The sequence below is a fragment of the Salvelinus alpinus genome, chromosome 21, assembly GCF_045679555.1.
Source record: "Salvelinus alpinus chromosome 21, SLU_Salpinus.1, whole genome shotgun sequence".
Taxonomy (NCBI): domain Eukaryota; kingdom Metazoa; phylum Chordata; class Actinopteri; order Salmoniformes; family Salmonidae; genus Salvelinus; species Salvelinus alpinus.
The window spans coordinates 21577172-21721350 of NC_092106.1; the positions used below are offsets into that span (position 1 = coordinate 21577172).

Genomic DNA, 144179 nt, shown 5'->3' on the forward strand with positions numbered 1-144179 from the left:
GTACACTCAGTACACCCAATTTATTAGGTACACCCATCAAGTACTGGGTTGGATCCCCTTTGCCTCCATAACAGCCTGAATTATTTGGGGCATGGATACATTGCTCAAATGGTATCAAAGGACCTAACGTGTGCCAGAAAAACATTGTGTATGCGGACATATCTTCCCCATCCTCCACTGAAACAGGCTTATTTTTGCTTGTCTAAGAGCTAAACCAACTCAATAGAGCCCTCACTTCACTGCTGTGAATAGTTACACCACCATGAACACGGCAGATAAGAGCCCTGCACCTCTATCATGTAGACAAAGCTGTAGATAAAGTAGATAAATCACACATTGTCTGGGTCAGCAAGTCAACCTCATTATAGAACTGAACCACCAACGAGGCCGGCACAGACTGAGTCCTAAATGGCACCCTATACCCTACATACTGCACTGCTTTTGTCCAGAGCTATGGCCCCTGGTCAAAAGTAGAACACTATATAGGGAATAGGGTGCCATTTAGAACTTAACCCCCTCTCTAGTTTCCACATCTAGTAACATATTTTTGATGTGATGTGACTCTGGCTTCCACCCATTGATTCCTGGCACTTTTTGGAGGTGTCTTAAATGTGATGATCTCCACAGATTGGTTTACAACCAGTCAAGCAGTTTCAGCTATTCTTATCTTCCCACTCAGGTGCACACTAAGGGCTTTAAGGTCAACAAACAGTGTAAACGGTGTAAAAGGTTTACAATGATCTTCACCAGTACCAAGGTACAGTAATGTATAGTCTAGATCAGCATGTGGTGTTGGAAGATGTATCTGAGAATAAGCAGAAAATGGGCTGCTTCAAATGATGAAGGCAGTGATGTTTTGCCAATGTATTACAGACCTGACAAGGCGTTTGTTATTGCCCGCATTAGAGCAGAGATGGAAGCAGAAAGAACAGGAGCCAAGCTTGGCAGCTGCCTGCTTATCTCAGCCGAGGGGAAGGCACTCCATAATTACATGCCGTCTAGACACTGTTACCTGCAGTCGTACCTAGAACAGGAGAGATAGTGTGGAGATTAACCCTCACATTTACACACACACACACAGTATTACTGACGACAAAATCTAATTTAGTAAAATGATTTGAATGAGCATTCAATAATACCCTACAACAAAAAAGCCTTTGAGTAACCATTAAATTGCCCAAGGAAAACAGAAGAAGCTTGCTTTCAGATCCGCGTGCTTTTTGTCCCAAGTTCTTCCCTGTAGGAGCAGGGGAAGTGTTGCCTGGAGACGACTTTAGATTTTTTTTTTTACAGCCTTGAGCAGAGGAGATGGAGAAGTATGAGAAAATCAAAGTGGTCGGAAGAGGAGCTTTTGGGTAAACCAAAAGTTATTAACTTTGAACTTCTTGATGAAACTACATCGCTAAGGCACGGTAGCCTTATTTATACTTTTTTGTGACGTTTTATTTATCTTACTGTCAAACTTAAGTTAAAGTTAAAAACTTCGCAGCTTGTCTATTTGCCAAAATACAGAACGCATGTAAAGTACCGGAACGGCGCGCGCATCTGTTATTAAAAGGCCCGCCTTCATACAATTAGAATTAAGCGCTCATTCTACTTCTATGGTCGCCCTAATCAAAATAGTTTCATACTAGTACACGATGAGTGCAAAGCTACTGTGTTGACTTTTTAGTCATAAATGTAATGTGTTATGTTATTTGCCCATTATATAAATGGTAAAACTCTAGTTCTAAGATGTTTTTCTAATGCCCACATGCGTTACATAGCACCAATATCAGTGGCAATAATGTTCAAAAGTGTACAAGCAAATATGCCCACTGTAAGGGGATAGCCTACACCAGAATGCACATTTCCAACTCTTCCCCACACTACTCATTCTCCACTTTCCCATGTCATGTGTTACAGGATAGTGCACCTGTGTCGCCGGCGCAGTGATGGGGCTTTTGTGATCCTGAAGGAGATCCCAGTAGAGCAGATGTCCCGTGATGAACGCCTTGCTGCCCAGAACGAGTGCCAGGTGCTGAAGCTGCTCAACCACCCTAACATCATAGAGTACTATGAGAACTTCCTGGAGGACAAGGCTCTGATGATTGCTATGGAATATGCACCAGGTACTATCACATTACCTCCCCTTATCACATAAGGTACTGTTACAAATCCCTTTGGCTCTACAGTCTAGGGGGGATGGCAACGAGACCTGTAACATAACTCATGCAAATTATAACAGTGAAAAAGTAACAGCGAGAACAAATAACCACAGACAACTTAAAATCTACCGTCAAACACTCATGGTTTATTTGTAAACACACGGTAATGGGGAGCGGGAAAAGGGGCTGAGCTGGACCCAAGGAAAGAAATAAGCATTCAAAAACACCCCTAAGCTAGTCTACCTGCTTCAACAACAGCTAGCTAACTAACCAAAAATACAGAGGGTGGTCCGCCCAGTTCTAACTAGTGTATTTAGACAAAGTTTACCTACGGGTAGTGTACGCCCATGGGCAACTTATCTTGGTACCCCCTTTCCCACCATCAAACAAACAGTCAAACACCATAACCAAAACTCACAGGGTAACGGACAAAGTGACATGTAGTTGCAAACACAAGAGCTCTACAGAGAGATTGCATGACAGAGAGATTGAGCTCTAGAGAAAACAACTGAATGGGTTTTTAAACCAAGGGAAAGGGGATGTGATTGGGTAATGGAAACAGGAGGAGGTGTGTCTTCTGATTGGTGACTGATTGGGGAATGATGATTGCCACCTGTGAGGGGAGAATGAGAGAAAAGAAACACACAGGATACACACACACACAGGATACCTGTATCCGTAACAGGTACATAGAAAGTCTGACACTGTAACATAGGGTGTCAAATATGTTTTGCTTGTCAGACGTTCCCCATGAGATCTTATTCAGTCTCATCAGATGTCAGTCCCTGTTGTAGCGCTTCAGGAGATATATGATAAAGGGCACTGCATTATGTTACAAAACTCTGGGTGGCCTGAGAGCATGATCTATTCTACTGTAGCTGTATTATTTTCCTGCTTTCTTACTGTAGGTGGAACCCTAGCTGACTACATTCAGAAGCGCTGTAACTCCCTGCTGGATGAGGACACCATCCTGCACTTCTTTGTCCAAATTCTGCTGGCCCTGTATCACGTGCACAACAAGCTCATCCTACACCGCGACCTGAAGACCCAGAACATTCTGCTTGACAAGCATCAAATGATCGTCAAAATAGGCGACTTTGGAATCTCCAAAATCCTAGTCAGCAAGAGCAAAGCCTACACTGTGAGTGGACATGACGTAGCATTGGTCACCTGATGAAATGCATAGTCATAGGCAGCACTGGCAGTAGAGTTTATCTTTTGTTTTTGTTTTATTTCCATTCAGGTGGTGGGGACCCCATGCTACATCTCTCCGGAGCTGTGTGAGGGGAAGCCCTACAACCAGAAGAGTGATATCTGGGCCCTGGGCTGTGTTCTATATGAGCTAGCCAGCCTCAAGAGAGCTTTCGAGGCTGCTGTACACATTCTTTTCAAATACACTTAACATTCTTTTCAAATACACTTCATACATTGTCATTCCAATTTCATAACCTGTTTTTGCACTTTGGAATTATGTGTCAATAGATCCAGAAATAGCATTGCAAGTTAATCATATCTCACATTACTTTGAAGCTTTTATCTTTCTATCTCCATGCAAAATGTATTCCAATTTGTGGGATGATGCCTAAGTTTACTGGTCCAAAAGTAAACCCATAAAAAATCAACACATTAGCATAGTTTGAAAATGTAACTCCTCTCCTTGGGCTTACTCACTCTTCATTCTTTTACAGAACCTACCTGCCCTAGTGTTGAAGATCATGAGCGGTACCTTTGCCCCAATCTCAGACCGGTACAGTACAGAACTCAGGCAGCTCATCATGAACATGCTCAATCTGGACCCGTCCAAACGCCCACAGCTCAATGAGATCATGGCCCACCCTGTTTGCATCAGACCCCTGCTAAACCTCTACACTGATATAGGCAACGTCAAAATGCGCAGGTAATGAATGCCACAAAAATCTGTATCCCAAATGGAACACTATTCCCTATACATTTCACTATATAGGGAATAGGGTGCCATTTTGGACACAACCAAAGCCTGAAGATTCTAGTCACCAGACTCATCATAAGAAAACAACATTTATCTAATGTATACATACAGTTGAAGTCAGAAGTTTACATACACCTTAGCCAAATACATTTAAACTCAGTTTTCCACAATTCCTGACATTTAATCCCAGTAAAATTCCCTGTTTTAGGTCAGATAGGATCACTACTTAATTTTAAGAATGTGAAATGTCAGAATAATAGTAGAGAGAATGATTTCTTTCAGCTTTTATTTCTTTCATCACATTCCCAGTGGGTCAGAAGTTTATATACACTCAATTAGTATTTGGTAGCATTGCCTTTAAATTGTTTAACTTGGGTCAAATGTTTCGAGTAGCCTTCCACAAGCTTCCCACAATAAATTGGGTGAATTTTGGCCCATTCCTCCTGACAGAGCTGGTGTAACTGAGTCAGATTTGTAGGCCTCTTTGCTCGCACACGCTTTTTCAGATCTGCCCACAAGTTTTCTATAGAATTGAGGTCGGCTTTGTGATGGCCACTCCAATAACTTGACTTTGTTGTCCTTAAGCCATTTTTCCACAACTTTGGAAGTATTCCTGTGGTCATTGTCCATTTGGAAGACCCATTTGCGACCAAGCTTTAACTTCCTGACTGATGTCTTGAGATGTTGCTTCAATATATCCACATAATTTTCCTGCCTCATGATGCCATCAATTTTGTGAAGTGCACCAGACCCTCCTGCAGCAAAGCACCCCCACAACATGATGCTGCCACCCCTGTGCTTCACGGTTGGGATGGTATTCTTTGGCTTGCAAGCCTCCCCCTTTTTCCTCCAAACAGAAGGATGGTCATTAATGATTCCAACCTAAGTGTATGTAAACTTCCGACTCCAACTGTACATGTACATTACCATTGATGGAAATGTATGTATACAATATTCAAAAGACATTTTGATTTCTGGTCCAGAATTGAGAAACCACTGTCCACCGTACAGTCAGGGGGTCATGGTAGACAAGGAGGGCGAATGACTGGCACAAGGTCCTTCAGAGGTCAGTGACATTCCACCCACATCCATGATTGAACCAGTTCTGTAATAATTAACACCTTTGGTATAATGTTCTGTCCTGTACTAGATGGACGGATGGGAACAGGAAAGTTGCACTCCTTCCCCCTGTCATCAGTGTACACATGGGGCAGTGGCATCTCTGCGCCTCTGCGTCTACCCATGCTCAACACAGAGGTGCTGCAGGTGGCCCTGGGACGCACACAGAAGATGGGCGTCACCAAGTCAGGCCGACTCATCACCTGGGAGGTCAGATTGGGTTTCTTGATCCCCTTATCCCTTCTCTGTCTGAATGAGGCTTGCCAACCTCAGTTATGGCTTCATATATCAATATTTTCCTTAACCAACAAGCTACTAGCTGCCTCTTTAATATCTTCAGATTATGCATTAGAATGGTTAAAGGATGATAAGATAAAGGATTTGTTTTCAAAACAATATGAGAGTCTTATCTGGATAGTCTTTAATATCACCAGTATTCACACATTTCCTAACCACGTCCTAATGGTGCTGTGCCAGGCTCCGTCAGTAGGATCTGGTGAGCCCACTCTGCCTGGTGCAGTAGAACAGATGCAGCCACAGTTCATCTCTCGCTTCCTGGAGGGCCAGTCTGGAGTCACCATCAAGTCTGTGTCCTGTGGGGATCTCTTCACCACCTGTATGACGGGTACAGGCCATAATAATGTCTCAAATGGCACCCTATTCCATATATAGTGCCCAAATTTGGAGGGCTCTGGTCAAAAGTAGTGCACTATTTAAGCAATAAGGCACAAGGGGGTGTGGTATACGACCAATATACCACGGCTAAGGGCTGTTCTTAGGCACAATGCATCGCGGAGCCCTTAGCTATATATTGGCCATATACCACAAACCCCAGAGGTGCCTTATTGCTCTTATAAACTGGTTATCAATGTAATTAGAGCAGTAAAAATAAATGTTTTGTCATATCCGTGGTATATAACATGGCTGTCAGCCAATCAGCAGTCAGGGCTCTAACCACCCAGTTTATAAATAGAGAATATGGTGCCATTTGTGATGCACACCATCTCTCATTGTGTTTCCTGCTGGGGACAACAGCATCTGTGTCAGGTCAGCCTCAGTAGGGGAGCTTCACTATAGGAAATCAATATTTATTCACTGTGTGTTTTTGCTGCTAAGCACACACTCTGACACACACACACACACACTGCAGTATAGTACTATCATAAAGCACTGGAGCAGCATAGGAATGGAAGCTGCATTTGAACGTGTGGATGTAATCACCTCTTTCACTGCACTTCTGACAAGAGAACATTCATCAGTGTTTGTTCTCCCCTACAGAATGCAATCACCACACTGCTGGCTTGGCGTTTAGGAGGTACACTTTCTCCAACCGGGATACACCATTAGTCATAGTCTTGAGGGAGCTGTCATTAGTCTAATATCAAAAGCAGATGACACAGGATTAAAGAACCTCTGAGCCCAAGCTCTATTTCCTGCTCCCTCATCACCATTTATCACCGTGGTGGAGCAAGTTAGCATTCCCTTGTTAGGGATTAAAACTCACACGGTTGGCCCACACTGTGATATAACCACACCCATCAACTCATCATACCTATAATCTCCTCTATTTATTTTCAATTTGCAGACCGAGGTATTATTATGACATTTGGAAGTGGAAGCAATGGCTGTCTCGGACATGGAAATTTTAATGACGTAACACAGGTAAATGTCAATGATTTTGAGGTTTGTTATAAACATTATTGTGGTCAGTCGTTCCGGTGAAAAAACGTTATATTATTTCTCTGTATGTATTAATGCCCAGCCCAAGATTGTAGAGGCCTTACTCGGATACGAGCTGGTCCAGGTGTCATGTGGTGCTTCCCATGTGCTTGCTGTGACCAATGACAGAGAAGTATTCTCCTGGGGAAGAGGAGACAATGGTAAATGAGCAAGTTTATTTTTGGGGTCATCAGTCTCTCTGTGTTTCTTGGTTTATGTCAGCAGTGTCTGTGGGAGAGCTTGGCATTCTAACAGAATGTTCTTCTTTCTTCCCCCTCTGGCAGGTCGCCTGGGGCTGGGCACCCAGGACTCCCACAACTCTCCCCAGCAGGTGTGTGTGCCAGGGAAGTTTGAGGCCCACAGAGTGCTGTGTGGAGTGGATTGCTCCATGGTTATCAGCACCCAGAACAGCATTCTGGCCTGTGGCAGCAACAGGTAAAGTTACCTTCTTTTATAGACTACTAACAACATAATTAACATGATCAGTCATTTGCATGAAAGTGCTGTGAAATTGCACAGGCATTCCACAAAGGTTACTATTAATGTGAGTGATCCTTTTCATTAACAACTCACTAAAAAGCAGAGCTCACATTAAAGGTGAAACATGCCCTTGATTTCCACTGCACCAACACCCTGCTTGCTTAAGCACTGACATACTGTAGCTCTTCATGTACATGCTTTGTTGTGTTAAACTAATGCATGGATGTATAGAGGTGGTGTATGACATTATCTTCTGGGCCAATATCCAGTGAGGCAGCATTATCTTACAGTGACAAACACTCTCTGATAGTTAACCCATCCACCAGAAATCCTTGTGGGCAGGAAGCAGGGTTCTATTACAGCAAGGGTAAGGAGAATGAGCACAGTGCTATCAGACCTGGGTTCAAATACTATTTAAAATAATTTAAAATACTTGATCTGTGCTTGATTGAGTTTGCCTGGTTTAATGGAGCAATATAATATTCTCAAAACTGAAAACCTTGCCTATCTGCCACTACAGACAGGATAAAGCGAACGCTCATAGTATTTGAAAGATTTCAAATAGTATTTGAATCCAGGTCTGAGTGCTATAGCAGGGAAGTGTATTTGTATTTATTATGGATCCACATCAGCTACTCTTCCTGGGGTCCAGCAAAATTAAGGCAGTTATACATTTTAAAAACATGACATACTGTAAGGTTCTGCTTTTCTTTTTTTAGTCAACCTTGTATTCTTTTTCTTTGTGTTCTTGAACATAGCCCTGTTTCTTTGTGTTTTGGAACGTAGCCCTGTCTTTCATTTTTGTTCATTGTTTTCAACTGTGTTCGTTTCTCACCTGGTCTCAACTCCCTATTTACTTCAGTTATTTCTGTTTGTATGGTTGTGAGGTATTGTTTGTTTTTGACTGCCTACCTGTTTGACCAGTGCCTGCGACCACGATTCCTGCCTTCTGCGAAGGCTTAATAAACATCTTCTGTGTGTGAATCTGCACCTTTTTCTCCCTGAGTATTCATTACAGAATACCTCACCTAAATATGGAATGGATTCAGCGGAGCTACAGCGGCGCCTAACCCAGCAAGAGGAGCTTATGGAGGAAATGTTCCATCTTCTCTTCCAGCCTATCCCTACACCTCCGACGCCAGGTATCGTAACCCATAGCCCTCCTTCGTTCATACCCATGCCTGGAAAATATGACGGTTCACCTGGGAAATGTCCGGGATTTCTGATGCAATGCAGAAAATACATTGAGCACAACCCCACTAACTTCGCCACCGACAAGAGCAGGGTGGATTTTGTTGTCTCTACTCACAGGCAAAGCCTTGGATTGGGCCACGGCCATATGGACTGCCAACAGCACAGAACTCGGATCCGAGACCCATTTCCACACCTTCAAAGAGGTATTCAATCACTCTCCCTCCGGTCGTCCTATAAGAGACCTCCTCATAGAACTTCAACAAGGACGCAATTCAGCTGCCGAGTATGTCCTCGAGTTCCGCACCATGGCTGCAACGAGTGGATGTAATGAGGCTGCTTTACTTACTGTCTACCGAAGAGGGCTCAACAGGTAACATCAGGTGGAACTGGCCTGTAGAGGTGACCTTCAGGATTTAAATCAATATATTCGTATCTCTATCGACCACCTCATCGCCGACCGCCGAAGAACTCTACCACCCAGAAACCCGAAATCTTCTCTTTCCATGATTCCGTCATCCCGTCCGAGTCTTCCAGAGCCCATGCAGTTGAGCCCATGCAGTTGGGCCATTTTATCGATCACCAGCTAGTACAAGAGCTTGACATTGATCTAACACCTGTCACCCCTCCCTTAAGGATTAACACCCTGGACGGGGAGCCATTGGGCACAGGCTTCATCACGCACCTGACACAGAGCGTCACCCTCCACACCGAAACCATTCAACTCATGGCACTCTCATCCCCCAAACAGCCACTCATCCTCGGACACCCCTGGCTTTGTCGTCACGACCCTGCCATCTCGTGGCAACAAGTTGAACTACTGTCCTGGTCTTTTACCTGCTTCTCCAGTTGTCTCCGCCTACCCTGCAGAGCCATCACCATTGAGGACTCTGCCTTGGCAGTGCCACCCACCATACCATCTGAATACGCCCAGTACAGCAATGTCTTCAGCAAAATCAAGGCCTCCACTCTGCCACCACATCGCCCAGGAGACTGTGCTATTGACTTACTCCCTGGAGTGTCCCCACCGAAGGGCCGTGTTTACCCCCTATCTGATGAGGCAACGGAGAACTACATTGATGAATCACTCAAACGGTTTCATTCGTCCTTCTTCCCCGGCTGCATCCAGCTTCTTCTTCGTTGGAAAAAAGGACGGTGGTCTCCATCCGTGTATTGATTATAGTTCCCTGAATGACGCACGGTCAAGAACCGTTTCCCTCTTCCTCTGATCCCAGCGACCCTTGAACAAGTTGACCTGCGAAGTGCATATAACCCTGTCCGTATACGTGAAGGCGACGACTGGAAGACGACCTTTATCACCGCTAGAGGGCACTACGAATACCTGGTCGTGCTCTACGGCCTTACGAACGCCCCCGCCATCTTCCAATCCTTTATGAACAAGGTTTTCCAGGATACGATCAACCGCTTTCTCATCGTCTACATTGATGACATCCTGATTTACTACCTGAAGGAACACATATACAGCATGTGCAAAAGGCTCCTTGAACATAACCTTTATGTGAAGACAAGAGTGCCTTCCATGTAACCCCTGTAAACATCCTCGGCTTTGTACTGACACCTGGAAGGGTCAGCATGGATGAGAACAAGGTCACCGCCGTCAGTAACTGGCCCAAACCCACCACCGTTAAGGAACTCCAACGTTTCATTGGGTTCTCCAACTTCTATCGCCGGTTCATTCGGAACTTCAGTTCTACGGCCGCTCCCATCACTGCCCTTACCAGGTAAGGTTCTGCTTTTCTTTTCTTAGTCAACCTTGTGTTTTTTCTTTGTATTCTGGAACGTAGCCCTGTCTTTCATTGTTTTCACCGGTGTTCGTTTCTCACCTGGTCTCATCAGCTCCCTATTTTCTTCAGTTCTTTCTGTTTGTATGGTTGAGGTATTGTTTGCCTACCTGTGTTTGACCATTGCCTGCGACCACGATTCCTGCCTTCTGCGAAGGCTTAATAAACATCTTCTGTGCGTGAATCCACACCTTTTTCTCAGAGTATTCATTACACATATATTCATAACAGATCTCACAACATATTAAGTGAGTTCCCTCAAGCTTCTACTCTACTAACACATATCTACAACACAAAATCGGTGTGTATAATGCGTATGTTATCGTGTGTTTTGTATGCATGTGTTTGTGTTGCTTCACAGTCCCCACTGTTCCATAAGGTGTATTTTAAACTGTTTTTTAAAAATCGAATTTTACTACTGGCACAAGTTACTTGATGTGGAATAGAGTTCCATGTAGTCTTGGCTTTATGTAGTACTGTGCGCCTCCCATAGTCTGTTCTGGACTTGGGAACTGTGAAGAGACCTCTGACATGGTTTGTGGGGTATGCATGGGTGTCCGAGCTGGGGGCTATTAGTTCAGATCAATAAAAAAAAAAAATCACATACACATGGTTAGCAGATGTTAATGCGTGTCACGCCCTGACCTTAATATTCTATGTTTTCTGTATTATTTTGGTCAGGGTGTGATGAGGGTGGATATGACTGTTTTGTATTGTCTAGGGTTTTTGTATGTCTAGGTGTGTTTAGTCTAGGCATATGTAGGTCTATGGTGGCCTAGATTGGTTCCCAATCAGAGGCAGCTGTTTATCGTTGTCTCTGATTGGGGATCCTATTTAGGTTGCCATTTTCCAATTTGGTTTGTGGGTTATTGTCTATGATGTTGCATGTCTGCACTCGTGTCATTTAGCGTTCACGTTCGTTTTGTTATTTTGTATAGTTTGTTCAGTCTTCTTCGTTATTAAAAAGAAGATTTATTATCATTACGCTGCGCCTTGGTCTCCTCACTACGACGATCGTGACAATGCGAGTGTAGCGAAATGCTTGTGCTTCATGCAGTAATATCTAACAATTTCATAACAATTACCTTATACACACAAGTGTAAAGGAATATGTACATAAAAATATATGGATGAGCGATGGCCGAACACCATAGGCAAGATGCAGTAGATGGTATCAAGTACAGTATATACAGTGTACATATGAGATGACTAATGTAGGGTATGTAAACATTATTTAAAGTGGCTAGTGATACATTTATTACATCCAATTTTTAATTATTAAAGTGGCTAGAGATGACCTCACCTTCTGGATGATAGCGGGGTGAACAGGCAGTGGCTCGGGTGGTTGTCCTTGATGATCTTTTTGTCCGTCCTTTGACATCGGGTGGTGCAGGTCTCCTGGAGGGCAGGTAGTTTGCCCCCGGTGATGCATTGTGCAGACCTCACTACCCTCTGGAGAGCCTTACGGTTGTGGGCAGAGCAGTTGCCATACCAAGTGGTGATACAGCCCGACAGGATGCTCTCGATTGTGCATCTGTAAAAGTTTGAGTTTTTGGTGACAAGCTGAATTTCTTCAGCCTCCTGAGGTTGAAGAGGCGCTGCTGCACCTTCTTCACCACGCTGTCTGTGTGGGTGAACCATTTCAGTTTGTTCGTGATGTGTACGCCGAGGAACTTAACTTTCCACCTTCTCCATTACTGTCCCATCGATGTGGATAGGGGGCTGCTCCCTCTGCTGTTTCCTGAAGTCCACGATCATCTCCTTTGTTTTGTTGACATTGAGTGTGAGGTTATTTTCCTGACACTACACTCCGAGGGCTCTCACCTCCCTGTAGACCATCTCGTCGTTGTTGGTAATCAAGCCTACCACTGTAGTGTTGTCTGCAAACTTGATGATTGAGTTGGAGGCCTGCATGGCCACACAGTCATGGGTGAACAGGGAGTACAGGAGAGGGCTGAGAACGCACCCTTGTGGGGCCCCAGTGTTGAGGATCAGCGGGGTGGAGATGTTGTTTCCAACCCTCACCACCTGGGGGCGGCCCGTCAGGAAGTCCAGGACCCAGTTGCACAGGGCGGGGTCGAGACTTATTGACGAGTTTAGAGGGTACTATGGTGTTAAATGCTGAGCTGTAGTCGATGAACAGCATTCTTACATAGGTATTCCTCTTGTCCAGATGGGTTAGGGCAGTGTGATTGCGTGGTCTGTGGACCTATTGGGGCGGTAAGCAAATTGGAGTGGGTCTAGGGTGTCAGGTAGGGTGGAGGTGATATGGTCCTTGACTAGTCTCTCAAAGCACTTCATGATGACGGAAGTGAGTGCTACGGGGCGATAGTCATTTAGCTCAGTTACCTTAGCTTTCTTGGGAACAGGAACAATGGTGGCCCTCTTGAAGCATGTGGGAACAGCAGACTGGGATAAGGATTGATTGAATATGTCCGTAAACACACCAGCAGCCAGCTGGTCTGTGCATGCTCTGAGGATGTGGCTGGTGATGCCGTCTGGGCCGGCACGTTTTAAATGTTTTATTCACATTGGCTACAGTTAAGGAGGGCCCGCAGGTTTTGGTAGCGGGCCGTGTCAGTGGCACTGTTTTGTCCTCAAAGCGAGCAAAGAAGTTGTTTAGTTTGTCTGGGAGCAAGACATCGTGGTCCGCGATGGTGCTAGTTTTCTTTTTGTAGTCTGTGATTGACTGTAGACCCTGCCACATACAGTGGGGCAAAAAAGTATTTAGTCAGCCACCAATTGTGCAAGTTCTCCCACTTAAAAAGATGAGGCCTGTAATTTTCATCATAGGTACACTTCAACTATGACAGACAAAAAGAGAAAAAAAATCCAGAAAATCACATTGTAGGATTTTTTATGAATTTATTTGCAAATTATGGTGGAAAATAAGTATTTGGTCACCTACAAACAAGCAAGATTTCTGGCTCTCACAGACCTGTAACTTCTTCTTTAAGAGGCTCCTCTGTCCTCCACTCGTTACCTGTATTAATGGCACCTGTTTGAACTTGTTATCAGTATAAAAGACACCTGTCCACAACCTCAAACAGTCACACTCCAAACTCCACTATGGCCAAGACCAAAGAGCTGTCAAAGGACACCAGAAACAAAATTGTAGACCTGCACCAGGCTGGGAAGACTGAATCTGCAATAGGTAAGCAGCTTGGTTTGAAGAAATCAACTGTGGGAGCAATTATTAGGAAATGGAAGACATACAAGACCACTGATAATCTCCCTCGATCTGGGGCTCCACGCAAGATCTCACCCCGTGGGGTCAAAATGATCACAAGAACGGTGAGCAAAAATCCCAGAACCACACGGGGGGACCTAGTGAATGACCTGCAGAGAGCTGGGACCAAAGTAACAAAGCCTACCATCAGTAACACACTACGCCGCCAGGGACTCAAATCCTGCAGTGCCAGACGTGTCCCCCTGCTTAAGCCAGTACATGTCCAGGCCCGTCTGAAGTTTGCTGGAGAGCATTTGGATGATCCAGAAGAAGATTGGGAGAATGTCATATGGTCAGATGAAACCAAAATATAACTTTTTGGTAAAAACTCAACTCGTCGTGTTTGGAGTACAAAGAATGCTGAGTTGCACCCAAAGAACACCATACCTACTGTGAAGCATGGGGGTGGAAACATCATGCTTTGGGGCTGTTTTTCTGCAAAGGGACCAGGACGACTGATCCGTGTAAAGGAAAGAATGAATGGGGCCATGTATCGTGAGATTTTGAGTGAAAACCTCCTTCCATCAGCAAGGGCATTGAAGATGAAACGTGGCTGGGTCTTTCAGCATGACAATGATCCCAAACACACTGCCCGGGCAACAAAGGAGTGGCTTCGTAAGAAGCATTTCAAGGTCCTGGAGTGGCCTAGCCAGTCTCCAGATCTCAACCACATAGAAAATCTTTGGAGGGAGTTGAAAGTCCGTGTTGCCCAGCAACAGCCGCAAAACATCACTGCTCTAGAGTATATCTGCATGGAGGAATGGGCCAAAATACCAGCAACAGTGTGTGAATACCTTGTGAAGACTTACAGAAATTGTTTGACCTCTGTCATTGCCAACAAAGGGTATATAACAAAGTATTGAGAAACTTTTGTTATTGACCAAATACTTATTTTCCACCATAATTTGCAAATAAATTCATTAAAAATCCTACAATGTGATTTTCAGGATTTTTTTCCCTCATTTTGTCTGTCATAGTTGAAGTGTACCTATGATGAAAATTACAGGCCTCTCATCTTTTTAAGTGGGAGAACTTGCACAATTGGTGGCTGACTAAATACTTTTTTGCCCCACTGTACCTCTTGTGTCTGAGCCATTGAATTGTGACTCTACTTTGTCTCTATATTGACGCTTAGCTTGTTTGATTGCCTTGCGGAGGGAATAGCTACACTGTTTGTATTCGGTCATGTTTCCGGTCGCCTTGCCCTGATTAAAACCGTGGTTCGCGCCTTCAGTTTTGCGCGAATGCTGCCATCATTCCAAGGTTTCTGGTTGGGGAAGGTTTTAATAGTCGCTGTGGGTGCAACATCACCGATGCACTTGCTAATAAACTCGCTCACCAAATCAGCGTATTCATCAATGTTATTGTCCGACGCTATGCGGAACATATCTCAGTCCACGTGATCGAAGCAATCTTGAAGCTTGGAATCCGATTGGTCGGACCAGCGTTGAACAGACCTGAGCATGGGCGTTTCCTGTTTTAGTTTCTGTCTATAGGCTGGGAGAAACAAAATGGAGTCGTGGTCAGATTTTCCGAAAGTAGGGCGGGGGAGGGCTTTGTATGCGTCGCGGAAGTTAGAAGAACAATGATCCAGGGTTTTGCCAGCCCGGGTCGCGCATTCGATATGCTGATAACATTTAGGGAGCCTTGTTTTCAGATTAGCCCCCAGCTATAATAAATGCAGCCTAAGGATATGTGGTTTCCAGTTTACATAGAGTCCAATGAAGTTCTTTCAGGGCCGTCGATGTGTCTGCTTGGGGTTTAATGTGATTATAATCGAAGGGAATTCTCTTGGTAGATAATGCGGTCGGCATTTGATTGTAAGGAATTCTAGTTCAGGTGAACAAAAGGACTTGAGTTCCTGTATGTTGTTATGATCACCACGTCTCGTTAGTCATAAGGCATACAACCCCGCCCTTCTTCTTACCAGAGAGATGTTTGTTTCTGTCGGCGCGATGCGTGAAGAAACCAGGTGGCTGTACCGACTCTGATAAAGTATCCCGAGTGAGCCATGTTTCCGTGAAACAAAGAACGTTACAATCTCTAATGTCTCTCTGGAAGGCAACCTTTGCTCGGATTTCGTCTACCTTGTTGTCAAGAGACTGGACATTGGCGAGTAGTATACTCGGGAGCGGTGCGCGATGTGCCCGTCTACGGAACCTGACCAGACCGCTCCGTCTGCCCCTTCTGCGGCGGCGTTGTTTTGGGTCGCCGGCTGGGATCCGATCCATTGTCCTGGGTTGTGGACCAAACAGAGGATCCACTTCGGGAAAGTCGTATTCCTGGTCGTAATGTTGGTGAGTTGATGTTGCTGTTATATCTAATAGTTCCTCCCGGCTGTATGTAATGAAACTTAAGATTTCCTGGGGTAACAATGTAAGAAATAATACATAAAAAAACTAAATACTGCATAGTTTCCTAGGAACGCGAAGCGAGGCGGCCATCTCTGTCGGCGCCTTGCAGATTGTTCAGACAGCTTGTGCATTCAACATGTCAATACCTCTGACAAACACAAGTAGTGATGAAGTTAATCTCTCCTCCACTTTGAGCCAGGACAGATTGACATGCATATTATTAATGTTAGCTCTCTTTGTACATCCAAGGGCCAGCCGTGCTGCCTTGTTCTAAGCCAATTGCAATTTTCCTAAGTCCCTCTTTGTGGCACTTGACCACACGACTGAACACTAGTCCAGGTGCAACAAAACTAGGGCATGTAGGACCTGCCTTGTTGATAGTGCTGTTATTAAGAATGCAGAGCAGCGCTTTATTATAGACAGACTTCTCCCCATCCTAGCTACTGTTGTATCAATATGTTTTGACCATGACTGTTTACAATCCAGGGTTACTCCAAGCAGTTTAGTCTCCTCAACTTGATTCATTACATGATTTGAATGATTTGTCTCAAATACAATGCTTTTAGTTTTTGAAATGTTTAGGACTAACTTATTCCTTGCCACCCATTCTGAAACTAACTGCAGCTCTTTGTTAAGTGTTGAAGTAATTTCAGTCACTGTGGTAGCTGACGTGTATAGTGTTGAGTCATCCGACTACATAGACACACTGGCTTTACTCAAAGCACGTCGTTAGTAAAAAAAAAAAGGGGCCTAGACATCTGCCCTGTGGAATTCCTGATTCTACCTGGATTTTATTGGCGAGGCTTCCATTAAATAACACCCTCTGTCTTCTGTTAGACAGGTACTTTTTTATCCACAATATAGTAGGGGGTGTAAAGCCATAACACATACGTTTTTCCAGCAACAGACTATGATCGATAATGTCAAAAGCCGCACTGAAGTCTAACAAAACAAGCCACACAATCTTTTTATCATCCATTTCCCTCAGCCAGTCATTTGTATCAGTGTGCTGAAAGTCTGTCAATTTGTTTATTGTAAAATAGCATTGTATCTGGTCAAACACCATTTTTTGGTTGGTAACAGGCTGATTGGTTGGCTATTTGAGCCAGTAAAGGGGGCTTTACTATTCTTAGGTAGGGGAATAGCTTTTGCTTCCCTCCAGACCCGAGGGCATACACTTTCTAGTAGGCTTAAATTGAAGATATGCCAAATAGGAGTGGCAATATCGTCCACTATTATCCTCTGTAATTTTCCATCCAAGTTGTCAGACCCAAGTTGTCAGACCTAAGTTGTCTATCATTGTTGATAGACAATTTTTTTCACCTCTTCCATACTTACTTTACGGAATTCAAAATTACAATGCTTGTCTTTCATAATTTGGTCACATATATACTTGGATGTGTAGTGTCAGCGTTTGTTGCTGGCATGTCATGCCTAAGTTTGCTAATCTTGCCAATGAAAAAAATCAAGTAGTGGGCAATATCAGCGGGTTTTGTGATGAATGAGCCATCTGATTCAATGAATGATGCGGAGTTTGCCTTTTTCCCATTTAATTTAAAGTGCTTCGCTACTTTTTTACTATCATTCTTTGTCATTTATCTTTGTTTCATAGTGTAGTTTCCTTCTTTTTATTGAGTTTTTAGTCACATGATTCCTCAATTTGCAGTACGTTTGCCAATCGGTTGTACAGCCAGACCTATTTGCCATCTCTTTTGCCCCTTCCCTCTCAACCATACAATTGTTCAATTCCTCATCAATCCATGGGGATTTAACAGTTTTTACATTCATTTTCTTAATTGGTGCATCCTTATTAGTAACTGGGATAAGCAATTTCATGAATGTGTCAAGTGCTGCGTCTGGTTGCTCGCCATTACACACCATAGACCAAGAAATATTCTTCACATCAACAACATAGGAATCACTACAAAACTTATTGTATGATCTCTTATACACAATAAGAGATCGCATTGCCCAGACACATGTGGTTTAGCTACTTCCTGCCCTCTCTCTCTCTTACTCACTCCATACGGAATATTTATCTGCCTTGAACACAGAACAAGAAACTCCCCTTCAATTAATTCTTACAGAACATGACACAGCATTTCTTAACTTTTCTCCTTACAATTTTGTAGTGTGATATTGTATAAAACACACTTTAGCTGATAAGGTCAACTGGATCTACTTTACTTTTAAGTTATCAATGTTTCCCTTTTGATACGATTCAAACTTCCTTTAATTAAATGGCCAGAGTAGGAGATTGGATTTTTCTTATATGGCTGTGTTTACACAGGCAGCCCACTTTTGATAGTTTTCCAATAATTGGGTTTGGACCAATCAGATCTTTTGCATGCCAATAATTGGGCAAAAGATCAGAATTAGGCTGCCTGTGTAAATGCAGCACCTTTATCAATTACATTTAAGCCTATACATGTGCTGCCATGAAAACAATTGCGATTCCTATAAATGTGCTTGGTTAGGTTCAACAAGCTGGGGTTGGATAAGATTAATGCTGCAGAGGAGCCAGCCCCCTGTGACCAGATTGAAGAAGTCTACTTATTCAGTCCTGTCCAATCAGCACCTCTGAATGTGGACAAGGTTGTTTACATTGACATTGGAACAGCCCACTCTGTTGCTGTCACAGGTGAAATTATATTTTGTCTTCACCTCGTATGCCTGACATGTCACCATGCAGTTCCTGAACCCATCGTAACTAGAAACCCAAAGTTCCTATAAGCTGCAAGGACGTGACATCCCTGTGTCATGCTTACACAGTAAAACATGTAACTGTATTGTAATACCATTATCTACTATAGGATGAATGTGCTTCTATGTGTCCTGTGACAATACACAATAACAATCTTCACACATTTAATCCCCCTGTTCCATGTGTCCAGAGAAGGGTCAGTGTTTCACATTTGGCAGTAACCAGCATGGTCAGCTGGGCTGTAGCTCCCGCCGGACCAGTCGTGTGCCATACCCGGTGCCGGGCCTTCAGGGCATCACCATGGCAGCCTGTGGGGATGCATTCACTCTGGCAATTGGATCAGGTGAGTAAGAGGCATTGGCAATCAGGGAAGATGCTTTAAGCAGACATTTTCAGTTTATATAAAATATTGGAGAAACGTGATGTCCTCAGTAAACTTAGATAACGCACTTTATTAGAAGAGCTAATTGAACACTACCAATCTGTTTCTGTAATGTCTTTTGTAATTGTGCTTTCAGCGACTGCTTTAAGGTCCTTAATATGTTGTAACAGAGGTCTGTTAGACATTTTCCAAAGGGTAGAGTTGTGGAGAATGACACAATACATGTCAGAATGTGTCAATGATCAGCTCGACGTCCCATAGGGAGTTGGCAGGCACAGTCACCTCATTGTTCAGGGCTGTCTTTGATCAGATCTGCTCTCCCAGGGATAGATAGAGCCATTGTGCAGTCAGGAGAGGAGAGGAGAGGGATGGGATAGATGGGAGGAGAAGAGAGGGCTGTCTGTTAAGGATTGTGCAGATTCATGAATCCTGGGGTGTGCTGAAGAATGTAACTATTATGTTCTCTCTATCTTGGTGTAGAAGGGGAGGTGTATACCTGGGGAAAGGGGGCCCGTGGCCGCCTCGGAAGAAAAGAGGAGGATTCTGGGATACCGAAGGCAGTGCAGCTCGACGAGAGTCACCCGTTCACGGTGACGTCAGTGGCATGTTGTCATGGCAACACTCTGCTGGCAGTGAAACGTAATATTTTACCTACTACCTTTTTTTTAAAGAAAATTATGTGAAATTGCCAGTAGCACATACTGTATGTGGTGAAGTCAAACAGCAATCACTGGGATGAAAGTAAGGTAAAACTTGAAACAAGCTTCTTTAGATGTGGCTGACAGAGATCCATGTTTTTTCCTTGTAGAACAGAAGGTCTGAAAGAGCCTATTTGTTAATAGCTTGGTAATTAGCTAACCCCACAATGCAGATTTTCCCGTGGCTTTCTCCCAGTCAGTCAAATCAGAAGTGAACACCAAGCCCCATGTTTGGCTTTTTGTGTCTCCATCGCCTCAGGGTCTGTAGTAACAGAGGCTCATTAACGGTGGTTGAGGCAATCAGTTGTGCCTTGCTCTCCACAAGCAATAAAATGAACAACAGGGGCCTGCCTCCCTGTCATGCTTAGCTCGTTAGTCATTGGGGAGATGAGCTGGGGTTAGCTCTTTCTATAAACCTGAATGTAACAAACCAGTGTATCTGATAATAGGCATCCTCTGTGCCATGTCCACTAAACCAGGCAGAGGGTTGATTAGGTTGTATGTCTCTATTTACACCAGTAATAATTTAATCACATTTCACTATTACCTTACACTGTACATTCATAATTATTGATTTCAGGTTGTTGCATGCAGTTTATGGATCTTCATGTAATGTGAATAGTTCCCCAACCTCAATAAGATAATGTATTATCCAGCCTGTGATGAATGGTCCCTCATCAGGAATAGAGGACAAGCCAGCAATTCCTCTGCTTTAAAACAATGATGGTTTCCCAAATGGCACCCTATTCCCTTTGTAGTGCACTACTATTGACCAGAACCCAATGGGCTTTGATCAAAAGTACTGCACTATATTGGGAATAGGGTGCCAATTGTGACATAACCAATATCTATTAAAATGACGCATGGAATAAACTAAAGCAACCCTCCCATTACAAATAGATGCAGATTTAGGAAAGATTAAATTGCACTTAAAAATCTCGTCAGTAAGTAAGAGAGACGTCTCTAATCTTTGGAAGAGACCCAAGTCCTGTTGCAGTGTAACTCTGACCTGGCTATGTGGTAGTGACCTGAAATGCAAACACAGCAGCCAGAGTGCCCTCCCACAGGTCATTTCACCCACATTTGACTTCCTTTGGTTTTGTTATTTTATCAATGTATGAGTAGTACATTAATCCAGATACAGTATGACTAAATGCATGGTAGACAATGGCAGTGTGTGGGCATTAGAAACATTATTGTGTCACCACACCTACTGCATTGTGTCTAAGTGAAGTAATCAAGATGAAAATGTGGGTGTATCGATATCTAAAATACAAGAGTGAAATAATTCAATACCTGTCCTGAAACCTTTTACAAGACTCAGGCCCCTTATAGTATGTAACTGTACACATGCATGCATTGTGTAACATGGTATATTCTTGCCTGTCTTTAGTGCTAATGTAAGTGATACGTTGATGGCTTCTGATTACTCTTTCTCTTTCTCAGCTTTGCTTGAGGAGCCAGTCCCCAGATGATACAGCTCTGAAAACCATCCCACCACCGTCCACCCCTTCAGTAGCTGTCAGGAGAGAAACAGTGGCACAAGGTGAAGGACTGCTAGCCTCCTCTGAATAACCTCTTCCAGTGGCCTGTCGTTTACTGAGCTGTTGGAGGATTCCTGCACATCTTAGTTTCAGTTGCCCTGTCTCTAGTCAGTTTATATTTTTTAAATATTATGTTTTTCATACAGTATTATGTAAATGGTGGGGCTTTATTAATGGCACAATTTATGGAACAAATGCAAAACAATCCTATTTAGCTTCCTGAGCTTATGTAGCTGGTAGCTAATAGAATGCTTTACCAAAAGTATTGGAGTGAGATTGCAGGAATTGGGGAGCTGTCCTGCTGTAAAGTTTTGTCCTCTCTCAACAGTGAGGTTAGCATAATAAAACACACAGTTCGAGGATGTCTAACTGGTTTGGTAGCTTTATTTACCCAGTATTGAGGTAGATAAAACAATGTGTGTAAAGAAGGAAGGCTGCTCGTTTAGGACTGCCACTACCGTGTGAGCCTACTAACTGACTTGTCAGTCAAATGAAGCAAGCGAGTACGGCACTTCAAATCTTGAGCACGTTATCTGTGTGCTTTTAGGATTAGTCCTTATCAATTGGTTTAGAAAGTTTTTCATTCACAATAACAGATTGTGTGTTTAGTATCATAGTAAGGTACTTTTAGACAACACATGAACAGTGACATTTTCTTTAAGACGGTTGACTATTGTAAATGCATTTCAAGTCACATAGACCTTTCAACCCTCAAGAGTTCAAAGATTGTTTAAGATTTTGTATGTATAAGTGCCACTAACAGCATGGTACAGGTGTGAGAGACACATTAAGAGTCAATATTGTCTCTTCAGCTGTGTGTGTGTCGTAGGCATGAGCCAGTTTGATATGATGTGCTTAATTAGAACCCTTGATGCATCCCAAATGGCACCCTATTCTCTACATAGTGCACTACTTATGGGCCCTGATCAAAAATAGTGCACTATATAGGGAAAAGGGTGCTATTTGGGACGCATACACTAGTTTGATCCTACTCTGGAAAGCCTCCAAACAGGCTGGGATGGTAAGTGCTCCAGACAGAGGAAATCAATGTTATTGGCCTGCTCCTTACTATCTCTCTGTCACCCACTCTAGTATCAGTGATGTAGTGGTAAACAATAGGTGGTTAAACTGATCACCGGTCACAGTGAAAAAGGTAACGCTCCATATACTTTCAATGCATTTTCCACCAAAATGTGGGTAAACTGTCGTGCAAAAAAAGGTGCATCACTGTCTGGTATCCAAGATGATTTCGAAGCAGATTTTTTGGTTTTCCATTTTTGGAAGAAATGTGAACATGATTCATGTTAGTGCTTTGCCTGCAGTGTTGCCAATTTGTCAGAACAATCCTCTTCATTTACCTTGTGTGGTACCACTGACACACAATTTTTTGTGAGAAAAAAAACGATCTTATTTCCCAATCATTATGTAACAAATAACAATTTATATTTGTGCTGTTATTACATAGTTACTGCCTTTGTTGTTGGTATATGAATATGCCATTTTATAAATTCTGTCAAATAAGAAGGAATGGTCTTTTCTTGTATTGTACATAATGTACCAGATAATTGATAAACACTGTATAGTATGCCTATTGTATGTAATACAATGTCCACTTTTCTTTAATATCAACCAAATTAGAAATTAATAAGGGACAAGAAATTTGAAATCGATGTTCTTTGTTTGGGTCGCTATTTCATGTCAGATTACTTTAGTCAAAACTGAGTTAAATAATTTGTAATGATTGTGAAAACAGTTTATGGAGAATTGAGGTAGCAATAAATCAGGAGTTAGAAAAAGTTGAAAACATGTATTGGTTTGTTCATGATATCTATAGCTCTACTGTGTGTGTGTTTTTATATATATATATATATATATATATATATATATATACGCAGTGCCTTCAGAAAGTATTCACATCCCTTTAACTTTTTCCACATTTTGTTATGTTATAGCCTTTTTCTAAAATGGATTAAATAAATAAAAAAGTCCTCATCAATCTACACCCAATACCCCATAATGACAAAGCGAAAACAGGTTGTTATTTACATAAGTATTCAGACCCTTTGGTATGAGACTTGAAGTTGGATTCAGGTGCATCTAGTTTCCATTGATCATTCTTGAGATGTTTCTACAACTTGATTGGAGTCTACCTGTGGTAAATTCAATTGATTGGACATAATTTGGAAAGGCACACACCTGCACACATGTTTGGAACAACCAAGACTCTTCCTAGAGCTGGCCGCCTGGCCAAACTGAGCAAATGGGGGAGAAGGGCCTTGGTCAGGGAGGTGACCAAGAACCCGATTCTCACTCGGACAGAGCTCTAGAGTTCCTCTTTGGAGATTGGCGAACCTTCAAGAAGGACGACCATCTCTGCACCACTCCACCAATCAGGCCTTTATGGCAGAGTGGCTAGACGGAAGACACTCTAAAGTAAAAGGCACATGACAGCCTGCTTGGAGTTGGCAAAAGGCACCTAAAGACTCTCAGACCATGAGAAACAAGTCTCTGGTCTGATGAAACCCATATTGAACTCCTTGGCCTGAATACCAAGCATCACGCATGGAAGAAACCTATTACCATCCCTACGGTGAAGCATGGCTGTGGCAGCATCATGCTGTGGGGATGCTTTTCTGTGCCTGGAAGACTAGTCAGGATCGAGGGGAAAGATGAACGGAGCAAAGTACAGAGAGATTCTTGATGAAAACCTGCTCCAGAGCGCTCAGAACATCAGACTGGGGAGAAGGTTCACCTTCCAACAGGACAACGACCCTAAGCACACAGCCAACACAACGCATGAGTGTCTTCTCTAAATGTCCTTGAGTGGCCCAGCCAGAGACCGGACTTGAACCCGATTGAACATCTCTTGAGGGCCATGAAAATAGCTGTGCAGCGACACTCCCCATCCAACCTGACAGAGCTTGAGAGGATCTGCAGAGAAGAATGGGAGGAACTCCCAAAATACAGGTGTGCCATGTAGCAAATTTATTAATTTATTAATTTAGCTGACATTGGGTAGTTAATTCAGAGATTCTTACCTTTGCCTCTAGTCGGCAGTCTTGTCCAGATCATCATGACATTTGTAGTTCTTTATGATATCCACATTAGCAGCTAATTAGCATTTCATTTTGGGGGGATAAATACAGGCAAATTATTGATAAAAGTCACCTTGTCCTAGGGCCTCCCAGAGTGGCGCAGCGGTCTAAGGCACTGCATCGCAGTGCTAGAGGCGTCACTACAGACCCGGGTTCGATGAGTCCCATAGGGTGGCGCACAATTGGCCCAGCATCGTCAGGGTTAGGGGAGGGTTTGGCTGGGGGGGCTTTACTTGGCTCATTGCGCTCTAGCGACTCCTTGTGGCGGGCTGGGTGCCTGCAGGCTGAACTCGGTTGTCAGTTGAACAGTGTTTTCTCTGACACATTGGTGAGGCTGGCTTCCGGGTTAAGCGGCGGGTGTTAAGAAGTGTGGTTTGGTGGGTCATGTTTCGGAGGATGCATGACTCGACCTTCGCCTCCTGAGCCCATTGGGGAGTTGCAGCATTGAGACAAGATCGGAAAAGGGGGTAAAATACAAAAAAGTAACTTTGTCCTAGAAAGATTTACAGGTTATCCAAATGTAAGCCTACACAAAACACAGCCCTTATTTGAAGTGTTTCTAAAATCCCCTATGGAAAATTTATGGTGGAACCATTTCCCTCTGACTTGTAGGTTTTATGGGTATTATGATTCATACTGTGGTACTCTATTGATGACAGGGTCTATGATTTAGTAATATCACAATGCTGTGGCGGGTTTTTGCCATTTATTTGAAGAAAGCGCACGTGACTGCCTGTGTAATGATGTAATCCTGAAGCAACAAGGTTGGTGATGACAAGTTATTGCTATTGGATAATTGTAAATGGACACAATTCTAAAGATTTTTAAGACAAGTTATTGTCCAGCCATTTTAAACCACTTCCGACAATTATCGAAGTTAATGTTTCATATCGATTATCATATTTATCTGCAACACCATGAATATCAGGCTCTTCTTTGTCAGTTTCACCACCAGAGGGCAGCTCTTCCTAATTAGTAATTAATGTGTCTACTTAGGGTCAATTCATCAATACATCTTGTTTTTTGAGCAGGCTTTAGGATATGCAAAACAATGATTTAACTTTTTATTGAACATTAGACATATGTACCTTTAAAAAAAATAAAAAATGAACATACTCCTTTCAAACGACTTATTTCAAGCCAATTAATTTGCAGGTGAAACCCTACCTTATTTCCATTCATTTTAGATTGATATCATTCAACTCATAAAAAGAGACTTGAATTAAATAGTTGACAAATAAAACAAATCAGAGGAGATATCATTGACCCAGACCATAGAAAAGCAAATAGGCTATGTTGATTTCACGTTCGACTCCTCCCGCAAGAAAAATAGTAGGCGGGGCTTTGTACCTAAACAGATGGGATGAGAGCATTGTCTTCAATCTGTCAATGTTACCTCTGCTGAGAGACATATGCCGAAGATTTTCCTGCCGAAGATTTTCCTGCATTTCTAGACGCAGAGGAAGATTGTCAGAAGAAGACATCGTCAGGTTTTTATGCAAAAACGTTTGTACTGTCGAGGATTCCCTTTGTTTCCAAGCACTCGGTCACCCTGTTGCTGGAGAGACGGCGGAACTGAATCGGTCTATACTCGTCTCGTAAACCGATTTGTCACTGGCTGGCGAAGGGGACATGAATATCGGTGAATTTCTCTGTTGACGGCCATCAAAAGAGAGACACTGGTGACATCATACCCCAAATCACGCAGGAGGACCGGACACAGAGGCGAAGGGAGAGACATTATTCTGTAGTGTATTTCTACTAATCCTGCAGCAATGCCGGGGTTTGATTACAAGTTTCTGGAGAAACCGAAGAGACGTTTTCAATGTCCATTATGCAGTAAAGCCATGCGCGAGCCTGTTCAAGTTTCTACGTGTGGCCACCGATTTTGTGACACCTGTCTACAAGAATTCTTAAGGTAAACTGTGTGTGTGTTCCAGATCAAACGCTATTAGCCTATTGGATTGCAATAATGAATTTGCATTTTAATGTGTTCTGTATACACAGCCTAAAAGAACACTGAAAAAACTTGTTTTCAAACTTCTCCCTGTATCGCTCTCGCTCTGTGTGTGTGTGTGTGGGGGGGGGGGGGGCTGCATGTGTCTTGTCTCTGGGTCACACTATAGGAACTAACCAGAAATAACAAGTTTCAGTTGGAAAGTATATATGTAAACAGACCCTGTAGGCGTGTCCTTCCTTTGTAAGGCCTTTGTACTCACAGGTGCGGCAGGGTAGCCTGGTGGTTAGAGCGTTGGACTAGTAACCGAAAGGTTCAAATCCCCGAGCTGACAAGGTACAAATCTGTCGTTCTGCCCCTGAACAGGCAGTTAACCCACTGTTCCTAGGCCGTCAGTGAAAATAAGAATTGGTTCTTAACTGACTTGCCTAGTAAAATTAAAAAAAAATAAACAGGTGAAGCAAAATTATAGGTAAAGGAAGTGGTGGTGACTTAAATCCTTAACAAAAAATTAATAGGACATATTATTATATGGGACAATATACAAACGTTTTTGATAAAGATCATTTAAATATTTTTTATTGTATTTATTGGTTCCTTTTCATTTTGATAAGAAATTAAAAACATGAATTGAATGTTATTTGTTGATGTAAAAATCGATATGTACCGGTTTTAAGGTTGTCATATTTGGGGTAGGGTAGGGTGGGGTCACAATATATTATTTTCCCCAAAAAATGGAGTAGAAATTTGGTCCCCTGCTGAAAAAGGTTGAATACCACTGCCTCACCTACCCAGCCTATGGTATTGAAAATGTTTAACATATTTCACTCATGTCAACTTTATTCCTCTAGATTAGCCAAATGTATTTATTTTGATCCAAATATGATTGTATATTTCTGAATGTAATATCCTCCGGGTAGATATGTGTGGTATATTATGATACAGTATGATGACACAACAGCCATTGGGGGTGTTGTTTATACATGCAAATCTTTCATGAATTCAGTTGCTTTATTTCCCATAACTGAATTCAAATTGGCCCAACTGGCAGAAGTCTGGCAGCTACCAATGAGAACTCAAGCTCTAAAAGGTCATAAAACAGAAGAGAAAACAATTGCTTGCTTGCATCATCATTTGGCACAATGCAATTGTAATATTGTGCATATAGGTTTCAGATAATAATGAACAGTCAAAGATTCAATGCTGTGATGAGGAAGAAATGTTTCAGTAGTTGTTGGTTTTGCAGACTTTGCTGCCATTCTAGCTGTAGTCGCCTACCATGACACATGTAAACAATTATCTAATGTTAAGACCTCAGGATCAGGGACAGACAGAGAGAGGGGAGAGGCACGTTTGAGGTTGTCTGTTTGTGTGTGTGAGCCTGCATGGAAATATAGCTGTGTGTGTGTGCCTGTTTGTTAATGTGTGTGTTTTCATCCGGGCAGGCATAGGGGACCCTGGCCTATCCTCCCATCCTGTCTGTCTGTCTTTTTGCCCTGAGGCTATGCGCCTGCCTGGCTGGGTTTTGGGGCAGGGGGAGGGGGCAGGGTGGTAGGGGTGCTGGGGAAGTCAGCAGTGGCGCTGCCTTGGATGAGGGGGGGATTAGACAGATTCCTTTATTGGATTAAGGGCACAAGTGTGGTGAGAAACTGGCGGCGCATTCACAAGGAGGTCATCAAATCCAAATCACTTTAGAATCATTTTATTTGTCACATGGTTCGTAAACAGCCGGTGTAGACTGACAGTGACATGCTTATAGGCCCTTACCAACAATGCAGAGAGAAAAATAGAGAAATAATCACACAAGGAATAAATATACAATGAGCCATGTCTGAGCCCGAGAGAGGTTATGTCCCAAATGGCGCACTATCTCCTATATAGTGTACTACTTTTGACAAGGGCCGATATGGCTCTGGTCAGAAGTAGTGCACTTCAGTATATAGGGGATGTCATGGTCACATACAGTGTAAAATAGCTGCCAAAATTAAGATTTAGTTTTGAGCCACTTGAGTTCCTCATACCCCTTCACCACTACCACATCACCCCACCCCTCATTGAAAGATGACTGAAATACTTGGGGGTCTTACTTTATGTACAGTACCAGTCAACATTTTGAACACCTACTCATTCAAGGGTTTTTATTTATTTTTAAAATGTTCTACATTGTAGAATAATAGGGAAGACATCACAACTATGCAATTACACATATGGAATCATGTAGTAACCCACAAAAGTGTTAAACAAATCAAAATGTATTTGATTTCTTCAAAGTGGCCACCCTTGATGACAGCTTTGCACACTCTTGGCATTCTCTCAACCAGCTTCACCTGGAATGCTTTTCAACAGTCTTGAAGGAGTCAATTTTTGGACCAAATAAACTTAGCAAAAAAAGAAACATCCTCTCACTGTCAACTGTGTTTATTTTCAGCAAACTTAACATGTGTAAATAGTTGTATGAACATAACAAGATTCAACAACTGAGACATAAACTGAACAAGTTCCACAGACATGTGACTAACAGAAATGGAATAATGTGTCCCTGAACAAAGGGGGGGGGGGGGGGGGTAAAAATCTAAAGTAACAGTCAGTATCTGGTGTGGCCACCAACTCCATTAAGTACTTCAGTGTATCTCCTCCTCATGGACTGCACCAGATTGGCCAGTTCTTGCTGTGAGATGTTACCCCACTCTTCCACCAAGGCACCTGCAAGTTCCTGGAAATTTCTGGGGGGAATGACCCTAGCCCTCACCCTCCGATCCAACAGGTCCCAGACGTGCTCAATGGGATTGAGATCCGGGCTCTTCGCTGGCCATGGCAGAACACTGACATTCCTGTCTTGCAGGAAATCACGCACAGAAGCAGCAGTATGGCTGGTGGCATTGTCATACTGGAGGGTCATATCAGGATGAGCCTGCAGGAAGGGTACCACTTGAGGGAGGAGGATGTCTTCCCTGTAACACACAGCGTTGAGATTGCCTTTAATGACAACAAGCTAAGTCCGATGATTCTGTGACACACCTCCCCAGACCTTGACGGACCCTCCACCTCCAAATCGATTCCGCTCCAGAGTACAGACCTCGGTGTAACGCTCATTCCTTCGACGATAAATGTGAATCCGACCATCACCCCTGGTGAGACAACCGCGACTCGTCAGTGAAGAGCACTTTTTGCCAGTCCTGTCTGGTCCAGCGACGGTGGGTTTGTGCCCATAGGCAACGTTGTTGCCGGTGATGTCTGGTGAGGACCTGCCTTACAATAGGCCTACAAGCCCTCAGTCCAGCCTCTCTCAGCCTATTGCGGACAGTCTGAGCACTGATGGAGGGAGTGTGCGTTCCTGGTGTAACTCGGGCAGTTGTTGTTGCCATCCTGTACCTGTCCCGCAGGTGTGATGTTCAGATGTACCGATCCTGTGCAGGTGTTGTTACACATGGTCTGCCACTGCGAGGACGATCAGCTGTCCGTCCTGTCTCCCTGTAGCGCTGTCTTAGGCGTCTCACAGTACGGACATTGCGATTTATTGCCCTGGCCACATCTGCAGTTCTCATGCCTCCTTGCAACATGCCTAAGGCACGTTCACGCAGATGAGCAGGGACCCTGGGCATCTTTCTTTTGGTGTTTTTCAGAGTCGGTAGAAAGGCGTCTTTAGTGTCTTAAGTTTTCATAACTGTGACCATAATTGCTTACCGTAAGCTGTTAGTGTCTTAACGACTGTTCCACAGGTGCATGTTCATTAATTGTTTATGGTTCATCGAACAAGTATGAAAAACAGTGTTTAAACCCTTTACAATGAAGCTCTGTGAAGTTATTTGGATTTTTACGAATTATCTTTGAAAGACAGGGTCCTGAAAAAGGGACGTTTCTTTTTTTGCTGAGTTTAGATAGGTGTGTGCCTTTCCAATTCATGCCCAATCAGTTGCATTTACTACAGGTGGACTCAAATAAAATTTTAGAAAAATATCAAAGATGATTAATGGAAACAGGATGCACCTGAACTCAATTTCGAGTTTCCTAGCCAAGAGTCTGAATACTGAGAGTTGAAGTCGGAAGTTTACATACACCTTAGCCAAATACATTTAAACTCAGTTTTTCACAATTCCTGACATTTGATCCTAGTAAAAAAAGCCCTGTCTTAGGTCAGTTAGGATCACCACTTTATTTTAAGGATGTGAAATTTCAGAATAATAGAGATTTATTTCAGTTTTATTTCTTTCATCACATTCCCAGTGGGTCAGAAGTTTACATACACTCAATTAGTATTTGGTAGCATTGCCTTTTAAAATGTTTAACTTGGGTAAAACGTTTCGGGTAGCCTTCCACAAGCTTCCCACAATAAATTGGGTGAATTTTGGCCCATTCCTCCTGACAGAGCTGGTGTAACTGAGTCAGGTTTGTAGGCCTCCTTGCTCGCACACAATTTTTCAGTTCTGCCCACAAATTTTCTATAGGATTGAGGTCAGGGCTTTGTGATGGCCACTCCAATACCTTGACTTTGTTGTCCTTAAGCCATTTTGCCACAACTTTGGAAGTATGCTTGGGGTCATTGTCCATTTGGAAGACCCATTTTCAACCAAGCTTTAACTTCCTCACTGATGTCTTGAGATGTTGCTTCAATATATCCACATACTTGTTGTTCCTCATGATGCCATCTATTTTGTGACGTGCACCACTCCCTCCTGCAGCAAAGCACCCCCACAACATGATGCTGCCACCCCTGTGCTTCATGGTTGGGATGGTGTTCTTCGGCTTTCAAGCCTCCCCCTTTTTCCTCCAAACATAACGGTGGTCATTATGGCCAGTTCTATTTTTGTTTCATCAGACTAGAGGACGTTTCTCCAAAAAGTACAATCTTTGTCCCCATGTGAAGTTGCAAACCGTAGTCTGGCTTTTTTATGGCGGTTTTGGAGCAGTGGCTTCTTCCTTGCTAAGCGGCCTTTCAGGTTATGTCGATTATAGGACTTGTTTTCCTGTGTATATACACTGCTCAAAAAAATAAAGGGAACACTAAAATAACACATCCTAGATCTGAATGAATTAAATATTATTATTAAATACTTTTTTCTTTACATAGTTGAATGTGCTGACCAAAATCACACAAAAATGATCAATGGAAATCAAATTTATCAACCTATGGAGGTCTGGATTTGGAGTCACACTTAAAATTAAAGTGGAAATCCACACTACAGGCTGATCCAACTTTGGGGGGCCGCACAGCCCTGTGTCACGTCTGTCACATGTGCTCGTGCTCAGTGTGAACCTGCTTTCATCTGTGAAGAGCACAGGGCGCCAGTGGCGAATTTGCCAATATTGGTGTTCTCTGGCAAATGCCAAATGTCCTGCACGGTGTTGGGCTGTAACCACAACCCCCACCTGTGGACGTCGGGCCCTCATACCACCCTCATGGAGTCTGTTTCTGACCGTTTGAGCAGACACATGCACATTTGTGGCCTGCTGGAGGTCATTTTGCAGGGCTCTGGCAGTGCTCCTCCTTGCACAAAGGCGGAGGTAGCGGTCCTGCTGCTGGGTTGTTGCCCTCCTACGGCCTCCTCCACGTCTCCTGATGTACTGGCCTGTCTCCTGGTAGCGCCTCCATGCTCTGGACACTACGCTGAAAGACACAGCAAACCTTCTTGCCACAGCTCGCATTGATGTGCCATCCTGGATGAGCTGCACTACCTGAGCCACTTGTGTGGGTTGTAGACTCCATCTCATGCTACCACTAGAGTGAAAGCACCGCCAGCATTCAAAAGTGACCAAAACATCAGCCAGGAAGCATAGGAACTGAGAAGTGGTCTGTGGTCACCACCTGCAGAACCACTCCTTTATTGGGGGTGTCTTGCTAATTGCCTATAATTTCCACCTGTTGTCTATTCCATTTGCACAACAGCATGTGGAATTTATTGTCAATCAGTGTTGCTTCCTAAGTGGACAGTTTGATTTCACAGAAGTGTGATTGACTTGGAGTTACATTGTGTTGTTTAAGTGTTCCCTTTATTTTTTTGAGCAGTGTATATACTTTTGTACCTGTTTCCTCCAGCATCTTCACAAGGTCCTTTGCTGTTGTTCTAGCATTGATTTGCACTTTTCGCACCAAAGCACGTTCATATGTAGGAGACAGAACACGTCTCCTTCCTCAGCGGTATGATGGCTGCGTGGTCCCATGGTGTTTATACTTGCGCACTATTGTTTGTGCAGACGAACGTGGTACCTTCAGGCGTTTGGGAATTGCTCCCAAAGATGAACCAGACTTGTGGAGGTCTACAATTCTTTTTCTGAGGTCTTGGCTGATTTCCTTTGATTTCCCCATGATGTCAAGCAAAGAGTAACTGAGTTTGAAGTTAAGCCTTGAAATACATCCCCAGGTACACCTCCAATTGACTCAAATGATGTCAATTAGCCTATCAGAAGCTTCTAAAGCCATGACATCATTTTCTGGAGTTTTCCAAGCTGTTTAAAGGCACAGTCAACTAAGTGTATGTAAACTTCTGACCCACTGGAATTGTGATTAAGTGAAATAATCTGTCTGTAAACAATTGTTGGAAAAATTACTTGTCATGCACAAAGTAGATGTCCTAACCGACTTGCCAAAACTATAGTTTGTTAACAAGAAATTTGTGGAGTGGTTGAAAAACGAGTTTTAATGACTCCAACCTAAGTGTATGTAAACGTCCGACTTCAACTGTAGATGTACAAATTACCTCGACTAACCTGTACCTCCACACATTGACTCGGTACCCCCTGTATACAGCCTTGTAAGTGTTACTTTTTTTAATCAACTTTAGTTTATTTAGTCAATACTTTATTAACTATTTCTTGAACTGCATTGTTGGTTAAGGGCTTGTAAGTAAGCATTTCACAGTAAGGTCTACACCTGCTGTATTAGGCGCATGTGACAAATATATAAGGTATTTCAGATTTTTTTATTTTTAATACATTTGCAAAAAATTCTAAAAACCTGTTTTTGCTTTGGCATTATGGGGTATTGTGTGTAGATTGATGGAAAAAGGCAATTTAATCAATTTTATAATAAAGCTGTAATGGAACAAAATGTGAAAAAATGTAAGTGGTCTGAATACTTTACGAATGCAATGTATAGGGAATAGGGTGGCATTTGGGACGCATGCAATGTCAGTGACTTACAATGTGAGTGACATTATTGACTTGGTAAGCTTGTTAAACTGTAGTGCCAAACATAGCCAAGAGATTGGGGCCTCTGTTTTCATAACACATTGTTTTCTCAGCCTAGAAAACATCACACTTATTCTGACTGGTATTTTATCCTCTAAAACATTTTGATGCCTCATGAGGTCTGTCCACTCCTACTTTACTTCTTTCTTCATCTGTCAGGATCCTATTGGTCCAGCTGACAGGCGGTTTAGGCTATTTGACAGCCACTTCACCTCTCCATCGATCTCACACACTTTGATCTAGTCAATTGATTAACCCAGTAAAAATCCACACATAGCGGAGTTCACTGAGTGTGTTTCCATTGGCTTAGTTAGCACACTGTGAAAACCGAGGACACAGACCATTGCACACGAAGGGATTGTACAGGTGAGATCATTTTGGAGGAAGCACCAGTATACCAAAGCTCTCTGAGGTCATTTTGATACATTCTGTACAGAGTAGATCCCCCTCCCAGTGAGTCCCAGCTTTAGTGTACAGTATCTGAGATCAGTCCAGGCTTGCCAGCCTGCTTTCACTTTGACACTGATAGTTCTGCCAGCGTCCCTGGGACCCACCTGGATTCACCACTCTTTCGCAACAGGCCATAAAAACAGCTTTTTTTAAATTAATTTTTTATTATAATTATTTAAAATGTTTTGCTCAACCACCACCCACCTCTTCAAGGACAAAAATAAACGTTGTTTTACAGCTTTTTCTTTTGTTGTTACATGTACATTTTAAATACATGGCACTTTTTATTTTTTTCACAGTAGTTGCATAGCAAGAATAAAGTTATTTTGATATACATTACATCTGGATAGATAATACATATGACTGAAAACACGATGTATAACTATTATAGAACATGAGCTTTTAAAAAGAGCTTATTACTTTAGAGCGTGAATCACCAAATTGACACTTCCACTTATAAGTGTAAATGATCTATGGCTACATCTCTCTCCTTCCCCTCTAGCCAAGTTTCATCTTAAACTTTTCCTCATGGGATCCTTTGATATAAGTGGCCTCCACACCCTTGCTTCAGGTTTGACACTTTTCATATGCTATCGTACAATAACATTTCCCTTTTCTCTGACAGACCCACTACTTTTGACTAACACAATAATAGCTTTATTTGCTGAATCATGTTTTTGTGATGAAAAGGTTTCACTTGCCTGTCAGTCTGTCAGCATGTGATGCTAATGGGCTGTGTTTCCACCCAGGGAGAGGGAGGGAGGAATGTTTAAATACAACAGGCCAACAGGCAGAAGCCCTGGAGGCTGCCTGGCCCAGCTCTGATGTAGAGTCATGGGGTAGTAGAGCAAGCACAGACCTGAGGCTGATCACTTCTGCAATCAACTGTGAATCACATGCCTGTACCACCGTGTATGCTGGTCTTGATCTGTGTCCCAAATGGCACCCTATTCCCTACTTTTGGTCAGGGCCCATAAGGCTCTGGTGAAAAGTAGTGTATTGTATAGGGAATAAGGTAGAGGTCGACCGATTAATCGGAATGGCCGATTAATTAGGGCCTAGGAGCGGTGGGTTAACTGCCTTGTTCAGGGGCAGAACGACAGATTTTCACCTTGTCAGCTCGGGGGACCCAATCTTGCAACCTTACAGTTAACTAGTCCAACGCTATAACCACCTGCCTCTCGTTGCACTCCACAAGGAGACTGCCTGTTACGCGAATGCAGTAGAAGCCAAGATAAGTTGCTAGCTAGCATCGCTCTGGATAAGAGCGTCTGCTAAATGACTTAAATGTAAATGTAAACTAATCTTATAAAAAACAATCAATCAATCATAATCACTAGTTATAACTACACATGGTTGATGATATTACTAGTTTATCTAGCGTGTCCTGCGTTGCATATAATCGATGCAACGCTGGGGGATGATTTAACAAAGCGCATTTGCGAAAAAAGCACAATCGTTGGACGACTGTACCTAACCATAAACACCAATGCCTTTCTTAAAATCAATACACCGAAGTATACATTTTTAACCTGCATATTTAGCTAAAAGAAATCCAGGTTAGCAGGCAATATTAACCAGGTGAAATTGTGTCACTTCTCTTGCGTTCATTGCACGCAGAGTCAGGGTATATGCAACAGTTTGGGCCGCCTGGCTCATTGCGAACTAATTTGCCAGAATTTTACGTAATTATGACATAACATTGAAGGTTGTGCAATGTAACAAGAATATTTAGACTTAGGGATGCTACCCGTTAGATAAAATACCGAACGGTTCCGTATTTCACTGAAATAATAAACGTTTTGTTTTCGAAATTATAGTTTCCGGATTTGACCATATTAATGACCAAAGGCTCGTATTTCTGTGTGTTATGTTATAATTAAGTCTATGATTTGATAGAGCAGTCTGACTGAGCGATGGTAGGCAGCAGCAGGCTCGTAAGCATTCATTCAAACAGCACTTTCGTGCGTTTCAAACGTCACTCGCTCTGAGACTTGGAGTAGTTATTCCCCTTGCTCTGCAAGGGCCGCGGCTTTTGTGGGGCGATGGGTAACGCTGCTTCGAGTGTGGCTGTTGTTGAGGTGTTCCTGGTTCGAGCACAGGTAGGGGCGTGGAGAGCTACAGAAGCTATACTGTTACACTGGCAATACTATAGTGCCTATAAGAACATCCAATAGTCAAAGGTATATGAAATACAAATGGTATAGAGAGAAATAGTCCTATAAATACTATATTAACTACAACCTAAAACCTCTTACCTTGGAATATTGAAGTCTCATGTTTAACGGAACCACCAACTTTCATATGTTCTCATGTTCTGAGCAAGGAACTCAAACGTTAGCTTTTTTACATGGCACATATTGCACTTTTACATCTCCAACACTTTGTTTTTGCATTATTTAAATCAAATTGAACATTATTTATTTGAGGCTAAATTTATTTTTATTGATGTATTATATTAAGTTAAAATAAGTGTTCCTTCAGTATTGTTGTAATTGTCATTATTACAAATACATTTTAAAAAATCGGCCGATTTTTAATCGGTATCGGCTTTTTTTGGTCCTGCAATAATCGGTATCGGCATTGAAAAATCATAATCGGTCGACCTCTAGAATAGGGTGCCATTTGGGACGCAGCCTTGTTTGGCGAAGGCAAAATCCTTATCATAGGCCTTGGCAATTAGCTCAATACCTCATGAGCAAAGGAGAATAAACACTCAAACGATACAAAAAAAACTATTATCCCCATGATATAGGGCAAGAGCAGCCTTACGTGCCTAACCCATCCCATACATGGAGTCTTTTATCTTGCGTTAATGTGTGTGAACCAAGGCAGTGTCACACGCACGCTACTGTGTCGTCTCTGTGGGAATGTTACAGTGCTCCAGCCTGGTCTTGACAGTGGCAGTTATTGGTTTGTTCTGCCCCATAACTTATTCCAGGATATGTTTTCTCAACACTATGGTAGCCTACTGTAACTTCTTCCTGGATGGGCCTCCCCAACACTATGGTAGCCTACTGTAACTTCTTCCTGGATGGGCCTCCCCAACACTATGGTAGCCTACTGTAACTTCTTCCTGGATGGGCCTCCCCAACACTATGGTAGCCTACTGTAACTTCTTCCTGGATGGGCCTCCCCAACACTATGGTAGCCTACTGTAACTTTTGATTTCCTCTGCTGTCCCGTGGACCTTACTGTCTAATTGGTGTGTCTCCCACATGACACCCTTTTCCCTGTTAAAGTGCACTACTTTTAACCAGGGCCTATAGGGATCTCATCAACAGTAGCATACTATGTAGGGAAGAGGGTGCAATTTGGGATGTGGTGATTGCTTTGTGCTGTTTTGCTGATGCAGGCTATAGGCCTACTCATCTCTTTTTTCTCTGCTCCCTGACTTTTCTTTATGGCTTTCCAATCTCCCACACATGTAATAACACTGAAGTCCCTTTGATGCAGCATCACCAGTAGGGCTGACCCCATTTAGTCGACTGAAAAAAAAATTGTTCATGGTGCACAAGACACCTTTCTGATTCGCGCCAGTCTCTGTGGGCTAATCCATTGCGGAGGCCATGGGGATGGCACAGTCCATCATTCTAAGACATGCTGTGATACAACATTTTTATATGGTTATAGTATGTAAAAAATAATGGTGCAACACTAATAAATCTAATTATTTTATATAATGCGCTTTCTCCCGCATTGGATACGGTCACTGTCCACGTTTCTGAAACATAATCTTCAGTGCGCTGTAGAATTGGCACCTTTCCCTATGTTGCTATGTGCATAATAGCAAAGTTAACCAGCGTATTGCGATTGAAAACAATGCGGGGGAGGCAGATGCAGCAGAGACGAGGACACAGAACATTTCATTTGGTTTATAATCAATAGCCGAACTGTTAAATGTGCCTGGCTTTATAAATTATCCATATCTACAGAAAGAAGAGAGATCTTGCTTTTTTGCCTGTTTCAGTTTTGTTTGTTAGCCTGCTGATTCCGTGAGCATCCAAAATGTCGGATAAAGCAATTTCACAGATTCGGCTGTTTTTAATCTTTACTATGCTGTAATAAAGGCTTGAATTTTTTCTCTCGTTAGAACAGTCTGGTATTGCTTAAAGTTGATTTAGTGCTGTTTACACTGTTTTAAACAGGCAGAAAAATTGCACATAAATGCATGCAGCTCTCACTCCTATGCCCCCCTTTTTCTTGATCTCCTTATTTGTATTTTTACAATTATTATTAAGATCATCATTATAATAATCAGTGATGTCGTTATCATTAGTGGTCTTTGTATACTAGCCTTGTATAACCACCAGGCCTAAGAGTCCTGTTTACTCTTTATACCGTAACTTACTTTCAATATATAGGCTACTGTATCAATCAACAGATCATTCATTCATGCCATTACACAGCATACGAGACATTCATGCTTTGAAATGAAATCAAGCATTTTAGTTTTTAAATTAAATAACAAAGGGCGCTTTGAATAATTAGCCTAAACAATAAATAAACCGCAATTCACAAATGTTTGCAACTGTTTTTAGTTGCTGTAATAAAGGCTTTATCTTATTTTTTTGTTAGAACACTCTTTGGTACATTTATTGAGTGTTTACACTGTTCCAAATGGACAGAAAAAATATAATATTGTAATCTAACTGCTACTCTTTGTCACACATAATACTCAGGCAACACTTGCTCCTATACCCTCCTTTTTCTAGATATCCAGTAGTCAAATGTCTTCCACAGATCTGACTTCCCCTATCCCTCCTGAGCAACCAGGAAACATTTTCCCGTTTCTAATTTATTTTTCACGTCCTCCGCATCCATTTAGCTGTCGACATTACTGTGTTGGGAGTTTGTTATAACCAATTTATTGATGTGATTATGATAGGCTATAGGTCAGGCCCTATTGGTCACATGCATGCGACACTTACATGTTTCCCGTAAAGAGAGCAAGGGTTGAGGGAATATGGAATGTTTTTCGTAGACAAATTGTGGATTTCGGTAACAGAACTTTTCAGTCAGAAACAAGTAAGAAACGAAATGGCTGAAATGATGTAGCATCTTCAGCATGGACAGCGCAACAAACACTTACTGTGGTGCCTTTTCGCTGCAGTAGGGAGGAGAGCGAAACAACGTGCGCAAATCACACAGGCACTCGCCGTCATTTCTTTTAACTGTGTGACCATCGGACTCTTTCTTGAGTCATTTGTGTCTAAATGATTTAATCAAACAGTGTGCTTAAAGCATCAGACAAGCTCTGTGCATATGTAGTTGATTTTATTCAAACACATATGGTATGTCTGTCTATATATGGAAAAATAAGTCTAAACATTTCGATCAACTTATTGGTCAAAAGAACAGGATGACTCTTTTTTTTTTGTCTGGGACAGCCCTAATCACCAGCATTATCAGTGCCTCCGCTACCTCCTACTTCCCCTCTCCTTCCTCACATCCCGCTTCTTCCTTCCATCCCTTCCGCAGTCTGGGAAAGAGAGTTTGCAGCAAGGAAACAAAAAGCTTATTGCAGTGAGGAAAGAGTTTGGAGGGGGAAAAAAGGGGATGATTGATGTGGTCTGAGACAGTGGAGAGAGGGAGGGAATCTGGGTGAGCAACATTGGTCTCCATTAAAGCCAGATGAATTGACTTCTGTCCATTGTGTGTGCAGATTGATATGGGAACGCAGAATAGAGGCACTTTTGGCCAGGGAGTTATCTAGTGTCTCTTAAAGGACTAAATGGGGTCGGGGAGTACTGGTGCCCAGCTCTGTGTGTGTGAGCCAGGCCTGCTCTGGCAGCTGGGCCTTTGAAAAAGCGTGTGTGTTTGTTTGTGTGTGGGTTCAGCCGGACTAGTAATGAATGGCTCAGTGAATGAGGATGTCCAGTCCCCAGCCCCACACGCATCCTCTAGTCGCTTCACAGAGGCCTTCATAGACCCTCACAGTTGTCCAAAGACATTTATGTAGGTATGGCACACGAGGATACAGAAGGGGATGCGGAGTGAAAGGGAGTGCTTCGTCTATTGCTGAGCACAACGTACACAACGTAGTTCACTGTGCTTCGCTGAAGGGGGTTTAGTTAGCGGAGGGAAATCCCCCAGGCCTCTGCTCTGGTCTACTCTGCTCTACTCTGTTCTCTGGGTGGGTGGTGAAGACCTCTCAAAGCTGAATATTGCTGTTCCAGCTGATGAACTGGGAATGATGGAGTCTAGAATCCGGCTAGAAACACTGAGGCAGTAGTAGCCCATACAAAGGAGTGGCTCCTAGACACTGATCTTGGGTCAGTTTTGTATTTTCCTCCCACTAATGGTTCAGGTTAGGATTGATGGAGGGGAAGCTGATTTATTAGATCTGTACCTAGGGGAAACTAGAGAAACTACCCCAGAGCTAGTACATAGAGGCAGTTCCTGATATACAGTAAAGGAGAGGCAGGGTGGACACACCCTGACATGGAAATATCCCAATGTAGGCTATCCCTATTGAGAGAAACTAAACCAGTACTTCCTCACACGTGCATGGACTTTGAAGTGATCCATTGTGTGAAAGTCCACTGATCTTTTCAAGTTTAACATGTCAGTTACACATACAGTATGAATTATAGCTATGCCCTTCAGAATGACTCCATGACCTATATGGTGCTCATTCACCCAAATCAACTGGTACAGTAGTCGTTACTGTACATGGACACACTGATTTGATGGCCTACACAGATATGGTCAATAAAAAAATACTTGGTCTGTATTCCATTAGGTTTTTCAGAATTAGGCTAACTCAGGTAACCTGGGGAATGCATTAATCCTTTGTTGTTTGTAATGGATGACCTCACTAAAACAACAAACCAACAAGGTTGTATTTTGTCAACCTGTATGGAACTTACACCACCAGGATATTTCTATTGCCCTGATAAGAGGTTTCTGTTGTGGGTGTGACTGTAAAACAACGTCTACACTTGCAAAGGTGATGATGTTTGCTTGTGTTTACGTGTGAGTGTGGCTGGGCGTGAGTGTATGTGGTTAAGAGAGTATTGTATACTCACTGAACATTTTGTGTGTCACTCACATGGCGTGATATACAGTGCATGCTGAAACCTGAAGTCACCCATCCATTTAACTTTAGGGCACCATCTTTTCTCATTCAGCTCCTTGGCAGAACATAAGCCTTACTGTTCTCCAAGTGTTTTCCCATAAGACCCCCTGTACCATGAGAGGAGTGATATGGATGTGAGCCAGGACATTGCAGGATGATGTCATTGTATGGGGTCTCATGGGAGGAAGTTGAGGGGCTTTAGACTTCCAGCTGTGAGGATGACATCGCTGAGAGAACGTTATCGGTCTGTTTCGCACAGCTGCAGAGTTCCTTCACACAGACTCTCTCCACATGGACTGGACGGCCCAGTTGCTATTGTCAAACTCCCTTAGTGGGAACTGGGCATAGAAAAATAGTAATTTTCTATGCCTTGGTCACTGGCGTAAGGGCTTGGTGATGCTAATTGTTGGTCTAAGCTATGAAAATGTGAGTAAGTTTATGTACTTTTTTCAGGACAAAATTTCACACCTCTCAAAGAGGGAAAGTACTTAAAATTCTTGTCTAGCCTCTCCAAATGTGCTGACAACATTCCTGCATCAATGCTCTTATCTTCCCAGTTCTCTTTATCAACATTGTTGGTCTTATACAAAGTGTGCACGAAGCATCCCTAGAGCAGGTTTGGGACTTGCTGAGACTTGTCCATGGCTATAGGAGGTCTTATTCAAACAGCTCGGAATCTGGCAGCTCTTCAGGCCAAACAAAGGTGGTAGGCATTCCAGTTATGCAGCGGAGCACCTTGCCCCTCACACAGAGAGCATGCTGGGGCCAAGCTGCCAGTCCCAGCCCTGTCACTGGAGCCTGAGCAGTTGGCAGCCCTCCCAGCATGGCCAGTGCCTACATGTGCATGTAATGTGAAAGGGCTAATATAAGGTGTTTATTGTGAAACATACTAGCGCTCACGTCAGACTACATCAGGATTAATGGACAATGTACAGCGGAGAGAGTCTGAGTTAAGATTGTGGGAACTGGGAAGTGATGAGGGCTGTTAGGAGGTGGATGGATAGGCAGATTACCCTAATGACCAATTCAAGGTTACACAGCGGACACGGGAGGGTCTGCTTGGCCATGGCACAGCTTGTGCTTAGCTGTTCGAACCCCATTCCACTCCTTGGCTACATCACCGCACTGCTCCCTGTTGAGCTAATTGACTTCCCCCAATCTATCTGTGTTGTGCAGAAGTTGCTGCACTGGCTGTAAAGCTGCCAGCCCCTCTGCAAATGAACACATGCACACACATGCTCAGACACCCACATATATTAAGCTAGTATAATGCATTAATTAATGTATACAATTTCTTCCCCAAGAGAGGCTTCTGACTACTTTCTATTAAACCCAGTAGTCCTGAGAGCTATTGGAAGCGTGTCTGTGAGGGGTAGTTGATGTTGTGAGAGGCTCATTAGCGGCAGGCAGGCAGCTGACTGACTGACTGACTGACTGACTGACCATTGGTTCTGGTTGCTGAGTGGACGCCCAGGCATGTGAGGAATCTGTGTCTGGGCTCTGAAAGGAGAGCAGCTGGCCAGTGGGACTGGAACGTGGGGAAGGCACCTGTCTCAGTGAAAGGGTCCACTGTAGACCAGAACAGGTGTTGGCATAGCAGTTAAGCTTTTCACTAAAAGCATACACACACATCCTGAATTATAGTCATTTATTCGGGAGAGGCCCCTTCAATGTTAAGGTCATTGCCATTCAACCCTAAGTCCTTCCGTTCAGCCCCCTCCCCCTGGCCAGTGAAAGGGCCGTTGTGATGATGGCTCCCTTCCTTCCTTCCTGCCCTACCTTAACATCAGCTAGCTGTACTTACTGTGTTGGACAACTAACTAAAACCCCAATGACCATCCACCACTCTCTGTCTGTGTGGCATCCTCCCTTCTCTCTCACAGCTCATTTCAGATATGTCAACAAGGCACAATGCTCAGCCTCCTCCAATCCTCCCTTCTCCTCCCCCTGCACAGATGGGCTATTGATCCTATGAAAGAGCCGAGCGGAGTAAGTGACCAGCTCACGTTCGTGGCCAGATGCATCATTCACTACCGCTCTGTTTGGGATGAGAGAGCATTTGTCTCATTGCAGCCTCTCGTCTCATTCATTTCTCAATTAATTTCCCATTTCATTTTGGCTTTTGTTCAGTGTCGCACCTTTCAGTCATCATCCGGACCTGTAAATCAATACCGTTGAACAAGAGAAACCTGCTGAAATTTCTCTCTCTCTCGCTACCTTTAGCACTCTCTCTTGCTACCTTTTAGCTCTCTCTCCCTCTCTACAGTCATAGAAAGCAGGGACAGACTTATGTACACAAATAGTGTAACACTAAACTGGGCCATTGTGCTTTGTTTATGTTTAGTCAAATTCACATGGCTAATTGTTCTCCCTCGTCGCACTCTGTCTCTGATTCCAAAAGCAAATGCCTCAATGTTGTCATTCCTGGCAACAGGAGCAGCTTAAAGAATGCATACAACAGGAGCACTGCTTTCTAGGCGTTTCGACACAAAGGAGTATTTTTGACGTCACTGCCTCGCCTGGCTAAACAAAGAAAATACATCCTCGAAAAGAGGAGTGGACAGCAGCTTGAGCTGCAGCTGAATGCTGGTTTCAAACATGTATGGCTCAAGGAGAAGGGAACAGAGTGAAAGAGATGACTGGATTTATCTGGCAGGTTGTTTTTGTCTCTGTCTGAATGTTTGTGGGCTTCAGATTCAGGCTGATAAGGGAAACAGGAGCCACAGCATGTCCGGAGACAAGCTTTTTGGTCTTATCGTGTGTGTGTGTGTGTGTGTGTGTGTGTGTGTGTGTGTGTGTGTGTGTGTGTGTGTGTGTGTGTGTGTCGCCGGCTAGACCACAGACAGCAGCCCCCTGTCTGCTTACTGAGCTCTCTCTCACACAAAGAGCCTCACCTTCCCTCACTGTTACCATGGCCACAGCCAGGACAGGGCCCTCTCAAACTGTCACCAGCAGTGAGGTGCACAGCTCAGACACACTGACTTGAAATGAATTGGCTTACTGACAAAACAAGAAAAATAGCTTTTTCCTAAATGTCAGATAAATGGAAATGCAGGTAGAGCAGATATAAATGATTATTATGTAAGGCTGTTTTTGCTCTGAAGTGTCACCATAGAAAAGTGCCAGGGTAAGGCGTCCTTTTGATCACCTTTTGAAAGCAAGCAGCATTTAGGGAGGGAGTTTGAAGAAGGCGAGGAAGAAAGTTTGGACAGTTTTGTGGCTGTGAGCGAGGAGGAAGCCTGTGATGAGTGACTCATGACAGACGAAGGAAGAGAAGACGCGTGGTTGAGTTCTGTGCCATTCGCCGCAATGATGACTTTGTGTATCCCAAATGGCACCTTATGCCCTTCATAGGCCACTACTTTTGACAGGGGCCTATGAAGGGCATAGGCCCCTGGGAATAAGGTGCCATTTGGGACTCAGACTATTACTCATGCAGAGGCAGGTTACACTGCCAGGCAGGCAGGCACAGGGTGAATCCACAATCATTAACTTCTCCACCTTGCACTACTCCTCAGATGACCACGCCCTCACACAAGTTCCTCACAGCTTTACTTCTGTGGAGGAGTTGAACAGAACTGATAACATGGTGTTTACTTATCTACAAGTTATACCTTGAAGGCACGTTAGGACTTAAGGTTCAGCAATTGGTGTTTATAGTTTTGTTTATTTATTTCTCATGGGGAATCTTTGTTGTTTTCCTGATTGAAACATCTCTCCTTCTCTTACCCAACCTGCTAATGAATGGGTTCAACAACACTAAAGGCGTGGCAGAATTTTTCCACAGATGTTCCGTTGGGATTGAGCTAAATTAAGCTCCGAGACACCACACGGCACAGATGAAAGTAGTGTACACACAAATCCTGGTATCTCACTCACCCACATAGGCTTACTGTACATTCAGAAAGTGAGATCAAGGGACAGAGAACAAACCCTCTGATCTCACTGTTGGTAAATCCATAAATAATAGACCAATCTCTATGGATAAAGCACTAAGCACAGTAGTTGACCTATATTCTATGTAAACCCTATCAAGGTGAAGAAAGGAGAGCAACTTGGAACTTGAAATTGGTGCTGTTCCTTTTTGTATCAGCAGCTCCTAAAAGGTGACAAGAAGGACATTCCTTTTCTCCATTGTTCTCTCCAGACACAAATACAGCCTGCAATGAACCACTCTGGTCTTAACAACCAACGAATGGCTTTATGTTTGTTGTGGGCATTGAGTATGAAACAAGAGCACAGTGGTGAATCACAGGTCAGATAGGTTAGACACAGAAATAATATTGCTTTCATCAGTCCTCAATTTTATCTTATTTGTCTAACTTACTCCTCATCTATTGATGTGCCATAGAAGCAAGGTATGAATAGCTTGATGTTAATTAATTCACTGCATGCCTTGTCACCGAAGGGGCAGCAGGTAGCCTAGTTGTTAGAGAATTGGGCCAGTAACCGAAAGGTTGCTAGATTGAATCCCCAAGCTGACAAGGTAAAAATCTGTCGTTATGCCCCTGAACAAGGCAGTTAACCCACGTAGGCCGTCATTGTAAATAAGAATGTGTTCTTAACTGACTTGCCTAGTTAAATAAAGGTAAAAAAATTTTTTAAGCATTTTACTGCATTCTGCTGATATCTCACACAGTGAATGTTTTGAAGGCACTGAGTGGTGATGAAAGGTTATTATACAAAAATAAGTCTCACCAGTGCCATCTTTAGCCAACGCTAGCATATTGCTACATGTTGCATGTCTCTGTGCAGGCTTGAGAGCAGATGCAGACTAATCAAAAGATCTGTAGTCCATAAGATATTATTGGCAGCAGGGAGGGATTATGTGTCCAGCCCACCTGCTGTCCCTGGGGCAGTGTGCTGGGGAGAAGCAGTATGGAGTTGGTGAGGTAATCCGCCTTTAGCCACCAGCTCCCTGGATTAGCACAATGCTAATGTTGGCCTGCCACCATGTGATCCTGTAGGCAGGCCATTGTTGTTCTCCATAATTTGTGTCCGTTTTTTGTCATTGCCTAAACTTTTCAATGGACCAGTGTGACAAAAGCAGTTGACACGGGATTAGAGGGTCAGGACACTTCAGATCATGTTGTCTGCTTTCCTCTTTGTAGTCTCTCTTTCTGTAGGACCTCATCACATTTACATTTTAGTCATTTAGCAGACGCTCTTATCAAGAGTGACTTACAGTTAGTGTGTTCATCTTAAGATAGACAACCACATATCACAGTCGGTGTAAGTAAAGTTTTCCTCAAAGTAGCTAACAGCAAAGTCTGTGCTAGTAGAAAAAGAGAAGTGCAATTTTTATTTTTCATTTGTTTATGACTCATCCTTGCTCTGTGCGAGGAGTAGGAACAACAGTCACTGTTATGAGTGCTTTATTTCAGTGATGGACGAAGCACTGGTTTCTACTACACCATGGAGTAGATGGCTTGGCTGTCCAGGCAATCAAAGGGGCTCTGCCTGCTTGACTGCCTGACTCGCCTTATGCGAGTCAGTGAGCACAGAATAATGGTCACTAAGGAGTGTGCTCAACCAACAGAATGACTAAATGACAGTATAATGTGCTCTGTCATGTCAGGGAGCAGGTAAATCAAGATGAACTGGGCTGGAGGGTCGATGAACCGTCACTTGTCACAAGTGGCACTGACTGTAGTGTAGAGCCTTGGACTAGGAACATTTTCAAGGATGCCTAATTTAGAAACTAAACCGCTAAGTGGCTTGTGATAGATATATTACCTGTAGTTGGACAGCCACCAGTAATACTTTATGGAGAGCACCTTTTGTCTCGGCTTGGGAGTAACCGATCTCAGTGTGGTTTTAAAACTGTTCACAAGCGCTCAGGGGGAAGATTACTCTTTGGGGATACATGCTGATGGAGGAAACTAACTAGCCATGGGCTTATTCATCACTCTCAGTACTCTGTGTTCCTGCTGTATTATCTCTGGGCCTGGTTTATAGCTATGGACTGAAGGCTTTGTATTTTGCCAAACACTCATTTCTGGAGGTTGATAGATGCTCTACTCACAGTACTCTTGCTGTGTTGTTTGGTGGTGGGATGCCTTCTGGGGGAAACCTCTACGGTATACTGTATGTGTCTGCTTATTACATCATACTTCAGTTTTGGTCATAAGTATCAAGGCAACTTTTGTGGTAAGTAGTGGAAAGTTCCATTTTAATCTTGGGCAGTCTTACAGCTTTTTGCCTTTGTTAGAATGTGCAGTGGATTGACTTACTCTCTCAGGGATGCTGTAGTCTTTTTCCCTAAAGTAGGCTGTCCCATGAGGTCTCAAATATACTTCATTTCCCAACGAGGAACCATTTCACCTCTGCATTAAGGAGCTGATACCTCCAGCTAATCACAGGCAGTGCTTTAAGAAGCACTCCTTTATCCTCCAGGGATGGAATAGTAGTCTTCTGTTTCTCTCATCCCTCAGGATTAACACCAAATCTGCACTCTTCTCATTTGCCGGATATCCTGACAGTGAATACCTGAGATTAGTGAAGCGTTTGTAAGAGGAGTCTGAATACCTCCTGTGAGTTTGAGAGGGGGGAAGGGTGTCACCTTTACCTCTCAGATTTACTGTGTTGCTTTACTTTCAGGCTCCAGTAGCGGACTCAGGTTGGGCCCTGGTCAAAAGTAGTGCACTACATAAGGAATAGAATGCCAATTGGGACACATCCTCAGTGTTTGAGGAGTGATGGCAGGACAGTCTCTCAGTCCTATGCTATGTGTGTGTGATAAGATGAAGTGCCTCTTTTAATAAGCCAGTCAGCACCCGGGCTAGTCATAAACCAGTCTCTGAGCCCCTCTGCCCAGCGTTGGTTAGCATTCTTCAGGATTACTGTGGCGGCACCACAACAGCAGGCCTCGCTCATTGCAGATCACCCCCACAGCAGACATCTGCCCCCTGAAACAAAGCTACAATTAGATCTGTCATCAAAACGGCTCAAATTTGCATGTGTGAGGAAATTAATTTACTGTGCGTGTACCCTAATTTGAGTCCAATATGTGTAAACTGAAGATTCCACTCTTTCTTCTAGTGCCCTGGTTTACCAGAGTTGTGAGGGTAGTAAAGAGAGCAGGAACAGACAGTACTGACTAGAGTGTGGTGTTTCACACCTCTAATACCTTGATAGGAGCTCTTAGCACTTCTTCAGAGGCTAGTGGCTCCTTCTCACATGTGTGCCATGCCAAACCCAGGACCTTCATTGGCCCCTGGTGGTAGCCAAGCCCTGTGAGAAGCTCAGCCCACCCCACTCCACTACCTCTACACCCTGGGTGCATCTCAAATGTTACCCTATTCCCTATATAGGGCCCATAGGGCTCTGGTCAAATGTAGTGTACTATATTGGGAATAGGGTGCCATTTGGGATGCATCTCAAACTAAAGATCAAAGACAAGCCTCTAATTTGTATGCCCTCATCAAGCCCCCATTCTTAGATGGGTTCTCATTGACTCAACTGAACTGCTCAGAGCAGTGATACTGCTGGTCCTGCATGGTGGTGTGTGTACAGTGTGTGTCTCTAAGGGGTTTCTTGGCTGTGTATACTTTGTCTATGCTGTGAGTGTGTTGAGTATGAGGGCGGCTGCAGTCATGCGTGGTGTGCAGCCAGAGCACAGCTAGCTCTCAGTAGGATTGATGGGACTGTTCTCCATCTCAACCCCCACCCTGGACCCAGATCAGCAGGAGTTAATGAAATTGAATTGATTTCCTTGTACCTCTTGCATGCAGGCAGCATATAATCCTGGGAAGAATTCGGGTGGGGAAATGATCTGGGAAGGCATTCAAGGCTCTAAAGTTTGACCAATTTGGCCGCATATCCGACCAAATATTTTCCTGTGCGACCAGGAGTTATATTTTGGGACAACTGTGAGACTATGAAAAACATTTCTCAGATAGTAATTGTTGCAATGATAAGTAGAGGTCGACGGATTTTATGATTTTTCAACGCCGATACCGATTATTGGAGGACAAAAAAAGCTGATACTGATTAATCGGACGATTTATTTAAATATATATTTTTTAATATATATATATATATATCACACACACACACACACACACACACTTTTTGTAATAATGACAATTGCAACAATACTGAATGAACAATGAACACTTATTTTAACTTAATATAATACATAAATACACACACACACTGTAACGGTCGTCTTGTGGTGAGAGATTGGACCAAAGCGCAGCGTTGTGATAGGACATAGTAATTTATTTAAATGAAACCGACGAAACACGAAATTACACTTGACTAATACAAAACAACAAAACAAATAAACGATATAGACCGACCTGGACTTTAGAACTTACATATACACGAAGAACGCACGAACAGGTACAGACTACAAACAAACCGAAACAGTCCCGTGTGGCGCGACAAACACAGACACAGGAGACAACCACCCACAACAAACAATGTGAAACCACCTACCTTAATATGGTTCTCAATCAGAGGAGATGAAAACCACCTGCCTCTAATTGAGAACCATATCAGGTCACCCATTAACCAACATAGAAACACATAACATAGAATGCCCACCCACACTCACGCCCTGACCGACTAACACATACAAAAACAACAGAAAACAGGTCAGGAACGTGACACACACACAGCTCTGAAGTGACAATGATACTGAAGAGTCTGCTTAGGAGACAAATACTCTCAACTGTTTGAATAAAAATAGAGTTTAAGTTACCTGTGATGAATGTTGAAAACAAAAACTGTCATTTCTATATGCAGGAAATCCTATTTTAATAATGGGCATGGTAAGAATTGACGACCAAAGTGCGAGTCATAATTCCCATGACACCTTCTAGCAAAATCTGAAAAGCGGTTCCTTCATTTATTCCATAGGATATGTTTAGATTCACTTAAAATAAGGTCTGTGTTTCGTGTAGGCTTACACCACCTTGCCAATTTTATAACTGTGTAGATATACATAGGACAAGGTAACTCTGATCAATAATGGCTAAATATAAGCGAAGATCATTTTTTTTGTAGAGTGGATTTATGAAAATATGTTGACAAACGTTACCTTATCCTAGTGAGATTTACACGGGTATCAAAACGTCGAGGCGGTTTAAGCCTGCTTGAAACACAGACCTTATTTGAAGTAGATCAAGACATTCTCTATGGAAGACATGAACGGTAAAATAACGAAGGAACCCCTTTCAAGTTCAGCCGCAAGTTATTACAGGAATTATAACGCGTCGACTATTTCTCTCTAAACCATATATATACCTTTGACTAATCCGGAAACTATCACCTCGAAAACAAAACGTTTATTCCGTTCCGTATTTTATCTAACGGGTGGCATCCATGGGTCTAAATATTCCTGTTACATTGCACAACCTTCAATGTTATGTCATAATTACGTAAAATTCGGGCAAATTAGTTCGCAAAGAGCCAGGCGGCCCAAACTGTTGCATATACCCTGACTCTGCGTGCAATGAACGCAAGAGAAATGACACAATTTCACCTAGTTAATATTGCCTGCTAACCTGGATTTCTTTTAGCTAAATATGCAAGTTTAAAAATATATACTTGTGTATTGATTTTAAGAAAGGCATTGATGTTTATGGTTAAGTACACATTGGAGCAATGACAGTCATTGATTGATTGTTTTTTATAAGATAAGTTTAATGCTAGCTAGCAATTTACTTTAGCTTACTGCATTCGCGTAACAGGCAGGCTCCTCGTGGAGTGCACTGTAATCAGGTGTTAGAGCATTGGACTAGTTAACTGTAAGGTTGCAAGATTGGATCCCCCGAGCCGACAAGGTTAAAAATCTGTCGTTCTGCAGAACGAGGCAGAACGTTCCTAGGCCGTCATTGAAAATAAGAATGTGTTCTTAACTGACTTGCCTAGTTAAATAAAGATTAAATAAAGGTGTAAAAAAAAATATTTTAAAAACGGCAAATCGGCGCCCAAAAATACAGATTTCCGACTGTTATGAAAACTTGAAATCGGCCCCGATTAATCGGCCACTCCGATTAATCGGTCGACCCCCTAATGATAAGGCTTTGCTGCACCATTGTTTGAGTGCCCTAGAGAAACAAGCGAGTGCAGATTCGTTAGCGTCATGGTTGCACCCTTACTACAGAGAAAACAGCATGCTTCTAACCCAACCATGTCAAAAGATCTGACCCATATTACCGGCACAAAATGTTTATCTTCCTATAGTGCAGGGTTTCCCAAACTCGTTCCTGGGGACCCCCCTGGGTGCATGTTTTTACATAGCTGATTCAGATGAGTTGGTTATGAATCAGGTGTGTAGTGCTAGGGCAAAAACAAAACAAAGATAAACCAAGATAGACCACAGCTTGACGTTTCCAATGGGAACAAATTAGTCATAGTGGTCAGAACAAGCAAGGAGGTGGGAAGAGCCAAGCACACGTTAGCAATATCCTATTGGCGCGTTCTGGTATACATCTGCATATTTCCGTTAGGAAATGCCTACTCTGTTGTGTGCATGTGCAATAACTAAATTCGCCATTGCGCTCCTAAACAGCGTTATTAAAAAAATAAAAAAAAGCTTTTGCGAAGGGTAAAGTCTACAAAACTTAGTCCACTCTGTTCACAACATATTTTTAGTTTTGGGAACCAAAAACTGTATTGAGATCAAATGTTTAATCAATGACAAAATTTGCAGAATGTCTGCCAAAATCCATCTCGTTCCATTTTCTCCCACTGCCCGCTAGTAGGCTATTATTTGGTAGTGAGTGGACATGCCAACCAGATGCTTCACATTTATACATCCAGTGAAATATCTGTCTCATTGTTCTATCTGTGACCAAAATGTGCACCCAGGGGGAGGGCCCCAGGACCGAGTTTGGGAAACCCTGCTATAGCGGATCGCTGGGACAAAACTTTACATTCATAAACCATGTCGTGGGTCATCCTACAACTACTTGTGTGTCATTAACCATTTGTTTACACTTTGTTCAGTCATGTTACCGCATTGGCTGGCTAACTATCTCGTAACTTTACCACTATATCCAAACATTTGGGGCCCCAGAAAGAAAGGAAAAGGGATTGCTTCTTCAGGAATTCAATAGAGCGAAATAGTAATGGTGTCTTTTTGTTGGCACCAACTCTGCCATGGTTCGTTGGACAAAGCCTATGGGGAAAATGACTGGAGTTTTTGAATAGACGCCGAAGATGAGGTCTGTGGTAAACACAGGCTTGGGAGATCTTATACGTTTTGTTCTATGAGATATTCTTCATCAGCTAATGTCACTTATTTTGAAGAATTTATGTAATAAAAAAAACCATATAAAACACAAAGGCTTCATAATTCATAAAGGTCATGTTACCTGACTGATATTATCTCATAGAACATATAATATCTCCTAAGTCTGTGTTGACCTCAGACCTTATTTTTGACATTTATTCCAAAACCCTATTCTTTCCCTATCCATTTTTTCCATAGGGATGGCTGAACGATCCAGAGGTAACTCATTTCCGGGTTTTACGACTACAAACTGGCAAGCTCTATGATCATAGCAGAAAAGTGGAGGAAGAAAGAGGCCCAACTCAGCAAAAAATCGGTCTACCGCCAACATGTGCTGTTTATTTTCATTGTTTTGCACACCAAGCAAGTGTTTTGCTACGTGAGGTTTATTTGATCTAATAGAAGTTTCGTAATGCTTAAGTTGTTACGAGTGTACTGATATAAGTACGGTAGGACACGTGACATCCCGGCATCTTTGAGAAAAAACACTTTATATCAGAGTTGTCTCAAGATGGTAGTGCTGAGCGATTTAATTTAGGTTATTTTTTGTTGACCGACGTCGGTTCAATTATTAGAATTTCATTTCGTTCGTTTTTTTTCTTTGAGCTCATCTCTAGAGATATATCAGATCCAGCCTGAACTGTGCAATGTAGTGGGGAGTTGTAGTTTCCAGCAGGCCAATATTCTACATAGTTTAGCGCATAGAACGTGGTAATTAACTACAATGACCATAATCAATTGCGCATCTACTTATCAGGTCTCTTTTACATCTGCTACAGAAGACACAGAACAATGCACGATCATGAGGGGATATAGAGAGCAGCTATTAGTTTGTGTGGTATCTCTACCAGAAAATACATGATCTAAGTGATTGATAGTTGGTATTCAGCAGTCATAAAAGTATGCCATATTTACTTTGAAGAACTACTAAAATAGTGATTTTGTCAGACAGCATAGGCAGCAGCTCTACAGAGATGAGATGATGACTTGAAATGAAATAATAAAGTCATCAAATAAAACAAATGTAATATACACAACTGAAATATTTTATTAAAGTTATGTTAAGTGATAAGCAGTAATGGGCAGTCACTACCATCATGGGACTTTTATTCATTGTTTTATTCTGTGTTCCCATGATTATTTTTTAAATAATTGAACCGACCTCAATACGCACTAACCGCTCAGTACTACGAGATGGCTATGCAAATTCATGGCATGAGGCTAGTAGCATAGCATCTCTCCATTGAATACAGGTGGTTCACGTCAAAAACCCTCATCGAATATTCAAAAAAGTATTACAATAATGAGATGTATCCACCAATCAAAAGAAAGGATAGGCAGGAGCTAGACAGACCGCCATGCCGCTTTGTGGACAACGACTCCCATTGTTAGGGCGGAGAGACATGTATCTTGTCAGTATATCCATCATCTTTGATCATGGCAATAAATTAATGACAGTTCTCTTGCATGTCATCATCAAAAACCTGACGTTTTTAAAGAGAGTGTACAATTTTCAATGTAATGCATCTCAATAGGAAAATAGTGCTTTTACACAATGTAGAAATCTAATATTCCACAAATGACTTTGTAATTTCAATGACAGGTATTTGTATCAACATTTTAGCTTTTATAATAAACTGTGTTTGCGGTGTTACATATTAGTTTCTAGGGCACAACATGTGCTTCAAAAGTAGCTAGAATTCATACAGGCCCAATATATCCTGTATCTCAATCAATGTAAAAAAATATGTTTTTCTGTTGCTCCTAAATTTCATGTGGTGCTCCTAACATTGTTAAGTTGGTAGCAATTACTTTTTTTTATTTAGAGCCCTGAATACATTACATTTGCTAATTTATTTATCTAATTCAAGTACCATCCATGTACATGTAGGCTAAACAGTACAGTTAAATCCAGCCTTGTATGCAGTCCTTCCCATTGGAAGACGATTCATTACAAACCCAATGAAGCACATAACCCTGCCAGCTGAGCTATAGATCCCGAGTCAAGGTTAGCCAGTTCAAGGAAACCATCAAACAAATCAGTTGACAGTATTTTCAAACGATTGACTATTACAAAAATACAAAGTCGACAAGAAAGGGTTTCGTATAGCGAGGTCTGCTGAGAAGTGCTGGGTTGGCAGTTGTGGCTACGTGAAGATTCTGAGGCCCTGGTTCCCCTGATGAAGACCCCATGTCTATAGCGCAGTCACATTGATGGAAGGAGATGGCAACAGGGACTGTGAGGGAGTGTAAACTTCGTCTCCCCTCCTCTCAGACTTAACCATGGATTATGGCGTCTCAGAGACTTGAGCCCAATTTGCAGATGGCTGCATCACTCCCTCCCTCTCGCCCTCCCTCCTTCCGTTCCCCCTCTGATCTGTGCTCTGGCAGGTGGCCGGATGCTTTTGGGAGTCAGTGTTTTCTGTTACGCCGGAACACAGTCGACTTGCATCAGAGCTGTGCCACTATGAGTCACAGTGTATCCTAACGGTGTAGAGCAGACGCTCCTGGATTCAAACCGATCAGCCACCTCAAATCCCCCTCTGAACAGTGTGCAGATCCTATTCCATTATGTATTCTCGGGGAACTGCCTGTGGCTCAGAACAGACTTCTGATATCATAAAAGTCAAAGAACTAGCCGTCTGTTCCTTTTCTTACAAGGATGTCAGCGAACATAGCTTTGCCCATTTTTGTTTTCAGTTTTGAAGTGCTAGCTTGTTCCCCTAAGCTCTACTCGGGGAAAAGAGCTGCTGCCATGCATGCAATTCACAGCAGGATCCAAAAGCTTGATTATGACAATATTGCAATTCTTAAACCCTTGAAAAATATACCTTAACACAGTATTACCCTTGAACAACTGCCTGCGTTAGTGCTGCTAAACAAAGATGGCATTTGAAAAACAAATTGATATTTTGCTAACCTTTGAACGTGCCAGGACTGTGTGAATTAGCTGACAGATGACTTGTGCTCACAAATGTCAGCACACTGAGTGTTTGGAGAACTGCAAAGAAAAATGAATGTCGTTACGTAAGCAGCGTGAACTCGTGCCGTCACTTGCATCTTAACAACTTCCATCTTTGTGCATTTTTCTACAGAGCTGTCCCATGATCAATACCTGCGTCTGAAATGGCACCATTTCCCATATATAGTGGTATACTTTTGACCAGGGCCTGTAACGCTCTATATGGGAATAGGGTGCCATTTCAGACACAGCGAGGCTTACCTCAGCCCGCTTCTTTGTCCCTGGGAGAAGAAACTACCTCCACTTTCTCTATGCATGAATAACATCACCGACATCACTGACACACATGCATAGAGAAAGTGGAGGTAGTTTCTTCTCCCAGGGACAAAGAAGCGGGCTGAGGTAAGCCTCGCTGTGTCTGAAATGGGAAGCTTTCATTAAACACAACATTGTATCCTTACCAATACTGTTTATGAATCAAAGTATTGTATATTTCTGAGACACATCCACCTTGTGTGGAATAAAGAACTGCCTTGGTATAGGCCTAGCTCATCTCTTGGGTGGGGATGCTCACTGTCTGAATGCTATGTCTGTCTGTAGGCTATTTAATCAGTCGTTTTCCCTATGGGTTTCTTCTACCTTAGTCAACGTCTTTCATCCTAGTGAGGAGAGAGGGTGCCATTTGTGACACAACCAATCTCCTTTATAGTGCACAGGGCCCATAGAGCTCTGTGCACTATGTAGGGAATAGGGTGCCAGTTGGGAATAGGGTGTCATTTGGGACACATACATTATGTTGAAGGGAGAGCAGGAGGAGCAAGAGAGCCATGGAAACGTTACCAGACAACTACCCACACATTTGTCGTTGTAGTATGAGGCCTAGTCGGCTTTCCTCCACTTGCATCATTTGTGCTATTGTTGCTAAGAACAACAGTAGAAAGACTCATGAAAATGTCTTAAGAGTGTCTGTCTGTTTTTAGAGTAGATACAGAAAACGTAGTGTGTGGATCCAAACTGGATCTTGAGGAACTAGGCCTAATACCTATTAAGGCTGAACCAACTCTTGTTGATGTCCGTGACCTTCAGATATACAGACATGGTCAGTTCACATTAAGCTGTCACTGACTGGACATGGACATTGCAAACACCAATGATGTGAGTCAGATATGATTTTACAAATTACATTTGCTGTACAAGCATGTCCTCTATGCATCAGTCAATCAAACCCTGATTAAAGAAAGTCCAAACATAACCAGATGTATGTACTCAACTAAATGAAACCAAAATAAACTTCGCAGCATGTTGATTCAAACATGCTTCCTTGCTGCACGTGAAGTACTGTAGCCTACTGTGTGTTTGGATTTATCCCCAAAACCCTAAGGATATGATTGGCCTATCAAAGGTCATTGGTTTCTGCACAACATAATCCAATTGAACTCTGTTTAACTCCTCTCTGATTCATTTTCAGCAGTGTGAAATTTCCCACAAGTCGTCATGCTACAGTAAACTAAACTCCGGAATTCTCTGAACCAGTCAGGTAGTGAGGAGTTAACCGGTGATGTCATTCATGCATAGAGAAAGTGGAGGTAGTTCCTTCTCCTCCCAGGGACAAAGAAGACCGCTGATGTGAGCCTCGCTGTGTCCCAAGTGGCACCCTATTCCCATATGGGTCCAGGTCAAAAGTAGTGCACTATATAGGGAATAGGCAGCCATTTGGGATGCAACCCCTGCTTTTGTCCAGGCTGTAAACTGAGTCAGCATTTAGCGGGAGCAGGGAACATTACCCTCCCATCGTATCGGGTTCCATAGACCGAAACACCTGCTTCACCCCGTGTCCCCCACCTCCTTCCTCATCCAGGAGATCCCTCTGATTGCGTCAAAACAAATTGCACCCTTTGCCCTATATTGTGCACTTTATTTTGACCAGGGTTTATAGGCCTCTAGCCAACAATAGGACACTAACGGGAATGACTAGCCAAAAATAGTGCACTATAGGGAATATAGGGTGCCATTTGGGAAGCACATTCTGACTCTTCTTTGGCTAGAGGGCATTCCTTCACCCGGTCACTGCCTAATGACTCTCCCTCCATCTCTCCCTCCACTGTCCTACAAACCTCTTCACTCATGTGGATATGGACTGTACTTCGGATCACTTCTCTAATCTCATTTGCCTCTTCTATAAATAAAAATATATTATATTTAGTAAAATGTGTTGGAGGCTCTTTTTCTTTGCATGAGAGTCCTTTAATTATCTCTAAATGCTACTACTGGGCATCGTATAAACAACAGAACATGTAGTTGACGGTCATTTCATTCATTTAACTGGCAAGTGTTAAAATGTTCTCCCCTTCAGCATTGCATAGGATAGGTTTATTGTGTATATATTATATTGTCCAAGACAGAATGGCCTTTAGGGTTGTGTTTCTGTAGCGTGAGGCAGCTTGATGTACAAGTACACCTCCTGGACAGGAGGCTAGTCTGTCAACGGGCTTATAAAGGGCAGTTATAATGACAATCTCATTACTGTTGGAAACTACAGGCTGATAATTTGATGTGAGTTGTAACACACATATACACATTCATATACACATACAAAAAACTGTTGGATTTGGGAGATTAAGGGAACTCCTGCTGAGATGAAACAAGATTCCTGTTTTCTCCCAACATTCTGGCAGCAGAAGCATGGAATTGGGATCAGCTGGGAGACTGAAAACCAGGAAGCCTGAATAAAGGGAACTGATGGCATTTTAAGATCTTGTTTGTGTAGCATAGTTAATCTACTTCTTTACTTGAAAAGAAAATGATTTGGCATGAAGATGAACATAAAACCTCAGAGTAAGCTTCCAGGGAAGACCAGCAAGCCAGGCCTGATACAGTTACTAGCCAGAAGACCCAGTAAATTTTCTTGAGATCTCCGAGTTTGAAAAGACCTCTTCTGAGTCCCAAATGACCTATGGGTCCTGGTCAAAAGTAGTGCACTATTTAGTTAATAATGTACCATTTGGGATGCATACAACCTCTCACGGTAATAGTAAAACTATTTTGGACGTTAATGTGTCGTAGACGTCCTGCTTTCCAGAACTCTCAAACTCCTCTGAGGCGTTTGTTTAGCTCTCCACAGCCATGCCCTCTCTTATTGTAAACATAGGGTCAGGGGTCTCCCTGGTAGTCAAGAGATCAGGCTTCAGGGTCATTCTTAGGCCTCAGTCGGTGAGGTAGCAGCCATCAGGAGCCATCTCCTCTTTCTCTGTGTGTGATGGCTGTACTGTACTGTCCCTGACAGGCCGTTTGCAGTCTTCTGCAGGCCAACCAAACCTGGGGGCTTTGTCTTGTTTTTCTCAGTGGCCGTCTGCCTATCAGGAGGCATATGGAGGGTGACCTTCAGTCCTCATCACTATCACTGGGCTCAATGGATGGCTGTTTAATCTGCTCTCAGGGCCTACAAGAGGTTTTGAGGGCAAGAGAGGGGGTGCAATTAGGGTCTGAGGAGTGGGGGATGGTCCAGGGAAATACTAGGGTGATGCTGGGGGGGGACTTTCACTCATGGACGGGAATTGGGAAATGCCCCTAATTAGAGCTGGGGAGAAGGCTGTTGTCTAACCAGATAAGTGGGGTGATTTTGAACATGTAATTAGCTGTGGGGCATACTCATCTGGCCTTCTGCTGTTTTGGTCCAGGGGCCTGCTGGATCTGATGTTGGCCTCCCTGTGCTGCAGCACAACAGCTGTGAAGCCTAGGCTACTCTCACAGTATGAGAGACAGGGGAAGGATGGGAACCCATTGACATTTTAATGTGCTGATTATATTAAACACGCTATTTGTATTTATTATGGGGTCCAGCAAAATGAAGGCAGTTATACAATTCTAAAAGCATTACAACACTAAGTGTGTGCCCTCAGGCTCCTACTCCACTACCACATACAGTGGGGCAAAAAAGTATTTAGTCAGCCACCAATTGTGCAAGTTCTCCCACTTAAAAAGATGAGAGAGGCCTGTAATTTTCATCATAGGTACACTTCAACTATGACAGACAAAATGAGAAAATAAATTCCAGAAAATCACATTGTAGGATTTTTAATGACTTTATTTGCAAATTATGGTGGAAAATAAGTATTTGGTCCCCTACAAACAAGCAAGATTTCTGGCTCTCACAGACCTGTAACTTCTTCTTTAAGAGGCTCCTCTGTCCTCCACTAGTTACCTGTATTAATGGCACCTGTTTGAACTTATTATCAGTATAAAAGATACCTGTCCACAACCTCAAACAGTCACACTCCAAACTCCACTATAGCCAAGACCAAAGAGCTGTCACCAGAAGGACACCAGAAACAAAATTGTAGACCTGCACCAGGCTGGGAAGACTGAATCTGCAATAGGTAAGCAGCTTGGTTTGAAGAAATCAACTGTGGGAGCAATTATTAGGAAATGGAAGACATAAAAGACCACTGATAATCTCCCTCGATCTGGGGCTCCACGCAAGATCTCACCCCGTGGGGTCAAAATGATCACAAGAACGGTGAGCAAAAATCCCAGAACCACACGGGGGGGACCTAGTGAATGACCTGCAGAGAGCTGGGACCAAAGTAACAAAGCCTACCATCAGTAACACACTACGCCGCCAGGGACTCAAATCCTGCAGTGCCAGACGTGTCCCCCTGCTTAAGCCAGTACATGTCCAGGCCCGTCTGAAGTTTGCTAGAGAGCATTTGGATGATCCAGAAGAAGATTGGGAGAATGTCATATGGTCAGATGAAACCAAAATATAACCTTTTGGTAAAAACTCAACTCGTCGTGTTTGGAGGACAAAGAATGCTGAGTTGCATCCAAAGAACACCATACCTACTGTGAAGCATGGGGGTGGAAACATCATGCTTTGGGGTTGTTTTTCTGCAAAGGGACCAGTACGACTGATCCGTGTAAAGGAAAGAATGAATGGGGCCATGTATCGTGAGATTTTGAGTGAAAAACTCCTTCCATCAGCAAGGGCATTGAAGATGAAATGTGGCTGGGTCTTTCAGCATGACAATGATCCCAAACACACCGCCCGGGCAACGAAGGAGTGGCTTCGTAAGAAGCATTTCAAGGTCCTGGAGTGGCCTAGCCAGTCTCCAGATCTCAACCCCATAGAAAATCTTTGGAGGGAGTTGAAAGTCCGTGTTGCCCAGCAACAGCCCCAAAACATCACTGCTCTAGAGTATATCTGCATGGAGGAATGGGCCAAAATACCAGCAAGTGTGTGAAAACCTTGTGAAGACTTACAGAAATTGTTTGACCTCTGTCATTGCCAACAAAGGGTATATAACAAAGTATTGAGAAACTTTTGTTATTGACCAAATACTTATTTTCCACCATAATTTGCAAATAAATTCATTAAAAATCCTACAATGTGATTTTCTGGATTTTTTTTCTCTCATTTTGTCTGTCATAGTTGAAGTGGGTTAGGGTTATGATGATAATTACAGGCCTCATCTTTTTAAGTGGGAGAACTTGCACAATTGGTGGCTGACTAAATACTTTTTTGCCCCACTGTATCTACAACACAAAATCCATGTGTACAAGTGTGTAAAGTAGTGTATTATATCGTGTGTGTGTGCCTGTGTTTGTGCGGCTTCACAGTCCCCGCTGCTCCATAAGGTGTATTTGTATCTATTTTTTGAATTGTAATTTTACTGCTTGCATGAGTTACTTGATGTGGAATAGAGTTCCATGTATGTGGTTACTGAGCTGTTCTGTCTGCAGTACTTTCCCAACATGAGTGATTGGTTAGTTTGTTGTTAATCAGCCTCTCACCCTGTATAATCATTGACTTGTACAAGACAGGCACTGTTATCTCTGCCCTGTGTATCCTAGTAAGGAAAAATATTTTTCACCCATGAAACTGTGTCCTAGTTGTAGTGAAGCTGTTGGTATCAGTAGTGTTGTTGGTTTGTGAGTCAAGTGGACAGGGTGCAAGGACCCTGCGGTTGACCGGGCTGTACTGTATGTATGCAAAGGACTTTTCTCTTTTTTCAGTGTTACAATATTGTTAATCCTCTAACAGCCACACAGTGCTGAGTGATTGGAGGTGGGCATTGAAGTAGTCAAGGGCATTGAACGGTAATTAGTGCAATCTTACTCCACTGTAAGGAGGCCTTCAAGTAGTCATAGAAATGGTTTGTCAAGAGAAGGGGAAGACTTGTATAGAAGCTATTATTATTCCAATGCCCCCACCTCTCTCTGCTAATGTGCATTTACAAAGCGGCAGTGAGCTCCACAAACAAGCTGGCTGGAGAGTCGGGTAACATTATGAACAGCGGGCCAAGCAGATGAATGTGTGGCTGCAGGTCTTTCTCTGCGAAGCAGGGAGGGAATCATCCTGACAGCCTGTGACGATGCTCTTTTCGCCTGTCTGCCTCTGTGTCAGGTAGAGCAGAGGAGGCGGCTGGGTAGGTCCTTTAGCTGTATACCCTGCTTTCCTGCACTGCTTACATCTCCCCTGTCTAGTCCAGCAAGGAGCACCTTTCTCTCTGTTCCTATTTCCTTCCTCTATACGGGGAAACAGTTACTACACATCCCCACGTCCCAAATGGCCGCCTATTCCCTATACAGTGCACTACTTTTGTGGGCCCTGGTAAAAAATAGTGCAGTATGTAGGGTGTTGTTTGGGATGTAGCCCACAGCTCTGCGTCATGCAGTCTGACCCTGTGGCTCTAAAACTTATCATCAACATCAAATAGATGAGGCTCGAATGACGGAGATGAGTAAAGGATTTCACAGTACATAGGAGATGTTCTGCTGACTGGGCTCTCTCCCCTGGTGATCAATAATGTTTTTTTTAAAGCCGCATTGTTGTTTATTAATTGCTCTCCGGCTGACCCTAATGGACTGGAATTACTGCTGTCTCGTAATGCATTAAACTCACCTCCCTCACCTCTATCTCCCCGTCATCCCTCTGGTCTGTTGTTCTGTGTGCAGCTGATTCCACAGCAGCTGGGGAGACAGGCCAGGCATTCCAGCCAGGGCAAAGTGCAGGGTGATCATTGATCATGTGTCCCAACATCACATGGCCCTGGGTCTCTGGTCCACTCCCATTGGCCTCAGGCTCTGTCAGGTGACATTGAGGCCAACTAGACTACAGGGTAACAAGGGCCCTGGTCAATAGGCACATTGAATGCATCCCAAATGGCAACCTATTCCCTAAATAGTGCAAAAGTAGTGCTCTACATAGGGGATAGGGTGCAATTTGGGAAGAACCCATTGTAGGACCCTGGGAGCAGAGACCACTGCCCTCCCTGCCCCCTTCGGGCTGTTTGTTTTCCCATTAATCTATTAATTTACTTTAGAGAATGGAGAGGTCAGGAGAAGTTTGTTAATTAAAAGATGTCTTTCTGTTGTTTACCTCGTACATGGTAGTAGGACAGATGGAGCTTCAGGGCCTTGTTGCTTTAACCCAAAACACTGAGGTTATTTTAGTCTCTCTCACACCCGTGGGAAATGAAAATGTATGCAAAGCAAAGGAGCATTTCACCATTCGTGTTACAGTACCTCTATCAATATGGCCATTGTTGCAACAAGATGTCTGTCTGGCTGCGGCCTATGATAATGACATTGCGATCTCATGTATGTGCACTGGGCCACAGGGAAAGGGATGTACATCCTCGTGTCACTGACTGACTGACCCTCTCAATCCTTATCCCAGTCTGCTGTTCCCACATGCTTCAAGAGGGCCACCATTGTTCCTGTTCCCAAGAAAGCTAAGGTAACTGAGCTAAACGACTACCGCCCCGTAGCACTCACTTCACGTCATCATGAAGTGCTTTGAGAGACTAGTCAAGGACCATATCACCTCCACCCTACCGGACACCCTAGACCCACTCCAATTTGCTTACCGACCCAATAGGTCCACAGACGACGCAATCGCAACCACACTGCACACTGCCCTAACCCATCTGGACAAGAGGAATACCCATGTGAGAATGCTGTTCATCGATTACAGCTCAGCATTTAACACCATAGTACCCTCCAAACTCGTCATCAAGCTCGAGACCCTGGGTCTCGACCCCGCCCTGTGCAACTGGGTCCTGGACTTCCTGACGGGCCGCCCCCAGGTGGTGAGGGTAGGTAACAACATCTCCACCCCGCTGATCCTCAACACTGGGGCCCCACAAGGGTGCGTTCTGAGCCCTCTCCTGTACTCCCTGTTCACCCACGACTGCGTGGCCATGCACGCCTCCAACTCAATCATCAAGTTTGCGGATGACACTACAGTGGTAGGCTTGATTACCAACAACGACGAGACGGCCTACAGGGAGGAGGTGAGGGCCCTCGGAGTGTGGTGTCAGGAAAATAACCTCACACTCAACGTCAACAAAACAAAGGAGATGATTGTGGACTTCAGGAAACAGCAGAGGGAGCACCCCCCTATCCACATCGACGGGTCAGTAGTGGAGAAGGTGGAAAGTTTTAAGTTCCTCGGTGTACACATCACGGACAAATTGAATTGGTCCACCCACACAGACAGCGTTGTGAAGAAGGCGCAGCAGCGCCTCTTCAACCTCAGGAGGCTGAAGAAATTCGGCTTGTCACCAAAAGCACTCACAAACTTCTACAGATGCACAATCGAGAGCATCCTGTCGGGCTGTATCACCGCCTGGTACGGCAACTGCTCCGCCCACAACCGTAAGGCTCTCCAGAGGGTAGTGAGGTCTGCAGAACGCACCACCGGGGGCAAACTACCTGCCCTCCAGGACACCTACACCACCCGATGTCACAGGAAGGCCATAAAGATCATCAAGGACAACAACCACCCAAGCCACTGCCTGTTCACCCCGCTATCATCCAGAAGGCGAGGTCAGTACAGGTGCATCAAAGCAGGGACCGAGAGACTGAAAAACAGCTTCTATCTCAAGGCCATCAGACTGTTAAACAGCCACCACTAACATTTAGCGGCCGCTGCCAACATACTGACTCAACTCCAGCCACTTTAAAAATGGGAATTGATGGAAATTATGTAAAAATGTACCACTAGCCACTTTAAACAATGCCACTTAATATAATGTTTACATACCCTACATTACCCATCTCATATGTATATACTGTACTCTATATCATCTACTGCATCTTGCCATCTTATGTAATACATGTACCACTAGCCACTTTAAACTATGCCACTTTATGTTTACATACCCTACAGTACTCATCTCATATGTATATACCGTACTCTATACCATCTACTGCATCTTGCCATGCCGTTCTGTACCACCACTCATTCATATATCTTTATGTACATATTCTTTATCCCTTTACACTTGTGTGTGTGTATAAGGTAGTAGTTGTGGAATTGTTAGGTTAGATTACTTGTTGGTTATTACTGCATTGTCGGAACTAGAAGCACAAGCATTTCGCTACACTCGCATTAACATCTGCTAACCATGTGTATGTGACTAATAAAATTTGATTTGATTTGATCCCAGACACCCCTATGGCTCAGCAGGGGGCCTGCAGCCAAGCAGCCCACCGCTACACTACCGACACATCTCTTTAAAGGGTGCACACATCGCACCGAATGTGGATTTCCCGTTCGTCTATCGATCGTTCAGGCTGCTGTTGACATCTGACTGGCGACATTGTCACGCGATTCTACATGTAAAATCAGTTTGCAGTCAGTTTGCGAGTACTCTCGGCAGGCAAACGCTATTGGTATGTTCGAGCCCTAATGCATCTCAGGGGATCAGCCACTGATGGCCTTTTAAAGTTGCTCTTTGTGTCACTGATTGACTGGCTTTGCTGTACAGTAGATCTATGGGCTCAGCACGCAGTGAGCCCACTGCCTGCCTGACTGCCTATAGTACTACAGTGACGTCATCTCCGTTATTTACCAGAGTGAATATTTCATGGTGACATCAGGACTGGGGACGTGCTGCGTTGTTACCTGAGGGCCACCGCCACCCATCTCATCTGGCCCCTTGGTAAAAGGCCTCTAAATCAGGGCAGGGAATGAGTTTTTTTTTGTGGCACTGCCTGTGTGATAAACCCAGAGATCTTATTTTGGGTTTTATTGCCGCTGGAGGGAGGGAGGAAGGGAGGAACAAAGAGAGGCAGCAGCTAGTTGCCCAGACAAGCCACCAGCCTCACTGGCAAACCAGTGAGTGTACAAAGACCAGGCTTTACCGCCCTCTTCAGCTGCTTCACACTCGCTCAGTTTGTCATCCCCCTGCCTTCAAAAATAGGGGTAAAAATGAACACCTTTGACATGAGAGGGGCGGGGGCGAGCAAGAGAAGCCCTTAATGTATTATGGATAGACAGTTCAGGTTCTAATGTGTTCTCTTTTCCTCTCCAGTAATACAACTGAATTTGTGGAAATAAATCCCTAGAGGGAGGGAAGATGAAAGCGCAACTACATAAAAGCCAGTGGCTCAGAAACTCATCTGCCTTTATTGTACAGTGCAGTGTGGTTGGGATGGGTGTGTGAGAGCAGAGATGGGGGTGGTGATCCTTTTGAAGGCAACTAACGTGTCTTTTCCTTCTTGTGTCTTACAGTGAGGGGGTCTTCAAGTGCCCAGAGGACCAGCTGCCCCTGGACTATGCCAAGGTACGGTTAAAACCCTCTTACCCACTTTCTCACATGCGTATTCAAGTTTGAATACGATCTGTGTTCCAGTTAAGCAATACTTTAGCCTACAACCATAGTTAAGCCTACAACCATGCCCCAATCAACATAATTCACCCTCACTTTCTGATGTCTCTGGGCTACCCAGTAACTTACCCATACAACACACTGATTATGAATGTCCTGGTTAGGCTGAGATGAGGCCTTATTTTAAATGTGAATCTGAAGGGACCCAAATTGTACTATATTCCCTATATAGTGCACTATTTAGACCAAAAGTAGTGGACTATATAGGGAATAGGGTCCCATTTGAGACACCGCATGGACACGTGAGTCACCATGTCCCTTGCCCCAGACCCTTAGACCAACAGACAGACAGAGGGCTCAGGCAGCTAGCTAGTCATCCTAGTATAGGCCCACTAATTGTGCTAATGAAGGACCACAGGCTACTCATTCCCCTTGGAATGTCAGGGTTGATGGCGGTCCGTTTCTCAATGCACAAAACTCTCGCACACTACTGTCAACATGGAAGTTTTAGAGTTTAATACAGTACCCATGAAAAACAAATGAGCAGACATTATTACACAACCAGAGAGCGGCTGGGGAGTGGTAAAAACACTCTCCAGCCTAGCAGCCAAAGTCAAAGGTTGTGTTTAAATGTTTTAAGTATTGCATTGCTTGAGAAAAGCAGGGTATTGGGTTGATCTGTTAGAAAAGGGAGGCAAAAACCTTCAAATCACTAAAACATTAGCTCTCCTAAACCTCTTCATCCGGGTTCCACTGAAAGAATACCACATCTAAATCTCTTTTATTCAACTTTTGGCTTCTTACTCCATCTTTTCTTTTAAGCATTTAATCAGATTGTACTGATGGTGGCAGTCTCTATTCATAATGAAAGAATCACTCTCTTATCAACTTGATTTCTCCATTTTGCCACAGTGTGTAGCGAAAGGATAAGGACTTAATTCTGCTCTGTGCATGAGAGGACCCCAAGCTTAACACTTAACAAAGCAATAAAAACACCATTGGTCACTAATTCATCATCTCAGTTACTGTACAGTCTCACTGGCTAGTTTTCCCATGAATACAATAATTGCTCATACAGTAGGCCCATCGTGCTCTATACTAGAACATTAGCATGCTAAAGTGTGTTAGGAGTTCAGAGGCAGCAATCCAGTGAGGTGGTGAGTGTGAGGTCAGTGGGTGCTGAGCTGCGACTGCTAGTGAAGCACTTAAGGAGACTGTAGTCACGACCGAGAAGCAGTACATGGGTCCCCACAGTGAGGACGTGCTCATTGTACATCTGTTATTTACTGATGCCTTCATAGCCTTCCAGTCACCTGTAAATTACCCCCTGCAGGTGACTAGGGATACATCCCAATTGGCACCCTACTCCCTATATAGTGCACTTCTGTTGACCAGAACCCTGTGAGCCCTGATCAAAACTAGTGCAGTATATAGGGAATAGGGTGCCATTTGGGACAAAGTCCAGCTCCCTGGGTACAGCTCATTACGCTATTTCCCTGTCCTTGCCCTCCCCTGAACATAGCTCAATTATAATAATGCTCTCATTTCACCCAGGCAGTGCAACATCTCATTCAAATATGTCCCTGTTGTCAGAGAGGAAGCAGAATGTCAGTAATGTAAAGGGATGGGTTCTGCTGAGACTGCAGCTGACTGACTCTTCCAAAACGCAGACAGACAGAGTCGAAGTTAGCACTCCAAAGAGCTTTAGTTCCCTGATCCGCCAGGGCCTATGTTATTAAAAGGTCTTTATTGCAGTCCCCCGCAGACTCCCAGGCAGGAACAATGAGGGAACGTTAAGGTTTACTTTAGAGGATTTGGTTTCTTTGTCATCTTGGCTCAGCGCATGTGATTTCCAGTAGGAAATAGTATTGCGGTTATCTGCTTCAATCACTCACCATGCATTATTATGCTGCGGTACATGCTGCAGTAGATTGTAAGAGACAGTGCTGTTCTGTAGCACAATAGTTGCTTTATTGGTCCATTTGCACAGATAGCCTATTCTTTATTTGTTGCTGTCATAGTACCCAACCTGAAACACAACACACACATCACAGGCTGCTCACACACCAACACACACACCAATTATCTGCCATAGTACTGTGCTCTTTTCAGATAGCAAGACTCTTCTCTGCTACAGTGGGGAGAACAAGTATTTGATACACTGCCGATTTTGCAGGTTTTCCTACTTACAAAGCATGTAGAGGTCTGTAATTTTTATCATAGGTACACTTCAACTATGAGAGACGGAATCTAAAACAAAAATCCAGAAAATCACGTTGTATGATTTTTAAGTAATTAATTTGCATTTTATTGCATGACATAAGTATTTGATCACCTACCAACCAGTAAGAATTCCGGCTCTCACAGACCTGTTAGTTTTTCTTTAAGAAGCCCTCCTGTTCTCCACTCATTACGTGTATTAACTGCACCTGTTTGAACTCATTACCTGTATAAAAGACACCTGTCCACACACTCAATCAAACAGACTCCAACCTCTCCACAATGGCCAAGACCAGAGAGCTGTGTAAAGACATCAGGGATAAAATTGTAGACCTGCACAAGGCTAGGATGGGCTACAGAACAATAGGCAAGCAGCTTGGTGAGAAGGCAACAACTGTTGGCGCAATTATTAGAAAATGGAAGAAGTTAAAGATGACAGTCAATCACCCTCGGTCTGGGGCTCCATGCAAGATCTCACCTCGTGGGGCATCAATGATCATGAGGAAGGTGAGGGATCAGCCCAGAACTACACGGCAGGACCTGGTCAATGACCTGAAGAGAGCTGGGACCACAGTCTCAAAGAAAACCATTAGTAACACACTACGCCGTCATGGATTAAAATCCTGCAGCGCACGCAAGGTCCCCCTGCTCAAGCCAGCGCATGTCCAGGCCTGTCTGAAGTTTGCCAATGACCATCTGGATGATCCAGAGGAGGAATGGGAGAAGGTCATGTGGTCTGATGAGACAAAAATAGAGCTTTTTGGTCTAAACTCCACTCGCCGTGTTTGGAGGAAGAAGAAGGATGAGTACAACCCCGAGAACACCATCCCAACCGTGAAGCATGGAGGTGGAAACATCATTCTTTGGGGATGCTTTTCTGCAAAGGGGACAGGACGACTGCACCGTATTGAGGGGAGGATGGATGGGGCCATGTATCGCGAGATCTTGGCCAACAACCTCCTTCCCTCAGTAAGAGCATTGAAGATGGGTCGTGGCTGGGTCTTCCAGCATGACAACGACCGGAAACACACAGCCAGGGCAACTAAGGAGTGGCTCCGTAAGAAGCATCTCAAGGTCCTGGAGTGGCCTAGCCAGTCTCCAGACCTGAACCCAATAGAAAATCTTTGGAGGGAGCTGAAATTCCGTATTGCCCAGCGACAGCCCCGAAACCTGAAGGATCTGGAGAAGGTCTGTATGGAGGAGTGGGCCAAAATCCCTGCTGCAGTGTGTGCAAACCTGGTCAAGAACTACAGGAAACGTATGATCTCTGTAATTGCAAACAAAAGGTTTCTGTACCAAATATTAAGTTCTGCTTTTCTGATGTATCAAATACTTATGTCATGCAATAAAATGCAAATTAATTACTTAAAAATCATACAATGTGATTTTCTGGATTTTTGTTTTAGATTCCGTCTCTCACAGTTGAAGTGTACCTATGATCAAAATTACAGACCTCTATATGCTTTGTAAGTAGGAAAACCTGCAAAATCGGCAGTGTATCAAATACTTGTTCTCCCCACTGTATGTATTTTGGGGATTTGAAGGCAGTGTTCATTACAGCATGGTTAATGTAATATATAATTCATCCTCACTAGTTAAACTACTGTAGCACACAGCTTTTATTTGCGATGACATAACAGTTAATGGACCAATAAAGGCTGCCAAGTCAGAGTGAAAAGTTTTACCTCAGATCTACTTTTGGTTCTAATGTATTGTAATGAAACAGCAGGGAGCAGGTCTCGAACCCTCGACCTTCTAGCCCGAGGTCCGGCGCGCTATCGACTGTGCCGCAAAAGCATGCTTGTGCGGTAGAGTCGATTTCCCGCTTATAAACCCAGGGTCGTTACACTACTCCCTCCTTTCAAAGAGCGCGTCCTCGCGCTACTTTGCGGCTCTACGTCTTACAGGAACGCGCTCACCGGCCAAGCACAGGCACTGTCGTGGATGCAAGGTCCGATCACTTCTGACACCAATGTAATGAAACAGAAGGGAGCAGGTCTCGAACCCTCAACCTTCTAGCCCGAAGTCCGGCGCGCTATCGACTGTGCCGCAAAAGCATGCTCGTGCGGCAGAGTCGATTTCCGTGCTTATAAACCCAGGGTCGTTATAGTATTATTCACTGGACTCTTTTTAATTCCACTGCACATTTACCTTTTACAGTTCTAATAGGGTACCAAGACCATAAACATTTACAGTGTACTTATTTATGTATAAATCATATTTAGGCTATGGTAAAACCATAGTATCTCAATGTTTTGATTCATAGCCTATAGAGAAAGAGACCGCCTCTTGTGTGACTACAGTTGAGCTGTTATTTGTTTTAGGGACAGCTTTGACATTTTGAGGAAGTTCCTTTTCTCCTCATGTGACAAAGGCAGCCTGGGCACCATAGGGACGGAGATGCATGCAGTGCTGCCTCACATGGGTTGTGTGTGGCCTAAATCTGTAAATCCAGAGGATACTGTCCTGTAGGGAGCGGATTTGGCTTGATTGGATAGAGAAGGACCTCATCCTTCTTGATCAGTGACTATGGGGTGTTCTCTCTCTCCCTCACTCTAATTCTCTCTCTGATGTTTTCAACATTTCATGAACTATAATTCCATAAACATTGCAGTATATATTCTTGTGTTCACAGAAGTTTAATTGTTATTCCTAATATTCCTGTGGGACTGATTCATTCGTCATTCATGTCACATGTCCATGACTAGTACTTTGAACATCCTCTTCTGCTGTTTGGCTGCTGGTCACTCTGACCCTCTTTGTCAAGGCTTCATTGTATTAGTAATACACTTAGTTGGGCATCAACATGATAATCATTACTAGACTGCTGGAAACACCCTTTGTCTTACTCGGTCACACATGCAGATCATGTCCTCATGGTTGTGTCATGGCTACAGATCTACCCTGACCCAGAGCTAGAGCAGCAGATCCTGGCTCTGCCCATCCGCTGCATCCACAGTGAGGAGGGCTGTCGCTGGACCGGACAGATGATGCAGCTCCAGGTCAGTAGCTGCCTGCCTGGCTTTCTAACCTTTTTTTTGTTTGTTTTACCTTTCTATCTCTCTACAGTATCTCATCCTCTCCCTTGTTCCTCCTGTCTAAGCCACCTCCTTTGTGACCAGAGCCCTGTGTCTCCTGCCTCCAGTGTGTTGTGTTATCTGCTAGCTGAAGCCTGGCTAAATGCTAAATGCAGCGTGTCTGGCTGCTGACACATTCCTCTCTCCCCCCTCCCTCCGTCACCCTCAGGGCCACTTCTCCACCTGCGCCTTCAATGTGATCCCCTGCCCGAACCGCTGCTCCATCAAGCTGACGCGCCGTGACCTGCCCGACCACCTGCAGCACGACTGCCCCAAGCGCAAGGTCAAGTGCGAGTTCTGCGGCAGCGAGTTCACCGGGGAGGCCTATGAGGTAAACAACAACAATAAGCAGAGACTTACTTTTTTTTTTAAATGTATATTTTTACAGGGTAGCACTTACAAATAAACAACCTGGTGAATAGCAATCTTTGTAGTGTCTACACCAGAATGCCCAGTATGTAAATTACGCTCGCTTTCGAAGGTGGCAGTGTATTCAGAAAGAATGTGTGTTGGCGTGAGGGGAGAGAGGTAGAACTGTGCACATTTCATACCGTGTGTTTTTCTCTCAGTCCAGGAGAAGTAGTGCCTCAGGGTTAAAGTTAGCCTCTCTCCCTCTAAGTAACACCTCTGTTACTGTTTACAGGCTGACCCTCCTCTGTTTATACAGGCCCAATGTGGCCTTTCTGTTTTATACAGGCCCAATGTGGCCTTTCTGTTTTATACAGGCCCAATGTGGCCTTTCCACTATGGCTCAAGCTTTTTATAGGATAATTATTTGTTCATTTTCAGTGGCAATGGGATCATAAAATTGATGCATACCAATTACTTTTTTTTATCTGACCAATTGTGACCCACCACCTCGATTCGGTCTTATGTAGCAAAATTTGAATTTTAGTTTTTTACATTGTATAAAAGTAGACACTGCGAACTAGTAAATGGTATATCATACACTGCAGTTGAGGAACAAGGGGAAAGTAATTCTGCTTTGAAAGTTGATTAACTTGTAACACCACTTTTATAGAAAATGGCCCTTGAATGTTTTGGGACACCTACTGGAGAGCTCTTTTTTGTCTACACCCATTCAGCATCGTTCACACCCTCTTAAGCCTTAGCCCCACTCATAGCTGGCCACCATGTATGAATCTGCAGGTAGCTACAGCTAACCAACTAGGTTCAATGTTAGCTAGCTTGCAATCATACAGTACTCTGCTTCCATCGGGCATTACACTGATTTCAAAACTCGGTCAATTTCTTCCGTGACAAGAACACTGTTGATCACCGTTTCTTCTCCATCACTGTCATCAGAAGACTCTGTAATGTCTGGTTTAATGAAAAATGTTTTACCAAAATCAGGGATTTCCTCATCGTCAGAGAGAGTCAGCATGGCATGATCGTCCTCCAGAAAGTAGTCCATCACAACTTCTTCCCACTGATCTTTGTCGATAGCTCCTGTTAAATTCAGGGAAGCAATATTGAGAGCAGTAGCAACACTTTTGCAGTTCTCCATGATATATTTTAAAAAATCCACAGTATCAAGGATTATCTACACATACTGAGCAGCTCATGTTATAGACAGAAGCATGCTACATGGCACACCAATACAAACTAATCTCTCGGCATGTCCAGCCCATCCATTATCTCAGCTAATCATGGCTAGCAGGAAGGTTCATGACTTTTTCTGTGGCTAAACCAACTAGGCTCGTAATTTAACAATTGTATTCATATTTACAGATGGCATACAAGTTTGTTATTAAGGCACATGAAAGTTCACATGTTCCAGAAGGGATTTCTGCCAATAAAACACATTTTCATAAAATGTTTCAAAATACATTAAAATGCCTCTCTTGTGAAGTAGGGACGTGCGACATACACCTAGCTTCTTGAAACGAGTCACAATTATGATGAACTGCGCTGAAAGCTTGGTAGTTTTGCTGGTAGTTTTGCGGGTTGTGAAATCACTGCTGTGTTGTGACCTGTTTGTGTGTCCTGTCTTTTCTCCCAGAACCACCAGGGTATCTGTCCCCAGGAGAGTGTGTACTGTGAGAATAAGTGTGGTGCGCGGATGATGCGTCGGCTCCTGTCCCAGCACAGTCTGGCTGAGTGTCCCAAACGCACGCAGCCCTGCAAGTACTGTGGCAAGGAGTTTGTCTTCGACACCATCCAGGTTAGTCAACAACACCAACACACCTCCTCTGACCGAACAAGCTCTAGGACTTCTTCCTTCCCTACATTCTCCTGCGTGTCTTGTTTTACAATCACATTTGTCATCACGTGATTGATGGGAAAGAAAATGTACCCATTAATGTAGTATTTGTATTGGAAGGCTAGACTTAAATTAGTGCCCAAACTCAGACCTGTGAGAATGAAGTGTTTTGAAGGTATATTCTGGAGGGTTGTCATGAGTCCTTCCCCTATTTGACTGTGTGTGATGAAAGAACAGTGCAGTCTGTCGTGGATGAAGGAGGGTTCTCAGTCTCTGTAGAGCAGGATGGCACTGGGCCCATGGCTGCATGAACACTGGCTTTCATGGTGCTCACTTCTGTGCCAGCCCGCAGTGTGTGCCGCTGCTGTTTGTGCTGGCTGCGCCCACCCCCGGCAGCACCTGTCTCTGCACACATCCTGTCCTCAGGCCCAGCGGCCGGCCAGCCACTCCCACTCTCCTCTTCTCTCATACCCACAGTTTATTCATCATGTCTCCCTCTCAGAGCACATGCTTTATGATGCAGACATCAGCTCCATAATCAACTTGTTTATCCCATTCATACATTTTAATAGACAGTAATTTGTTCAATATGATACACAACCATTTTTAATCACTCACAGTGATTCTGCTGTGTAAAGTACATAATGTAATAAATTAAATAATAAATATATCTTTTTTTTCTGCCCTACAGAACCATCAGTACCACTGCCCTCGGTTTCCAGTTGCGTGCCCAAACCAGTGTGGGACCCCTAACATTGCCCGGGAGGACTTGGCCAATCATGTGAAGGAGAACTGTGGCAGTGCCCTCATCCTCTGCCCCTTCAAAGATGCTGGCTGCAAACACAGGGTAAGACTGATCTGCTGCGATCTAGCTGCTTTTTATTACGTCAGACCCTCAAAGAGAAGAACTTTGATTCTAGCTTCTTGCAAGAGGCATAGTTGGATGTTTCATTACTGCCCACTGCTTTATTGACGTCAGGTTTTATCATTTTTCCACTCTCGGGTTGTTTTTTGTGCATCTTTCCAAAATTATATTTGGATTATTATGCTTCATGCTCTGGTGGCGTTGAAACCCAGTAACTTATGTCCAAAGCGATGATTGTCTCCAACATACATCACTGTCTGCCCGTCCGTGCCTCTAGGCTCTATTTTAATGAGAGTCACACTTCTCCTCCGCTCTGACAGCGTATTTTAGTCTATTTTTGAAACTGACGTCAATCTGAGAAAATGTGGAGAGCTCCCAGAGTCAGAGAAAACAGGCTTCATGCTGTGTTGTCAGCTTCTGTCCTTCAGTTTGAAATGGGAGCGAGTTTGGAAAGCTCAGTGCAAAGCAATGCACATGGTCTGACAAATGCATAAATGACTCTCTCCCTGACCACAAAGGCATCAGGCGAGAGAGTACAACCAAGAGTGCAAATGTTCAGTACACCAAACACAAATGTGTATGGCAGGGCTCCCAAAAGGGCAGCTGATCAGCAGACAGAAAACATTCACTTACTGTAGGAGGCTTGAATGTGAAACTCAAACAGACAAAACAATCTAGTGTGATGTGCATACTGTACCACATTATTAAACACAACACATTTCTATACAGAGTTTGTACTATATAGAGTTTCACCCTCCTTGCTACACACAGTGACCTCTCCCTAACCAGTCTCTCCTCTCTCCTTGCAGTGCCCAAAACTAGCGATCGGTCGTCACCTGGAGGACACGACCAAGTCCCACCTGACCATGATGTGCAGCCTGGTGGGGCGCCAGCGGCAGGAGATCCTGGAGCTGCGGAGGGAGATGGAGGAGCTGTCAGTCAGCAACGATGGAGTGCTCATCTGGAAGCTCAGCGACTACTCCCGGAAACTCCAGGAGGCCAAGCTCCGGAACAACCATGAGTTCTTCAGCCCGCCCTTCTATACCCATCGCTATGGCTACAAGTTGCAGGTGTCTGCGTTTCTCAATGGTAATGGCAGTGGGGAGGGCTCGCACCTGTCCATCTACATCCGGGTACTGCCAGGGGAGTACGACAACCTGCTTGAGTGGCCCTTCTCCTACAAGGTGACCTTCTCCATCATGGACCAGAGCGACCCGTCGCTGTCCAAGTCCCAACACATCACAGAGACCTTCAACCCTGACCCCAACTGGAAGAACTTCCAGAAGCCGTGCAGCACCCGCAACTCGCTGGACGAGAGCACCCTGGGCTTCGGCTACCCCAAGTTCATCTCCCACGAAGAGATCAAGAAGAGGAACTATGTCAGAGACAACTCCATTTTCCTCAAGGCTTCCATAGAGATCCCCCAGAAAATTATGGCCTGAGGGAGAGCTGGTTTTGGTTTATTGGAAGGGAAGGGAGGGTGAAAGGCAGGCTTGAGACTGATATGACACTTACCTTGAGAACTTCACCACACTTATCCTCTAGACACTGACTAACTGTCCAAATCCATACAGCCACTCCACTGCAGGACTTAGAGCTGCTAGTCTGTTGGGTTGGAGGACTAGACTGGAGGACCCCGCTATGTTTAAATGGAGGAGAATTCTAAGTGTTTGGTCTGCAGAAACCATCACTTTCTGATTCTTATTTTTAAGTGTTTGTTTTCTATCATTTTTCTTCTCTATCTGCAACAAAAAGCCTTGGAAATCAACAGTGCCTAGAGTTTATTTTAAGTTGTATTTTGTTGTTTTTCTGCAGCACAGGTAAATATTAAGGATGGATAGAGCGATGTTCTGGAGGTGGAAAGCGTCCTTAAGCCTTGTGTGTTCGGCTCTGGTTTGAACCATCGTATCTGATCACGAGCGGTCTAAAGAATAGAGCAAACCTCAGGCTATTGGAAGGAGCTCATCACACTCTCAAACCCAACTGCCTTCTGTTTACATGCTCTAACAATATCTCCCACTGATACCTTAACAAATGCAAAGCTCTTGGTTAGCGAATTTGAGATTGCTGTTAAGCTTATTGTCAGCAAACAATATTACAGCTGTGAATTAAGTTTGTTTCTTCTTGTCATTGTTCCATCACTCACTGTCTACAGTTCGTCATTTGGACATTCTATAATGCTTAGAATGAGAGGATCATGATCTTTAGACAAAAAACAACAATCATTTGTAACAGGCAGATTTATAGGCCTCTGAAAGACATCTCCTGTGGGGTCCTGAGAAGATAGATACAGTAGATGGGTTCCTGTGCGTTGTTGGTCAAAGGTGCTAATGTATGACGGTCTTTGAATGTGTAGAACTGAATCGAATCCACTCAGTCTTTTCAAGAGGCGAAATGGTACATGTGTACTTAAGTGTGAAGGGAAAGCCATGAGGGCTGGGTCTTAGTTGGTAGGTAGGCAGGTAGGCACGTAGGTAGGGGAGAGATGAGCTCGAAGACATCAACAGAAAAACATGCATGTTTCAATGCGAGTCAACGTGGACCACATTTTTGTACTGTAACCTGTATTCTTGAAATCTTCTCCCCCGATACTGCTCCCGAAGAGGAGCTTTTTTGCAGTGGAGGACCTGTTAAATGGAACCAAATTCTTTTTATATTTGCAAAATGTGAGCAACATTTGTTGATATTATGTCATAGACAGAAAGACATTGGAGTGAATTAGCTTAACGGAGGTCTGTGAACTGAAGTGCATTGTTTTTAAGTCAGCCCAGGCGGAAATGGGGGCTGTTTAAAATATGGTTTATGCCTTGGTTCCCACCTGAGAATGACGTGTGGGTGCCTCAGGACAGACTGCATCTCAATGGTGTGGCGCTGCTGGTTACCATGGCCACCAGTGTGCATCTTCACCTCAGCACATAAGCTGGTCACGAAGAGAGGTTGAAGAGGAGCAGCCATGTGCAATACACCAGTCAGAGGCTCCATCAGGCCAGTAACACCTGCAGTAGAGGACTTGATCAAACATTCATGACATATGTGAATAATACTGATGTAAAAAATGCAGAAGCCCATTCTGTCGTTTTTATTCTACATTAAAATTCCTGGTTTCTTGCTATAATACCAGCCAATATTTTACAGTGATTTTAAAGAAGTTTAAAAAAAAAAAAAGAACATTTTGTAAGGTTATGTATTTTGCGAAGTACTTAAATGTTTTATACAACTTTTTGTTGGCGAGTCGGGGTTGAGCTTAGGAATTTTATGGACACTTTTTTAAAGTTAAGTATCTTCTGAATCTGAATAATTGTTTTGTTTGGTTTGGATCTCATATTCTGTCTGTATTACTTTGTCTTTAAAATGTATTATTTTAAAGAGCATCACGTAAGCTTGATTGACTAGATGGCAAAAATGTTTTAATATGTTGAGTGCTTCTCAATTTCTCTTTTAAAATAAAATACTATCTATTACATCTTGCTTCACTATGCTGCTAATTTACTCTATGTCGTTGTACAGTATGTCTGAGTGTTTGAATCACCTACTGACTTCTCAGCTTTCATCTACATGAATATTGTCAGGCAGTTTGGCCTCTCAGCTGAGCCTTTCCCCACCAGAAAATGTTTTACTGATCACATTGATTCTGCTCCTCTTGTAACACATACAGTAAACCACGCTAGATACAGTGCCTGGCTCAGCTGTCTCGTAGGGAGACAACTTGTCTTAAACTACAGCAAATGTTACCTTAACTCTTGCTTCCTTGATGAAAAGGTGCAATTTCTGTCTGAAATTCCTGCCTTTTTCAGCACTTCAAGTTTATCAATAAAATCTCTTGTCTCACTGTGTTTCACTTGTTTTAGTTAGTCCAATACTGAGCACCCACTCCAAGCATCTAGTCTGAATTGAATTTCCACAGTAGTGTTGTCTGAGGAGCAGGCCCCATCTGATTACAACACATAAAGCCCTCCCCCTGGTCGCTTCCCTCCCTCCCTTCCTCCCTCTCTGGTCCAACACATCCAGAGATGGAGGGAACGGAGGAAAGGGGGCAGAGAGAGAGGAAGCGAGGCAGACGCTTGCCCTGCTTTGATGTGATGCCAGGAGTTTGCTGTAGCTCTCAGCTTGAATGATGTTGAATGTGGAGTTTAGGGAAGGGGAAAATGAGCTTTTACCTCCATTAACTCAAATATCCCTCAGGAAGGAAACTCTTTCATCACTTGTTTTAGAATAGTTTGGGGAACTCTTTTCTCCAAAGTAAAATTTATGAAGTTACACAAAGGGTGATGTGGAATGGCACATACACTCCACTGTCAATTCTCCAGGATATTTGGGCATAGTCCTACTTACATTTCTCTTTAAATGGCTACTTATTTATCATTATGGGAAAATTGTTCCCATGACAAAATATGTTTCCCTGCTGTGGCCAATGTTTTCAGTGGTATGAATTTCACCACAAGGGGTTCTCTGGGTAGGACAATCCCCTCTGTCTGTCCCCAGACTAATGGCTTTCCACAGAGAGAATGGCTTCATTTTGAGCTGCCTTATACAAAGTTAAGCATAATAACCAAAAGCCATACTGACAGCCTCAAACTTTCCTGGCGCTGGGAGTTCAAACAACAGCCTAGCTCGTGCTGCTCTGGGCCTGTACAGCAGCATTAAAATAGAAAATGCTAATTACATGTTAGCTTCATGTTTCCCATGTCGACAGTAGTGGAGCAGAGTAGTCACGTGTTATGCAGCCACTGCTCAATGTACTATACAGTACTGTCCTTTGGCTTCTCTCTCTCATGTGACTTTTCGCCTGGTAAATGAGCCCTCGGGTAGCCTACACCCAAGCTCTCACACTACAGTGTTGTTCCCTATAGGTTGTTCCCCAGTGTTGTTCCCTATGTTCCTCACGTCAACGTGAGGAACATGAGTGGAGTGTCAGAGCAGGTTGGGTGAAAGGCTGAGTAAAGAGAGAGGACCCAGCATAGCCCATAAGGCTTTCCTCTGCCATAAAACACATCAAAGAGTTGTGGTGTGGGTTTGTGTAGCGATGCCATGCTGTCGTCTCCCTCATGTTGAAGTTAAACAATGACTGGTGTGGAGCAGGATAGAGGTTAAGTGGAGTGGTGTGTGGCTCGGCCCAGCTGTGTCCTTCAGCGGTGAGAAAACACATCCCCTGACTGATCAACATCTTAACTGAGAGGCTGAGGAAACAGCCCAGCGCCACAGTGGTCTCCTCAGAACTCTGTCTGACAGATGCCTTGCTCCTTGGCTAAAGGCAATATGGTTGAAGACCTAGCTGATCCAACAGAGGTTTTTCAACTGTTTTTATATACAGTACTGTACTATACCCACAATGTCTGGTGCTGGTAATTTAAAACAATCTGATTGTGGATATCATGCCACTTAACTGAAAATATGCATACAGTAATTCATTCACTTTGACCTAAATTGATTCTTCCTCCTCTGTCCCACATGTCAAATCTGTGATGTTCAGTGTTGTGGCTGACTGTCCTCATTAGCACACTGGCTCTTTTTCAGTTGCAGCTTTCAGGTAGATCAGATAACTGCCCCAGGTGCACAGAGAGCAGCCCTCTCACTCTCCATACTGTAGCTGAGCAGCGCTCCCAAGACCAGAGACCTCGGGACAGACACTGCTTTGATTCAGGGAGTTATTCAATTGAAACTGCAATATCTTCTTGTTTCATACAGCTCTACTGTTGTTGCTCAGTCGTATATATTTATTTTTTTCAAGACAACCACAATTGTTGCTGCTCTCCTTACTTCAATGTGAAATAGTAAAACTACGATGAGAGATGGGGATATTGATAACCATCCAGGTGCTTTCACTCAACGTTGCGCTTGATCCCAAACAAACCAGACGACATGATGTTTATCTACAATGGATTTTTTTACATTTTGTTTCACCTTTATTTAACCAGGTAGGCCTGTTGAGAACAAGTTCTCATTTACAACTGCGACCTGGCCAAGATAAAGCAAACCATTGAGACACAAACAACAACACAGAGTTACACATAGAATAAACAAACAGACAGTCAATAACACAATAGAAAAGTGTATATACAGTGTGTGCAAATGAAGTAAGATTATGGAGGTAAGGCTATAAATAGGCCGTAGTGGTGAAGTAATTACAATTTAGCAATTAAACACTGGAGTGATAGATGTGCAGAAGATGAATGTGCAAGTAGAGATACTGGGGTGCAAAGGAGAAAGAAAAAAAAAATAATAATATGGGGATGAGGTAGTTGGGTGGGCTATTTACAGGTGGGCTATGTACAGGTGCAATGATCTCTAAGCTGCGCTGACAGCTGATGCTTAAAGTTAGGGAGGGAGATATGAGTCTCCAGCTTAAGTGATTTTTGCAATTCGTTTCAGTCATTGGCAGCAGAGAACTGGAAGGAAAGGCGGCCAAAGGAGGAATTGGCATCGGGGGTGACCAGTGAAATATACCTGCTGGAGCGCATGCTTACGGGTGGGTGCTGCTATGGTGACCAGTGAGCTGAGATAAGGCGGGGCTTTACCTAGCAAAGACTTATAGGTGACCTGGAGCCAGTGGGTTTGGCGACGAATATGAAGCGAGGGCCAGCCAACGAGAGCATACAGGACACAGTGGTGGGTAGTATATGGGGCTTTGGTGACAAAACGGATGGCACTGTGATAGACTGCATCCAATTTGCTGAATAGAGTGTTGGAGGCTATTTTGTAAATGGCATTGCCGAAGTCAAGGATTGGTAGGATAGTCAGTTTTACGAGGGTATGTTTGGCAGCATGAGTGAAGGATGCTTTGTTGCGAAATAGGAAACCAATTCTAGATTTAATTTTGGATTGAAGATGCTTAATGTGAGTCTGGAAGGAGAGTTTACAGTCTAACCAGACCCCTAGGTATTTGTAGTTGTCCACGTATTCTAAGTCAGAACCGTCCAGAGTAGTGATGCTGGACGGGCGGGCAGGTTGAAGAGCATGCATTTAGTTTTACTTGCATTTAAGAGCAGTTAGAGGCCACGGAAGGAGAGTTGTGTGGCATTGAAGCTCGTCTGGAGGTTAGTTAACACAGTGTCCAAAGACATGGTAAAGGGCCACAAACCACACTGACCAAACTGATAACAACCATGGTCAATGGTCGTGCCTCATGCCGCCATACTGGATGGCCACCTTTTTGCAAGCTTTGACCCAACTTTGGCATTTTGTGATTCTGCTGACGTTTATATTTACTTTATTTTCACAAAATGTACCCGTTATCATTTCTTATAACCGACAAGAACAGTTACCCCAATTCCGGCTTCAACTTCGACTCATCTGCCTTAGGCTCAGGTCAGTGGAAGTCTCGACCCATTGTTCACCCCTCTTGGAATACCTGATGCTCAAATGCTGACCCTTCTACCTCCCAATGGGAGTTTTCAGCTGTTATCATGACTGCTGTATACATTCCACCTCAGGACAAGAAAAATAACAAGCTGGCACTCAATGAACTGTATGAGGCTATAAACAGGCAGCAAACCTTACATCCATAGGCTGCTTTTCTTGTGGCAGGAAGTACCCGTGACTCGCGCCATTGAGAAATGGTCATCAGAATCAGAGATTATGCTACAGCAGGGTTTGTTGCTCAATATGCGATAATGTGACTAGAAAACGTTGTATACAACAGCCAACTTTCCGGGACATAGACATGTCTTATATGGGCAGAAAGCTAATCTAACTTCAGTGTCCAATTTACAGTAGCTATTGCAGAAACAAAATACCATGCTATTGTTTGAGAATAGTGCACAACAACAAAACACTTTTATCATGCCAACTGGTTTGATACATTCACCTCTGAAGGTAAATAATATTACATTCAGTAATCGTGCTCTGACTTGTCATCCTGAGGGTCCCAGAGATAAAATGTAGCATAGCTTTGTTTGATAAAATTTATTTTTATATTCAAATGTAGGAGCTGGGTCCCCCCCAACCATCTAGATGTGTGGAGGTTAGTGTATTTTCTGTAGGGAAGCTAATGATCCATCATGTATGACATTCCTGGGAGTGTAGAAACTATAATTTTTTATTACCATAGCAATTTTGTATGTTCTCTATAGTTATGTACTTGAAAATGTATTCATTTACCAATTCGGCACATTTGGGCAAACTCCTGGCAGACTTGATGCAAAATATCATGTAGTGAGGTAAGTCTTCACTGGATCAGTCTGAAACTTTGCACACGCACTGCTGCCATCTTGTGGATAAAATCTAAATTCTACCTAGGATCCTATGTTAATGTAAGGCCTTTCTCCTGCACTTCAAAGATGATGGAACAAAACAAAAAAATAAAAAACGCATAGTTTTTTTGTTTGTATTATCTTTTACCTGATCTAATGTGTTATATTCTCCTACATTAATTTCACATTTCCACAAACGTCAAAATGTTTCCTTTCAAATGGTATCAAGATTATGCATATGCTTGCTTCAGGTCCCGAGCTACAGGCAGTTAGATTTGGGTATGTCATTTTAGGTGAAAATTGTAAAAAAAAGTCTCATCCTTAAGAGGTTTTAAGCTAAAGGAGAGGGCTACTGCACACAGAGCTATCGCAGAAACCCCTAAGGCTACGGCTGAAGACAGGAACAAATACAAGAAGTCCCGCTATGACCTCTGCAGAGTCATCAAACGAGCAAAGGGACAATATAGGAATAAGGTAGAATCATATTACACAGGTTCCGACACACATCACGTGTCAGGAGCTACAGTCCATTACAGATTACAAACGTGATCTGCCCAACAATGCCTCTCATATTATGCACGCTTCAACAATAACACCTTGCCGGGTGTGAGGGCCCCCACCGACCAGAGGACTGAGTGATCTCGCTCTCTGAAGAAAATATGATTAAGGTCTTTAATTAGGTCACTCGCAAGGCTGAAGGGCCTGACAGTATTCCTCAGAGCATGCGTAGAACAGCTGGCAGGCATATTCACGGTAAATTTCAACCTCTCCTTGACCCAATCTGTAATCCCCACATGTTTTAAGATGACCACCATCATTCCTGTTCCCAAGAACTCTAAGGCTTCATCCCACAATGACTACCACCCTGTAGCAGTCACATCTGTAATCATGAAGTGCTTGAAAGGCTGGTCATGGCACACATCAACTCCATCATCCCAGACACCCTTGACCCACTCCAAATTGCATACCGCCCCAACGGATCCATAGATGACACAATCTCAATTGCACACCACACTGCCCTCACCCACCTAGATAAGAGGAATACCTATGTGAGAATGCTGTTTGATGACTACAGCTCAGCATACAACACCCGTGTCCCCTTCAAGCTTGTCACCAAGCATAGGAACCTGGGTCTGAACATCTCCCTCTGCAACTGGACCCTGGACTTCCTGACGGGCCGACCCCAGGTGGTAAGGGTAGGCAACATCACCACTGCTACGCTGGCCCTCAACACGGGTGCCCCACAGGGGTGTGTGCTTAGTCCCCTCCTGTACTCTCTGTTCACCCATCACTGTGTGGCTATGCATGACTCCAGCATCATCATCAAGTTTGCTTATGACCCGATGGTGGTAGGGCTGATCACCAGCAACGACAAGACAGTCTACAGGGAGGAGGTGCCGGAACAACAACCTCTCTGTCAACGTCAGTAAGATCAAGGAGCTGATCATGGACTACAGGAAATGGGGGTGTCGAGCTTCAAGTTCCTCTGTGTCCAAATCAGTAAGGACTTAAAATGGTCCACGCGTTTAGTTGTGAAGAAGGCATGACAGGGATTCTTCCCCCTGGGAGTTTGCCTGTAGATGGTAAATCGTTTAAAGCCCTCTGTCCGAACGTGGGAGTTGGGAACGGTAGCCTGTAGCCTCTGATGTATTGATCTCCCTAGGCAGACTGCGATACATCCAGCCAATGAGTGGTTGACCTGCTATTTTCTACCTCTCAACAACTACCCGAGCAGGATCAGAGGCAGTGACCTGGAACCAGAGGCCACGTGTGCATCCCAAATGACATCCTTTTGTCAAAAGTAGTGCACTAAATAGGGAATAGGGTGCCATTTGGGACACATCCCAGGGCCTCCCTGACGGCCTCTCCTCTCAGCAATGCCTGCCTGGATCAATGACTGACCCTCTTTACAAGATTGGGGATGGGGCTGGGAGAGGAGGCTGTGAGAGGGAGGGGAGAGCTCTGAGGCCTCCCACTCCCTACCTCCCACTCCCTCCTGATTTTAATCAATACACTGCAAATTGTGTTCTGAGGTTTGGGTCTGCATGACAGATTAGGCGAGGGATTTGTGAAAATACACATGCAGTGGGTGCAGTGTGTGATTAGGATTTTAAAAAGCATTTGTTTGTGTTTTTATGTGCATAAAGCGGTGAATGATACTCTTCATTCATGGGTGGAACATGTTTTTTGGGCTCATTCTAAATTCCCTTGTATTTTGCAAATATCTGCATTAACAGCCATAGGGGCAAGATGTGCGGGGCAAGGCTGGGTGGTAGTCAATGTGTAAGCATCTCACATATATTACTTGTCCTCCCGACCTTACACAAAACTGTTAAAACTTGAAACTTATGTTAGAACTTACCTCTGTTCTTGCCCCAGTTGGAAACACTAAAACAGATTACTAAAGTTTTGTCCTCTCACTTGCCCTCTGTACAAAGGCAGTGCATACGTACAGAGGTCAGGAACTAGGTCACCTGCTCCTAGTCTGCTCCGGGTACTGGGTGGTCAATGGCAAACATTAGGGATAAAGGACATCCAGCTCAGGCCTTCCCTCCCACGCCTCACTGACAGTCCGGTGGATTGAAGGCTGTGAGAGGTGCTTGCTTTCTGTCTCCTGTATGGGGGTCAGATTAACCAGTATCTAACACCTCTATGAGGATTCCCCAACGGCTCAGATGCAAACAAGCAGTGTGGGCAGTGTGGTGTCAAACTGGAAAGAAGCCATTCAGCCCATCAGGTTTAGATATAGACATGACTGGAGAGAGCAGGGTAGATAGATATATACTGCATATGATTGGGAATACATTTGGAAACTATGTCATATCCTCATAATGCCCTGGTTGGTTAAACAATGTAATCCATAATGTTTTGGGATATGCATATTTAAGTGAGTCTCTTTGAGAGAGGGAACAAAATAATTGCATAACAAAAAACTAACAGAAAAACAACAACTTGGCATACATCAAGATCCATGCTACTACAGCTGCATCATGATCCATCCTACTACAGCTGCCTCATGATCCATCCTACTACAGCTGCATCATGATCCATCCTACTACAGCTGCCTCATGATCCATCCTACTACAGCTGCATCATGATCCATCCTACTACAGCTGCATCATGATCCATCCTACTACAGCTGCCTCATGATCCATGCTGCTACAGCTGCATCATGATCCATCCTACTACAGCTGCATCATGATCCATCCTACTACAGCTGCCTCATGATCCATGCTGCTACAGCTGCATCATGATCCATCCTACTACAGCTGCATCATGATCCATCCTACTACAGCTGCCTCATGATCCATCCTACTACAGCTGCATCATGATCCATCCTACTACAGCTGCATCATGATCCATCCTACTACAGCTGCATCATGATCCATCCTACTACAGCTGCATCATGATCCATGCTGCTACAGCTGCATCATGATCCATCCTACTACAGCTGCATCATGATCCATCCTACTACAGCTGCATCATGATCCATCCTACTACAGCTGCATCATGATCCATCCTACTACAGCTGCCTCATGATCCATCCTACTACAGCTGCATCATGATCCGTCCTACTACAGCTGCATCATGATCCATCCTACTACAGCTGCATCATGATCCATCCTACTACAGCTGCATCATGATCCATGCTGCTACAGCTGCATCATGATCCATCCTACTACAGCTGCATCATGATCCATCCTACTACAGCTGCATCATGATCCATCCTACTACAGCTGCATCATGATCCATGCTACTACAGCTGCCTCATGATCCATCCTACTACAGCTGCCTCATGATCCATCCTACTACAGCTGCATCATTATCCATCCTACTACAGCTGCATCATGATCCATCCTACTACAGCTGCCTCATGATCCATCCTACTACAGCTGCCTCATGATCCATCCTACTACAGCTGCCTCATGATCCATCCTACTACAGCTGCATCATGATCCATCCTACTACAGCTGCCTCATGATCCATCCTACTACAGCTGCCTCATGATCCATCCTACTACAGCTGCATCATAATCCATCCTACTACAGCTGCATCATGATCCATCCTACTACAGCTGCATCATGATCCATCCTACTACAGCTGCATCATAATCCACCCGACTACAGCTGCATCATGATCCATCCTACTACAGCTGCATCATGATCCATCCTACTACAGCTGCATCATGATCCATCCTACTACAGCTGCATCATGATCCATCCTTCTACAGCTGCATCATGATCCATGCTGCTACAGCTGCATCATGATCCATCCTACTACAGCTGCATCATGATCCATCCTACTACAGCTGCATCAAGATCCATGCTACTACAGCTGCATCATGATCCATCCTACTACAGCTGCATCATGATCCATCCTACTACAGCTGCATCATGTTTTATTCACACCATAAACAATGAACAGTTACATACAGTACAGTACATTCTCTGCACATGCAAGAGAGTCCGTACCCCCCAGATATATAAAGACTGACTCTCTATCTCACAGTAATTAACACAGAAGCTAACGCCCCACAAAACTGACAATGGTGTGATTTAGGACCCCTCTGTGGAAGACAATAAGGCTGTGAATCGGAGGGGCTGGTGTGTGTGTGTGCTGAGATGACAGGCAGGTTCTGAGAGATCCTTACAGTAGAAGTGAGTGTCACTTTCAGAGGAGAGGGTGTCCCTGTCATAGTCAGGGAGGACTGACTGCATTATACTCCATAGAGAGAACACTTCATCTCAGTAGAGAGAGGGGTTGTTTCCCAAATGGCACCCTATTCCCTATACTGTATAGTGCACTACTTTGTATAGTGTATAGTGCACTATATAGCGCACTTCCATCCCCCCACCCCAAGTGCACTGCATGATAGAACCAATGGAGCTGGTGGAAAATAATCTCTCAGGGCCTCTGTGCTACCTGGCTAGCATGGTGATGAATGTTTTGCTCCATGTTAAACAGAAAGCTATTCCTCCTGAGCCAGGAAATGTTTGGTCAGGGACTACATGAGGGGTATGACATAAAAGGCACCCTATTCCTTAGTGACTTCAGAAAGTATTCACACCCCTTGTTGTGTCACAGCCTGAGTAAAAAAATCAGACATTGAATATCCCTTTGAGCATGGTGAAGTTATTAATTAATCATTGGATGGTATATCAATACACCCAGTCACTACAAAGATACAGGCGTCCTTCCTAACTCAGTTTCCGGAGAGGAAGGAAACTGCTCAGAGATTTCACCATGAGGTCAATGGTGACTTTAAAACAGTTACATGGCTGTGTTAGGAGAAAACTGAGGATGGATAAACGTTGTCGTTACTCCACAATACTAACCTAGACAACAGAGTGAAAAGAAGGAAGCCTTTGCAGAATAAAAATAATCCAAAACATGCATATTGTTTGCAGTAATGCACTAAAGTAAAACTGAGGCAAAGAAATTAACTTTATGCCCTGAATATAAAGAGTTATGTTCGGGGAAAATCCAACACAACACATCACTGAGTACCACTCTTTATATTTTCAAGCATGGTGGTGGCTGCATCATGTTATGGGTATGCTTGTCATCAGCAAGGACTAAGGAGTATTTTGGGTGATAAAAATAAATGGAATAGACCTAAGCACAGGAAAAATCCTAAAGGAAAACCTGGTTCAGTCTGCTTTCCAACAGACACCGGGAGACAAATTCACCTTTCAGCAGAACAATAACCTTAAACACAAGGCAAAATATACACTGGAGTTGCTTACCAAGACGACATTGAACATTCCTAAGTGGCCTAGTTACAGTTTTGACTTAAATCGTCTTGAAAATCTATGGTAAGACTGGAAAATGGCTGTCTAGCAATGATCAACAACCAACTTGACAGAGACTGAAGAATAAAAAAAATTATAACGTGCAAATATTGTACAATCCAGGTGTGCAAAGCTCTTAGCAACCTACCCAGAAAGACTCACAACTGTTATCGCTTTAAAAGGTGATTCTCAATCAATCAATCAATCAATCAATCAAATGTATTTATAAAGCCTTTTTTACATCAGCCGATGTCACAAAGTGCTATACAGAAACCCAGCCTAAAACCCCAAACAGCAAGCAATGCAGATGTAGACGCACAGTGGCTAGGAAAAACTCCCTAGAAAGGCAGGAACCTACGAAGAAACCTGGAGAGGAACCAGGCTATGAGGGGTGGCCAGTCTTCTTCTGGCTGTGCCGGGTGGAGATTATAACAGTACATGGCCAAGATCGTCAAACGTTCATAGATGACCAGCAGGGTCAAATAATAACAATCATAGTGGTTGTAGAGGGTGCAAAAGGTCAGCACCTCAGGAGTAAATGTCAGTTGGCTTTTCATAGCTGATCATTCAGAGTTAGAGACAGCAGGTGCGGTAGAGAGAGAGAGTCGAAAACAGCAGGTCCGGGACAAGGTAGCACATCCGGTGAACAGGTCAGGGTTCCATAGCCGCAGGCAGAACAGTTGAAACTGGAGCAGCAGCAGGTGGACTGCGGTGGACTGGGGACAGCAGGTGGACTGGGGACAGCAAGGAGTCATCAGGCCAGGTAGTCCTGAGGCATGGTCCTAGAGCTTAGGTCCCCCGAGAGGAGAGAGAAAAGAGAGAGAGAAAGAGTAAGAGGGAGCATACTTAAATTCACACAGGACACAGGATAAGATAGGAGAAATACTCCAGATATAACAGACTGATCCTAGCCCGTCCGACGATACCCCGGGACAGGGCCAACCAGCCAGGATTTAACCCCAGCCACTTTGCCAAAGCACAGCCCCCACACCACTAGAGGGATATCTTCAAACAACTAACTTTCTACCCTGAGACAAGGCAGAGTATAGCTCACGAAGATCTCCCCCACGGCACGAACCCGAGGGGGGGCGCCAACCCGGACAGGAAGATCACGTCAGTGACTCAACCCACTCAAGTGACGCACCCCTCCTAGGGATGGCATGGAAGAGCACCAGTAAGCCAGTGACTCAGTCCCCGTAATAGGGTTAGAGGCAGAGAATCCCAGTGGAGAGAGGGGAACCGGCCAGGCAGAGACAGCAAGGGCGGTTCGTCGCTCCAGTGCCTTTCCGTTCACCTTCACACCCCGAGGCCAGACTACACTCAATCATAGGACCTACTGAAGAGATGAGTCTTCAATAAAGACTTAAAGGTTGAGACCGAGTCAGTGTCGCTCACATGGATAGGCTGACCATTCCATAAAAATGGAGCTATATAGGAGAAAGCCCTGCCTCCAGCTGTTTGCTTAGAAATTCTAGGGAAAATAAGGAGGCCTGCGTCTTGTGACCGTAGCGTACGTGTAGGTATGTACGGCAGGACCAAATCAGAAAGATAGGTAGGAGCAAGCCCATGTAATGCTTTGTAGGTTAGCAGTAAAACCTTGAAATCAGCCCTAGCCTTAACAGGAAGCCAGTGTAGAGAGGCTAGCACTGGAGTAATATGATACATTTTTTGGGATCTAGTCAAGATTCTAGCAGCCGTGTTTAGCACTAACTGAAGTTTATTTAGTGCTTTATCCGGGTAGCCAGAAAGTAGAGCACTGCAGTAGTCTAATCTAGAAGTGACAAAAGCATGCATACATTTTTCTGCATCATTTTTGGACAGAAAGTTTCTGATTTTTGCAATGTTACGTAGATGGAAAAAAGCTGCCCTTGAAACAGTCTTGATATGTGGTCCTTTACAGTTTTATTTGAGACGACTGTACAACCATCAAGATGAATTGTCAGATCCAACAGAAGATCCCTTTGTTTCTTGGGATCTAGAACTAGCATCTCTGTTTTGTTTAAAAGTTAAAAAATTGCCCTATCCACTTCCTTATGTCTGAAACACAGGCTTCCAAGGAGGGCAATTTTGGGGCTTCACCATGTTTCATCGAAATATACAGCTGTGTATCGTCCGCATAGCAGTGAAAGTTAACATTATATTTCCGAATGACATCACCAAGAGGTAAAATATATAGTGAAAACAATAGTCGTCCTAAAACCGAACCTTGAGGAACGCCGAAATTTACAGTTGATTTGTCAGAGGACAAACCCTCCACAGAGACAAACTGATATCTTTCCAACAGATAAGATCTAAACCAGGCCAGAACTTGTCCGTGTAGACCAATTTGGGTTTCCAATCTCTCTAAAAGAATGTGGTGATCAATGGTATCAAAAGCAACACTAAGGTCTAGGAGCACGAGGACAGATGCAGAGCCTTGGTCTGAAGCCATTAAAAGGTAATTTACCACCTTCACGAGTGCAGTCTCAGCGCTATGATGGGGACTAAAACCAGACTGAAGCGTTTCGTATACATTGTTTGTCTTCAATACATTCTAACATGTATTGACTCAGTAGTGTGAATACTTATGTCAATTAGATATTTCATTTTCAATACATAAAAAACTAGATTAAAACATGTTTACACTTTGTCATTATGGGGTATTGTGTGTAGATGGGTGAGAAAAAATATATTTAATCCATTTTGAATTCAGACTGTAAAACAACAAAATGTGGAATAAGTCAAGGGATATGAATAATTTCCAAAGGCACTATAGTACACTACTTTTGACCAGGGCCATGTGGCCAGGTCAAAAGTAGTGCACTATGTAGGTAATTAAAGTGCCATTTGGGACACAGACGAGGTCGAAGGGGGGAAATGACCTTCAGTGCCCGTGTACCATGAGGATGCATACAGTGGGGCAAAAAAGTATTTAGTCAGCCACCAATTGTGCAAGTTCTCCCACTTAAAAAGATGAGAGAGGCCTGTAATTTTCATCATAGGTACACTTCAACTATGACAGACAAAAAGAGAAAAGAAATCCAGAAAATCACATTGTAGGATTTTTAATGAATTTATTTGCAAATTATGGTGGAAAATAAGTATTTGGTCACCTACAAACAAGCAAGATTTCTGGCTCTCACAGACCTGTAACTTCTTCTTTAAGAGGCTCCTCTGTCCTCCACTCGTTACCTGTATTAATGGCACCTGTTTGAACTTGTTATCAGTATAAAAGACACCTGTCCACAACCTCTAACAGTCACACTCCAAACTCCACTATGGCAAGACCAAAGAGCTGTCAAAGGACACCAGAAACAAAATTGTAGACCTGCACCAGGCTGGGAAGACTGAATCTGCAATAGGTAAGCAGCTTGGTTTGAAGAAATCAACTGTGGGAGCAATTATTAGGAAATGGAAGACATACAAGACCACTGATAATCTCCCTCGATCTGGGGCTCCACGCAAGATCTCACCCCGTGGGGTCAAAATGATCACAAGAACGGTGAGCAAAAATCCCAGAACCACACGGGGGGAACTAGTGAATGACCTGCAGAGAGCTGGGACCAAAGTAACAAAGCCTACCATCAGTAACACACTACGCCGCCAGGGACTCAAATCCTGCAGTGCCAGACGTGTCCCCCTGCTTAAGCCAGTACATGTCCAGGCCCGTCTGAAGTTTGCTAGAGAGCATTTGGATGATCCAGAAGAAGATTGGGAGAATGTCAGATGAAACCAAAATATAACTTTTTGGTAAAAACTCAACTCGTCGTGTTTGGAGGACAAAGAATGCTGAGTTGCATCCAAAGAACACCATACCTACTGTGAAGCATGGGGGTGGAAACATCATGCTTTGGGGCTGTTTTCTGCAAAGGGACCAGGACGACTGATCCGTGTAAAGGAAAGAATGAATGGTATTTATCTCAAAGTATTGAGATAAACTTTTGTTATTGACCAAATACTTATTTTCCACCATAATTTGCAAATAAATTCATAAAAAATCCTACAATGTGATTTTCTGGAAAAGAAAATTCTCATTTTGTCTGTCATAGTTGAAGTGTACCTATGATGAAAATTACAGGCCTCTCTCATCTTTTTAAGTGGGAGAACTTGCACAATTGGTGGCTGACTAAATACTTTTTTGCCCCACTGTACATGATTGTTTGACAGGGAGATGGGAGAAGAAGTGGAGGGTGGGGATGATGTTTACACAGTACTGTACAAGCAGCATCATAACATAACATGACTGAGTAATGTTGTGTCTATTCCCCACTCGACTGCACACATCAATTCACAGTTGTCTGAAAGTGATATGCCCCCACTGTGTCCCTGTTCTGTTCACTCTACTAAGAAAGGCAGAAATGGCAATGAATATTGTTTGTTTAAATAGGCTGCCATTGAAACTAGCATTAGCCATTAACACTAAACTGTTACTCTGTAATATACCTGGGTTGGTTGATGGAGATTTAGTCTGCATCCCAATTGGCACCCTATTCCCTATGGAGTGCACTACTTTTGACCAGGGTCCTTATGGCTCTGGTCAAAAGTAGTGCACTGTATAGGGAATATGATACCATTTGGGATGCACCCATAGGCTGTGAGAATCCTATGGTTTTGAGGTCATGAGTAACGACAGTAACAATATTCTCCAGTCTGTACACTCAGTACTGTACTGTCTATCTATTTATATATATGGTCTGCTACTGCCCTTGAAATGCTTCTCATCCTGCATTAGCTCTTGTGTCTGTAATCTGCGTGTTTGGGTTTAACCATTGTCACTCTAGAATCCACAACACCAGTGTTGTGCCTGCTGTGTAGGATAAATCTCTTTGGGTGGAAGTCAGTCGTCTTACAGTCAGTTAATCTAGACTCTGGGCATTAGCCTTTAAGTGACTGCTCTGTAGTTCTGACCAGGGCTGGCTATAGCCTTTTGGGGGCCCACCACTTCGCAAAAAAACATTATAGTGGCCCTCTTGACAGTGGAGAGAAAAGTACACTTTTAAAAGTTCATTTCCTGCAATTCTACACATTTTGCCATGGGTCGTAGTTAAAATGTTTCAGTTTTAAAGCAAGTTTCCTGAAATTCTGCACATTTTGCAATGGGGCGAAGAGGAAACTTTTATAACAAATTTCATGCAATTCACTGATTTTGCAATGGGGCAGCAAGAACAAATGTGCAGTTTTACAGTTGATTTCCTGTGAATTTACCCATTTTGCCATGGGGTGGATAGACATTTTTCATGCAATTCTACACATTTTGTAAGGACTTATGACATGTTAATATGATATCTGAGTGAGAATGACTAGCAAGATCAATGGTGGCCCTCTGGAGGTCAGGGCCCCTGGACACATGCCCTGCGTGTCGGTATTCGGCCATGATTAATACAAGTTTAGATAGCTGGCTAGACTAACTACCAATCTAAAAAATGGCTAATTGAGTGACTGTCAGCGACTGACATAACAAGAGAAAACTGCTGATGCACAACCACATTTCAAAATTGCATCTTGTGTATTCTACTATTCATTCTCTCAATAGTAAGTTGAGTGCCTGACTGAGTTCTCCCCCAATTTTTTTTTTTTGGAGGGGGCCTTAAGTGACCACTTATGCCTGGAACTGCCCCTGTTCTGACCTCACAACCCATAATCTGGCATTATGGGGAAGGCAGAGCAGCATGAGGACACAGAGAACAAAGACACACAGCAGATATTTTACAACTCAAGATAAGCAGCAGCTAGCAGTAGCATAATATTGATGCATAGTGTTCACTCCAGACAAGACAGAACTATGTCCCATATGGCACCCTATATCCTACATAGTGTACTACATTTGACCAGGGCCCATAGTGCTCTGGTCAAAAGTAGTGCGCTACATAGGGAAATGTGATGCCATTTGGGATGCAACTTTGAGATGCTCTAAAGCCTCTATTGTAGCTGTCTCTATACCAGATTATGTTTTGTCTCATTGTTTCTCTTTCAAAAAGCCTAAAATGACAGGATTAATTATTCAGGCCCTATTTGTTAAAGGTGCAATTTCCCGGTTGCGAAAATTCTAATAGTTTGCCTAATTTCAGTTTATGTGATAAAAAAAAAAAATTGTGCTGTGAAATATATTTTTAATAACCAAAAAGTAAAATCTGTTTGAAGCTGGTGTACAAAACCAAAAGAAGCAAAAATGTAAATTAAGAACGGGAAGCATAAAAATAGCACACATAGAACAGATCTACCACTTTTTAGACTTGCTTTCAATAAAAATGACAGATCTATAACTCACATTTCTATGTGAATTTGGTCTCTCTCTCTCTCTCTCTCTCTCTCTCTCTCTCTCTCTCTCTCTCTCTCTCTCTCTCTCTCTCTCTCTCTCTCTCTCTCTCTCTCTCTCTCTCTCTCTCTCTCTCTCTCTCTCTCTCTCTCTCTCTCTCTCTCTCTCTCTCTCTCTCTCTCTCTCTCTCTCTCTCTCTCTCTCTCTCTCTCTCTCTCTCTCTCTCTCTCTCTCTCTCTCTCTCTCTCTCTCTCAATTCAATTCAATTCAAGGGGCTTTATTGGCATGGGAAACATGTGTTAACATTGCCAAAGCAAGTGAGGTAGATATTATACAAAAGTGAAATAAACAATACAAATTAACAGTAAACATTACACATACAGAAGTTTCAAAACAATAAAGACATTACAAATGTTATATTATATATATACAGTGTTGTAACAATGTACAAATGGTTAAAGCACACAAGTTAAAAGCTCTCTCTCTCTCTCTCTCTCTCTCTCTCTCTCTCTCTCTCTCTCTCTCTCTCTCTCTCTCTCTCTCTCTCTCTCTCTCTCTCTCTCTCTCTCTCTCTCTCTCTCTCTCTCTCTCTCTCTCTCTCTCTCTCTCTCTCTCTCTCTCTCTCTCTCTCTCTCTCTCTCTCTCTCTCTCTCTCTCTCTCTCTCTCTCTCTCTCTCAATTCAATTCAATTCAATTCAATTCAATTCAATTCAAGGGGCTTTATTGGCATGGGAAACATGTGTTAACATTGCCAAAGCAAGTGAGGTAGATATTATACAAAAGTGAAATAAACAATACAAATTAACAGTAAACATTACACATACAGAAGTTTCAAAACAATAAAGACATTACAAATGTTATATTATATATATACAGTGTTGTAACAATGTACAAATGGTTAAAGCACACAAGTTAAAAGCTCTCTCTCTCTCTCTCTCTCTCTCTCTCTCTCTCTCTCTCTCTCTCTCTCTCTCTCTCTCTCTCTCTCTCTCTCTCTCTCTCTCTCTCTCTCTCTCTCTCTCTCTCTCTCTCTCTCTCTCTCTCTCTCTCTCTCTCTCTCTCTCTCTCTCTCTCTCTCTCTCTCTCTCTCTCTCTCTCTCTCTCTCTCTCTCTCTCTCTCTCTCTCTCTCTCTCTCTCTCTCTCTCTCTCTCTGCACACAAACACTCACTGACACCACAAAGCCTGTTCTATGCTAATTACCAGTGTTTTCATCCTCTTTGAGTTTATTACACTCCTGCTGTCAAGAGGAGGTTAATCCTATTACAGCCACTTTCATCATAACCATAACATCTACAGTAGATTTCCCTGTCTCTCCACACTGCACATAAACACACACACACCCACACGTTTGTTTTACTATACTTGTGGGGACCAAACAATTGATTCCCATTCAAAATCCTATTTTCCTTAACCTAACTCTAACTCTAACCTTAACCGCAAATCCCTAACCCTAAAACTAAACCTAAACCCTAACCTTTACCCTAATTCTAACCCTAATTGTAACCTTAACCCTAAATCCTAAGCCTAAATAAGCTTTTTTCCTTGTAGAGACTGGCGAAATGTCCCAACTTGTCCAACTTTATTCACTATCCTTGTGAGGACTTCTGGTCCCCACAAGGATAGTGAAACCAAACCACACACACAACCGTCTGTGTGAAGTATTAGAGAGGAGCTATCTGTAACTAACCTATGACACTAATATGATATGATATCATAGTACAGTATACGTCTGGGACTCTCCACCTACAGTCGGTAATCAAGGCAGCCAGTGGTGTGACATGTTCAGTATGCCACCAGTGGAACTGAGAGCTATCCAACCTGTTCTCCCACCCTGCCTGCCTCAATTACACTTTCAATTTCAACTGTCCCAAATGTTATAGTTGTTCTCCTGCAATGATAGGAAGAAGAGGTCAATCTCCGCGGGCACTTGAAATAGTTTCACATTTCTGTCAGTGATTACAAAAGGAACATTTGATTTTCATTTTGAAAAAAGGGAGGAAACCAGAAATACAGAGAAAATAGAAAATCTTGAGCAGATGGTCAGAGGAAGATTATCCACTGAACATGGCCTGCCTGGCTCTGAGCCCCTAATGGGAATACTGTCATTTAGAGCAGGGATGGGCAAACTTTGATGGGGGTGGGGGACCACAAAAAATCTGAACTAACAGTTTACGTACCCACATCCGCACTATTCTAACTCGCAACAGTATGCTGTGATCCCGACAGAGTTTTTTTCCCAAGGGCCTTCAAAAAGGGGGCCAGTTGCCCATCCCTGATTTAGAGTAATCAGTAGAGGAACAGGCAATACTATGTTGATATACAATAGATGAACAGCCCACTCCACCATTGCCAACAATGAAGAGATGGCACAGTGCATGTTATGTCTGTTTGTCTGTGTGTGTGTTTGGAACCATGTGTGGGATGTATGTGTGGGCGTATGTGTTGGAGTGCTTAGACCGTTGTGTGTGTGTACGTGTGGGAGCGTGTGTATGGTAAGGGAGGTGGTATATCAGAAAAGAGTGATTTGATGTTTTGATGTATTGAAACATGCAGCACCACCCATACTTGTCTTAAACAGTTTTCCTATATCTGTGCTGAGGCTAAAATGTCACAGCTTCCCCCGTGAGCATCTGCTACAGGCACTGAACCCACCCAGGCCTGTATGAATCTGCCTCACATCTCACACTATCCCACAGTATCAGTCTGAAGCCGAAAACAAAGTAATCAAAAGAATAATAGTGTGGATTATGTATAATGTAGTTTTCCGGCGGATGACATATAAAAAGATCCATCTTAACTGTAAATATACAGTCATACAATGTGGGGAAGAAAAAAAGCTTACATTTTCACAGGGGGGTGGGCTCTGCCATAGTTTTCATAAAAGGGTTCATTCAATGGTAAATACTGTATACTGCCCACTCTGCCACATAACCTGCCCTCCAGGGTCGCTATGCTATATGAATCCGTCTCCTGCTCCCTCCCCTGCCAGCTCTTCCTTCAGGGGGAAAGTCAGGTGGGTTTACCTGAGGAATGACCAGTTTTGGTTGGCCGGTGGGTGTTGATTTTGACCATCTGAAAGAGGCAGTGGACTGACTGACTGTGTGAGAAAAGAACACATCAGCTGGGAAAAGGTAGAGTGGAGTGAGTGGTTGCCAGGGTGAGCATACTCTGTTCCACTAAACTGGCCTCTGATAGGCCAGAGCTGCCACTGAGAGAATGAAATCCAGCCAATTGAAAACAATTGTCCAAGCTGTCCCGACAAAAAGCTGACTTTTGTTGGCAACAGGACTGGCCTTCAGGTTAAAAGGTTGACACTTCAAAAACAACACTGGTCATTCAGCTCATTAGTTAACTCTGTGAGAAGCAGACAGCCTTTTCTCCACAGAAACTGCACAGTTACCTGTGTCATCTTCTTAGAATGGACTGGGCACCATTTGCAACATCTCAGCAGCCAGCAGCCAATGTTAGTAGAAAAAGGAGATTGTGGATATTATTACTTATTTAACAAGAGCCTGATCAAATTCTAATTGAGTCGCTGCTTGTGAAAAGGATGTAGCTGGAGCTCCTTCAACCTCAGTGTGCTGTTCTTTGGCTCTATTTACATATTTTATTGAATCAGAGCCACTTCGCAGACAGACCTCCTTTCTCTCCTCATCTAGAAAATAAGTAGATAACAATATCCCCCCTTTGATTTTCTGCCTTTTGAAGTCACAGGACTTTTCTTAGGGCGCTATTCAGTCCGTATCGGGGAAGTTCAGCGTTACAGCCTGATTGAAATTGAAAGGCAATGTTCCCACGTTAGCGGACACTGCATTCACGCTAAATGCTACATATGTCGGCTCAATTGGAAATGACCATTACATTTCTAACGCGATACAGAGCGAACAGAGACCTTATTCTAGTCAGTGAGTGAATGCAATTGCAGTACACTGTGACATTGGGACTTGTACAAAGCAGGTGAAAAACAATACAGTTAGCACGTTCCTCTCTGAGCTTGGTATTGATCAGCATTTTTCAGTTTTGCTTCTATAAATGTCTCGCTGTCTCACCCAAAAACGGTTAAAGAGGATGCAATGACAGACTTTGATTTCCTTCTTGTGGTGAGAAACTCTAGAGAGAGTTTATTGTACGTAGCTTACTTCTGGGTGCAATCGCCAGTAGCTGTACTGTAGCACTGTTCAAATGCTCTATGCTACTCAACCATGTCACATTCTCATTACAGCGCGATGCTAGCTGACATTAGTAGAGAGAACATCAAAGCCAACCAACACCAAAGGGATCTCTTTCTCTCTCTCTCTCTGATAATGATCCTCAGTACACACATGACAACACCCAAATACATTACACTATCTCTCATGTAATTGACCTCCTGATAATGAGCAGTTGTATTTTAATGAATATATCGGCTAACGACCCTAATCTTAGTTTTTTGGGGGGCATTTTTTATGATTATGCAGATAAGACAGAACAGGTAGAAGGCAGAACACACACGGATCCCCTACAAAATCAAACCTACATCAACCCCCCCCCCCCCATGCTCTAACAGATCCCCACCCCAAAACCAGACTTAAAATAGGCTTGATATACAATAACAACCCTAATCTAACACGAGGTGGCAGTGCATCCTGATTTGTGCATCTCAAATAGCCAGACGTTAATTGTCAGCTGCGCATGAGTAATTGAATTGAGCGGGCACACTTAAACAATGGGCTTTAATTGCATTACTCTGTTGGGCCATGACAACAATGGGTAGGCTGAAACCTGCCCCCTCAGAAGTGCTAATTGAATATGTAAATCAGTAATATTTGGCCTTAACGAGGGGGGAGAATGAATGTCCTGTAGTCAGACTACTCTGATCCATGTAAAGCAGGATTGGGAAGCTTTCCTTTCACTGGCATTTAGTGTGAGACTGAGGCTGAGCCCCATCCAGTTCCAGCTATCATCTGTGGGGACTTGATCTGATTGCCACATACATCGCCACATGTTCAAAGAGCATGATGATATTATGGGCTCCATTTTGAATAATTTTGTGAACTAATCCAAACTTCCCAGGTTTTACTGGCTCACATGTCTGAGTAATGTGTTACGCTGGGTGGAGAGAGTGAGAGAGTGGAGGACCATGGGTAGTAAGAGGTCACAGCTCTCCATGAATTCCCCATAGGAGTTCAACCTCTCTCTCTTCCTTCTCCCTCATTTTTCCCATTCTCCTTCTCCTTTCAGCGCTGCTTGGAGCCAGCACCACATACACATACACACACGTCACATGACCCACAAGTCACTGATGCTACATGGAGGTGACATTGACTGGTTGGGTTACCATCCAAAACATTATTACGTCCCAAATGGTACCCTGTTCCTTATGTAGTGCACTACTTTTGTAGGGAATATAGGGATATACAGTATATGGAATATGGTGCCATTTGGGACACCGCCATTGATTCTCAGTTTTAATATTCACCACTTTATTCATCATGCATGAAAACAGCAGTCTGGAACTGCTGTTTTTGGTCACACAAGGAGGAGCCATTTTCATTTGGCTTGAAAGGGCAATAAAGCACTGACTTACTCACTTGCTTCACCTAAACATACACTGAATGTACCCCTAAAAGCTTCTCTGATGAAAATGAACCTCAGCTAAGCAAGCCGATATAAACATTAAGAGAAGTACTATTCCTAGATCTTTTAGGCCAGTCCCACATGCATGTGAATTGTTCACAGCTTTTATAAACCACTCGTGTTCCACATATGGGTCTGGATCTGTTCTAGATTAAGATGCAGCCTCGTGTCTCTGGTGTAGTAGATACAGGATCTGCATCCCAAATGGCACCCTACTCCCTATAGTGTACTACCTTTGGCCAGAGCCTATAGGGAATATGGTGTGGGAGAGTCTTTGGCTTGTGGGATCCAACACCATTGTCTTGGTGGACTGCCTGTGTCACGCCCTGACTCTAGAGATCCCTGTTTATTCTCTATATTTTGGTTAGGTCAGGGTGTGACTAGGGTGGGTACTCTAGTTTTTGTATATCCATGTTTTCTTTTTCTTTGTTGGCCTAGTATGGTTCCCAATCAGAGGCAGCTGTCTATCGTTTTCTCTAATTGGGGATCATACTTAGGCAGCCCTTTTTCCCACCTTCAGTTGTGGGATCTTGTCTCTGTTTGGTTGCATGTATTTTGCACGACAAAGCTTTTCGTTCGTTGTGTTGTTTATTGTATTTTTTCCTCTGGTTCACATTTAAATAAAGTATGATGAACCCAAATCACGCTGCGCCTTGGTCTACCCTTAACGACGAACGTTACAGCCTGACTGAATCCTCCCTCCTTTCCACAGAGCTGTGATTACTGCTAATTCGCTGTACAGAAATAATACATGGTGAAGATCACTCTGTAATTAGCCCTGTGGAAAGATGGACGGAATTTTCCCTTTTCAAGAGAATACATTTGAAGTTGATAGTGCTTTTTATGGCACTTGCAGCTCTAGGCTTTCAGACACCTCCCGTAATCCTCAACGCCGTTTGGAAACTAAACATATTTGTCAGTTGAAATGTTAGTGTCCATGTCAGTCTGTGCCTTTGTTTATCAGCATTTAATTTGGAAGGCCATTAGAAACTAAAGAGAAGGGAAGATTGCATTCTGTGCTACGAAACAACAAAACTGCCATAGAGATGCGTCTCTGTGTCTCTGTGTCCCAGAAGCCTCTACAGAACCACAAATATATACCACTATATAGGAGTGCACTATATAGGGAATAGGTGTCATTTGGGAAGCAACCCCTGTGCTTATGGGTACAGGGTAGCGTAGTGGGTGCTAGAGGCTGGATCAGACAAGGCTGTGGGAGGACAGAGGGGGAGGGGGGATGGATACGGGGACAGGGCGGTTAAGCAGCGGCTAGCGGTTCTCAGGGCTGATGGGCCACCAGGGAGCCCTCCATCACTAACATGGCTCCCCATCCTGTTGTGCCTCAGCTCTCCCTCCCTCCCTCCCTCAGTGTCTGTGTGTGTCAGGTTTCAAGCACATGGAGTGCATTATCTGTGTGCCGCTAACAGGGCGTCCACACACACTCACCGTGCCCTCTCTGAGCCCTGAGCCCGGGCCTCCCAGCGCCTGGTCTGACGACCCCCTGGATGTGAGGATGTCCCTCTCTGTTTTCTCTACAAACACAGTGTAGATTTAAGACTTGTTGTTGCAGGACATGGCAGGTTTACTACCGCTCAAACCCGTGTTGTAAAAATCAATTAACCGGTTAATAAGGAATGTTACTGGAATGTGGAGACACTCGTTAATAATGGTCAACTGTTGCATTTGGAGTAAACATCTCTAATTGAGTACAGTTGTGATGGATATTTTCATAAAATACTCTGACCCTGAGGTCAGTTCATTTGGCTAACCAAATGTCAAAAGACAACCAAAATCACAGCTGTGGACAAAAGGGATGAGCTCAAAACTCCTCGTTGGATTCGCTTGTCAGTTTTATGTCATAACAGGGAAATCCCTTCTGATTCCTGTCGCATATCAGCCATGTTCATCTCACTGTATCAACAGGGACTGAAGCACCACTCCCTCTCCTTGGCTCCTTCCCAAGGAGCCCTGTGGGCCCTGGTCAAATGTAGTGCAATATATAGGGAATAGGGTGCCATTTGGGACGAATGCCTTGACTCTAATGTAATTGAATAACTCTTCAATGTCCTCCCCCTTTTCCTGAAGAAGCTGCCGTCGCCACACTCAGTAAGCCAAGGGAGGAGAGCAAAGCACTGTAACATGTGGTCCACTCCTCAATTACTCTGTACATTACTAATATATTGATTTAGGATTTTATTAGTGGAGGGAAAAATACGAAGGTGTATCCATCTATCAAGTTGGATTGTTCCCAACATTCTCACTCTTTAGCTAATGACTTCACTGTCCTTCGTTGTATACGCTCACCTTGATTCACACATTCCATCTGCATAGACTCACACTTCATCAGCAGGAGAACAGTTAAACATTAAACAATGTTAAACTTAACAGGGCAAATCAGGGACTTTTCTGCTCTTGTCAGCCACCCTGAACTTGATGGACACCTATTATCTCACATCATTACATCAGTGACCCTCTTCCTCTGTATTCAAATTGCTTGGCATGAACCTCAGGTCCCTCACTGTTCTTGGCTCTGGTCAAAAGTAGTGTACTATATTGGGAATATGGCTGGCTGACTGGCATTTGGAACTCAGCTTGTACCTGTAGCTGAAAAAGCAGCAAGGTGCCCTTCCACTTTAGCAGGGCATTATGAAGTGGTTGAGAAAGGAATATGAGAGCTCAGTCAGCTTACACAGGAGGTAGCACCTGTTCCCCTGGTCTGCAGCACTGAGAGAGGAGAGGGGTGGAGGGATGTGTGACTGTGAGAGAGAGGCCATTGTGTTCCAACCCAAAGCCTGCAGTGTAACGCTAGGTGTCCAATTTCATGCTGTAATCAGTGTGCAGCTGAACACAACCCGTCGCTGCATTGGGAGTTAAACGAAGGGAGGAAGCGGTCTTATGAATGCTGTAAGGGGTTTTACTCCAGTAATGTGTAAAAAGCACCATGAAGCCATCTTGTCATTAACAGAAGGGAGAGGAGGGTAGAATTCATAAGTGTAAGAAGGGGGACTAGACCTCGGCAAGTGACAAAGTACTGCAATTATATCAGCATCCTGCACATGTCCGACTGTTCCTGTTTAGCTGCCTGCCTGGCTGTAATCATTGTCATGGTAGAGGAAGACAGTGTGGGGATCTGATCTCACCTGAGAGGCAAACTGATCAGACTTCTCCTATTCTGCACCCTGGAGCGGAGAGCTGTGTCTCTGACACATTTCTTCCGCCTGCCTAGACAGATCCCTGTCTCTCTCTCCGTCTCCTGCCTGCCTCTCTCCTCTCCTCCGCATCTCCGCTGTAAATGCATAATCATAGAGTGGCTTATGCAGAGCCCGCTCAAAATAGATAATGATGTGTAATTTCTGTCGTGATGGGCACCTCAGCAACAATGTACATAATGATGCCAGTGCCTACGGGGGAACGTGGGTGAGGCTGGCTGACTGGCTGTCTTCATGCATGTTCTTTTCCGTAAAGCTGCCTTTTTAGCTCTTCCCTTCTCCTAACAACGTCTCCTCCTATGTCACAGTGAAGGGCTGTAGGTGTGGAGGAGGACAGAGCTAATAAGGTTGGCGTGAGACATCGGGACTTGAATGACGCAGACAATGTTATCTTTAGTCTGACACGCAGTGCTGTGGGTGAGGTCACCATATATTCTCTCTCTCCTCATTTTCTAACACTTTCTTCTGCAACAATGAGTCTGTGTATGACTTTTGCTTGCCATGTGAGATATGGGGACTTACATTTGTTTTTCATTTCTTGGATTGATGATTAAGAAGTGCTGCAAGCATACATCATGAGGTTTGTTTTGTCAAGTGCTGAAAAAGTTCCAGTATTTTTCCAGGACAGAAACAAACTACCATGTTGCTTTCATACCAATTGTAACTGTGTTGTTCATGGGCCAATAATAGTTACTTGGAACTTAATCCAAAGTTAGTAATACCAGGGTGTGCTATAACGTTGGTATCATCTTACAGCTAGTAAAACATAGTAGATTTTTAGGACCTCAAAGTGACAGTTAATGCCCACCACCCCATAACTATGGAGTGGAGAGACATGAGGGTCAGTGCAGGGCAGCAACCATTGAATTAAATCACCCTGCATATTTTTGGGAGGCAGTTGTTGTTAAATTTGATAGCTTTTCTTGTGTTAGTTGAACACAAGTTATAACAGACAAATCAAAGGGGATTAATCTAGCTATTATGCTTACTGCACTATGCTTTTTCAGATACCTCACAGTATATATTTTAAAGGTCCCATGGTTTCATTGTATTTCGCACTCAGATATTCATATTCACAAAGCCAACTTGACAAGCAGTATTGTCTGGAAACTGTGCTATTTCAGCAATCAATATACAACCAGCAATACATTTCTATGCATTTCAATAGAAAAGGTTGGTGTCAGTAGAGAGAGATTGAGAGAAAGAGGAAGGGAACATGTTATCTACCGCTCTATTAACAGCTGCAGTCCCTGAGCCCTTTTCAATATAGCTACAGCTTTTCCTACTACCAAACCCACAGCTGAATTCAGTTGCATTTTTATTGATTTACAAAAGGCTGGATAAACTGTCAGGGAGGATCGTTATTATTGTGGAAGCTTCAATTACTCTGGGAGGAAATGCAATACCTTGACCTTTTATTTCTCACTGCCACCTCCCGTATGTTTCTCTCTCATGTCAACTTCCTGCTCGGTCTCTTTTCACACAGAGATAATCTATGTTCTCACTGTAATCATGATACAGGTAGCCTAGTGGTTAAGAGCTTTGGGCCAGTAACCGAGCCGACTAGGTGAAAAATCTGTCGGCGTGCTCCTGTAAGTCGCTCTAGATAAGACCGTCTGCTAAATGACTAAAATGTAAATACACCAGTCTCTCAGACATGGGCGCTCCATGATGATGAGACAAAGTTCTGAAGAATTTGAGAACGAGAGAGAAAGAGACAGACAGGGAGAGAGAAGAGAGAGAGAGAGTGGCTGGTTGAGGAAATAGACTTGTGTGGTCAAACAAAGAGAATGAGAATCCTCGAACGAGGTTAGAGAGAGGGAACATCGAGAGAAGTGCCCCCATGTGCTCACTTACTGCTGGGTGATCGACTCAATAAGTATTATGTCAAGAGGCAGTGAGAGATTGGACAATAATGGTGTAATGACCTTAAGTGGGCATAAATCTGAGGCAGCGAGGCCTCCTGCAGACAGCTGAGGATGAAGGAGCTGGGGTGGGGAGGTTGTGACCTGTCTTTATGAACCTGCTGGTGACAACTGGAATAAAGATGAATGAAGGCTACAGGAGGTACCGTCCTCTGCCCCTCCCCCTATCCATCCTCTCCTCTGTCAGCGGCCCTACTACTCCCCCCACACAGATATAATAGGAAAGGTACTACTCCCCCCACACAGATATAATAGGAAAGGTACTACTCCCCCCACACAGATATAAAAGGAAAGGTACTACTCCCCCCACACAGATATAATAGGAAAGGTACTACTCCCCCCACACAGATATAAAAGGAAAGGTACTACTCCCCCCACACAGATATAAAAGGAAAGGTACTACTCCCCCCACACAGATATAAAAGGAAAGGTACTACTCCCCCCACACAGATATAAAAGGAAAGGTACTACTCCCCCACACAGATACAATAGGAAAGGTACTACTCCCCCCACACAGATACAATAGGAAAGGTACTACTCCCCCCACACAGATATAATAGGAAAGGTATTACTCCCCCCACACAGATATAATAGGAAAGGTACTACTCCCCCCACACAGATATAATAGGAAAGGTACTACTCCCCCCACACAGATATAATAGGAAAGGTATTACTCCCCCCACACAGATATAATAGGAAAGGTACTACTCCCCCCACACAGATATAATAGGAAAGGTACTACTCCCCCCACACAGATATAATAGGAAAGGTACTACTCCCCCCACACAGATATAATAGGAAAGGTACTACTCCCCCCACACAGATATAAAAGGAAAGGTACTACTCCCCCCACACAGATATAAAAGGAAAGGTACTACTCCCCCACACAGACACAATAGGAAAGGTACTACTCCCCCCACACAGATACAATAGGAAAGGTACTACTCCCCCCACACAGATATAATAGGAAAGGTATTACTCCCCCCACACAGATATAATAGGAAAGGTACTACTCCCCCCACACAGATACAATAGGAAAGGTACTACTCCCCCCACACAGATATAATAGGAAAGGTACTACTCCCTTCACACAGATATAATAGGAAAGGTATTACTCCCCCCACACAGATATAATAGGAAAGGTACTACTCCCCCCACACAGATATAAAAGGAAAGGTACTACTCCCCCCACACAGATATAATAGGAAATGTATTACTCCCCCCACACAGATATTAAAGGAAAGGTACTACTCCCCCCACACAGATACAATAGGACAGTTGATACTCCTCCCACACAAATACAATAGGACAGGTACTACTCCCCCCACACAGATACAATGGGACATGTGATACTATGCCCACACGAATACAATAGGACAAGGACTACTCCACCACACAGTAACAGTACAATCGAAGAGATATCAACAAGGCCTTCACTAGTTTTACAACAAACCAGGGGACTCTATCATGGCAACCCAATCTAGACATGCTCTCAATGATTTCCAAATGTCACACACTGAAACCACTTGTAACACCAACAACCAGCAACCTCCACCCAGGAGGATCTTCTCGTGGTAAAACTCATGGATGATCTCTCTCTGTGTCTTAGCCCCACTGGACAAAAACAGCAAACAGCAAACTGGGACAGAGCGGAAGCGTTGTGAAAACAGGGCCTCTCTCTCACCACCCACAAAGCTTGCACAGTAAACAAGCATCCATGTTTGAACTGCAGGAGCCAGAGAGGAGAGGAGGAGCTTGTCTGCGTTTGAAATGGTACCCTTTTTCCTATATAGTGCACTATGAGCCCTGGTCAAACGTAGTGCACTATAAAAGGAAAAGGGTGCCATTTGGGATGCATCCCACGTCTGTAACGTGAGCTCCCTATACAGCCCTGCAGCCTGTTAGCAGATTGAGTTCAGCCTGCAGATGGACACAGTGCTCCGTCAACACAGACCGCTTTCCTCCCACCAGGCAGACAGGCAGGGAGTGCCCTAACCTTTCACCCCAGCAGGATGCCTCCATCCTGGGATGTTCTCCTGCCCCCAACCCCCTCTCCCCCTTCCTCCCCCTGCTGCTACCACACTGCTGTTTGGACAACATGAGGAACACCGGGAGAACGGCCATCTGTCTTCAAAATGTCCAGATCACACAGGAAATACCTAATGTCTTCATCAGCCGTCAGCTCGTCACAAGTTGCAGAACCCCCGCCCACCCACAGAACCTGCCTGGCTGAACACAATATTGATTATTCTGAGAGCTTCACGACATCTGTTAGATGTTGAATTAAATGTATGTATTGGCAGAGCGATGGGCTTGCATCCCAAATGGCACCAGAGGTCAAAAGTAGTGCACTATATAGGGAATAGGGTGTCATTTGGGATGCAAACATGGTAACAGGGGTGAGTTAACCCCCTCTGCCCTGGCATGTTGATGAATAAATCCAAGTGGATGATGTCTAATGGGTCCCTGTAATCCTCAGGTGAAATGTTGAACATTGTCATTGTGAGGATGGGATGGGGCAGGCAGATAATGACATTGTGAGGATGGGATGGGGCAGGCAGATAATGACATTGTGAGGATGGGATGGGGCAGGCAGATAATGCCACTGTGAGTCATAATCTAATCCCCACCTGTAATGAATGCACTGGGATCTCAGTAATCCAGGCTCTGCTGTGCAAAAGCAGGTTCATACACGCAAATTATGGGGAAACTACTGAACAGGCTTCCAATAAAGGACAAAACACACCGTGCCAATAAAGGACTAAGCAGCGTGCCGTGTTAGAGATCACCTGCTGGGTGTCAACGAACAGTGGCCATTCAACATGTAGAATCGTCGGGAAATTTACAGAAAATGATGGCCGATGTTCTAGTCAGAGGCGAAGGGACGGCCACCAGCAGCTTTTAACTGTTTGTTGACACAGTGTGTTTGGTCTTTAAGTCCTCATTCTGACCCATATAGTCATTGTCGAACAGGTCCCACAGCACTCTTTGAATGATTTACAGTCTAAATGAATGATCAGTGATTCATGGACTGGCTATGCCCTGGGAGAGAGTACTTTGATCATCTCTCTGTCGGTATTAGAGGGACTCTGGGATGACCGACTGCCTCACTGAATGGGGCATCACTTCACATGCACTTGGGAAAAGTGCTGAGTTCATGGAATAAAACCAGCCACAAACAGGAGAGACATTTTACTGTTAAGTTGCCGAAAGCAAGCTTTCACAAAACATCATGCAATAGTGGTAAACTACAATGTTTAACAAACTGCCTCATAAATATGGGAGGCCATGGCATCAGCATTTTTTTCTCCAAAATGATTTTGCTATACTAAAGTCATCAGCCAGCAGTGTTTGTTAATCATTTAAAGGTCCATGTTTTGTACAAGAAGGAGACAGCTTCCAATTGAACTGATACACAGATGCAGGCAGGCATAAAAGCACCGGTGAGGGTTGTCATTTCCTCATTAATAAAACACGGGTTCCATCAAATCAAATCAAATTTTATTTGTCACATACACATGGTTAGCAGATGTTAATGCGAGTGTAGCGAAATGCTTGTGCTTCTAGTTCCGACCATGCAGTAATATCTCACAAGTAATCTAACCTAACAATTCCACAACAACTACCATATACACACAAGTGTAAAGGAATGAATAAGAATATGTACATAAAAATATATGAATGAGTGATGGCCGAACGGCATAGGCAAGATGCAGTAGATGGTATAGAGTACAGTATATACATATGAGATGAGTAATGTAGGGTATGTAAACATTATATAAAGTGGCATTGTTTAAAGTGGCTAGTGATACATTTATTACATCAATTTTTCCATTATTAAAGTGGCTAGAGTTGAGTCAGTATGTTGGGAGCAGCCACTCAATGTTAGTGGTGGCTGTTAAACAGTCTGATGGCCTTGAGATAGAAGCTGTTTTTCAGTCTCTCGGTCCCCGCTTTGATGCACCTGTACGGACCTCGCCTTCTGGATGATAGCGGGGTGAACAGGCAGTGGCTCGGGTGGTTGTTGTCCTTGATGATCTTTTTGGCCTACCTGTGACATCGGGTGGTGTAGGTGTCTTGGAGGGTAGGTAGTTTGTCCCCGGTGATGCGTTGTGCAGACCTCACTACCCTCTGGAGAGCCTTACGGTTATGGGCGGAGCAGTTGCCGTACCAGGCGGTGATACAGCCCGACAGGATGCTCTCGATTGTGCATCTGTAAAAGTTTGTGAGTGTTTTTGGTGACAAGCCGAATTTCTTCAGCCTCCTGCGCCTTCTTCACCACACTGTCTGTGTGGGTGGACCATTTCAGTTTGTCCGTGATGTGTACGCCGAGGAACATAAAACTTTCCACCTTCTCCACTACTGTCCCGTCGATGTGGACAGGGGGCTGCTCCCTCTGCTGTTTCCTGAAGTCCACGATCTTGTTTTGTTGACGATGAATATGAGGTTATTTTCCTGACACTGCACTCCAAGGGCCCTCACCTCCTCCCTGTAAGCCGTCTCGTCGTTGTTGGTAATCAAGCCTACCACTGTAGTGTCGTCTGCAAACTTGATGATTGAGTTGCAGGCGTGCATGGCCACACAGTCATGGGTGAACAGGGAGTACAGGAGAGGGCTGAGAACGCACCCTTGTGGGGCCCCAGTGTTGAGGATCAGCAGGGTGGAGATGTTGTTACCTACCCTCACCACCTGGGGGAGGCCCGTCAGGAAGTCCACGACCCAGTTGCACAGGGCGAGGTCGAGACCCAGGGTCTCGAGCTTAATGACGAGTTTGGAGGGTACTATGGTGTTAAATGCTGAGCTGTAGTCGATGAACAGCATTCTTACATAGGTATTCCTCTTGTCTAGATGGGTTAGGGCAGTGTGCAGTGTGATTGCGATTGCGTCGTCTGTGGACCTATTGGGGCGGTAAGCAAATTGGAGTGGTTCTAGGGTGTCAGGTAGGGTGGAGGTGATATGGTCCTTGACTAGTCTCTCAAAGCACTTCATGATGACGGAAGTGAGTGCTACGCGGCGGTAGTCGTTTAGCTCAGTTACCTTAGCTTTCTTGGGAACAGGAACAATGGTGGCCCTCTTGAAGCATGTGGGAACAGCAGACTGGGATAAGGATTGATTCAATATGTCCGTAAACACACCAGCCAGCTGGTCTGCGCATGCTCTGAGGACGTGGCCGGGGATGCCGTCTGGGCCTGCAGCCTTGCGAGGGTTAACACGTTTAAATGTTTTACTCACGTTGGCTGCAGGAGAGCCCGCAGGTTTTGGTAGCGGGCCGTGTCAGTGGCACTGTATTGTACTCAAAGCGAGCAAAGAAGTTGTTTAGTTTGTCTGGGAGCAAGACATCGTGGTCCGCGACGGGGCTGGTTTTTCTTTAGTAGTCCGTGATTGACTGTAGACCCTGCCACATACCTCTTGTGTCTGAGCCGTTGAATTGCGACTCTACTTTGTCTCTGTACTGACGCTTAGCTTGTTTGATTGCCTTGCGGAGGGAATAGCTACACTGTTTGTATTCGGTCATGTTTCCGGTCACCTTGCCCTGATTAAAAGCAGTGGTTCGTGCTTTCAGTTTTGCGCGAATGCTGCCATCAATCCACGGTTTCTGGTTGGGGAATGTTTTAATAGATGCTGTGGGTACAACATACCGATGCACTTGCTAATAAACTCGCTTACCGAATCAGCGTATTCATCAATGTTGTTGTTCGACGCTATGCGGAACATATCCCAGTCCACATGATCGAAGCAATCTTGAAGCGTGGAATCCGATTGGTCGGACCAGCGTTGAACAGACCTGAGCACGGGTGCTTCCTGTTTTAGTTTCTGTCTATAGGCTGGGAGCAACAAAATGGAGTCGTGGTCAGCTTTTCCGAAAGGAGGGCGGGGGAGGGCTTTGTATGCGTTGCAGAAGATAGAATAACAATGATCCAGGGTTTTGCCAGCCCGGGTTGCGCAATCGATATGCTGGTAAAATTTAGGGAGCCTTGTTTTCAGATTAGCCTTGTTAAAATCCCCAGCTACAATAAATGCAGCCTCAGGATATGTGGTTTCCAGTTTACATAGAGTCAAATTAAGTTCTTTCAGGGCCGTCGATGTGTCTGCTTGGGGGGGGAATATATACGTCTGTGATTATGATCGAAGAGAATTCTCTTGGTAGATAATGCGGTCGGCATTTGATTGTGAGGAATTCTAAGTCAGGTGAACAAAATGACTTGAGTTCCTGTATGTTGTTATGATCACACCACGTCTCGTTAATCATAAGGCATACACCCCGCCCTTCTTCTTACCAGAGAGATGCTTGTTTCTGTCGGCGCGATGCGTGAGGAAACCAGGTTGCTGTTTTTTATTTTATTTTTTTATTTAACCTTTATTTAACCAGGTAGGCTAGTTGAGAACAAGTTCTCATTTGCAACTGCGACCTGGCCAAGATAAAGCATAGCAGTGTGAACAGACAACAACACAGAGTTACACATGGAGTAAACAATAAACAAGTCAATAACATGGTAGAAAAAAGAGAATCTATATACAATGTGTGCAAAAGGCATGAGGAGGTAGGCAATAAATCGAATAATTACAATTTAGCAGATTAACACTGGAGTGATAAATCATCAGATGATCATGTGCAAGTAGAGATACTGGTGTGCAAAAGAGCAGAAAAGTAAATAAATAAAAGCAGTATGGGGGGTGAGGTAGGTAAATTGGGTGGGCTATATACCGATGGACTATGTACAGCTGCAGCGATCGGTTAGCTGCTCGGATAGCAGATGTTTAAAGTTGTTGAGGGAGATAAAAGTCTCCAACTTCAGAGATTTTTGCAATTCGTTCCAGTCGCAGGCAGCAGAGACCTGGAAGGAAAGGCGTCCAAATGAGGTTTTGGCTTTAGGGATGATCAGTGAGATACACCTGCTGGAGCGCGTGCTACGGGTGGGTGTAGCCGTCGTGACCAGTGAACTGAGATAAGGCGGCACTTTACCTAACATAGCCTTGTAGATGACCTGGAGCCAGTGGGTCTGACGACGAACATGTAGCGAGGGCCAGCCGACTAGGGCATACAGGTCGCAGTGGTGGGTCGTATAAGGTGCTTTAGTAACAAAACGGATGGCACTGTGATAAACTGCATCCAGTTTGCTGAGTAGAGTATTGGAAGCTATTTTGTAGATGACATCGCCGAAGTCGAGGATCGGTAGGATAGTCAGTTTTACTAGGGTAAGTTTGGCGGCGTGAGTGAAGGAGGCTTTGTTGCGAAATAGAAAGCCAACTCTAGATTTGATTTTGGATTGGAGATGGTTGATATGAGTCTGGAAGGAGAGTTTGCAGTCTAGCCAGACACCTAGGTACTTATAGATGTCCACATATTCTAGGTCGGAACCGTCCAGGGTGGTGATGCTAGTCGGGCGTGCGGGTGCAGGCAGCGAACGGTTGAAAAGCATGCATTTGGTTTTACTAGCGTTTAAGAGCAGTTGGAGGCCACGGAAGGAGTGTTGTATGGCATTGAAGCTCGTTTGGAGGTTAGATAGCACAGTGTCCAAGGAAGGGCCAGAAGTATACAGAATGGTGTCGTCTGCGTAGAGGTGGATCAGGGAATCGCCCGTAGCAAGAGCAACATCATTGATATATACAGAGAAAAGAGTCGGCCCGAGAATTGAACCCTGTGGTACCCCCATAGAGACTGCCAGAGGACCGGACAACATGCCCTCCGATTTGACACACTGAACTCTGTCTGCAAAGTAGTTGGTGAACCAGGCAAGGCAGTCATTAGAAAAACCGAGGCTACTGAGTCTGCCGATAAGAATATGGTGATTGACAGAGTCGAAAGCCTTGGCCAGGTCGATGAAGACGGCTGCACAGTACTGTCTTTTATCGATGCCGGTTATGATATCGTTTAGTACCTTGAGCGTGGCTGAGGTGCACCCGTGACCGGCTCGGAAACCGGATTGCACAGCGGAGAAGGTACGGTGGGATTCGAGATGGTCAGTGATCTGTTTGTTGACTTGGCTTTCGAAGACCTTAGATAGGCAGGGCAGGATGGATAGAGGTCTGTAACAGTTTGGGTCCAGGGTGTCTCCCCCTTTGAAGAGGGGGATGACCGCGGCAGCTTTCCAATCCTTGGGGATCTCAGATGATATGAAGGAGAGGTTGAACAGGCTGGTAATAGGGGGTGCGACAATGGCGGCGGACAGTTTCAGAAATAGGGGGTCCAGATTGTCAAGCCCAGCTGATTTGTATGGGTCCAGGTTTTCCAGCTCTTTCAGAACATCTGCTATCTGGATTTGGGTAAAGGAGAAGCTGGGGGGGCTTGGGCGAGTAGCAGCGGGGGGGAGTGGGGCTGTTGGTCCAAGGTTGGAGTCGCCAGGAGGAAGGCATGGTCAGCCGTTGAGAAATGCTTGTTGAAGTTTTCGATTATCACGGATTTATCGGTGGTGACCGTGTTACCTAGCCTCAGTGCAGTGGGCAGCTGGGAGGAGGTGCTCTTGTTCTCCATGGACTTTACAGTATCCCAGAACTTTTTGGAGTTAGAGCTACAGGATGCAAATTTCTGCTTGAAAAAGCTGGCCTTTGCTTTCCTGACTGACTGCGTGTATTGGTTCCTGACTTCCCTGAACAGTTGCATATCGCGGGGGCTCTTCGATGCTATTGCAGTTCGCCACAGGATGTTTTTGTGCTGGTCGAGGGCAGTCAGGTCTGGAGTGAACCAAGGGCTATATCTGTTCTTAGTTCTGCATTTTTTGAACGGAGCATGCTTGTCTAATATGGTGAGGAAGTAACTTTTAAAGACTGACCAGGCATCCTCCACTGACGGGATGAGGTCAATATCCTTCCAGGGTACCCGGGCCAGGTCGATTAGAAAGGCCTGCTCGCAGAAGTGTTTTAGGGAGCGTTTGACAGTGATGAGGGGTGGTCGTTTGACCGCGGACCCGTAGCAGATACAGGCAATGAGGCAGTGATCGCTGAGATCTTGATTGAAGACAGCAGAGGTGTATTTGGAGGGCAAGTTGGTCAGGATAATGTCTATTAGGGTGCCCATGTTTACGGATTTAGGGTTGTACCTGGTGGGTTCCTTGATGATTTGTGTGAGATTGAGGGCATCTAGCTTAGATTGTAGGACTGCCGGGGTGTTAAGCATATCCCAGTTTAGGTCACCTAACAGAACAAACTCTGAAGCTAGATGGGGAGCGATCAATTCACAGATGGTGTCCAGGGCACAGCTGGGAGCTGAGGGGGGTCGGTAGCAGGCGGCAACAGTGAGAGACTTATTTCTGGAGAGATTAATTTTTAAAATTAGAAGTTCGAACTGTTTGGGCATAGACCTGGAAAGTATTACAGAACTTTGCAGGCTATCTCTGCAGTAGATTGCAACTCCTCCCCCTTTGGCAGTTCTATCTTGACGGAGAGTGTTATAGTTGGGTATGGAAATCTCAGAATTTTTGGTGGCCTTCCTAAGCCAGGATTCAGACACGGCAAGGACATCAGGGTTGGCAGAGTGTGCTAAAGCGGTGAGTAAGACAAACTTAGGGAGGAGGCTTCTGATGTTGACATGCATGAGGCCAAGGCTTTTTCGATCACAGAAGTCAACAAATGAGGGTGCCTGGGGACATGCAGGGCCTGGGTTTACCTCCACATCACCCGAGGAACAGAGGAGTAGTAGGATGAGGGTGCGGCTAAAGGCTATCAAAACTGGTCGCCTAGAGCGCTGTACCGACTCCGATAGCGTGTCTCGAGTGAGCCATGTTTCCACGAAACAAAGAACGTAACAGTCTCTGATGTCTCTCTGGAAGGCAACCCTTGCTCGGATTTCGTCTACCTTGTTGTCAAGAGACTGGACATTGACGAGTAGTATGCCCGGGAGCGGTGCACGATGTGCCTGTCTACGGAACCTGACCAGAAGACCGCTCCGTCTGCCCCTTCTGCGGCGCCGTTGTTTTGGGTCACCGGCTGGGATCCGATCCATTGTCCTGGGTGACGGACCAAACAGAGGATCCGCTTCGGGAAAGTCGTATTCCTGGTCGTAATGTTGGTGAGTTGATGTTGCTCTTATATCCAATAGTTCCTCTCGACTGTATGTAATAAAACCTAAGATTTCCTGGGGTAACAATGTAAGAAATAACACATAAAAACCAAAATACTGCATAGTTTTCTAGGAACGCGAAGCGAGGCGGCCATCTCTGTCGGCGCCGGAAGCCAGATATGCCCACAGAGAGGGTTACTTCATTATCCAACAGCATGGAACATTTAGTAGAAAACAGTACTTACTGGGCTGTGTGTGTGCATGCACATGCACTGTAGTAGCCCACACAGAGTTAGCATTAGTACACTTACCTCACCACACTGCAACAACAGTCTCGCAAAGTACATTATTATAACCAGGGGTTAGGGTTATGGTAAGGGTTAAGCCAGAGTTGAACGTAAGGCTAGGGTTAGGTTTAGGCCAAGATTAGGGTTAGGGTTAGTACTTTTATTTTACATTCTATCCAGCAGATGTCGGATATTAATTTGACCAGTATTGTTGTAGCAAAAATAATCCTGCCGCAATAGGATTTTAACATTTAGTCCAAAGTGTTGCTTGATTGGTGGTTAGGCTATTAGTTTGATTGAAGTAGGCTACATGAAAAGTGCAATACTGTTATTATAACCATGTGTTAGTGAAGGATTTTCAGTTAATTTATGTAAATCACGAAGCCGATCAGCATTTCCTGCTGCACAGGAATATTCTCTGCAACAAATGAGTGATTGAATTAAGATCGTACATCTGTACTCCTCTTTGGACTCGTAAGATGCTGGGGTTGCTCTCTTTGACCCAAGGTGCAGGAGCCAGGCTCCGGGTATCCCCGGCTCAATTTAACCACTGTTTATAACCCTCAGTAATGGCACATAGACAACCCTGGCTCATTTAAAACACTGGGCTTAACAAGCAACCTCAGCACTTCCTCCAAAATTGTTAACATACAGTATCAGCATTTTTTCACCACACGTCTTTCTTTCCTCCCCATTCTTTCCTCTGCTCTGAGAGTGGGTTGTGCCAGAGTTTACAACAAGCGACGCTGCTTGTGGTCTTGGCAGGCCCGCCAGGGCTTCCTGATGCCCAGGGAGGTCTGACAGGATGCTTAACAGGGGAGGTCAAACGATCACAGAGGGGCTGAGAATGAGGAACGAGATGAACCAGTGTCCTCGGTCTGCAGAGGTCTTTCATCAGGGAGGTAATATGTAACTGTCACCACCAGAGAACCAGGAAGTATAGGCTGCATCCAAAATGGCACCATATTCCCTATATAGCCAATGACTGGAACGAACTGCAAAAATCACTGAAGCTGGAGACTCATATCTCCCTCACTAGCTTTAAGTACCGCTGTCAGAGCAGCTCACAGATCACTGCACCTGTACATAGCCTATCTGTAAATAGCCCATCCAACTACCTCATCCACATACTGTTATCTATTTTATTTATTTTTGCTCCTTTGCACCCCAGTATCTCTACTATTACACTCATCTTCTGCACATCTATCACTCCAGTGTTTTATTGCTATATTGTAATTATTTCGCCACTATGGCCTATTTATTGCCTTACCTCTGTTATCCTACCTCATTTGCACACACTGTATATATACTTTTTCTACTGTATTATTGACTGTATGTTTGTTTATTCCATGTGTAACTCTGTGTTGTTGTTTGTGTTGCACTGCTTTGCTTTATCTTGGCCAGGTCGCAGTTGTAAATGAGAACTTGTTCTCAACTAACCTACCTGGTTAAATAAAGGTGAAAAAAATAGCCTATAGGCCTCTGGTCAAAAGTAGTGCACTATGTACTGTAGGGAATAAGGTGCCAGTTGCAAGACATAGTGATCAAGTCAGGGTGTGAGGAGCCAAGCAGGGTATCATCAGAAAGAGCTGAGTATTCTGTTTGGGTGTTTTCCTTTGTAGTCTGTCCTTGTGGGCTCTGTTTTTGTTGGGCAATATGGTAACTAATTACTACAACACCACATTTACATTGGAAAGCAACAGAGTATTTGAAGGTGCTGCTAGGTCTAGCTCTCTCTACGTGTCTAGTATCTGGCATGTACTGTATATGACCAATCCAACCGCTTCGGAGTATCAGCAGCTATAAGGTACAGTGGCTTGCGAAAGTATTCACCCCCCCAAATAACACAAAAAAAACGGAAAACTTGAGCATGCATAACTATTCACCCCCCCAACGTCAATACTTTGTATAGCCACCTTTCGCAGCAATTACAGCTGCAAGTCTCTTGGGGTATGTCTCTATAAACTTGGCACATCTAGCCACTGGGATTTTGGCCCATTCTTCAAGGCAAAACTGCTCCAGCTCCTTCAAGTTGGAAGGGTTCCGCAATCTTTAAGTCATACTACAGAATCTCAGTTGGATTGAGGTCTGGGATTTGACTAGGCCATTCCAAGACAGTTAACTGTTTCCCCTTAAACCACTCAAGTGTTGCTTCAGCAGTATGCTTAGGGTCATTGTCCTGCTGGAAGTTGAACCTCCGTCCCAGTCTCAAATCTCTGGAAGACTGAAGAATTTCCCTGTATTTAGCGCCATCCATCATTCCTTCAATTCTGACCAGTTTCCCAGTCCCTGCCGATGAAAAACATCCCCACAGCATGATGCTGCCACAACCATGCTTCACAGTGGGGATGGTATTCTCGGGGTGATGAGAGGTGTTGGGTTTGTGCCAGACATAGTGTTTTCCTTGATGGCCATAAAGCTAAATTTTTGTCTTATCTGACCAGAGTAGCTTCTTCCATATGTTTGGGGAGTCTCCCACATGCCTTTTGGCGAACTCCAAACGTGTTTGCTTATTCTTTTCGTTAAGCAATGGCTTTTTTCTGGCCACTCTTCCGTAAAGCCCAGGTCTGTGGAGTGTACAGCTTAAAGTGGTCCTATGGACAGATACTCCAATCTCCGCTGTGGAGCTTTGCAGCTCCTTCAGGGTTATCTTTGGTCTCTTTGTTGCCTCTCTGATTAATTCCCTCCTTGCCTGGTCCGTGAGTTTTGTTGGGCGGCCCTCTCTTGGCAGGTTTGTTGTGGTGCCATATTCTTTCCATTTTTTAATAATGGATTTAATGGTGCTCTGTGGGATGTTCAAAGTTTATGATATTTTTTAGAACTCAACCCTGATCTGTACTTCTCCACAACTTTGTCCCTGACCTGTTTGGAGAGCTCCTTGGTCTTCATGGTGCCGCTTGCTTGGTGGTGCCCCTTGCTTAGTGGTGTTGCAGACTCTGGGACCTTTCAGAACAGGTGTATATATACTGAGATCATGTGACACTTAGATTGCACACAGGTGGACTTTATTTAACTAATTATGTGACTTCTGAAGGTAATTGGTTGCACCAGATATAATTTAGGGGGTTCATTGCAAAGGGGGTGAACACATATGCACGCACCACTTTTCAGTTTTACATTTTTTTGAATTTTTTGAAACAAGTTCTTTTTTAAATTTCCCTTCACCAATTTGGACTATTTAGATTGCACACAGATGGACTTTATTTAACTAATTATGTGACTTCTGAAGGTAATTGCACACAGGTGGACTTTATTTAAATAATTATGTTCATTACATGAAATAAAAATAAAAATAAATTTAAATTACAGGTTGTAATGCAACAAAATAGGAAAAACGCATGAATACATTAATACTTTTGCAAGGCACTGTATAGAGACAGGGGCACAACACTATGTCATCATGTGACATCTCTGTTGCGGGTCCATTGAAAAAATGGACACTGTACGTGGTGCTGTAGGGTGGCGTTGGTCGCTGGGCAGGCTGCCTCAGGAAGCATTTGGAGGAGAATATCTGCATCCCAAATGGCACCCTATTCCCTATATATTGTACTATTTTCAACCAGGGCCCTACGTAGTGTACTACTTTGACCAGGGCCCATAGGGCTTTGGTCAAAAGTAGTGCACTATATAGGGAATAAGGTGACATTTTGGACACAGCCTACTGTATGTGTCTGGAAAAGGCGTCTCTCGCTGCCAGATAACAGCATGGCTAATGAGCTCATAATAAACTCAGCCTGAGCCCATGCCAGCAGCCTTGGCAGGAGGAATTACTCAGTCAGAGTTTACAGTGTGTCCAGCGTCAGCCCTGCTACTGCTCCCCAAACAGACTGCTCAATTAAAACACAACAACTCTCTAACTGTAAACCTACATTCCGGGTGCATTCTGGTTGGTGTTCAAGAGGCCTAGTGGTTATTGTTCAAACCAATGGCGCCTCGCCAGCTCGATGAGATATTGTTGGGGTGTTAGACTTCACATACTGTATACTCACTTACTACAGTCTGTAAACCCCTCTGTGTGTGTGTGTGTGTGTGTGTGTGTGTGTGTGTGTGTGTGTGTGTGTGTGTGTGTGTGTGTGTGTGTGTGTGTGTGTGTGTGTGTGTGTGTGTGTGTGTGTGTGTGTGTGTGTGTGTGTGTGTGTGTGTGTGTGTGTGTGTGTGTGTAAGAAACAGAAAGCAATAGCCTCCTGGATGTGCGTGTGCCTCGCTGTGTGTCCCACTGTGTGTTGAGTGAGATAAGTATGTTGTCCAGAACCTTGCCCCAACCAGGGGGCCATGCAGGCAGGAAGTGTGTAAACTAATCTGAGACAGTGAGAACAGGAGTGAGTGATGGATTATAGGTTGTCTGTGATGGAAAGAGAGTGCTTGCTTCCCAAACCAAATCAAATCAAATTGTATTGGTCACATACACATATTTAGCAGATGTTATTGGCGGTGTAGCAAAATGTTTGTGTTCCTAGCTCCAACAGTGCAGTAGTATCTAACAATTCACAACAATACACACATACTGTATCTAAAAGTAAAAGAATGAATTAAGAAATATACAGTGCCAGTCAAAAGTTTGGACAAACGTACCCATTCAATGTTGTTGTTTTTTTATTACTATTTTCTACATTGTAGAATAATAGCGAAGACATCAAAACTATGAAATAACATATAGAATCATGTAGTAACAAAAAAAAGTGTTAAACAAATCAAAATATATTTTAGATTTTAGATTCTTCAAAGTAGTGTCATTTCTTTGGCATCATTAAAGGTGAACACTGTTATTTTATCAAATCAATTCTCTTTAATTATTATTATGTGATTAAACAAATCATGTACATTTAATTAACTAGGAAGTCGGGTCCCCACGGAAAATCTTCAGATTACAAAGTTATAATTTTCTGAATATAACTCTTCAGATATTTTTATCTGATCAATTAGTCTTCTATTAATGAATTATTCTTTACCTCATTTCAGTCTCATTTCAAACGTAGTAAATTGTTGGTTATCTGCACAAACCCAGCCTAAACTATGACTCATCCATACACCAATTGGCTTAATCATTTATTTACTAACTAACTAAATAATCACAGAAATGCATAAACAAACAAACAGTAGATATTGGTTACTAACAATGACGGCTTGGTGGACAAAGGAAAGGGGGTGTAGACCGATAAAGGAGCGGGAAAGACAAAATGGCTTCACTACACAGTGGATAATTATATTCATTGAAATGCTAATCCTTTGCACATGAACGCTCGCTCATTCGGGAATAATTGCAATCAATATATTTACACCTATATGTTGTTGTTGTCTTCTCTGTTGGAGTCGTTGGTCCGTCTGCTGGAGAGTCAGTTCATCAGAGAGTGGTTGTAGGTCTATCGGCAGCTCCTGATAGTGTCTGTTGTTTTGGATACGTCAGGCATCAATTGTTCTTAGAATATATGTTTCGGCGGTTGTCGGTATTCGCATCCCAGGTTTACATAATTTCTAGCTGCAGACTAGTTATTAGTATCTAAGATTTGCTTTTATTCTGTAGGGATCGATAGTCTCAGAGTTTAACTATTGTAGTTAATGTGCCACGTGATGTGGTTTTCTAGTCTTGGTACTCAACTATTTGCAATCACAGCTCACGCTGTGGGTTTGCTTAAACTTGGTACTCAAACCTGTGCCACCTCAGCTTACACTGAGGTATGCGTGGTCTGAAGAGGATTTCCCCAGAAGGGGGTTTTATTTGTAAAAATAGAAAAGGCGGTTCCATGACGCCAGATCATGTCTGTGCTCATGGGGGTGTGGCCGGTGACTAGTTAAACTTTACAGGGAATACAATTCTCTCAAAATTAAAGGTTAACATCACATTACATAATTTCACAAATAGTTTAATCTATACTCATTCATTTTATACAAGAATTAGATGCAAACCCCATCATTGAGAAATGTACACATTCAGAGATATAGTTATGTGTGTTCCTGTCGTTCATGAGGTCACAAAATGAAACACACTCAACATAACTGTCCCTTAAATGTCCACGGACCATTCCCACACTCTCAAGGTGGACATATTGTTTAAAACTCCCCTTTTGGGGATTTAGGAGTTTGGCCAAGTGAAATCCCTTGTTCACTCTGTGGTCTCTGTCTCTACATGAAAAGGGGGAGAGAGTCTCCGCCAGGAATTTATGACCTGAGATAACAGAACCTGGAGAGAGTGAGAGAGGGGGAAGCCACGATCTACACCCAGAAAGGGCAACGTCATGACAGTAGCCACCCTTTGCCTTGGTGACAGCTTTGCACACTCTTGGTATTCTCTCAACCAGCTCCACCTGGAAGGCTTTTCAAATAGTCTTGAAGGAGTTCCCACATATGCTGAGCACTTGTTGGCTGCTTTTCCTTCACTCTGCGGTCCAACTCATCCCAAACCATCTCAATTGGGTTGAGGTTGGGCGATTGTGGAGGCCAGGTCATCTAATTCAGCACTCCATCACTCTCCTTCTTGGTCAAATAGCCCTTACACAGCCTGGAGGTGTGTGGGTCATTGTCCTGTTGAAAAACAAATGATAGTCCCACTAAGCCCAAACCAGATGGGATGGCATATCTTTGCAGAATGATGTGGTAGCCATGCTGGTTAAGTGTGCCTTGAATTCTAAATAAATCACTGACAGTGTTACCAGCAAAGCACCCCCACATCATCACACCTCCCCCTCCATGCTTCACGGTGGGAACCACACATGCGGAGATCATTCATTCACCTACTCTGCGTCTTATAAAGACACCGCGACTGGAACCAAAAATCTCACATTTGGACTCATCAGACCAAAGGACAGATTTCCACCGGTCTAATGTCCATTGCTAGTGTTTCTTGGCCCAAGCATGTCTCTTCTTCTTATTGGTGTCCTTTAGTAGTGGTTTCTTTGCAGCAATTCGACCATGAAGGCCTGATTCACGCAGTCTCCTCTGAACAGTTGATGTTAAGATGTCTGTGAATAATTTATTTGGGATGCAATTTCTGACGCTGGCAACTCCAATAAACTTATCCTCTGCAGCAGAGGTAATTCTGCGTCTTCCTTTCCTGTGGCGGTCCTCATGAGAGCCAGTTTCATCATAGCGCTTGATGATTTTTGCGCCAGGACTTGAACAAACTTTCAAAGTTCTTGACATTTTCAGGATTGACTGACCTTCATGTCTTAAAGTAATGATGGACTGTCATTTATCTTTGCTTAAAATGGAGTCGTGATCTGATTTGCCGAAGGGAGGCTGTGGAGGGCCTGGTAGGCATCCTGGAAGGGGGAGTAACAGTGGTCAAATGTTTTTCCAACGCGAGTACTACAGTCAATGTGTTGATAGAACTTCGGGAGCGTTTTCCTCAAATTTGCTTAATTAAAATCCCCAGCTACAATAAATACGGCCTCAGGATATGTGCTTTCCAGTTTACATAGAGTCAAGTCCAGGTGTAGTTCCTTGAGGGCCGTCGTGGTATCAACTTGAGTGGGAATATACACGGCTGTGACTATAACCGAATAGATATATCTTGGGAGGTAATATGGTTGGCATTTGATTGTGAGGTATTCTAGGTTGGGTGAACAAAAGGACTTGAGCTTCTGTACGTTCTCACAATCACACCATGAGTAGTTAATCATGAAACATACACCACCGCCTTTCTCTGCAGACAGTGTTCTTTAATCCTGTCTGCACGAATAAAGCCCAGGTCAAAAGTAGTGTACAATATAGGGAATAGGGTGTAATTTGGGATACAGAGCAGACAAGGTATATACTGCATCCCCCACTCAATCAGGCACATGGTCTCCCAGCATTTATGCACTGTGGATGGGGCAAGACAGGAAGAAGAGTTGCTGTGGCCACATTGGCGCAGTCAGTTCATCTGGCTTTTTTAACTAGTTTGGAGAGTCACCAAACAATGTGTGGCTTGGAATGATCTCTGAGGCATTTGTAATTACAAAACATTTTCCAAATGAAATGTGCAAGATTTCCCTTTGTTTTTTGCCAGGAATAATTTGGCATATTGATATTCTGAATTGTCAAGGAAATAATTGTCTCCAAAATAAACGTTTGGAGTTCAATAGCTTGAAGCTCTTTTACTTTGAATTAGTCAAAGACTTTTAATTTTCATCCACCAAATTACTCCAGAATGTTCTGTTCTCCTTATATTTGTCACGTTCTGACCTTAGTTCCTTTTTTATGTCTTTATTTTAGTTTGGTCAGGGCGTGAGTTGGGGTGGGCATTCTATGTTGTTGTTCTATGTTTGGTTCTGTTCGTAGATTTCTATGTGTTGGGCCTAGTATGGTTCTCAATCAGAGGCAGGTGTCAGTCGTTGTCTCTGATTGGGAGCCATATTTAGGTAGCCTGTTTTTCATTGTGTGTTGTAGTGTTTGTTTCACATTTCAGGACTGTTTCGGTTTTCGGTATTATTCACTTTGTTATTTTGTATTTTCAGTGTTCAGTTTTAATCAATTAAAATGGACACTTACCACGCTGCATATTGGTCCGATCCTTGCTACTCAGACGAAGAGGATGAGAACAGTTACAATATTGACATATATTTAATCTTAAATCTATTGAAATTTTTACTTTGCTGAAAAAAACATTGATCTGTCTGTACTGCATGTCTATAGGCATTATTCTAGTCAACAAGCTCAACCTTTCTGTAGCCCTTTACACTCGTACCGGTATACAGATTGAAAATGGCAGATTTGGGAATTTATAAGCGCCTACATTGGAATGCAGTGGCTTTACAGTAACATGCTATATATGATGTCAGAGCTCTGTTTCTGCGCTTAACAGCGCTGTATGGGTTTTGACTGACAGCCATTCTGAATTTGTGCACCGCGCGCAACAAGAAGTTGCCCCTATCGCTCCCGGTAATTGGGCAACCTGTGCACATTTTTTTGTCTGAGTGAGTGAAATGCTGTAAATTAAGAGGACTCAATTTATTTTGAAAGTTTAGATGTTGATGATTATAATAAATACTGCTTTGATATCATATAAGCAAGCCAAACACCTGTGAGTCCAAATGTGCAATTCACATTTCCAAATAAAAAGATTGACGTCATATACATCGTCAACGTTTCTGTTTCTCTGAATTTCCTTGTGAAAGCCTAACACTGTAAGATTGTATTGTATAATTTAGCTAGTCATTTTGGCAATAGAACAAATTATGCCCACCTGACCCAGATTGTGATTTATAATGGACCATTTTTGGATTGCGTAAGCAACAACAGTAATTGTGTGATTGTGGGGAAGCAGAGTTGTCTTCCAAATGGAATAACTACAAGTTTGCTTGCTTTAGTTCCTCAACGGCACAGCTAGGAAAGCTCAAAAAAGTACCTTATAGTTGAAAAATCTTTTAGTCATAAAGGTGCATTAAAATTGCTTAGGATGTGTGCACACTTTGGAGAGGTGTATGGCCACTTGGAGACGCCAGTTAGACCTCTCACCTTTGTCATTTTTTTGTCTTATGTTGCACCTATCCCACATTTTCCAGGAATAGTATTATCATGTTACTGAATGTATCCAAAGTATTTTCAGATTTCGTCATCAACAAATGTAGCAAAAAGCACAGTAAATGTAAAATACACAAAATCAACAGTGTAATGTTTGGTTTCAGTCTTGTGTCAGGTGAACTGTTGTCTACTCACCTTTGGTCTACTAAGTTCCACATTATCTCCAAACTGTTCCCTTTCAATTGCTACCATGCTTATGCATATGCTTTTCATATCTCTTCTCTAAGAAACATTTCAATTTAGCCCTATCTAATAGGCTGATTCCCACGAGTGTAAAGGGTTAATGGAGTTGTTGTTTTGAGTGACAGCTTCAGAGAGTTTGACTGGCCTTGGTGTGATGTGGTTCATTGGTTCAAACAGGTCATCCTAACTCAGTGAAACCTGCCTGTGGTCAGGGCAGTAACAGTTTCCCAGACCATGGTGGTCTGATGCCTAGGTCATGGCTACTTGTGCTGCTCAACAGAGACAGGTGCCACTGCTGGCTGCCACATTTATCTAAAGACACTGCACCTGCTGCTGACAGGACAGGACAGGAGACCTAGCAGGCAGTTTCAGTCAACTGCCTCATAGAGACCCAGTCTTGTCCCAAAATGCACCCTATTCCCTATATAGTACACTACTTAGGGAATAGGGTGCAATTCAATTAACACTGACAAGAGAGATTCCACACAGGAAGTGAGTGATGGATTACAGGTTATTCCACACTCATAGAGGTCTGTTTCCGTGTCAAGAAGATCCTGGCCAAACATAGCCTCATGGACAATCGATTCCTCAATGTCGAAAAGGGCTTATTACAACAAAGAACACACATGATGCAGTGCTTCATGAGCAGCATGCTCTGAAATACAGATTGTAAGCTTCAGGCTGTAGTCTTAAAAGTGGTGTTGAAAAATATTGTTCCATTTCATATGCTCCATTTTGAAGTTTTATGTGTTTCTTGCTGGTATAATATTAGGGTATATGGTCCAAGCAGCAAAACATAAACTCTTCTATGATAGTTTAACAATTGTTTCTAAGACCTGCTGTAGGGACATAGAACACAGGAACAATGCTTTGAATCGGAAATATCAAGAATCATCACATTGAATACTAATAACGAAGAAAAAGTTTATATAACCCCAGAGAATTTGCATTAACAATTTAGCCATAATCCTCTCAGTATACATTAAAACCTGCTCATTAAATGTGTCATACAAGGGCTAAATGTGACAATACAGGCAGTATTCTAAGTTGACACTTGACATTAACCATCCAGTTGGCAAATAAGCCACCTGACCACCCTGCTGGGTTTTGGTTAAAAAGGAAAATACAATTTGCATGTTCAGAAGATGTATACCAATTTTGTGTGAAGTTGCCCCCCTCCAACTGCAGACAATGGATTGTTCATAATTAATTTGGGAGTTAATTAAATATAGTTTGGGCGGGTCTGGGAGGGAAGAAGGGAGAGGGACGATGGGTGGAAGTGGCATGGTGCCTGTCGCTAGCTGTGCTATGCTGTGCTTTCTGTCTGTCTGGCAGCAAGTGGGGGTCTTAATGAGCTCTCTGCTTCAGAGAGATAACCCTGTTACAATTACCTCAATTAACAAGTCATTCCATACCTGCTGATGGGACTGATACACCAGTGACTGAGCTGGCTGGCTGGCTGGCTGACTGGCTGGTTGACTGGCTGAGCTGACTGAGCTGATTGGCTGGCTTGCTGACTGGCTGGCGGATTGGCCATTAGTTTCACTAATCAAATCAAATCACATTTTATTGGTCACAAACATACATTATTTAGCAGATGTTATTGCGGGTGTAACAAAATGCTTGTGTTCCTACCATATATACATATGAGATGAGTAAAGATGTATGTAAAGATTATTTAAGTGACTAGTGTTCCATTATTAAAGTGGCCAGTGATTCCACGTCTATGTGTATAGGGCAGCAGCCTCTAAGGTGCAGGGTTGAGTAACATTATTAAAGTGGCCAGTGATTCCACGTCTATGTGTATAGGGCAGCAGCCTCTAAGGTGCAGGGTTGAGTAGCCGGGTGGTAGCCATCTATGAGTACTGTACCTCCTTCATGCAAGAATATCTCGCAATAAATTACACACACATTTCCAACACTGCAGACAATGCAGATCTCTGTTTTCCTCAGTCTTTCAACAGCATTAACACACATCTATGATGTCCCACATTAACAGTATTACCACAGCTGTAACACCAGTAGGATTTCAGTTGATGGAAGCATTGATTCACCATGTTGTGTTCGGTAATCTGATGTTGAAAATACACAATCAGTTTCATGAAGCCATCTGCTGGATTAGAGTGCACAACAACTGTCTTTTCAACCATTGCAATTGTTAATGACACACTGCCAAAAGAAACTATGGTTTGATGAAATTATTATCTGTATATAGACACAGTAGACAATGCCACAGTAGACAATGCTGTTTCACAACCCCACAGCTGTGTGTGCGTATGCGTGTGTGTGAGTTCATGGTGTGAACTGTCCATTAACTGTACTGATATACTCCTCAGGCTGTGTTCTAACATGCAGCGCGGTCACCAACGCCACCCTACCGGATGAGCTAAACAACTTTTTCTCACGATTCGAGCACAATGACCCTGAGCTGCCGAAGAGAGCCCCCGATGACAGGGTGGGCTACACACTCAGTCGCCACTGAGGACGTACAGTACCAGTCAAAAGTTTGGACACACCTACTCATTCAAGGGTTTTTGCTTTATTTTTTACTATTTTATACATTATAGAATAGTAGCGAAGACATCAAAACTATGAAATAACACATATGGAATCATGTAGTAACCAAAAAAGTGTTAAATAAATCAAAATATATTTTGTATTTTATATTCTTCAAAGTAGCCACCCTTTGCCTTGATGACAGCTTTGCACACTCTTGGAATTCTCTCAACCATCTTCATGAGGAATGCTTTTCCAACAGTTTTGAAGGAGTTCCCACATATGCTGAGCACTTTTCCTTCACTCTGCAGTCCAACTAATCCCAAACCATCTCAATTGGGTTGAGGTCGGGTGATTTGTATTTATTATGGATCCCCATTAGCTGCTGCCAAAGCAGATTTCACAACACACTGTGTGCCCTCAAGCCCCTACTCCACAACTACCACATATCTATATTACTAAATCCATTTGTATGTATAGTGCATATGTTCTCGTATGTGTGTGTGTGTGTGTGTGTGTGTGTGTGTGTGTGTGTGTGTGTGTGTGTGTGTGTGTGTGTGTGTGTGTGTGTGTGTGTGTGTGTGTGTGTGTGTGTGTGTGTGTGCGTGTGCGTGTGCGTGTGCGTGTGCGTGTGTGTGTGTGTGCGTGTGTGTGTGCGTGCGTGTATGTGTGTCTGTGCCAATGTTTGTGTTGCTTCACAGTCCCCGAAGTTCCATAATGTGTTTTTTTATCTGTTTTTTAAATCTAATTTTACTGCTTGCGTCAGTTACTTGATGTGGAATAGAGTTCCATGTAGTCATGGCTCTATGTAGTACTGTGTGCCTCCCATAGTCTGTTCTGGACTTGGGGGACTGTGAAGAGACCTCTTGTGGCATGTCTTGTGGGGTATGCATGGGTGTCCGAGCTGTGTGCCAATAATTTAGACAGACAGCTCGGTGCATTCAACATGTCAATACCTCTCATAAATAAAAGTAGTGATGAAGTTAATCTCTCCTCCACTTTGAGCCAGGAGAGATTGACATGCATATTATTAATGTTAGCTCTCTTTGTACATCCAAGGGCCAGCCATGCTGCCCTGTTCTGAAACAATTGCAATTTCCTTTTTTGTGGCACCTGACCACGCGACTGAACAGTAGTCAAGGTGCGACAAAACTAGGGCTTGTAGGACCTGCCTTATTGATAATGTTGTTAAGAAGGCAGAGCACAAACAATTGGCTTTTCTTTAAAAAACAAGGACATTTCTAAGTGACCCCAAACTTTTGAACAGTAGTGTATGTGATCAACAGAGAAGTATATTTTCTGGTTGATTTAAATATTGACTGGCTATCATCAAGCTGCCCACTCAAGAAAAAACTTCAAACTGTAACGAGTCAACCTACCAGGGTAATTACAAACAGCACAGGAATTAAATCATCAACATGTATTGATCACATCTTTACTAATGCTGCAGAAATTTGTTTGAAAGCAGTTCCAGATCCATTGGATGTAGTGATCACAATATAGTAGCCATATCTCGGAAAACCAAAGTTCCAAAGGCTGGGCCCAATATGGTGTATAAGAGGTCATACAATAACTTTTGTGGTGATTCATATGTTGATGATGTAAAGAATATTTGCTGGTCTGTGGTGTGTAATGAGAAGCAACCAGACGCTGCACTTGACACATTTATGAGACTACTTATTCCAGTTACTAATAAGCACACACCCATTAGGAAAATGACTGTAAAAATCCCCTTGGATTGATGAGGAATTGAAAAATTGTATGGTTGAGAGGGGTGAGGCAAAAGGTATGGCAAATAAATCTGGCAGCCCAAATGATTGGCAAACGTACTGCAAATTAAGAAATCATTTGACTAAACTAAATAAAAATAAACTTTACTATGAAACAAAGATTAATGACATAAAGAATAATAGTAAAAAGCTTTGGGGCACATTAAATAACATTTTTAGGAAAAAAGTCAACTCGGCTCCATCATTCATTGAATCAGATGGCTCATTCATCACAAAGCCCACTGATGATGCCAACTACTTTAATGACTTTTTCATTGGCAAGATAAGCAAACTTAGGGATGACATGCCAGCAACAAACGCTGACATTACACATCCAAGTATATCGGACCAAATTAAGAAAGACAAGAATTGTACTTTTGAATTCTGTAAAGTCAGTGTGGCAGAGGTAAAAAAACATATTGTTGTCTATCAACAATGACAAGCCACCGGGGTCTGACAATCTGGATATAACATTTCTCGGGATAATAGCAGACGATATTGCTACTCCTATTTGTAACATCTTCAATTTAAGCCTACTAGAAAGTGTGTGCCCTTAGGCCTGGAGGGAAGCAAAAGTCATTCCGCAACACAAGAATAGTGAAGCCCCCTTTACTGGCTCAAATAGCCGACCAATCAGCCTGTTACCAACCTTTAATAAACTTCTGGGAAAAATTGTGTTTGACCAGATACAATGCTATTTCACAAAAAACTAATTGACAACAGACTTTCAGCACGCTTATAGGGAAGGACACTCAACAAGCACAGCACTTACATAAATGACTGATTTATGACTGGAGGATATTGCCATTCCTATTTGTAACATCTTCAATTTAAGCCTACTAGAAAGTGTGTGCCCTTAGGCCTGGAGGGAAGCAAAAGTCATTCCGCAACACAAGAATAGTAAAGCCCCCTTTACTGGCTCAAATAGCCAATGACTGGAGGTCTCAAACTAAGGACCTGCACAACCCGTCCTGGCTGGATGTTGATTTTAGCCCGGCACTTGCGGGGCGCAGGCACAGGACGCACTGGGCTGTGCAGACCCACGGGAGACACAGTGCGTAGGGCTGGTGCCATATAACACGGACCGAGGAGACGCACTGGAGACCAGGTGCGCCGAGCAGGCTTCATCGCACCTGGCTCGATGCCCACTCTAGCCCGGCCGATACGAGGAGTGGCAATGTAGCGCACCGGGCTATGCGTGCGCACTGGGGACATCGTGCGCTTCTCCGCATAACACGGTGCCTGCCCGGACCACCTCTCTCCACGGTAAGCACGGGGAGTTGGCTCAGGTCTCCTACCTGACTAAGCCACACTCCCCGTGTGTCCCCCCAATAAATGTTTTGGGGCTGCCTCTCGGGCTTCCTTGCCAGCCGTGTTCCCTCGTAACGCCGGTTCCTTTTTCCTGCTGCCTCCGCTCTCCTGGCTGCCTCCACCTGTTCCCATGGGAGACGATCCCTACCAGCCAGGATCTCCTCCCATGTGTAGGATCCCTTGCCGTCTAGAATGTCCTCCCATGTCCATGAATCCGGAGATCGCTGCTGCCCGATACCACGCTGCTTGGTCCTTGGTTGGTGGGTGGTTCTGTAACGCTCGTCGTTGGAATGAGAAGAGGAGGACCAATGCGCAGCGTGGTAAGTATCCATTTTAATAAGAATACTTGAACAATGAACAAAAACAATAAACTGACAAACGACAGAGACAGTTCCGTATGGTGAAACACAGACACAGAACATAACCACCCAACAAAACACAAAGGAAAACAGGCTACCTAAATATGGCTCCCAATCAGAGACAACGACTGACACCTGCCTCTGATTGGGAACCATACTAGGCCAAACACAAAAATAGACAACCTAGACATACAACATAGAATGCCCACCCACATCACACCCTGACCAAACAAAACAGAAACATACAAAGCAATCTATGGTCAGGGCGTGACAAACAGGTGTAGACCTTACAGTGAAATTCTTACTTACAAGCCCTTAACCAACAATGCACTTTTAGGAAAAATACCTTTTTAAAAAATAAATAAAATAAAAGTAACTAATAACTAAAGAGCATCAGTAAAATAACAATAGTGAGGCTATATACAGGGGGTACCTGAGTCAATGTGAAGGGGCACCAGTTAGTCGAGTTTATTGAGGAAATATGTACATGCATAGATAATAACAGAGAGTAGCAGCAGCGTAAAAGAGGGGGGGAATGCAAATAGTCTGGGTAACCATTTGATTAGATGTTCAGGAGTCTTATAGGTTGGGGGTAGAAGCTATTGAGAAGCCTCTTGGACCTAGACTGGCGCTCCGGTACCGCTTGCCGTGTGGTAGCAGAGAGAACGGTCTTGACTAGGGTGGCTGGAGTATTTGACCATTTTTAGGGCTTTTCTCTGACACCGCCTGGTATAAAGGTCCTGGATAGCAGGAAGATTGGCTCCAGTGATGTACTGGGCCGTATGCATTACCCTCTGTAGTGCCTTGCGGTCAGAAGCCAAGCAGTTGCCATACCAGGCAGTGATGCAACCAGTCAGGATGCTCTCGATGGTGCAGCTGTAGAACCTTCTGAGGATCTGAGGACCCATGCCAAATCTGTTCAGTCTCTTGAGGGGGTACAGGTTTTGTTGTGCCCTCATCACGACTGTTTTGGTGTGTTTGGACCATGTTAGTTTGTTGGTGATGTGGACGCCAAGGAACTTGAAGCTCTCAACCTGCTCCACTACAGCCCGGTCGATGAGAATGGGGCCTTGCTAGGGCCTCCTTTTCCTGTAGTCCACAATCATCTCCTTTGTCTTGATCATGTTGAGGTAGAGGTTGTTGTCCTTGCACCACACGGTCAGGTCTCTGACCTTCTCCCTATCGGCTGTCTTGTCGTTGTCGATGATCAGGCCTACCACTGTTGTGTCAGTGGCAAACTTAATGATGGTGTTGGAGTCGTGCCTGGCCGTGCAGTCATGAGTGAACAGGGAGTACAGGAGGGGACTGAGCACGCACCCCTGAGGGGCCCCCGTGTTGAGGATCAGTGTGGCGGATGTGTTGTTACCTACCCTTATCACCTGGGGGGCGGCCCGTCAGGAAGTCCAGGATCCAATTGCAGAGTGAGGTGTTTAGTCTCAGGGTCCTTAGCTTAGAGGTGAGCTTTGAGGGCACTATGGTGTTGAACGCTGAGCTGTAGTCAATGAATAGCATTCTCACATAGGTGTTCCTTTTGTCCAAGTGTGAAAGGGCAGTGTTGAGTGCAATAGAGATTGCATCATCTGTGGATCTGTTGGGGCGGTATGCAAATTGGAGTGGGTCTAGGGTTTCTGGGATAATGGTGTTGATGTGAGCCATGACCAGCCTTTCAAAGCACTTCATGGCTACTGCCTTGGCAGCAGCTAATGGGGATCCATAATAAATACAAACACAAATACAGCGACTCTTCAACCTCAGGATGCTCCCCCCTATGGTTATTCACCCCCACTCCATCGACAGTCTTTACAATGCCTCCACCCCAATGGACATGTATTTATTCATCACTGATACAGTTGTTATGATGTGCATAGTGCTATTTCTATTGTTGTTGTTTTTATCACCATTTTCATTATTTTATTTCATTTAGTCCTGCATGTTGGAGCTCGGAGCCTAAGATTTTCACTGTACCCTGCAATCACACCTGCAACCCTGTACATGTGACTATTTAACACCCTGAATCTCTCTCTCTCTCTCTCTCTCTCTCGGCTGGCAGACACAGCTGTGGTGGCTCTAAAATAGTGGTCCCACTCACTGCCGACACATTAACACCACTTGCGACCCTTCACACCTTACCGATTCCATTTCACTGGCAGAGGAAAAACATAAGTAATGCACTATATAGTGCATAGGGCACCATTTTGGATTTTCATGCGTGCATGAGCTGTGCTCCAGCTCAAATGATGTGGCTGGAGTCTGGACCATACCAGAGTAATGCGTTTCAGACATTTATGTCACCCTATATGATTCCAGTTCATTATAAAATGATGAAACATTCTAGAATCAAGGAAGCAGCAGGAAAATAGTTTCTTAAGGCTATGCCAGTTTATTACCAATATGGTCCACAGAATAAGAAAAACTTCACACTAAGCCTGAGAGTCGTCTCATAGGCTGGAAATACCATTACAGTAAGTGACATAACAGTTGCTTTGACATGTCACTGTCCTATGGGCAAACACACCAACGGTCACACACATCTATAGGGCAGGTCGAACACACAAGGCTGTAACACATAACAGGGTACATACATCTGCATGCCTCTCCTGACTCCCTGTAATCAGCATCCTGACTACTAGAGATAAGGCCTCTGGTACTCCAGTCTGGGAGGCAGTGAGTGACAGGTTCCTGTGTCTGTCTGTCTCTGGCTGCTCCCTGCTATTGGACTGGAGTGGAGACAAGCCTGGCAGAGATGGAGGAGAGCACTATTACTCACACAATTTGTAATACAATATTGTTACTAGACTAATTCAAATGTTACTACACAAGTATACGAGCAACAATGTAACGTGAAGGAGGCAAAGTCATATTTGAGTGCACAGCCTAAGATTAATCTTGTGCTATAGGTACAGTTTACACATAAATAATTTATTTTGTATTTTTTGATTGTTTTCAACCCCTTTTTTCTCCCCAATTTCGTGATATCCAATTACGATCTTGTCTCATCGCTGCAACTCACCAACGGGCTCGGGAGAGGCGAAGGTCGAGTCATGTGTCCTCCAAAACATGACCCGCCAAACCGCACTTCTTAACACCCGCCCGCTTAACCCGGAAGCCAGCTGCACCAGTGTGTCGGACGAAACACTGTTCAACTGACGACCGGGTCGCTAGAGTGTGAATAGCCAAGTAAAGCCCCCCCGGCCAAACTCTCCCCTAACCCAGATGACGCTGGGCCAATTGTGCACCGCCCTATGGGACTCCCGGTCACTGCCGGTTGTGACACAGCCTGGGATCGAACCCGGTCTGTAGTGACGCCTCTAGCACTGCGAAGCAATGCCTTAGACCGCTGCGCCACTCGGGAGGCCCCACATAATTCATTTCTTACTGCGTTTGGAATATTTGCCCCAAGCACTATTTTTGTCAAAGTTAGGAAGCCCCTCTCTTCTCTTTCCTATACTATACAATACATTTGAACTGAGTCAGCTCATGTGTTAGTTCTGTATTGCATAAGGCATGTGAAAAAGCCCAGGCTATTGAAACGTGCAGTGATCTGGTCCAAAAAGGTGCACTTTATAGGGAATAGGGTTCCATTTAGGACAGCCAGGGCCTGGATGTTCTGCAGCCATGCAGTGTTCCATCTTTATGGGCCGTCAGACACAATCACACTGGAACATGTGTTTCTGATCTGCTCATGTTCGAGGCTGCAGCCAGTTAAAGCCCCTATACACAATTATTATTCTCTCCACTGTGTGCCACGGCAATCACAACCACATGTCTATCTCTGTCTGTCTCAATCCAAACGCCTCAACCAACCCCCATCAGTCCCTGCCTGCTCTGTTTACAATCCTGTCCCAAAGGAATTCTGTTCCTACACTCAATGCCTTCATATTCATTACATTCTAAAGCAGTTATGGGCCTGCCTTGTTCATTGTCATATTGGATTTTATTGGGTTTATGTTTATGTATAAATTGTTCTGGTTATAAAGAATTCGTAGTCTTGCTGTGAGATTTTGTTACTAGCACTCGCTGCAGTTAATATACACTGCTCAAAAAATAAAGGGAACACTTAAACAACACAATGTAACTCCAAGTCAATCACACTTCTGTGAAATCAAACTGTCCACTTAGGAAGCAACACTGATTGACAATAAATTTCACATGCTGTTGTGCAAATGGAATAGACAACAGGTGGAAATTATAGGCAATTAGCAAGACACCCCCAATAAAGGAGTGGCTCTGCAGGTGGTGACCACAGACCACTTCTCAGTTCCTATGCTTCCTGGCTGATGTTTTGGTCATTTTTGAATGCTGGCGGTGCTTTCACTCTAGTGGTAGCATGAGACGGAGTCTACAACCCACACAAGTGGCTCAGGTAGTGCAGCTCATCCAGGATGGCACATCAATGCGAGCTGTGGCAAGAAGGTTTGCTGTGTCTGTCAGCGTAGTGTCCAGAGCATGGAGGCGCTACCAAGAGACAGGCCAGTACATCAGGAGACGTGGAGGAGGCCGTAGGAGGGCAACAACCCAGCAGCAGGACCGCTACCTCCGCCTTTGTGCAAGGAGGAGCAGGAGGAGCACTGCCAGAGCCCTGCAAAATGACCTCCAGCAGGCCACAAATGTGCATGTGTCTGCTCAAACGGTCAGAAACAGACTCCATGAGGGTGGTATGAGGGCCCGATGTCCACAGGTGGGGGTTGTGCTTACAACCCAACACTCTGGCATTTGCCAGAGAACACCAATATTGGCAAATTCGCTACTGGCGCCCTGTGCTCTTCACAGATGAAAGCAGGTTCACACTGAGCACATGTGACAGACGTGACAGAGTCTGGAGACGCCGTGGAGAACGTTCTGCTGCCTGCAACATCCTCCAGCATGACCGGTTTGGCAGTGGGTCAGTCATGGTGTGGGGTGGCATTTCTTTGGGGGGCCGCACAGCCCTCCATGTGCTCGCCAGAGGTAGCCTGACTGCCATTAGGTACCGAGATGAGATCCTCAGACCCCTTGTGAGACCATATGCTGGTGCGGTTGGCCCTGGGTTCCTCCTAATGCAAGACAATGCTATACCTCATGTGGCTGGAGTGTGTCAGCAGTTCCTGCAAGAGGAAGGCATTGATGCTATGGACTGGCCCGCCCGTTCCCCAGACCTGAATCCAATTGAGCACATCTGGGACATCATGTCTCGCTCCATCCACCAACGCCACGTTGCACCACAGACTGTCCAGGAGTTGGCGGATGCTTTAGTCCAGGTCTGGGAGGAGATCCCTCAGGAGACCATCCGCCACCTCATCAGGAGCATGCCCAGGCGTTGTAGGGAGGTCATACAGGCATGTGGAGGCCGCACACACTACTGAGCCTCATTTTGACTTGTTTTAAGGACATTACATCAAAGTTGGATCAGCCTGTAGTGTGGTTTTCCACTTTAATTTTGAGTGTGACTCCAAATCCAGACCTCCGTGGGTTGATAAATTTGATTTCCATTGATAATTTTTGTGTGATTTTGTTGTCAGCACATTTAACTATGTAAAGAAAAAAGTATTTAATAAGAATATTTCATTCATTCAGATCTAGGATGTGTAATTTTAGTGTTCCCTTTATTTTTTTGAGCAGTGTATATAGAGAGAGCTGTTATGTGATCTGCTATCCAATAGCTTTTACAGTGTTCATCTGTCAGATTGTGTTTTCCCGCCCTTTCTCCCTAAGGAGAATGAAGGGGAATAATTTGTTGCGGTTGGATGTGTCGATATTTTACGCTGTCAGATATGGAGTGTGAGACTGGGCATGTTGAATCTAAATCTGTTCAGGCTTCGTGAACTCCTCACGCAGCAAACATGACTCTCTTTCTCTTCCGCTCATCTGTTTATCCCCATATCGCCTCTTCCTCTCTCACAGATGCTCTGATTTCATCGGCACTAGTTCAGTATACACACTTCTCTCTCTGTCATTCTGTTCAAATCTCTATACAAAATCTCCATGCAATTAACTTGTCAATCTTCAGCAATGTTGATCATAAACCACTGATAGTGCTGGTTTATCCCACCTCAGCAGTTCCCCGTTATCTGCTTGAATCTGTGAAGTTACCCCGGTCCCCCCTCTCTCCCTGTCTGGACTGAGGCGTCTGAGTCGGCGCGATGTCGGCTGTAATGCTCTGCCAGCGCATTGATCAGCGCTCGGATTGAGGTGCTCTAATTTAGTGCTGGGCTCATTGACCACTGCTAACAGTCTGTTATTAGCACTCTTTGTACTCCAGTGAACAGTCAGTTGGGGAATGCTCCCCTATCACCCCCCACCACACTACCTCCACCCTGGCAGCTGCCTAATCTCCTCCACTTTCCCAGGATGCCCTCTACACACCTACACTGAGCCCACTGGTGCCACACACTACATGAAGAGTACTGCTGAGTGATTAGTGATTAGTGCATTTTGAGGTTGGTTCAGTTTCGGTTTGATTATTTAAAAATAATCACGTTTTTAAAAAATATATATTTTTTTGACATTAAATGGACTATGCATTATGTGGGTTGAATGCTGTAACAACACAGAATGAAAACAATTAACAAAAGTCTCATTATCGTAGTGACTGCCTATTACTGCTCATCACTTATTACTGCAACATTTATACACATTACTTTACTTTGATAAAAATATGTGTTTTATTTGATGACTTTATTATTTCATTCCAAATCATCATCTCATCTCTGTAGAGCTGCTGCCTGTGCTGTCTGACAAAATCACTATTTTAGTAGTTCTTCAAAGTAAACAAGGCATACTTTTATGACTGCTGAATTCCAACTATCAATCATTTGGATCATGTATTTTCAGGCATGTGAAGCAACTGCTTTCTATCCCTCTCTGATTGAGTTGTCTCCCTTCTCTGTCTCTGTGTCTGCTCCGCACAGACCGTACAAGTTTAAGCGGGTGTGCAATGGATTATGGTCATTGTAGTTAATTACCATGTTTTCTGCACTAAACTACGTAGAATATTGAGTGAGAATATAACTCCCTTACAACATCGCACAGCTCAAGCTTGGCCTTATTTATCTTTACAGAAACTGCACATCGAGCTCAGAAAAATGTAAAATTAATGGAATTCAAATAATTGAACCAACTTTGGTTTGTTAGTTGTTTAAAAACTAAAAATAACAGACATTTTGGTTAATCGCTCAGCAGTAATGGAGAGTGCTGTGCCTGTGCTCCCTTGCTAGTGTTGCACATTTCTGCTGTGTGGTAGAAAGTGATAGGGTGGACAGGTCATGACCCCTAACTGGTGGCCTATGGGAAGATGGGAGAGAGATTGGTCCTGCCCTTGTCAGCCTCACACTTTGTGTGAGAGTCTGTCTGTGTACCAAAGGGCACCCTATTCCCTTCATAGTGCAATACTTTTGACCAGAGCCTATATAGGAAATAGGGCTCTGTGTGCACTGTGCTGAGTGCCACCTCTAATCTGTGGTTACATTCCAGCTCTGACCCTGAGCTTTCATTGGTCACTTCTACTCCTCAACACTCTATATACTCACTTCAGAAGAGCATGTGGCAACTAAGAATATGTTCTCTCTCGTGACAGGTTGCATTCCGCCAGAGGGAAGACCTGACATGACTGACATTTTTCTCTGCTTGTTGCCTAAATTCATCATTGTTGTTTTTTGCAAGGTTAGCCATATTTTCGAATGAGGACATTTAATCAAGCATGGGATACATTGTCACATTCCACTACAGCCATAACTTCAGGCAGGGCACAAAGTTATCTCTGCTCAGTGCAACAGTTTAACCCTAAGCCTCCTTCACCCATGCTGCCAAACATACCCTCGTAAAACTGACTATCCTACCAATCCTTGACTTCGGCGATTTAATTTACAAAATAGCCTCCAACACTCTACTCAGCAAACTGGATGCAGTCTATCACAGTGCCATCCGTTTTGTCACCAAAGTCCCATATACTACCCACCACTGCGACCTGTATGCTCTCGTTGGCTGGCCCTCGCTACATATTCGTCGCCAAACACACTGGCTACAGGTAATCTATAAGTCTTTGCTAGGTAAAGCCCAGCCTTATCTCAGCTCACTGGTCACCATAGCAACACCCACCCGTAGCACGCGCTCCAGCAGGTATATTTCACTGGTCATCCCCAAAGCCAACACTTCCTTTGGCCGCCTTTCCTTCCAGTTCTCTGCTGCCAATGACTGGAAAGAATTGCAAAAATCACTGAAGCTGGAGTCTTATATCTCCCTCTCTAACTTTAAGCATCAGCTGTCAGAGCAGCTTACCGATCACTGTACCTGTACACAGCCAATCTGTAAATAGCACACCCAACTACCTCATCCCCATATTATTACTTACCCTCTTGCTCTTTTGCACCCCAGTATCTCTACTTGCACATCATCATCTGCACATCTATCACTCCAGTGTTGATGCTAAATTGTAATTATTTAGCCTCTATGGCCTATTTATTGCCTTACCTCCCTACTCTTCTACATTTGCACACACTGTACATACATTTTTCTATTGTGTTATTGACTGTACGTTTGTTTATGTGTAACTCTGTGTTGTTGTCTTTGTCGCACTGCTTTGCTTTATCTTGGCCAGGCCGCAGTTGTAAATGAGAACTTGTTCTCAACTGGCCTACCTGGTTAAATAAAGGTCCCCCAAAAAAATCACAACTCTTACATTGTCCCAAATGACCATTTGCTGTTATTCCTATACAATCTGTCAGACCCCACCCTAGATAATACCCCATGCACATCACCATTCTTCCCTCAGATTAGTGTTAGGGGGATATTGTATTAGAGAGTGCGCTGAGACCCGGGATGCGTATTCCCTTTATAGTGCACTATTTTTGACCAGGGCCCTGGTCAAGACTAATGCACTATAAAGACAATAGAATGCCATTTGGGACACAACCCCAGAGAGGGTCAATGGACTGGTGGGACCAGGCTGTCTGTGGGAGAGAAGGAGTGTGGGAGTGATCAGGCCCTCCTCTACTGATGTGCTCTGACAGTGTTGTGGCAGAGCCGCTCTGCCGTGAGAGGTACAGAGAAAACAACAGGGCCACTCACATTGGGTACTCTCTCTGTCTCTACGGCTGCAGTTGTAGCTTAACCTCCGTGGGGTGGATTGTGTGTGTTTGTGTGTGTTGTGCACAAGCGAAAGGAACGCATTTCTTCTTTCCAGAAACACACATTATCCACCAGTCCATTCTAGACTCTCTTCACATTTGTCTCACTCCTCTCTCTCCCTCTCTGTGTTTCATTTAACCCAATGGCTCCTCAAAAACTATGGCTCATTGGATGCAGCCCCAGGGCAGCCCCTTGGCATTCCAGTCTGCTGGGCAGAGGCCCGACACGTGTTTTCTCAGAGCTTATGTGTGTGTGGAGGTGATCACCGTGTGGGAAACGTGCACATTCCACACTCACTTGTTGACCTTCCTGAACTCTCACTCTCACTGGACCGACTCACGCAGAATCTTCAGGGCTACCTTGGCCGCGGGGAGAGGATGTCCATCCAGCACTCAGGATTCAACATATGCTAGAGAGAACCCCCCCCCCCCCACACACACACACATACTGTAGGGAAAATAAACACACAACACATCTGTGTGGGAGACCATAGGTTTAGTTGGCCCGCTGTGGATATACCGTCCCCATATAACAATGCCTGCAGTAACGTTTCTGTGTGCGTAGGAGGTCGACAGAGGACAGATCCCTAATGATATTAACATTGCACTGTAGTAGTTGTGCCTCAGGGAACTTCAGCCCCAATCTTTTATATCGTAAATGAATTAAAGGGCATGGCATTAAGGGGGCTTCAAACACCCTCCCAGGCTTTGTTCAGGGGGTAATTAGTGACATCAAGTGACATATGTCATTAACTCAAGTGCTCATTAGACTATTAAGCACAGCTCACTTCCTCAGCAGCAGGAAATACCCTATGTCAGAATACATTGACGGGAAGTTGAGCTGAAAGCAAACAAGTAAAACAGGAAGGTGGACTCCAGTAGAGACTCTCACTATTTTCAGACCTAAACATCAGGGTTGTATTCACAAAGAATCACAGAGGAGTACTTTCCTAGGCTCAGTTTAGTTTTTTAGATCATAATAAATATGGTTATGGGGAACTGATCTTATATCAGCACTCCTAATCTGAGATAAGTTAGTATGTATGAACTTATCAAAATATGAAATACTAGTGCTGTAACGGCAGCCTTCCTTCTCTTCAAGAGAAGAGGAGGTGTAGCAGGGATCGGACCAAGACGCAGCGTAGCTCGTGTTCAACATGATTTAATAATGACTATTAAACAGTGAACACTTACAAAATACAAAATAACAAAATAACAAACGTGGCTTACCGATACAGCCCTATCTGGTGCAGAGAAAACACAGAGACAGGAAACAACCACCCACAAATACCCAACACAAAACAAGCCACCTATATATGATTCCCAATCAGGGACAACGATTGACAGCTGCCTCTGATTGAGAACCATATTAGGCCGAACACAGAAACAGACAAACTAGACACACAACATAGAATGCCCACTCAGCTCACGTCCTGACCAACACTAAAACAAGCACAACACACAAGAACTATGGTCAGAACATGACAAGTGCCACCCTTAGACCCTGTGTATTGTGTGACTGAGAGGTGCTCCTACATGTGATGGTCAGCTCCCTGCCATGCCCAGGGTCACTGTTGGAATGTCAGCCTCTTTCCCTGCCGTTTTGACCACGTTTCTTTCGCAACATAAGACTTCTCTGACAGCTGAGATTAACATGTGATTAACATGGTATGTGTCCGAAATGGCACCCTATTCCCTTTATAGTGCATTACTTTTAACCAGGGTCCATGGTCAAAAGTAGTGCACTGTATAGGGTGCCATTTGGGAAGCATACATGGCCTTTAGGATAAACTGTCCTCTTGTTTTAATAAAGCACATGGTGGGTCAATGCATCAGTTCAAAGAGGTCTGTTGATGTTCAACCTTTGCATTTGTTTTTTCTTTATCACATACTGGGCCAAATGTAGGGCTTTCATTAAAACAACTAGCTAAAGGAAAACAGTGAGATTCATGCTGATTAACAAAGGGGTGTTTCACACACAGTCATTCAAGACTAATATTAAATCCCATAAGAAATCTTTGTGGCTCTGGAGCCCATCCATCAGATTGGCCTGGGGTCATGACATGCACATTACCGTCTCCTCCACCCGGCCCCTCCCCCAGCCCCGAACAATCACCACCAGAGAGTAATGCAGAATCCCTATTCATCTTCATTTCCCCCAAGCCATGTCTGACATCATACTATTACCCATGTTATTATGCTGCTGTTTGTTAATGAAATATTGACTCCTGTTCTTTAAATGTTAGATATCTGTTGTGATGTTTGATGTATTTTGATGGATGGCCTGCTTTATTACCATCATGTATCTTTCTGGAACTTTTGATCGTTTTTAACATATGAATGATGTATTAGGAGTCAGATACAGTATCTATATGTGTTTTCACAATGAACACAAGCTGTATGTCTCAGGTGAAACTGATAAAAATGCATGGAAACAAAAGTGGAAATGAACACCCTTGGACACTGTTGCTGGTTGGTCATGATGCATGAGGTAAAGTAGATTTGCTGAGATTTTGAGAGGTTGAGAGGTAGAAAGGTAGAGAGAGGTAGAAATAGGTAGAGACGTAGAGAGAGGTAAAGAGAGGTTGAGAGGTAGAGAGGTAGAGAGAGACAGAGACATACTGAACCCTCTCCTGCCTGCATACATGCAGCTAGTTAAGCAGCAGCTGTGTTAATTAGAGCGAATGGGCAGGTATCTTAATTAATCAGAGGTGAAAGCAGCCTTTACAGAGGGATTACACATTTACTACCAACATATCATTAGCTTAATCCTAAATTAAAGAAATGAAGACAAAAAGGGTTTTGGAGATAACCTTACTGTTTCATCCATTAAACACAGGATACAGCATGTTGTGTTTGTAAACACAGGGATGATGGATCCATCTGTATGGCCACAGTGGGATGATCATTTTGATCCCCTCCACACTAATCAAAGTGTATAGGGGAAACTCAACATCCACTGAACACTATGACCTCCAATAGAGCTGGCCATTAGGTCACATTTCAGAAGAGGCTAGTGGGAGGAGCTATAGGGGGACAGGCTCATTGTAATGGCTGGAATGTAATTAATGGAACAGAGTCAAACATGTGGTTTCCATATGTTTGATGTGTTTGATACTATTCCATTGATTCCATTACAGCCATTACAACGAGCCCCATCCTCCTATTGCTCCTCCCACCAGCCTCCTCTGATGCATCTGCTTCTCATGGCTTATTCTGAGTCTGGATTAGAGGGTAGGTAGGCTTTTCTAGGCACTATCAACCACTCCTCTTAGGATTGGTCCCAGGCTCTAATGTCTGTTAAACTGGTCTGATCTGATTGGCAGATGCCGTACTGATCAGAGACCCAGATATTGTTCGAGCTACAGTCTGATAGAATAATTTGTATGTTTAAGATAATGACAAAAGTATTCCACCCTGAAACCATATAATTGTATGAAATGTGTTAAGAGTCATAATTCAATAATGTGTGTGACTAGGCCATTGTGTTACTATTTCGCAATATGAGCTGGGTATAGTTGAGACATTCAAGGCCAACTGAACTGTTAGAAATGGCTTGCAGAAGATAATGAGAAACTATGTGTTAGTATTGTGGAAAAATACACCCCACCTAAAGAGAGGTGGAGTTTCTACTGATGTGAGTTCATTTGTGTGCATTTGTGTGCATTGCAGTGCCGTAGACCGCTGTGCCACTCTCTGCCTGGCTGGTGCATTAATGCAGTGGTGAGATTGTAACGCCATGCCATGCTCATCATCATTAAGGGACTGTAAAAGCAGAAAAGCATAATGGACGAGACATGATCAAAGAGAGGAGAGATAATGAGATCATTGTTAGTGCTATCCGGCTTCCTTGGGACATCCCTACCCTAAACCCTACCCTAATCTTAACCATAACTCTTACCTTAACCATTTGAAATGTCAACTTCAATGGGGTGGGG

General features: G+C 43.8%; 2 protein-coding genes across 3 annotated transcripts; both read left to right on the forward strand.

The window, feature by feature from the left end:
• The first annotated feature begins 1278 nt into the window (after positions 1-1278).
• On the forward strand, positions 1279-22841 carry nek8 (NIMA-related kinase 8). Its single transcript, XM_071357330.1, has 15 exons — positions 1279-1355; positions 1906-2111; positions 3056-3288; positions 3391-3522; positions 3836-4044; positions 5079-5161; positions 5246-5424; positions 5692-5839; positions 6800-6876; positions 6977-7094; positions 7218-7368; positions 18467-18630; positions 18884-19036; positions 19556-19714; positions 21220-22841. The coding sequence occupies exons 1-15, from the start codon at positions 1309-1311 to the stop codon at positions 21246-21248; spliced, it is 2088 nt and encodes a 695-aa protein (XP_071213431.1). The 5' UTR covers positions 1279-1308; the 3' UTR covers positions 21249-22841.
• A 2920-nt stretch (positions 22842-25761) lies between these two features.
• LOC139548058 (TNF receptor-associated factor 4-like) lies at positions 25762-77736 on the forward strand. 2 transcript variants are annotated; one of them, XM_071357372.1, is made up of 7 exons: positions 25762-26330; positions 65812-65863; positions 71026-71130; positions 71375-71536; positions 73208-73369; positions 74100-74255; positions 75083-77736. In XM_071357372.1, the coding sequence occupies exons 1-7, from the start codon at positions 26188-26190 to the stop codon at positions 75713-75715; spliced, it is 1413 nt and encodes a 470-aa protein (XP_071213473.1). In that variant the 5' UTR covers positions 25762-26187; the 3' UTR covers positions 75716-77736. The 2 variants fall into 2 exon arrangements, with proteins under 2 accessions (XP_071213473.1, XP_071213474.1); XM_071357373.1 differs by having other exon boundaries at positions 26280-26330; positions 70994-71130.
• The last annotated feature ends 66443 nt before the right edge of the window (positions 77737-144179 follow it).

Bases quoted from the DNA above. Each gene is read 5' to 3' on its own strand.
- nek8 (XM_071357330.1), top strand. From the start codon at position 1,309: ATGGAGAAGTATGAGAAAATCAAAGTGGTCGGAAGAGGAGCTTTTGG. The intron at 5,162-5,245 runs GTCAGTGACATT...GTCCTGTACTAG, and splicing joins TGGCACAAGGTCCTTCAGAG to ATGGACGGATGGGAACAGGA. The intron at 6,877-6,976 runs GTAAATGTCAAT...ATTAATGCCCAG, and splicing joins ATTTTAATGACGTAACACAG to CCCAAGATTGTAGAGGCCTT.
- LOC139548058 (XM_071357372.1), top strand. From the start codon at position 26,188: ATGCCGGGGTTTGATTACAAGTTTCTGGAGAAACCGAAGAGACGTTTT. The intron at 26,331-65,811 runs GTAAACTGTGTG...TGTGTCTTACAG, and splicing joins TGTCTACAAGAATTCTTAAG to TGAGGGGGTCTTCAAGTGCC. The intron at 71,537-73,207 runs GTAAACAACAAC...CTTTTCTCCCAG, and splicing joins TCACCGGGGAGGCCTATGAG to AACCACCAGGGTATCTGTCC.